The sequence below is a fragment of the Phalacrocorax carbo genome, chromosome 3 (assembly GCF_963921805.1).
Source record: "Phalacrocorax carbo chromosome 3, bPhaCar2.1, whole genome shotgun sequence".
NCBI classification, from domain to species: Eukaryota; Metazoa; Chordata; class Aves; order Suliformes; family Phalacrocoracidae; genus Phalacrocorax; species Phalacrocorax carbo.
In genome coordinates this window covers 80,643,953-80,768,470 of record NC_087515.1, presented here as the reverse complement: position 1 = coordinate 80,768,470, position 124,518 = coordinate 80,643,953, and the positions used below count along the sequence as shown (strand labels likewise).

General features: G+C 42.3%; 1 protein-coding gene across 7 annotated transcripts; it reads left to right on the top strand.

Annotated features, from left to right (window-relative positions):
- Positions 1 to 15,364: 15,364 nt before the first annotated feature.
- Positions 15,365 to 103,780, top strand: LIN28B (lin-28 homolog B). Of its 7 annotated transcripts, none has more exons than XM_064447547.1 (4): positions 15,365 to 15,843; positions 16,794 to 16,981; positions 58,202 to 58,386; positions 98,628 to 103,780. In XM_064447547.1, exons 1-4 carry the CDS (start codon positions 15,834 to 15,836, stop codon positions 98,995 to 98,997), a joined length of 753 nt encoding a protein of 250 aa, XP_064303617.1. In that variant the 5' UTR covers positions 15,365 to 15,833; the 3' UTR covers positions 98,998 to 103,780. The 7 variants fall into 7 exon arrangements, with proteins under 7 accessions (XP_064303617.1, XP_064303618.1, XP_064303616.1 ...); XM_064447548.1 differs by having other exon boundaries at positions 15,367 to 15,843; positions 16,797 to 16,981; XM_064447546.1 differs by lacking the exon at positions 15,365 to 15,843 and adding an exon at positions 16,226 to 16,381 and having other exon boundaries at positions 16,797 to 16,981.
- Positions 103,781 to 124,518: the final 20,738 nt, after the last annotated feature.

Sequence of the window (124,518 nt, the reverse complement as noted above, 5' to 3'; positions counted from 1 at the left end):
GGGCCGCTCCGCACGTCAAACACGAACGACGGCAGCAGGCGTAGGAGAGGAAGGGTGAAAGGACAGAGCCTCCGCCCTCCGCCGAGCGGGGCGCGGGGCGCAGCGCCCCGCCGAGCGGCGCGGCGGCGGCGGCGGCGGCTGGGGCCGAGGGTACGGCCGGGCAGCGGCCGCGGGGACGGTGCGGCAGCCCGACGCCAGGGGGCGGCCCACGACCCGCCGCCGCCGCCGGATGGCGGTGACCGCCCGGCGAGCCGCTGCGGCCAGGGGCGGTGGGAAGGGAGGACGAGCGGGGAGCGGCTGCGGCCCGCCGGCCGGCGCAGAGGGGAAGGCCGGGGAGGAGAGCGGACGGAGGGCGGCCTGGGACCCGCCGGGCGGTGCGTCCGCTTGAGGCGGCCGGGGAGCGGAGGATGGGGCCGCGGCGGTGCGCCCGAAGGGCGCGGGGTTTGGCCGCCCTGTGGTAACTCCCGCCGGGCGGGCGGGGGTGGCGGGGGGGGGAAGCGGGGGGCCGGGGCGGGCGCCGCTGCCGGGTGTCACGCGCAGCGCCGTGTGCGCGGTGCGGGGGGGGTTTAAACGTGAGTGGTGGCGGGGCCGCCATTTTGAATGGTTCCCCCCGCCGCGCCGCGGGGGTCGCGGCCGGCCCCTGCCCGCCCTGAGCGCGGGCCGCCCCGCGGGGCTGCGGAGCGAGGGGCCGGGGCCGGGGCCGGCGGGTGTGGAGGTGCGGGGGGCGCCTCCCCGCCGGCGGGGCGGAGAGGGGTGGTGGGGTGGTGCGGGCGGCTTTTCCAGGTGATGGCCACATGTAGCCTGCCGGCCGGCTCCAAGACGAGGCTTGCCGGTGCCGACGGGACGCGGGTGTGAGCGAGAACAAATAAAGTGCCGAAGTGGCAGCAAAGCGCCCTGGCTTCTCCTTGTCCGGTTTGACGCCCGCGGGCAGCGGCGGCGGGAGTCGGTGGGGCCGGTGGGCGTAGGCTGGGCGGGCCGCCGCCGCCGTGGGGGGGCACAGCGGCCTGGTGTGCCGGCTCCCGGGCTTCGCTGGCACCGCGGCGGGCGCTGGCGGCTGCAGCGGTTGGGCTGTGGTAAAGCGTGCAGTGATCAGATAAACAGCTAGTAAATTATTTTAAAATAAGCAAATGTGTTAGCAGCGCACGTAAATAACCTTCTCCAGGCTATTTCAAAACACGCAATTGGCATATCTAAACCGATCTGAAAACTCTAGCTTAATTTTAAATCACTTTTTGCTTTAACACGAGGGTGTTACCCATTTTTAATCTGATAAACATATTACCTAAAGAGATTTGATTCCTTTACTTGTTTCTCTCTTACCAGTTGTTAGCGGTTGTGAGTAAATTATGTGATGTTCTTATGTCATGGGACAAAGTTAAGTAGTACAGGCTTTGTTTACAGACTTTATGCTTTTGATCTTGCCGTTCTTTTTAAATAGGCCATACCCAGGGCTGGTTTTTTTTCCCCCATTTAATAGCCTGGTTTGGAGTTTCACATCACACTGCTAATTGCAAGTACAGAGAAATGCCTTGTCACGAACAAGCCATCAGATCCTAAGAATATAATTATTGTTAAATTTGATTATAGTTCATTTAAATATAGTTGTGTATAGTTTTAGTGTTATCTGGATACAAAAATTGTACTAAAATGCAATAGTGTGTGTTAACTCTTAGGTTGGTGTCTGTATGCTTTGCTTTACAAAACTACAAGCCATTTATTTTTAAAAACACACTAAAACCACCTTAAAACTTTAGAGGAAACAATGCTGACAAACTTGTTTGGGAAACTTTTATAAGACAGGCAACTAAGCCATAGTTCTTTAAAGAACGATGATGAAAAAGCATCATCCCTTGGTATGGAGTAGTAAGAATCAATATTGAATTAAATTATGACCTTAATTATTAATACACCAGGAAGGCAAGTTTCTTTTGCTGGAGTGAAACGAATCACGTGTGTAACGGCGAAAGTAGTCATGACGGCCGATGTTTGCCCCGTGTACGTTGTTACAAAAATGCAGCTGTAGTAGCTCTGCCTCTGTGCATATGACAAAAGTAGCTGTCTTCTATGCTGATTTTAAAATGCATTCCGTAACGGCATGTGCTGCCATCTCAGTGTTAGCAAAACTTTTTTTTTTTTTAATCTGACAATGTATTAGCTGGCGTGTATTAACGGTTTCAGCAGAGGGAGGAATGGCGATAACCCACGAAGGCGGCAGCCCCGATCCCACCCCCGAGGCCCGAGCGGCAGCCGCCTGCGCCGCTGCTGGGGCCCTGGTAGGTGACGGGCCGTGCCCCAGACCGCACCCCCCAGCGCAGAAGCGAGCTGTAACGCCCAAGCGCTTGGCAGCTCTGCGCCGCCTCCTCCGCCGCCTCCTCCTCGCGTTTGTAACTCCGCGGCCGTGCCCTTGTCTGGGCCCCAGCTGAGGCCCGCACCGCTCCCGCGGAACGGCTCTGCCCCTGCTGAGGAGGCGCCTCAGCGCCCGGCCATGTCGGCCGGACCGGCCGGGCCGTCGTGCGCTGGCCAGAGCTCCCGGTCACCGGCCGGGCTGGGCCGCCGGGGGTGGCCCCGGGAGTGGCGGGGGGCGGGGGCGGGCGGCAGCCCCTCCTCCGCCCTCCCGCCGCGCCGCGCCGCTGGCCGCGGTGCTGAACGCCGCCAGCCATGTTGGTGTCGGCCGGAGCCGGCCGCCCGGCCCGGGGGCGGGTGCGCGGCACGGCTGCAGGTCGCGCTCTCCTCTCCTGTTCGTCTCGTACATGTTTGCGTCGTTCGCAAGGGGTCACGGTAGGGAAGTGCATTCGCCAAAATCCTTTATGTAACACGCCGTATGTACCGCTTGGTATCGAATGCTGGTGGTAAAATCAATGACAGAAATGCTACAGCACTTTCTTGTTTAGAAATGAGCCCTTCCAGCAATAAGATTTTTTTGTAGGCAACTTGTGTAGCGTAATGTTACCCATATGAAATGGAGGTGCCGGTGAAACCAACAACTAGACAGGAGCTTGCTATTTTTAACCACAGGTTCAGTTTATTAAAGGACATTCTGAAAGCTAATATCAAACCAGCATGTCATCAGTGAGAACGAAATCACCACTGACAGTATGAGGAAGGTTCAAGAAAACACAGGTATCCGTTAGCAGCAATACCAACACAGACATGAGCTCTTTTTTCTTCCTGTTGTTAACCAAAAGATGGTTAAATTTTGAAAGGGGTGTAGTGTAAAATACTTTTTTTTCCAGCATTCACTTCAGTGTGCTTCAGCATCTCTAGTACACTAAAAAAATAAAAAAGCTTTTTTTTTTCCACCACAGAGACAAGTGTTCATTTTCTGTAATTGCACACTGGGTGTTTCAAATGCAGTTGCACAATAAAAAGCAAATACGCCGCAGTGGTTTGATGTGTAGAGGCTAAAAAAAGCCAAAAACAACCTGGTGTGTTTCATATGGGAGGATAACAATTTTAAAAACATACAGACTTTTTAACATTCTGCTTCTAAAAATAGAATGAGTTGATATGCAGGGTTTTCAAATTAAAGGTCAGAGGTGACAAACCGGGACAAAGGTCATGCAGCTCATTTTCAAGCAATCAGTTTCTAGTTTTTTTGTGGCTGAACAAAAGCTTAATTATACAGAAAAGCAAGGACTGTAATATTTAACTAGTCAATTTTAACAGAGAACCAGAGGTAGTTTTACACAATTCCCTCTTCTTGGATGTGGCTGTAACTGGAATTATTTGTGCTACTGTTACTCATACAAAAATGGGTCTGTCTAAATTTAAACAAATACATTTCTTAATTTAACATTTAATAATCTACAGACTATTTCATATTTGTACTTGAGAACTAAGAGAAGAGTGTGTAGCTATTTTCTGCTTTTTCAGTGATCTTAACAAAAAGAAGAGGTCTGTCCTGATGATACATACTACGATTTCAATAAAGTTAAATTGCAGGTCCGCGCATTTTGGCATTTGTGCGCATACTTATTATTTCTAGCAAAGCACTGCCCTTCCCAAAAAGCGTGCTTCCAGCCTGCAGCACTCCCTATGCCACTGTGCAGTAATTACACAGACCTAAAAACTGAATGTTTAACTAGTGTGTGTGCAGTCTAGTGTTCTTTCACTAATCAAGGATCAGGGTTCTTAAGAACTTGAAGGGTTTGTTTCAATGTTTATATTAATGATATCACATTTACACTAAACCATGTTTTCATAGATGTTCTAAAGGTATTTAATAAATATTCTGTAGGTAACATTTGATACATATTTAGACCATGTGCAGTATTGCAACACCTAAGGATAATACCCACAAATTATACTCTTAAAATTTGTACAGTCACTAGTATTTTTGTATGGCATAGTAGGTTTTTGCTGTTCTTTCAGACACTGTATCTCCTGTAACTACTTCAAATACTGATATGTGCACTGATTTTAAAGATTTTCATCTTTTAGAGATTGTGAATTTTTATTTATATATAACTGATGTTTCTGTCTACTTTTTTCTGGTTTGAATTAATGAACTATCTGCACTAAAGTTTATGAAAAATGAGAATTGCATTGCACTGTATATGTTCAGTTGTTTTAAACAATGACTCGGCCAGAAGGTACAACATACAGGACTGCTGTCCACTCCAGTTAAGATGAGGAAAATGTCATATACCCTGTACTATCCATACTTCTAGAAAAGTGAATGTTGGTGTTTAAAATACAGACACTCATCTGTTGTCTTACTTTTATAACCTTTGGTTTGATTGTTTTAATCCACAATACCCATAGAAGCATTTGGTGAGTGTGTTATGAAATACAAGTAATAAAAAGAATTCCATCTTTATTACTACTCTTCAGTGATTAAAAACCAAGCTAAAACAAAAACAGACCAAAAAAACCACCCCACAAGAAAGAAGATTCTGTGTTTTGTAGGTAAATGGCATGTACAAATAAAACAAAAATTCTATGTAAAGGAAAGGATGTGTGAAAGATGTGTAAATTCCATGAAAACAAGTATTAGATTAATGTCAAACATCTCAGAAAAGAAGTCTGGACAAACCATACAAAAGCTGTTACAAATAAAAATCTATACAATTTTTTTTTTTTTTAATAAAACTTGTTGCAGTGCCATAACGTTTGAGGGGATCATCTTAAATTCTTAAATGGTTAGAGTATTTTTAGAACCTAAACAAAAGTTAAAAGTTCTACCATTTTTTTATAGAACAGATTTAATCTTGGTGTAATAATGGTTTTGCATTGAGGAAAAAGCGTTTACAATTCCAGATTAAAAACATAACATCTCTACATTGAATGTCAACAGTACACATTCAATTTAGCGTAATCAGGGAGAATGGAGAAAACCTGCATTTTTCTTTAAATTAAAAACTTAAATATTGAATTCACCTCGTTGCCATCATGGCTCTTTATTAATTTGGCCTTTAACGTGTATCTTTTCATGTCTTCATTTGGATTGTTTTGTTTGCAAATACTTTTCAATAAAATCTTACTCTCTCTATATAACTTCTCATATAAATAATGACAAAATAAATCAGTGATCAAGCTCTGAAAAATACGTTGATCTATCTATGATTTGAGAGTTGTGGCTTTTAAAGGTGTTTTTCCTTACAAAGTACCAATACTAGTTAAAGAATACAGAGAAAAATCTGTCTGAACACAAATGTATTAAGATCACAAGGTAGTTTTCTTATTGTTTCATGCACTTTATAGCAAATCAGCATGTGGCAATTTCAATGTGCCCATGCTAACAGTAAACTGGGAACAAAATACTTTAAGGAAGCGGAAAACCAGTAGTAGTAGCGGGTGATGTGTTTCATTTTTAAATTGTGTATTTAAAAAATTTCACCTTTGAATCTTACAAAATACTGTGTGAAACATACTTATTTTACGTGGCTTTTTATTAAATAATTACCATAGGTGCTTAGTATATGTACATTCAAATGCAGACTATACAAAATTGCAGATTATACTAAATCAAATACACAGTTCTCATATTTAGTGTATACCTGATTTTGATCCTTAAAATAAAAATAATCTTGTTCAGCATGTTCCTTTAGTACATATTATTAAAGTTTTAACCTAAATAAATCCTAAATAGTTTTTAATTCTAAAATAATTGTCAGTATTAATATAATAATAGTATTTCCTTTTGACGGGAAACTTTGATCCTGTTTAATTAGTTGGCAGGCATGCATCGGCTCCGATTCTGGCACGGTGGTTTTATTACTCCCCTGTATCAGACCCGTAACAACAGGGGAAGCACATTCTCACTTTCTCTGTTCCTGTCCTCACTGTAGTCAAATGACATTCTTACAAGTAGTTAAAAGGTGCATAACTGGATGTTTGATCTTCAGAAATGTGTACTTCATTTCTTAAAAACTAAGGTATGCTTAGCCTCTTCCTGTATCTGAGAAAAGCACACCTGGACAATTGCCAAGCTGTTTTATTTACTTCAGACTGTAATAGTCCTCCTTCAGATCAGTCAGAAAATTGGGTGAAATTAGTAAAGAAATACTAAATTTTAATTTGCTAGTTGTTAAATTAGTTTTCTTGAATCAGCATTTTCAAAAATGTTTTGACATCTCACATGTGGTTGCTTTTATCTTCACGTGCTAGAAAAATATTGTAATGGTGTAAGAAGAAAAGCATGGAAGAAAAGCAGAGAGAATTATGGCTGGACTAAGAATAAAATTGTGAGAGGCTTCAACGTTTCCCCCCCTGTAATTACATACAGACTTTGAGACCTGAGTGTACCTTTTCAGGAAATTGTAATTTTTCTTATTTATGCATTTCAAACTAAGTATATTTTACTGAATGAAACGGAATGAGATTAAATGAAAAAGAGAGTTAAAACCGTGAAAGCACCTCAGGAGGAAATCCATTATTTAGAATTGTACATGAAGGAATCCACCTACTTATTCTTAAAACAAGTTAATTCAGAGTATGAGACAACACTCATTTGTGATGTTTGAAATCAAAAGTACTGCTTCTACCAGCAGGCAAGAACTGTAAAGAGGAATAAAGTGTTAGTTGATTTTTACTGACTGGTTCAAAAGAGAGACAGCAGGTTTGTTAATTACAAAATACAATTTCTGAGTGAATATATCCAACCAATGTGTGTATGTATATTTAAAAAGCTGTGGTTTATGCTCTTCTATGCTTGGGTTCTGTACACAGGGTTTTAAAATTTTGCATATATTTTGCAGCGTTTGTCCATTTACATCTTTACTCCTGATGAGCTGACCAAAAGAGCTCCTTTAACACTGCAATGTTTTCCCCTATTCCTTTGCATCACTATCATACTTGTTATGAAATAAAGTATTGGTGGGTTTTGTTTCCTAGTTCTTCTGCACTCTGATGGTACTTACAGTATCCAGCATTCGTTCAAAAAAAATACTGCTGGCTTTACTCTCTGGAAGAAATCAGTCCCCTGGCTACCACTGCTGTGGGAGAAACAGGCTTAACACCTGAGTATTTCTTTTCAACTTGTTTTTGAAGGAAAGCAAATCACTTACCTAGATGGAGTAACTGTGTGTGTCTGCTTTACTTCTGTCCAAGCAAATTATGTTTCTGAATCTTTTAGCAGCAAACTTGCTTAGGCTAATGAATTCGAAACAATGATTAGCTAAGAGAATTCTTGGGGTTTTTTTCTAATAGGTATAAACTTACTGTTATTTTCCACTGACCAGCAAGTTGTCAAAAAATAAACGATATAAACTGTTAAGTTACAGAATGCGCTACCTGTAATGAAAGGTGGCTTACCTCTGTTAGATGTCCGATGCTGTGTCTTTAGCTGATACTACTCTTTTAATGTATTTCCTATCCTGCAATAATTCCACACGGCGCTCTGTTGCATTATTTTTTGTGCTGACTGTTACAGTATCCTTCCACATGCTGCGAATGTATAGTTAAAACAAGGATTGTTTTCAAAGCAAGTAACTTTTTCTCTAAAAGCATCTCATTGTCTAGTACATAATCCCTAACCGGCATTTATTTGGTTGTTTGCGGTTACAAAGTTAATGTCAGTGCCAAGGTAATTTCAAAACTAAAATGCCAAAATATTTTTCTGTTTTGTACAGCATAAGGAGGTGTAGGAGAGTTCACCATGGGCCAGTTCAGAGCCCAAACCTGCTTCCATTTAAGTCAGGGGCTGATTTCTTATGACTTTCAGTAGGATGCAGCAAAATACATGCTCAGTAGTTTCTCATTTAAACTATGTGGTTTAAATGAATTCACAGAATTGGAACGCCCGGGCTTTTCTACAAGACTGTCCCTTGTGCCAAGTTTTGTGTATCGCATTGGGAAGGTTTTTTTAATAACTATAAAAAAATTACATCCCCTTTTATCTACTTAACAATCTGGTAGGTATATGTGACACACTAAAATACGAGATGCTTACAAATGCGTTATGAAATGGAAACAAGAATAACTTGAGCTTGTGCTGTTCTCTGTACGATTTTTAAGAACTGTACTTTTCCCCTTTGCATCGGGACACCGTCCCCCAAATATTTATTTTTAATCCCTTCATAAACTGAAGCAGACTACGTGCCAAAGCCAAGAACAGATCCTTTACTCTATGCTTGCATATTTCATTGCATTGCATAAATAATGCAAGTAAATCCGAAAGACACAAAAGCCACATAGCCACAGGTTGGCAGAACAAAGAAGCAGACACAAGAGATGGGGCTTCAGTGCTTGAAGGTGTAAAACCAGAGCCAGGTTTAATACATGGCAAAAGTCCACACAATTCCAGTGGGAAATTTAGCTACTACAAAAGAAGAGGAACTGAATCAGCTTGCCAGTGTCGCTGGGCTGAAAAGAAAGATTGTGCCACCCCCTTTTCTGGTTCCTGGTGTTGGAAAGGACTCGGCATGACTGACTGTAGGGGAAGAGAAGTTAGAGAAATTTGACTCTCGTTTCTCTTTGGTTATTCTTCTGGCTTTGCTCACTCCCAGTGGAGCATCCCTTTTTTTTTTTTTAGTAAGAGAGCAGGGTAACTGTCAGGACGTGCTCATAAACTGGGAAGAGACAAATCTCAGATTTCTCTAAAGAAGAGGAGAGTTGGGCTTATTTCTGAACAGGAAGATAATGCAATTCCTTGTTTGTTTTGGATGGGTTTTAGTTAAAGTAGATTATTCAAAAGACAGTAGAGGGTGACCAGAGGACAGGCTTGTAGCAGGTGAGTTTGTGCATGCTCCTATCTATTCATCTTTCATTTATTAAACAAACCGGACAGCCTGAGTCACATGCTTACTCCAAAACCAAGGTATTTTCCTTCGTGCTTCCTACTGTCTGTGGTACTCATTTTCTGTGTGATATTTTTATTGGCAGCACACAAAATTAGCCAGGCCTTGCTCAGCTAGATCAAAAGTACACCTTCCATGTCATTTCAATCAAGTCACACACCTATGTTTTTATGACTAATTGGTTTTGTTTGGATTGAGACCTAGAATTGAATATTATGTATTATCCACTGCAATTTTATAACTGACATAATTGAAAGCATTTTTCTACTGATACTCATAAATCGGCATCGAGTTGCAATTTCAACCACAAAAGAATCCTGAAGAATCATTTTTATTGGTTTTTTTAAAATCATATACAAGGTATGACTGATTGTTTAATCCGTACATTTTAAGCATAGTAAAGACAACTCACTAGTTCTTAGGTTACCTATTGCGATTAAATATTGATAAAGGAAACAAACACCTTCCAGTATCCTGCAAATCTGTGTCTTTTGCCTCTTGTCATCAGCTGTGTACCTTTCCTAAGAGCAATGAAGGGGGCGATACCTTTAGGTACGCTTGGAAAAAAAAAGGAAAAGCAGCAGCTGATCTTTGTCTTATGCCTTGGTATCTCATTGTGGTTCTGATGAGCTAGGTAAGTCTCCAACAGTTAATAAGTTTATAGGTCACTTCACGGAGTCAATGCCCCGGCATTTTATGGCCTCCTAATGACCCGTTAAACTGGAGAAGAGGTAATTAAATATGGTGCTCTGGTACAATGTACGCAGTACTGACTCCAGCTCTCTGATTTTAGGTTCCTCAGAAGACGATGAAGTCATTCAAGAAGGTCTCCTCAGGCTCAGGTCAGTCTTTGTAGCGTCTTACACGGCTGACTTTGTCTGTGTAAAGCGGCGGTGCTGCAGCACCCGTGTCCCGCCGACTCGGAGGAGCGCAGTTCGGGGCAGGAGTGGGGGGGGGAACCATTAATCATGTGCACAAGCTTCGCAGTTCTTGCTTGATGCAGTTCGAGTGTCCTGCTTCTGTAAGACAAATAAACAGTTGTATAAGGAAAGTTTATTTACAGTAACCCACGGTCAGATACCTGTCATGAGTTGTAGGAGCCCGCGTGTGCATCAGAAGGCTGTAGGACCACCACAGCCTACCCACGGACGGCCACGCGCATCTCCGTCGCTGAGTACACTTTTAACGCCTCGAGTTATTTCCACGCCGCTGTCACGTTACGGCGCCGACGGGCCGTTACCGCCCAGCAGCCCCCTCGGGCCCGGCCCGGCCCGGCCCAGCCCCGGCCCCGCTCCTTCCACGGAGCGCGGCCGCGCCCCCCGCCCCGCGGCGGCGGCGCATGCGCGGGGCGGCGGGCGGGGACGCGGGGCTGCCCCGCAGAGAGGTGCTGCCGGCAGCGGGGAGCCCGGGGCTGGCGCTGGCAGGGGTGGGGTTTTACCTGTGTGCCGGGGCGGGAGGGGCCCCTCGTGTCACCGCCGGGCCGGCGCGGGCTGCCGTGCGGCGGGAGAGGGTGCTGCGCCCCACCGGGAGACACACACCGAGCCCCGCGTGAGGAGACGGGCTGGAGCCAGAGCGCCTGAGGCGCCGAGCCGCCCGCCCATCGTCCTGCCGTGGCACCGGGCTGGCGGCGCGGGTACCTGGGGCAGGCGGCGGCGGGCGGGCGGTCCCTCCGCAAGGGCTGGCCTTCCCCGCGGGGTTTCAGCCCTGTCAGGCGGCCTCCCGCGACGCCCGGCTAGAGCCTCCTTAAACCCGCCGGGGAAGCGGTCGCTATCAGTTGCAAATCCCCAGCTGAGAGACTGTTGATGTACGTGAGACCACATCCTGCAGCAGAGCTCTCCGAGCGGGCGCCTCCCGCGCCCTCCTGCCCCCGGATCACGCGCGGGATTAGAGCTATTTCCAGTATTCTACAAACGCCCCTCGCAAGCCGCCGGCATCGCGGGGCGACAACCCACGGAAGGCAGGGTGGACCGCGCCAGAGGGCCGTCCGGCACCGGCAGCCGCCGCCTTTCATTTCCACAGAAAATGTCAGTCGAGCGCGTCTTCGAAACCACGCTCCGGCCGTCAATTAAAGCAGCGGCGCCGCCGAAGTGCGGCGCGATCCTCCGGCGAGGGCCGCCCCCTCCCCTCAGCCGAGGCAGAGGCGGGCTGCGGGGAGCCGTGCCCACCTCAGGTGTAACGGCTGAGGAGCGCCGGGGCAGCCGTTGGGGGGCTCCCGAAACCGTGCTCCGGTTCCAAACGGCGGGCGGGGGGTGAGGGGAGGGAGAGGCGGCTGCTGCGCCTGCAAACGGCACCTCCCGAACAGAGCCGTCGCTCGGGACGGAACCCCGTAACTTGGTACCCCGCGGGTGCACGTCGAGTCCCGTCCCTCATCGTCCCTATGGAGGGGAATCGCGCAGCTGGGTCGGAGCTCGCTTAACTCTTACATTCAGAAAAACCTCCCAAAAATGCGCTCTGTGAAGAAAAAAAAAAAAAAAAAATTATCATCCCGAGGTAATCACACGGATGGGTAATAAGACCGAAGCAGGGAAAAGGGGAGAGCTGTGCGGTGGTTGGGCACGACCGACCCCTGCTCTCCGAAATGCGCGGGAAGGCACGCCGCCGCTACATTCCCCGGTGGAAAGAAACCGCTTTTGTGGGGTTTTTTTTTGGTTGTTTTTTTTTTTTTTTAGCGTTAAAACAAAAGATTAAAAGCAAAGAGAAAGGCGATTTTGGCGCCCAAAGTGTAGGTGAGACGCTTTTGGCAGGAATAGCACCATCAGAGACCCTTGGCCCGGGGGGTCGGTGCGGCCCCTCGACCGCCCGGGCCAAGGGTCTCTGCCGTGAGGAAGCACCCAAAAAGCCCCCCCGTCCCCTCCCTCCGCCTCAAGCAAAAGCCGGTTTCGATAGGAAACACGACGGGCGTCTTCTTCGGTCAAACATCAACGGGAGCGGCGCCCGCGGGCCGACGCTGTCGTGCGTGGGGCGGCTGCGGCGCAAAAGCAACCAACCCCAACAAGTGAAGAAGGGCGGGGGATGGAGGGCAGGGGCTCTCCTCCGGCGCCGTTCCTGCTTTTCCTGCCTGCCCGTCGGCGAGAAATGTTGGCTGTGCTTTGAAATGGGAAGTCGCGGCAGCACCCCGAGCTCTGCTTTCAAGTGTAAAACACGCGTTTTGTTTCAAATGCACGCGGGTCGGGCGGTTGTTTGGCCTCACCCCCACCCCCACCCCGTTTTGTTTTGAGCTTTGGAGGTGGGGTCATTTTTTTTGTTTTGGGGACTAGAAAAAGCCAGAGTTAGGACTTTTAAAGTTTTAGGAAGCTGACAAATTGGAAATCCAACACCACTGGGTTTGGTTACATAGTTTCAAGTGAGCTCTTACTGTGCATTTAGACAGACAATGATTCCAGCGTCCTATAATTGCCTTTACCAAAATTAGCATCTATTTAGCGAAATCTAAAGGTAGAATTTTATTTTTAACATGTAAACTATTACCATTAAACTCTTATTTTTTTTTTCCACGAACTGGCTTGTTCTGTAGGGCTTTTCCCCACTTTATCCTTCCCTCCCCCCCGCCCCGATTCTTCGCGAATGAATTTTGGAGGGGTGTTTGTGGGTTGGGTTCTTCCCCCCCCCCCCCCCCCCCCTTTTTTTCTTTTTTCCCGGAGAGTTCCCAGCTGGCAACAGCTCTCTACCTTCCACAAAACTTGAAAGGCTGATGTCCCTTGCAGGAAATGAATGAGTCGATAACATCTGACACCAGTGACCAGTCCAGTGACCCCAACCTTAATTCCACTAATACTGGAGGCCTGAAAATCTCAGTGAAGACCCTTTGCAAATCCCCCCCCCCCCCTTTTACAAAATCTGCCTTTATTTTGCAATGTAAGCGATGCTTTCCAACAAATATCTTTACATTCATTTATTGACGTGCTTTTGGTAATCTTTCACTTATTCATCGAAAAACATATACTGATTTTTCTTTTAACTGAAATTCGCTAACAAGACATTTTTCCATTTAATGAACTCAATCAACCCGTTTGTGTCTGTTTAACCAATATTCTAGCCTCTGAGGAACCTTTATACCAACTGTCGGTAGAATAGATCAAATTGAAAAAATTACAACCTTTAAAATTAACGGTATCAAACAGCATCCTTTCTTGTCTTTTCGAAGCGAAGGATAGGGAGAGCTCATATTTTATAGATGTGCCGTTCTGCTAAAAGAAGTGCGGTCTTGGGCACTTCAAGTAAGTGGTGTAAACTTTCTGTTGTTGTTTTTTCTTCCGGTAACCTTAATTTCTTGTTCATAGCCGGGGTTTCACGTGTGTTAAAATGTCGTACGTGTATTTTATATTGGACATCGTCCCGGTCGTAAGATCCAAGCATATAAAATTACCGGTGATTTAATATTGTAAAATAATCGCCGTTGTAAAGGGGGCAGGGTGGTTACGAGCAAAAAGAAGTGGTATGTTGCATGGACGCGCAGGGCAGGTCAGCGTAGGAAGTCGACCTCCACTGTTGAAATAACCTATAGGAAATTTACGGTTGAAGACTGCAAAGGAATTTCAGGATTTAAAGCTTCTGCTCCACTTGCTCGGCCGCTCGTAGCTGCACGCCGTTGCCCGCCCTCGCGCCTCTGCAGCAAACGACCGAGCCCAGCACCTCGGTGTGTCACGCAGCAATGGGGCGCCGGCAGGGGAGCCTTCGCCTCCCCGGGAGGCAACAAAAGGAGTAACAGGCCCATCGGGGCAAAGGCGTCCTCCTTAATTGGGCAGACTGATCGACGCCACTTCCAAAACAACAGCAAGTGCTTTGCAAATGCGTAAACCCCTCGGCAGCCAGGCTCTGCTCGCACCGGCTGGGTGCTTCGCCTTTTGTTTGCGTGTGTCCTTGGGACAAGAGAGGATGCCGGGGCCGGCCGGGAAGGGGGTGTAATAAGAAAGTAATTGAGCCCAGGTTTTAACAAGGCATAGGCAACGTTTAAAGGTTACCCAACTCTGGATGTAAAGTGAGGTTCTATGCATAGGGCAGGAGAGGCGAAACGGGGTGTTTCCAACCCCGGTCCGTGCCTTTGCGCTGGAGGAGAGGGGGCAGGCGGGACATAAAACGGAATCGCGCCTAATTGTGTGCGTGCGCGCGCGCGGGGGGAGGGTATCACGTTTCTAAAAATGTTTTCTAAACTAGCGTTCGGCCGCGAGCAGGGCAGCAGCCGGGGCTCGCGCGCAGGTCGGCACCGCGTACCTGCGAGAGCCGGGGGGGGGGGGGGGAGGGGTGCCCGCCCCCGGCCGCGCGCGCGCGCGCGCGGGCACCGAGCCCGCTACACACAGCAGCGCGTTTCTTCCCCGAGCCGGATCCCCCCTCCCGCTGGCAGCGAAGGCTTCAACCAGCAGCCCCCGGGCAGCGCTGTGCCTCCCCTCTTTGTCTTCTTCCTCCGGTTTTTTTTTGGTTTTTTTTTTTTTTTTTCGCCTTCCTCTAGCAAATCCTTTTCTCTGTCACTCCTCCTCCTCCTCCTCCTCCTCCTCTCCCTCGCGCTCCTAGGGAACAATCGCTGCTGATTGAGGTTCGCTCCAATACAAGGCTTGAAAAACTGGGCTCTTATTTAGGAAGTCATTAATCACATCCCCTCCCCCGGAAAGAGATGGCGGAGAAACCTGTGAAGTACAATTCCTCGCCCCATCCCCCTCCAGAAATGGTTTGAAACGCCAAAACCTCCGCACGTTCTGGGCTACGTTAAGGTGATAGCGCGTTTCCAGCGCGCTTTTTTCACTTGAATGCTTAATTCGTAACGCGCAGCAAAGGCGCGAGCGCCGGCAGCCGCCCGGCACGCACACGCGTGTGTGTGACCGTCCCCGTCGTCTCGTCCCGTCTTCTCCCCACCCCCCCCCCCCCGGGACGCCGCCGCGCTGCGGGGGCTTTGGGCGGCTTTTCTCCAGGTGGAGGCGGCGGTCCGGTTCTCCATCTGCCCGTGTTTCGCGCAGTCGGTAGCAGGGATGCCTCCCGCCATACGTAGCGCGCGTCGCTACGCACGTGTGTATCTCATTTGTACGCATCTTGCAGCCGCGTGTGGGCGCGCACCCCACCTACGGCGTGCGCGGAGCCCCTGATAACCGCATCTGCGCGTCCGCCGCTGCCTGCGTTTGTGGGTCGGTCTCCGCGCTGTGCCTAGAAACACACGGATCTTCCTACGTATTCGTGCATGCACGGGAGCGCAGAAACCCCAGAATAATACGTCATCTCGATTTCCCGTAAAGACGCGTGCAGATTAGCTGTCGAGAAAAAAAAAAAAAAAGTGTTGGAAATTTCTTGTTCATTCATAAATTATTTCGGTGTGTCAGCCTAGTTGAAATGGCGATTGGCTGCTCCTGCCTCCTGCCAACCCCTTAAGGATCCGATGTGAAATTAGTAGCAAGAAGGCATGTAATTGACCGAGTCACGTGTGCGCAGGGGGCCAGAAACGGAGCGAGAGCGAAGGGGAAAAATCAAAAGAGGGAAAGCACATTAGACCATGCGAGCTAAATTTGCGATCGTTCAAAATCAGGATGTTAGATTAATGCAGAAGACCACTTCGATCCACAGGGAAAGTTTTCATCTCACGAGTTTGGAGCAGAGGGCCCGTGGGGCAACATGGCCGAAGGTTAATTTTCTTTTTCTATTGTTTTACTATGATTTTCGCTCGCTCGCTCGCTCTCTCCCTCTCTCATCCCCCCCTTCCCCCACCCCCCTTTTAACCCAACTATGCATTACCCTTTTTTAGCAGCTCGCGCAAGGGGGCTTTCTCCAAACCCATTGTTACCCAGCTCAGAAACTGTTCCGTACCGCCCACACCGATTCACAACTTGAAAAGCTTTCAGGGGGCTATTGTTTGAATTGTTCCTGTTTGATTAAGCACAGTTGCAGTGGTGGGATGAGAAAACGGCCGTACACCTGTCCCAACTTTAATCGAAAGTTTATTCCAAGGAGGGATGGATACACGCTGGAAAATAGTGGTTTCGGCGCTGCATGTGCAATAACCAGTTGTGCAATCTACCCAATTTTGCTTATTCTCTCTCCTCCACCCCTCCTCGGCCGGCCTCCCCCCCTCGCCCCCCGGTCCTGCGCCTTGCGAGGAGAGACTAATTGGGCTGAGAATCTCTCTTGAGAAATGGGATCGGTCTTAAACCAGCAATATTCAAGTAAAGTATCGCGTTCCGTGCGGTAATGTGGCTGAAAGATGGAGTTAAATGGAAAAATACACGTATGTACAGAAACGTGGGCTGCCGTGGGCAAAGGGAGAGGGAGAGCCTCCGTACGCAGTGTTTCCTCTCTGTAACCTCCGGTGATTTTATTTTTTTACGTATTTTGGGGAGAAGGTGGTCTATTTTAGGATTTAGGAAGAAATAAGCTCTTTTCGCCGCTTGCTTTTCGAGTTTGTTTTGTTTGCCCTTTTTTTTTTTTTTTTTCCGGTTTCTTCAGTAGTAACTCCTTTATCCAGCGGCAAAAGGATGTTACCAGAATTTAACTCTTTGCTTTGCATCTTGTGTCCCCCCCCTTTCTTTTTCTTCCCCCTTCCCCCCCACCCCCCCGCCGCCTTTCCCTCTCCCTCAGCAGGGGCGAGTAAAGGTGGAGACGAGCCCGGGAAGTTGCCGGAGCAGGAAGAAGAGGAGGAATCCCAGGTTTTGCACGGAACCGGCCATTGCAAATGGTTCAATGTGAGAATGGGATTCGGGTTCATCTCCATGAGCAACCGAGAGGGAAGCCCCTTGGAGTCTCCGGTTGATGTCTTTGTACACCAAGTAAGACCCATTTTTGTCTGCCATCTCAGCCTGCCACATTTGGTTGAGCTCAGCGGGACTCCGGTTTCATGTGAAGAGAAGTAACCTATTTTTCCTAGGTATTTAGGTGCATCTGTAATTAAAAAGTTGCCTTAGGTAGTGGTTTCATTGGCAGAGTACAATTTGAGTAAATAAGGTCGTGAGATCGTGCTTAGTCGCTGTGGCCGGAGATTTGTGCAAAGGGATAATGTTTTTTCTTCGTATCTTCCTCCTTGGTTAGAAACGTTTGTGCTTTTTAAAATTTATTTTCAAACGCCGCACTTTTCAACAAGGTTTAGCATTTGTCACCAGACCGATCAGGAGCAGACAGCCTTTCCTTGGAAACCGATTAAAATTAAACTCGGAAAAGGACAAATAAATGTCGGTTTTCATTCGCGTATCATTTGAATACGATTTTAAACGCTTTTCTTGTAAACCTCGAATTGCTTTTTAAAAGCTCATCTGAGATTAGTTAGTGAAATTAAGACATAATTATAGTGTTATTTTGCAGTAATTCAGACCTGAGAGCGTCCCTGCGGTGATACACTGAAGCATGCATGTGGTTTGGTTGGTTGATTTTTAAATATTCTTTCCTGGGGTGGGGGGGGGGGGGGGGGAAGTAACGATTAAGGAATCAGACCAAAAGCAGCGTCTCTGTAAGGCTGTTCGGGAGAGAAGGGGCGTGTGGCCGTCGTTTTTCTTTCTAAGCACAGCAGCGTGAACGGTGTTCGGATTTTGAACGTGGAAGCTGGTATGAATGCCTTCACGCAAAGGAGTTTCACGTGCCAGATACGTACAAAATGATAAAGTTAAGGGAACTTTCCCCAGGATCGGTAACGTGGTTCGTGAAGAAGGAGCATGTGTTAGACCTTCCCTGGTCCTTCTGTTAGTCTCCAGTTGCAACAACGGTATTTTGAATGTCACCCGTCTTCCCTGAGGTCAGAGAACAGAAGAGCGGTATCAGGTAGAGAGACCATTTTGGGTTTGGCTAGGGCCATGTTAGGGAAGCAAAAAGGCATCTTAACTTTTTACGTGGTTGTCCATTTTCTATGACGTTTGCCATGACGGTGCAGGGGAGTGTTCCATGATTATATAGTGATTCCCTTTTAACGTTCCATTTGATGGCCCGGCCTTATTTTGTGGTTACTTTCATCAGGCTTTTTAAAAGCATACACCTTTCATAAGGTTAATAAAAAGGTGACTGAAACTATGGCATGTTGCCTTGCTCCTTGCGGTGGTGGATTTCTGATCTTGCTGTCTTATGTGTACCCTACGCCTAATCAGTATTAGCTGGTTGTGTTTGGAGTTAGGTACAAAGTGTAGAATCCAATTGTGAACTTACTAAATTCTTCCACTTCCTGCGTTGTACTGGCATATGAGGTGCCCCCCTCTTTGCTGCTGCTTTTTCTTTTTGGAACTGAATGAATGAAGTACTTATCAAAGAAGGAGCAGTCTTCCTCCTCTTTTTCCCCCTTTCTTCCTTTCTTTGTACCTTTTTAAGTTGTGAAATTGCTTTTTACCGTTCTATACATGTACTTTATAGATGAAACCTTTTTCTTCATCTAATTTTGTGTTAATACATGTCATCCTTTTTGCTTTTCAAATACTAGAAGACAAACATTTGAAGCATAGCAGTGTTGTTATTAAAAAAACGCATTTGGAAACAAAGATTCATAGAGCTGTGGAAATAGAGACGTGTTGAACTGCATGATAACATCATACATTTAAGTAATACTAGACAAGGTGTGCTGCTCCATAATGGAAAGTAATCATAGAAAATAATAAAAGCATGCGGTAAACTTGGAAGTTGCTACTCAGTTGTGTCCCCTAAAGGAGGGGTCAAGAAGGAAATGTTAGACATGTTTGTTTAATAATTACAATTTATCGATATCCTTAGGTTTCTAAGATGTATCACAGTGTAAAGTGCAGTGAAAAATAGCATGTTTCATTGCATGTAAACCATGCGCCTCAGTCATTTTGAGTATTACTTGGATAAATGTCTTACTGAGTGAATTTATTAGTGTTCTGCAATGGATTGCTCTTACAACAAAGAAAATACATTTCTCACCTTTTTGTTTCTGAGGAAGTCTAGGATATACATAAACTTCATGGTGACCTGAATCTTCTTTCCATCAGTCAAAAGCAGAATTTTTCTGTTTAATGTAATGGGGAGAAGCAGTATCTATTTTGTTTCCGAATACGTTTTAGATAATTTATATTGCTATATAGAATGCTTTGTGTTAGCTGACCGGTGGTAACAGTAGCAGCCAGAGCATAAAAATGTCTTTAAATCAGTAATGTTATTTAACAGTGCTGCTTGTACAACAGAGTCTGTTGCCTGAACAGTGACTGGACCCTATTCCTATTAGTTTTATTCATTTGAAAAATGTAATAATGTGAAAAGGCCTTTTCAAGGCAAAGATGTTAGTTTATTAATCTGTTGAAACAAAATATTGCTGTTCAAAACTGCTTTGAAAACACGTCATTTTTAAGTGCGTGCACATACTGTTGTGTGCATTCACTTGTTCTGCAATGTTTGTAGCTACTAGTATCAGTATTCAGAGGAATTTTCAGAAGAAAATATTCAGAGTATCAATATTCAGAGGAAAGAAGCTTCCATTTTATTTAGTCCATGTCCTGTCAAATCTAGCTTGAACTCTGCAACAAGACTTTTACTGCCTTATCTTACCTTTTCTTCGTGAGGTTATGCCCAGTTTATGAGATCTTGCAATGAGCAAAAACTTGCTGGGTGTCAAGTCAAAGATCCTGTAATAGTTTAAGCTCATTATACCTAGACTTTTGAGCTTGTAGTAAGAAATTTTGCTTTCTTCTTGGAGATCCCCCTTGCTTGTCTGCAGATTATAGTAATGTATTTCTAAAGTCACTGCTTCACTAATTGTATATATTGATATATTTTTAGAGGACCATGCTTTTGTTTGGACTTCTCTTCCCCATCACCCAATGAAAGTTCTGTTCATGTAACATCTGCAGGATTGAGTTTTTAACTCCATCTTTTAAGTCCTTCCTTCAGCACTAACCATTTTGATCTTCTCTGAACTACCTTCAGGTGGTTGTTACCCTTCTGGTAATGAGGTACCTAGAGCTAGATGCATTATTTAAGGTAGAAACGTGCATCTGTCTGTGTGTTTGTGTGTACACAATGTAAATAGCGTACACTTACAGACATCTACGCTCTTGTCCTTTTCTAGTTTCGGTCTGATACAGCTTACATCTTTAGGTCATGTGTTTGAGTCATTTAATGTCATGTAAATATTACAAGTCCTAAAAAGTATTTAATTTTTTGAAGACAAGCCATGTCCAATGCAGCAATGTGCCTAGTCCACTGTGTTTCTTTTACAAAAATAAAATGAAAAGAATAATAGCAATGTTAGTCCTGTGCAACTCTGCTAAATCCAAGAAATGTGCACCTTACTGGACTTGGCTCAGTATTGTCTTTGGGACCTTTAATAGGTTAGCATGGGATGAATAATACAGCTTGCTGCTCGTTTATGATGTGAATTCTGCACATAGTTACATGTGAACAGCTCTTGTTAAATTTTACTAAAAGGTCTATTTGTCAAAGGGCAAAACAGACTGGAGAGGTGAAGACAGTGAAACCTTTTGTGGTGCCCATGAAAAAAGGTCTTCATTGCCAAGAAGAGCTCAAGTTTTCATAAAATTGGAGAAAAGGATAATGATTGTTAACATATTTTTGCATGTTCAAAATTGTACACACAACTTAGATAAGTACAACTTTTTTGGATGCTGGCAGTAAGGCAAAAATGCTGCGGATTATTCTTTGCGCAGATTTTGTATGGACTGTGCTAGAAACATCTGTATTTTCCTTTGCTTAGCATAAAGCCCAGATGTTAAAGATGATAACAAAGGGTAGGGTGCTGGATGTAAACAGACACAATTAAATACATGTTTGTGAATATCAAGGGTTATAATGTTGTGTTCTGTTTCTGAGTAATGTGGTCTTTGAGGACGAGATGGATTGTTCCGTTCAGATGATGTTTGTTGGGACCTGTCTCTGTAGTCCAAACTTTTTACTGTGTTAAGGGATTAATAAAGGATTTCTGAGCTGGGACCTTAAACATGATCCTTCTTTGGGATCCTCTTTTATGAGATGGGGAGAGGAAGGAAGGGAGGAGCAGCATGCAGGAGTTGGTGTATTTTGTTTTCTCATTGAAGGGAACACGGTTGGTTTGAAATTTTATACTTTCATCTGAACTTTCTTACAGTTGCTGCAAGTCACTGTTATTACAAGATTTGATAAAAATGGAAGAGCGCCTTTTTTTTCTTTCACTCGGTCCTTCTGCACTATTGTTTGTATATTATAAATTTTGCCCTTATTGTCGCAAGTACCTATAACAAAAGGAGGGAAAATTACTGAGGCTAATCAGTTATGATTGTAAACAGAAGAATAAATGGAAAATTAGACATGTAAGCAGCATCAGAAAAGTTTTTCCCTTAATTTGACCCACCATCCTTTTTGATGATCAATGAGATGCCTATTCTTCAAATGCCTAGTACTTTAGCCACAGTTGAACAGCTTTTTCTAGGATGAAGCTGGGCATGGCAATGATACACTGAATGCTGGCTCTCTAATTTTGTGACACATGTGTGATCCGGTGCTTTCACAAGGATGCACTCATTCATTCATCTAGCACATCTTTTCAATTTCTGTGTTATTAGGAGCCTGTAAAAAACTACTTAATTGCTCAGGAGAACTGGAAGTTCTGGGCAAGCAAGTGGGATCAATATTACATTGCTCCTTACTGTAAAACATGACATAGCAATGCCCCTTTGAAGTACAGCAGTCTCCACACAGAGTATGCTATTAGAAATTCGTTGTCTTTGACTTCTGCTGGGGACCAGGCAAGCCCTATCCTAATCAAAACAAAAGTGGCTAGCAGGATTTAGAGAGGGAAGCTGAGGAAGGAAATGAATGGGGAGTAAACGTGTGGCTGAAGTGAGCATATGTATAGGAGATCCGGCAGAGATCAGACCTAAGCTAAAGTTGTCGGTGTCAACGTCTGCTCAGCAGCCTCAGTGTGTGTAGAATCTGTAATGGGTAGCTAACTGCTGGACATCCGGAGCCAGGCTTTGGCACCCACCCGTTGTGTTGGAGCATACAGAGAAAATGGACTTTAAATTATAGGGACGATAGATTTGTGGTGTGATGTGGAGCCTTGTTTGGGATTATTTATTTATTTATATATTTCGGCTACTAATTAGGCCCAGTCTTACGTTTCAAGTCCCACCTATGGACCCATGGACAGATGGCAAAATACTTCACTGAGAGCTTGACAGTTTAAGATGGTTGTCTGAAGAAACTTGTCATTTGGTATTTAAGTTATGGAGCCACCATCTGTGGAAATACCTTCTAGATTTCATCTATTTCCATCTAAATCCAACATTTTGGTGTATTTTTATCGATAGACATGTGTAGTACTTAAGTGAATGGCAAGTCCTATTAAACCTAAATGGTTTTGGATCAGATCAGATTTTGCTGAAGAAGTTTAAACATTAAATGTTGATGAGCAAAAATCACAAGCGGCCCAGAGACAGAGGCCTGCAACGGGACTATTTTGTCTTAAGAGCGATTGGCAGTCTTTGGCAGAGCAGTAAGTACACCGTTTTTCCAGAGCATGCTATCCTTCTTTCTCCAAGACTGAGGAAGTTGTGCACAGGGGTTGGGATACTGGAAGGAAGAGGATATTTTGTCTGGGGCACAAACATAAGATATCAAAGCAGATACATGAACCAAAGCTAAAAGGAAATGAATTGTCAAATTGGGAAAAATGTTGTTATTGTTGCTTGTCCTGGTTTGCAACTCCATTACTGAGGTACTAAGTATATCTGGACCCATCCAGAGATTTGTTTCAGACTCCTTACAAAGTATACTCCTATGTAAATATTGTTTAATTCGTCTTTCTTATGTAACCCCTCAGTAAAGACCTGTCATCTTTCCCCACTAGTTACCAACACAAGCAAAATTAGGCCCATGAGTTTCTACAAAGGTGTATAAAAGTGACTGTAAAGGCATAATTTAAGTCAGATCCTAGGAACCTAGAAACCGGAGGGTGAAGGCCATTTATGATGTTTCTTAAACGAACACAAAGAAATAAGGACATACCATTTACATTTTTCATTCCTTGGATTTAAGGGTGCTTTCCCCCCCGCTTTTGTTAAATTAGCTGAAAGTTATCATGACAGATAGGTATTATGTGATACTTAAGTCTTTCAAAGGAACAGTACTCAGGACAGGTTTGTACTAGCTTTCTCTTGCTGGATATCACTGGTGAAAGCAGTGAATCCTTAAATTGCTTCTACATCAGCAGAGTATCAGTAAACACCTCTGCATGGAAGGTAGGGAAGTGCTTCTGATTGCTCGAGCATATTTAGTGGGAGAAATTGGTGTCCAGCCCTTTCCTCAGATTATTCTGTCGGGTCCTCACTCTTACAATGGGGGGTTAACTCCTTGGGAGATGGCTAGAGGGAATTCCAGATCCCCACTCCAGAGATGGCTCAGCTGCTTGCGGAGCAGCTGTGGAAACTGCTGCAAGTTTTACAGTTAAGGAAAACTGGCATTGATTTTTATTTTTTTTCCCCCCCTAACATGCAAAGCTGTAACATGCAGCAGGTCAGCAGCTGCTCTGCAGGCAGCTGAGTTGGCTTTGCAGTAGCAGTCTGTTGAACAGGTGGAGGTTGAAACTCTTACAGCTACCCTTCTTGGTGGGCGTCCTACAGCCAAGATTTTACTTTTACATTTGGCAGCAGTGCTGCTGCTTAAGTAAGCTTCAAGAGCTTTTAAACCTCTCCCTGTTGGGCTAGCGTAAGTGCTGCTGAAGCTGAGTGGCAAACCCAGCTGGGGAAATTTTGGTTTTCATATCTTATTTTTATCATTTTTCATATCGGAGAAAACCCCATGATCACTACAAATAAGGGTGGGTAGTGTTGGCATCATGGAAGGGCAGCTAAGGATGCAAACAAGCAGGTGCCAGGGTGAGGTGAAGGTATAGGAAGGAAAGAGAGCTGGAAGCTGCTGTTGCAGAAATGTGAATGAAACTGCAGCCTCCTCTGGTGCAAAATAGAATACTGGTGTTACATTCAGATGGGGAGACAAAGTGTTTTCACAAGAAGAAAGACTTGAATGACTTTTCAAAAAAATGGGCACTCGTGGATATTGGAATGAGTACAAGCATCTGAGCTCTCCTTGAAAGTGGAATGTTTCAGGAGTCTTTTTAGGTCACACTTCAGTTTAATCTCTTATATTTCTGTTTTTCTTGTTTTATTGATTACAGTTAAGCTGTGGCATTGAAATGTATTGAATTGCAGTTTTAAACAAGCACTATTGATAAAACAAACCCCCCAAAATTAGGAGGATTTTTTGATCTGTGACAATAATGTGTGTTTCTTACTTCTACGGAACAGAAGTAAGTATATTTACAGGGCGTGTTCATAATAATTTGGATATATCTTTTTAGCAGATAGGTGAGAATTAGTGAAATTACTTGATAATCTGAAAAGTATAGCCCCCTAATTATTCCATATGCATAATTTTGAAAATTAAATAAATCAATACATTTGAGAAGTTATTTGTCTGAGAGTATGTAGAATATCTTTGTTCTATTATCAGTGCAGAGGCCAAGAAAGTCACACAGATACTTTCTATTCCAAAGTTCTAATCTAGTGCTAGAATTAGATTTTTTTGGAAGGAGGGAGGCTGAAAGGTTTGTTTTGGTTTTATTGGCATCATACGTTAGTATTTTCACGGGTTAAAATTGTTTAACAGGTAAAATCTGACTGGATCCATATGTTATCAATACTTGGAGTATGTGAATTTGTCTACGAAATCAAAGCGATATTCCACGACTCCTGCAGATCTTACAGTGCTCTGTTAGAAAACACTAATGTTGTTATTACATTCATAAGTGTGTGCTGCTCATGAACATAGCTGATAGTGGCTTTCCCATCAAAGATAATCTGTTCCCAGAGAGGCCCTCTTCTAATTAGTCATGGTAATTTATAGGTATGCAGTGCTGAGGGATTTTTTTTTTTTCTAGATTGCTTTTACTGTAATGCCACTTGAGGCTACTTTAACATTTGTGTTATAACTTTCTTTGTTTATGGTCATATAAATACATGCACCAAAATAATCCCTGGGCTGAAATTGAGAGTAACAGTGATAGCCCTTATATACGTTAAGTAGACTAGAATAAGCACAAACTTGTATTTTTTCCAAGTACAGGTGTCTTTAAAATCTCTTAATACCTCATGTGTGCTATAATTTAAAAAATGTTTTATTTCATTTTACAACTGTGTTTTGCAAGCTAGTAATCAAAATCTTGGTTGGTTTTATAAGCTATTTGTAATAATACAATCTTAGTGGAAATATGGGGTTTTAAAAAGCCTCTGCTGACCATGTGTAGTAATTTCTGAATATTCTTGTATTTCCAATATAATGAGTCTAAGAAATATGTAGAAGTTTTAGTATAGAATGTACCTAACAGATACAAGCTGACTTCTGTAGACTTTGGATTAGACCCCCAACTACTCCCTGTATTTAACAGATAGCTATTGTTATCTTACCCTGTTTAATAACCTGGCCTAAGACAGGTAGATTGCACATTTTGAGTATTAGCCATTGTTGACATTGAAGGGGAATTAGATAAAGAACTATTCACAAACGTCTTTGCTACCCTCTCCCAAAATAAATGATAAAATAATAATATATATTTGATAATGATAAAAACATCTTTAATGTTTTATTAAAAAAATAGTACATCAGGTGAATGGAAATTTGAGGATTATCTCAACAGTAAACAAAAACTTATCCTTAACATAATGAAACCATTACAACCCTTCTTTTCTTGTGGGTATTACAGAGCTGATGGGGCAAATTCTGCTCAATCTTCTCATGTGAAGTGGTCCCACTGACCTGTGAAACTTATTCAATAAACTGGACAGCATTAGGAGTGCATTTTAAGTGTCTTATAGCGAGTGTTCTCACTGGAAGTACGTAGTTCACATCCTTTTGGTTTTGAAAGTGTGTAAGTGTGCTTTTTGTCCTCAAAAACTTGTAAGGCCATATTATGATCTGATTTGTTCCCTGTACAGTACCTAAAATATAGAGTAGTAGACTAGGGTTTGGGTCAGTGCTACTTAATCAGGAGTTAACCTAAAATGATACAACTTAACATGATGTGTCAGCATGAACTTGACATTTATGTAACTTGTATATACCTTTCAGAATATCCTACTTGTTTTGTACTGTGAATATATGATATTTAATGTCTTACCCAAATTTGCCTGACCACTGATCTGCTCAGCTGCTTTGATGCAAAGGTCTTGGGCTGACAATGTTGTGGGTTTTTTCATCTTCCTGTTGAAAAATTGCTCAGTCCCAAATCATTCCCTCACAGGAGGCAAGAGTGGTAGAAGTGCTCCCAGTGTGACCGCTCACCATGGGTGCGCAGGCAGGTTCTCTTGAAGGGGAATGAAGTGCACCCTTGCAGCGAAAGGACCTTGGGATCTAGAGACAGTTGGGGCCACCTGTACAGGGCCCTTGATTTCTGGCAGGGGTAATAGGATGCGGTAGGTATCAGGAAAACTTCTGAAAAACTTTGTAACTACAGTATTGGGTATCTGTGTTCACAAGGGGAAGGATGGGAATCCTCCTGGCAGAGTCCTCCACCATGACTTGCCTTTTTCCTGGTACCGTGTGTTAGGGATGTAGAGATTCTACCCAGATACAAGGGAGCACTGACTTATGGGGGGGAGTAGCTGAAGCCCCCGTCCAGACAGGAGGAGGTGGACAGTTGACAGATTTGGAGGCATAAAATGGTCCTCAATTATTTGTAAATGCAGTTAGTAAAAAAGTTTCCATTTTGCCACAGTGTTTAACAGCTCTTCACTACAGTGAATAAATTCTTGTTTGGCTGTGCCAAACATGCTTGCTTTGTCTGCTTCAGTGTTTGATTTTGGGGGGGTTCTGTGTGTGTGCGTGCTAATTAAAGAAAGCATGTTACATTTGTTATAGCTGTTTTATATGAATCAAAATCACATTTGTTTAATGTTTTCACATAGCATGTTTTGCAAAAAGTGTTTAATGGATGGGAAGTGTAGGGTAGAAGTTAACCCTGGAAGTAATGCATGATTTCTTGTGTAGGAGTCTGGCTGTAGCGTGCACACTGATTTTAACTAACAGGACATTCAGCAGGGCATCCTGTTCATTGTGCGCTATTCTGGTTTAGAAACTGTTGCAACCTCGAAACAAAGATAAAAGGAAAATAATTTTTTAAAGCATTTTTAATTGGCTTCAAGAATTAGTGATAATTATCAAAGATAGATATTACTTGTAAGGTGGTTGATCTGAGTGTGAAGCAGATGCATGAATAAACAGTGTCAGAAATTAAGCTTCTTTATAGAGAACTTTGCATGTCACCATTGACTTTAAAGGACCAGGCACAAGGAGAGGACTGTGGGATTGAACTGTAGATGATAAGAGAGCAAAAGATTTTAAAGGTTTGTTGTCAAGATTAAAATCACATTCAGGATTTTCAGGCAGAAATACAGTGCCTCTGAAGATAAAATCTTTCCTTAAACTAATTGGAACAGGATTTTGTTAGTGTTGATTCATGCTTTTGTGAACACTTAATGCAGCAGTAAATACCACATCTTTTATTAAGGAGTGCTTCATTCTCCTGGACTGTAGTTTATCATCTACGCTAAGAAAGTAGGCTATCACATTCTCCTCTTAGCAATCCCCTTTTTTTTTTTTCCTCAAGAATTAAAAACAAATCTAAACATTCTAAAATCTGATCTATTAGATTTGAAAATATTTAAAATTATTTAAATTCAAAACATTCTGGTTGAGAAGGTTCCTTTAAATTTGATCTATGCCTCTGTTGTCTTCAGTAGAAATTAGCAGAGACTTTTGTAAAAAACAAAAATGCACTTTCCATTTTGTATAATGTCTTTGCATTTAATGACTACATAACATTCTTGTATGACAGCAAATACTTTTCATAATTAATCTGCAGTCTACTTTGAGCAACAAAATCTCTTTATGCTTAATAATGTAATTGGTTGGATTCAGTTTCCCCAAAGAATTTTTACATTCATCTTCATTAATTCATTTTCATTAAGCAATTCCATATTTTTTAAAATGGACGATTATTTTTATAATATAGTAGTTTCTTTTTTACTTACAATTATTGATAGTTTATTGGAAAGTGACAGTCCCTTCCATTCTTCTATGGGTTTATTGTTAATCTTTACGCAGATAGGACTTCTTCCTTGGATGATCATTTCTTTAACTGGTGACAACTGTGAATGGGCCACGATTAGACTGTTAATATGGCTACAGTTGAAGCACTATCCTTTTGCCAAAGATTAATTATTTTTAGTGTTCATTATTTGATAGTATAATCAATGTTTAGCATTTTCTATGATCGCCTACAGATAATACAGTTTTTTGATATGGGAATCAGTAATTGTTTTTAATTATCTATAAAGCAGTACTATGCTTTTGTAATTATAATTTGTTTTCCTTGTATCCATATGTAACTTAGAATTTATTCTCTTTTAATACTATGTCCATTACAAGGGAGCTAAACCACCACTGACCACAATAGGTGTAATGAAATGAACCTATAGGCTATTATGTTCTCCTGAGAAGTATTGAGGTAATTGGCATAAGATGCTTCATTTTGTTGTAATATTTCTGGTTTTAGGATGATGACTATAATTTATTTGTTGAATTCTGAAAAACTGGTAAACCTTATCTTAGTTTCTGTTTCTCCCTTTGTTTGATGTGCATTTTAATAGTACAGTATATTTTAGCTACACTTCAAGGACCAGATATTACTAAGAGATGAAATGTTGAGCCAGGTGAAATCAGTGAAATATTCATCAATAGGTGTGCTCAATTTCTCTCAAGTGTTTTTTCTGATAGTTTCGTTTGGGTGCTTAGATACTTAAAACAGAAAAGTTTGATTAAATAAAGGTAAGGGTGTGTGTGTGTATAAACTGTCATTTAGTGTACTTGTTTATTACATTTGTGAGTGCTGCACAATATTTGAAATGCTACAAAACTAATTATGTAACAGCATTATTTGTTTGAACTTCTCATACATGAATGTTCATCTAAATTTCTTGCAGTGCATTCAGTTGTACCATGTACCCTCAGAGAAATGTGACTCCTCTCTATTTACATCTTCAGTGGCAGAAAATACTCCATTGGCTTCCTTTGTTCATTTTAACCAGGGTCTTCATTAGTTTAAGGGTAGCTTTGCCATTTTGTGGACAAGTTTGAAATTCCTGGCATTTCAGGTCTGAAAGAGGACTAACTTGGCAGATGATTATTTACTGATAATATGCAAGATAATATGATAAAAATGTGTGCCAAACTATGGCTTTCTGCATTGAAGTTAACATGTAGAAAGTTCAGTAAGGTTTTTTTGTTGTTGTTGTTAAATTCCAAAGGTTTAACAAAGTTAACCTAAATTTTTAAGTCTTGCTAGCACGTTGTTCTTCTGGGCACACTCACATCTCATTGCCAATTATTTCAAGATGATGGACAAAAGAAGTAAATTATTTCCCTTTATTAAATCTGTATGGAAGTAAATTATCAAAAAATACAGGTACAAGCTAAATATGTATCAAAGATAGTAGGCTTGCTTCCTTTAAAAATTGGTTTGATTACACTACTGTAAAATAATTTTGTCACAATTAGACAAAATATTTTCTTGCCAAAAGACAGATGTTCAGATTTTGAAATGTCCAGTTTCCATGCATTGGACTAATTTTATAAAGAGCTTTCTGGTAACAATGTTGCTATTAAACTGTTACCATTTATAAAGCTACATAAAAGCATTAAGAAATTAAATTAGCAAAATTAATTTAGATATTATGTAAAAACACAACGAAATATTCATTATGAATTAATATGAGATCTCTTAAATACTTGCATACCAGCCTTGTTTTCATCTTCTACAGTGTTCATGCCTATTTCAGGAAATCTGTTTCACAATGTAGGTCAGTTTGGATTCTGCTGCATAAAGGAATGGCAGAGACTGATGCTAATTGTCACCTTGGTTTTTATATTTGTCAGTCCCCTTCTGGATCAGTGCATTGCAAATCCATATAATTAGTATCTAGAAGGGGCCAAAAGTAAAGATTCTGGGTCTTAATTTTTCCGCTTGCTGACAAGATTTGCCAGTCAGCTGTTGACTTCTTTGCTGCGCTACAGTTGGTGTGGTTGGAGGAAAACCTCTGGTCTTTATTTTTTTTTCATGTATAGATGTTGTATTTGTTGTATGTGCAGTTGGTAGTGCAGGTTGCTTTTAATATAGAGGTTGTCTTGGACTGCTCTGGTGATGAAGGGACTGTAGGGTAAGTGCGGTTAGTACTCCTCTTCACTTAAAACATGCATGAATGGGATCACTGAGAAATTTTTTTGGTGTTTTTCCTATGCCTGTTTTTATCTAAGATCACTGCGGACATAACAACAGCAAAACATTACCACTAATAGCGAACAAAACAGCTGACATCCTCTTCTCAGTTACAAATTTATAAAGGGTAGATTAATTGATTGGCTGATGTAAAGACAGGTTATTTAATTCTCCTCTTTTTCGTCCCAGTGGCAAAACAGGCTGGAAGACTGGGGGTTTTATATTTTTAACGTATCGGTATCGACCCATAACCGGTTTTAAGGCTTAGCTTAAAGAGTTTAGGTCGATGAATTTAGGTGGGCAGTTAGGTATTTGGAAGCGAGGCATGCCGCTGTTTTGGGGCCGGTCTGGGTTTGTTCCCCCCACACGCACACAGGGCAGCTACCCAGGGCCGCGGGCAGCGGCGGGGGCTCGGCGGCGGCGCTGAGGGGCCGGGGTGGGCAGGAGCCTCCTTAAGGGCGGCCGGGCCTGGCCCCCCCGCCGGCCGGCGCGGGAGGAATGCGCGGCCGCTCGGCTCCCGTTGCAGGCCCGGCCCGGCCCGGCCCGGGGAGCGGGGCTCAGGCCGCGCGCTGCCTGTCGCTTCCTTGGGCCCTCATAGCCTGGCTCTCCCCGGCGGTCAGCTACGGCCCAGGGAAGTGATTGATGCGAAAGATTCAAAGATGTTCGTTTTATTACTCTCTTAATATGGTTTAAATTGTTTTTTTTTTAAAGAAAAGTTAATTTAGCGCACAGTGCAGAACTGGGAACGCTGGTTAGTATCTTTGAGAATCGAAATAATGATAGATCAGGAGTAGCTTTGAGGGTCTGACCCGTTGGCGGGGGCCGTGCTTCTGAGGTCAATGGCTCCAGCGCTGCGCCCTGGCTCCTCAGCAATGAGCCACGTCCTCGCCACCCGCTGGAACGGCTACCGCCGCTTCCCGTCCTGGCGGGCCGATTTACCGCCAGCCACACAGCAAACGCAAATTAAAAGAACGGGCAAATAAACAGCAGCGCGCTCACGCGTGCTTCCATTTTTCCCGGAGGGTTAATGCTACGCGTGCCGGCGCTTAGGGCCGTGGTGGCGTACGTTTATACGGGGGCCTAGTGAAGGCGTAGACGCTTGGAAGCTGAGCCGGGGTTAAGGCGAGCGCCCAACACTTTGTTCTTGTCTCGGCACCCCAGGCAGGGCCGGGCCCGGCCCCCGGGACCAGCCGCCGCCCCGGGCCGGCAAGAAGCGCAGGGGCTGCCCACCAAGATGGCGGCGCCCCGGCCGGGCCCGGCGGAGGCCCCCCGCCCGCGGGCTCTCGTTACTGCGGGCCGCGGCCCTGGGCCGCTTCTCGGCCCGCAGGCCCCACCCCGGGAGGGCGGCAGGCGGCCGGTGCCACCCTTTGTTCTGCGGCCCCGGGGTCCTGCCCCTTCCCCCGCCCCAGCGGAGGAAGAGGCGGCGGCGGGAAGGGCGCCGCGAGGCGGCTGCCACACGTGGGCAGCCCGGTGGCGTGCTCGCGGCAGCGGCTGCGCCTCGACGCGCGCCGCCTCGCTTCCACCTTCCCTTCGAACGGGAGCGGAGGCCGTGTAACCCCGGAGGGGGTCTCCCTGCCCGCCCCCGCGCTGGCCCGCTGCGCCGCGGGGCTCGGCGGGACCCCGCCGGGGCGTCGGTCGGTCGGTCAGCCAGCCAGTCAGCCTCCGCGGGGCTCGGCGGGACGCCGCCTCTCCCGCCGGCGAGGCGGTCAGTCGGTCACCGACTGAGGAGGCCCGGGCCGGGGCGCGCCGCCAGCCCCTTCCCCGCCCTGGGAGCCCGCGCCGCCGGGAGCAAGGGCTCAGGCGTTACAGTGGGGGTTGGGGGGCTTGGAGGGGGTGGTCTTCTCCCCTTTCGCATTAAAAACGACTTTGAAAACAAATGCAGCCTTCTTTTAAGGAGTATGTGAAACCTGAGCTAAGTGTTGCATTTGTTGTTTGCTTCGTCGGTGTTTAGAGGTTTTTGAACGCTGGATGGAGAATTAAGTGTCGGTATGATAGAAAGTTAGGCGTTTGGTGATTTTTCTTAGACCTCTCAGAAGAGCTGGGCTTCCCCTCTTCACGATCAAGCAAAGCATGCTACTAAATAACATGCTGTGTGGAAGTAGTTGTATTCACAGAAATATCTGCAATTTTAAAGTGAATACATTTTTACGAACAACCAATATTTTTTCCTAAACTTGTTAGAACGTTTACGTGGCCTGTTTCCCTTGGTGCTTACTATTTCTCTTTAACTTCTGAGTGTTGTAATGTGACAACACAAAGAAAGGCTTTGCAAAATATTCAGTAGAATTATCTGCTTGTGTTTGTTTTGAAGGAGAAGATAGTCCTCCATGCTAAAAAGTCATTCAAAAAGATTAATGAGTGTAGGATTCCGATCTTGCAAACACTTGTTCTTTAAAGTAAGAACTATTCATGTAAATAAACGTTTCAAGATTAGGACCTTAAATATGCAACTTTTATAACTTCACCCCTAAAAATGGTCTTCTGCTTTAGACTGGCCTTGGGCAAAGTTCCACATGGACTCAATGGATATTTTTTTGACTTGTGTAAGAACTATAGTTTCTTTGCTTTAAAATATTTTTTTTTAATTGAGGAAAGGTTTGGTAGTCTGGTGGTTTTTGTTTTCTTTTTAAAATAATAATAAAAAATCTATACTATAAGAAATACACATTTCTACTACAACTGCAGTTCTGCTGCAAAGGAAATAGCTTAATTCCATCTATGTGGGCGAGTTGTATAAAACTGTTCTACAAGTTCTCTGATTGTAGCTTATAACTTAGAAAAAAACCCTATTTTTCTATTATTTTTTTTACATTTGAAAATACAAAATGTGCTTTTAGGCTGTGAGTGGTGTGTAACGATTCACTACTCTGGGACGGTCTCCTGTGGGATGAGTTTGGTGTAATTCCATTGACTTTGATACAATTGTGTCAGCTGCCCCTTCCTACCTAATCAGCATCCAGCTCACTGGAATCTCATTGTTTTTTCTGATAACATTTTTACTTGCAAACGATTTTTTTTTAAATGCATATCTTGTGAAGGGAATTTGCACTGATAGAACCCTAAACTTGCTTTGGCTTTTTCAAAATAAAATAATGCAGGGATTAAAGTCTACCTTACTTGTATTGCTAGCTTCAAATAGGTGACCTGTGCTTTTTTTTAAGTGTTTGTCAAGCAGAAGTATTTCACATTTCAAACACAGATAACTTTGTCTCAGGTTGATTAATTAATGTGTGCTGTTGGGCTGTGGATTTTCGATTAAGCATAGCATTGTTTTACAAAATGTACAGGGTTTTTACTGTACATGTCAGATAATTGGAAAATTTCAATGCTTCCACTGGGGCTGGCAACTTATTTTAACCTTCTCTATTAATGTTGAAGGAAGAAATGTTTGCTGAAGATGTGGTACCACTCTAGGTTTCTTTTTTGTTTTGTTTTCTTTTTCCTAGACAAAATCCTTGCTTGTTATAACCCTGCAGTTTCATTATTGCCTTAAGCCACCTAACTGTAGACTTTTGCTAGAAGAGGCAACCCCCCCCCCCACCCCTGCCTCCACCCTGGCCACATGTTTCCAACCAGACTCCTGTGTCAATTCTGTTGCCTTGTAGCAGGAATTACAATCCCTTGCTGTTTTGAGCTGAGAACTAGTAACTTATTTTGTATGTTCGGGTTTCATTTGTGTGAGTGAGCTCCCAGGGCTTTAGTTTTGCTACATGAAAATTGGAGCTAACTTGAGGAAAGCAGTGGAATGGTGCAGCCTGAGGAAGTGCAGAATACGACCGCTCCGTTTGGCGTCAGGACGGTGGTAGAGTGTAATTTTTGAGAAACTGAGCCAAAATAAAATGGAAGGTCTTGTTCCCTGAACTTCTCTTTGGTCTCATTCATTTAGCTCACTAGCTAGGAAAAAGTGGCAGAGCAAGACTTTGCACAACTGCACAGTTGTAGAACCTCCATCCTTGTTGGCGTATGCTCACTGTGACTGCACCTTGTACCAGTCCCATGCTTGGTCTGGCATTCACTTCCTTAGAAAGAGATGTTAACAGTCCAGTCCTGCAAAAAGTAGATGTGTTTATTTTTGTAACTTTAAAAAAAAAATAGAAATATTCAGGAGTGAGTTTCCCATTGCCATTGGTGACATTTAATTTGTGACTGCCCTGCTGGTATAACTGAGCGCTCTCTTTTGCCCGCCACATGTTTTACTTAATATTACAGGAGGATCATGTTAAGCTACCTTGAAGAGTCTCCATGATTTAAAGTTTCTTAGCAGACCCTACGTAATGTATATTAGCTGAACTCAGTGGCTACTTTGACTAAGATTCAGGGTCAACCTGAATCAAATAAGCCATAAACAGCTTCTCTCCTGGTGCCTAAGCTCTGCTTCTAAACAGGCTGTAGCAGTAATTTTTGTTTAAGGACACTCGAAAAATATTTTCACAGGTATAAACCACTGAAGTGTCCTGAATGAACTGAGAAATGTTTTTAAATAAATACTTCTTCTAGTGCATGTGTTCATCATTCATGGAATTTGTTCAGTGCTGCAAAGCCCTGGTTACCTGTGCCATACCTACAGATTTAAGAAGTCACTTGGATTTCATTGGACTTGGCTGATGATGATTGAGGTCCCAAACTGAGCTCTGTGCAGGACTCCCTTGTGTGGCAAGTTGATGGACGGGCTCTCAATTTGAGAGCAGGTAGGACTGAATTCTGTCTGTGCAGGGTCAGTGAAATTACGCCGGGTGCTGTATACGCATAACCTGGGCAGATTTAGTAGATAAATTGAAAATGTTGAGGTCTAGTTGCTGCTAGTTTAACATAAAGGCAGAAGGACGTTGTAGTTAATGAAAAGCAAGAGTGATTATCTTGAAATTGTTTATTGGCACAAGTTGTGCTGTGGCTGGCTAAGGTGCACCATGCTACAGATAGAGCATGTTGCAACTGTACGTTAAAGTGCACCCCTCTCCCCGAGGGGTGTTCGGTGAGGAGGTAATACAGGTGTACATCAATTGAAGGAGCCTTCAATTTCTGGCAGGGGTGAGTAGCCTGGGGCAGCTGAGCATGGGCAGAGTAGGAGTACAAGAGATCTGCCAGCTCTACAGGGTGCTGCAGACAGTCTCTGCTGGGCAGGGTCAGTGTGGTTTGGGAGGAACTGCTGCATGTGTCTGTTTTTAATTGAGAAAAAAGTATGTCCTGAAATTTTGGGGAATATTTCTCTTATACAGATAGATTGCTACTGATGAATGGAGCCTATCCAGTAGCAAAGCTCTGTGTTTAATAATATTTGATCAGGACCCTCACAGTAAAGTTGTTTTCATATATAAAATGCTGCTTTTCATGTATATAAAATTTTCATATATAAAATCTGCTTTGTTTGTAAATGCAACTAGGTATTTCTTTTGAAAAGAAAAATTGCCGAATGCCACTAAAAAATTCTGCTCAACTGCAATGTGTAACTATGAGGAAATCATTACACTTCTCTGTAACCTTCATTTATTGCACAGATTAATGGTTGATTAAAGTAATTTGGCACTTTCTCCTGCAAACGATAATATGTGCGCCTTGTGCACTGATATTACATAAATGCTTTAAGTGGATCATGAATGTACATGGTTGCCTTAATATAAGACTGACCAAAGTAGGTATGTCTGTTCCTGGCACACAGATAAGGATGAGGAGGATATCAAAATTATGTATATTATAACAAATTGTATTATTTGGCATATTATTCTAGCAAAGACTGAGGTGAACAAAATACCATTTATCTCTATTTGTAGGGTGCTCTTTGGATCATTATTGATTTACAAATTTCAGGTAGTTGTAAGTTACCACAGTGGCATTAACAATAAGCAATTTATCTTTTTTTTTCAGTGGTTGGGGGAGGGTATGTTGCAAACAAATGGAAAATTTAATGTAAGAAAGTACAAACTGCATGTGAGAAAATATGTTTTAAAGTATTACCTGTGAAGGTAATATTTTAAAAACTTAGGACTATAAAATGTAACTTTAATTTCCATTTTAAAGGTATGTGCATAGCACAGGATTTTCTTAAAATTTATTTTACCAAATGAAACAATATATACCTTTTCCGAGCAAAAATATATAAATCTCTAATTTCACAAAGAGGGAACTTTATAAAGTGTTTTCTCTCCCATCAGCTTAGCATTTGCGGACCAGCATATCACCATAAACTCCTGATTTCTTTACAAATAGGATATAACCTATAGTAAGTAAGTAAGTGCAGAATTGCCCCTGGAAATCTGGGGAGGTTAACCAAGGGAGAGTTTTTCTTTAACACCTTTTTTTAATTCTCAAGCAGTGATAAGGAAACACTACTTCAGTAGAGCTGAGCAAAATGCAGGGTATGCTGTAGGCATTTCTGCTGGCTTTCCTTCATCTTCTGCGGGTGCCCCTCCTCCATTTTGTTTTCCTTTTCACAGGTTTTCTGGTTGTGCTCTCTCTTGACCCCACTGTGTGAGCTTGTAGCTACACAGGACACTGGTAAGATCAGAGAATGCCAGTGTTGGACTAAAATGTGAGTGCACGAGTCAGGAGAAAGACAGCAAAAGGAAAGTGAACCTCTACCATTTTATCTATAAAATAATGCTGTAGGCTTAAGCCACAGTTTGAGGTTTTGTACAGATTGTTCAACATTTAATGTTGAAAGATAGAATAGCTATTTCTAAAAAATTCCTAAACAGATTTCGTTAAGATCTTTCTTCCCACTGTGATTTGTTATCATGATGCAGAAAAAAAGAATAGTTAAAAGCACTCTCGCTCTGTAAAGGCAAGCAAGCTCCAAATAGAATGATTATTTCCTTTCCGGTTTTCTGTGTTTCAAACAAGTTTCCCTAAGATAAACCCTTGAAAACCATGTGACACAATTTAAATATTATAATTTTTATATTTGTAAAATGAATACCTTGAATTTATTCCTAAGAAATTACATCTCTAATCTGTGCATAAATATACTTTTTCATTCAGATGTTGACCTTAGTGTTTTGTAATAATGATATATTAAAACTGTACATTAACATATTTAACCTATTTCTTGGCATTGGTGTTCTGGGTTCAGCGTTCTGTAGAACGGTTTATTCATTTACAGAATATAAGCAGAGAATACTTGTACTTTTGTGATACAGTATGCTTATACCTGGCTAGTTGAGTAGAAGATGAAGCTACTTAAATGTGTTTCAGAAAATGCTTCTTTAAAAAAACATAAGAAACCTACATTCCTCTTGTCCTATGTCTCTGAAGTCATATCCATCTTTAGTTTGATTTTCATCTTTCCTTTGATGGGATTTTAGCACTACCACGTGTTAACCATGGCATACACCTGAACACCGGGGAATGTATTCTGTAGTCAGATCACATTTCCATGTTTATCAGTCACGATTCCCCACGTACAATGAGGGGAGGCATTCACAAGTTTTGTGACATAGGTACAGTATCTGATTATAGAATCTCCTGAATATTGTGTTCAGTGACTTTAAACAGTCTTTAAGACAAAAATAAATGTTGCGTTATTTTGCTGTTTTTCTGTACTTGTGGGTCTGCTTTTTACATGTCTGACTATGGATTCAGTTTCTTGGCAACTGCTGATCCTATTAAAAAGTTGTGCAGAGATTTCTGTCATGATCCAAAGAGGAGAGAGGGCCACTGCTGAGCTGTGCTCACCGATACCAGGGTACAGCTTCTTGCTTAAATTAAGGCACGGGCCAGCCAAACATAATTGCTGCTAACACCTGCCTGATCAGTAGCAGAAAGTCTCCCTTATTAACCAAACCAGTATTATTCTCTTTGTGGCCTTTAGGAATGCATCTAGTGATAAATAAACCAGAGTCAGGAGCCAGCTGAGGCAGTGGAGTGTGATCCTCTGTGATGTGGGAGAGATAGCATGTTCCCTATAATTTTTTTTTTCCTCCCCACAGCAACTGCTACTGCATCTGTCGTATCTGGCTGAAGGGTGCGTGCCCGGTGGTGTCGCTCTGCACTCTGTCTTTTGGGAGTGCAGCAGAGATGGGGAAGGACAGGATTTTGCCAGGTGGATGCTAAATTATGCTGTGCCACCTTGCTTCAGAGCCAAGGAATGATGCCTGAGCTGTTTAATTAGCAACACGTATGTAGCGTGAGACATGGAGGGAAGGAGAGGCAGGAGAGACTTTGAAATGGGTGCATATGTGGCTGCCAGCAGATGTAGTCAGGAGCCAATGAATCACAATGTTGTGGTAATGGCAAAATTTTTGTAGCCCACACAGTTTTGTTGATTTTTTATTGTTTGTTTATTCATTGTCTCCACCTTTCTGTTTAATAATATCAGATTGCAAACATGGGTGTTTTTGTTCCCTTTCTAAAAGAATTAGGAGATAGTAGATTTTAGAAGATGAGAGGCCCTACAGTGGGTAGGTAAACCCACACAGGGGATAGTTTGTATCTAGTTAAGTTGAGCTTTGCAGTAGATCTACCCAGCGCAAGTGGGATGTAGGCATGTGGCAGCAGCGTGGTTTCGGGTTGGCTTGAACCACAGGTGAAAGTGTCCTGAGCTGCATACTGTTTAATGTGATTGAGTGAAGTACTTGTGCCATGTGGGAGGTAACAGCAATTCACTAAGCACACGTGCAAATGCCATGTGTGGATGCACTGACTCATGTTAATGTAATTACCTCATTGTAATTGAGTTAAGTACAATTGATTTAACAGTAGTGAAGATGAGCCCACAGTTAGTCTAAAACGTGAGTTCATATTTGATTGTCAGGGTTACTGATTTCTGCAGGAGGCTGAAATTTTTCTTCATAATACAGTGAAGGAAGAATGTACTTAATTTCAGCCATATCTACAGTCTGAGTGGAACTTACCCAGGATGGTAGCTTTCATTTCCTTGCATGTATTTTCCAAATACTGTGTGAGCTATGGATAATACACCTTTTGCAGAGTGGGAGGGATCAGCTGCTTGTGCACAGCACCATTTTATTTCATTAGCGGTTCTGTAGGCTGAGTTCCGATACTGAGGTAGAAATATCTTTTCTTGTCACTTAATGGCTTGGGGGGGGGGAATCTCATGGCAATAGTCTTTAAAGCCCTGTGGTTCACAGCTCTGCAAGCCCGATCTTTTCTCAGAAATGTTTTTCATTTCTGCTTTATATTAGTTCCCAGTTACTAAGAAGCTCAGCTGTTTACCCAGATTTACTTCAAGAGTAGTTGCTATCTATAATTCAGTATGTTAGCATTTACTAATCCATGGTTTTGGAGGCAATGGATGTGTGAAGATGACATGAAAGGGGTTGAAAAAAGTTAGTATTTTGATGGGCTAATGAGCTTATCAGATATGCATTGTATAGATTTGGCATATTATGTTACTACAAACAGATTAACTTCCCAGCGAAGTAGTTTTTTCACTTTGAAAAATTTTTCCTTTTTGTGTAGAGGTCTGCACTGGTCTTTGTAGTTATTGATAGAAAAGTTTTGTCACAAATTCCAAATTTTCCGTGAAGAGTTCATCTGTGTCCCTCTGAGTCCTGACTGTAGTGCGTGACTACTTTAATGAAACCTCCCACAAAGAAAAGTATTTTGAAATTAGTGTTATTTACTAAACTTCATTTATCTCTTAAAGGTTTAGGTGATTGGTACTCTCGGGGTCTGATCTGACATCACAGTTCAGCCCATTTAGGTTAACTGCATCGGAAGGAGCAGTCTTACCTGCTTTGCTCTTTCTGTGCTGACCCAGGCTCCAGCATGAGTCAGTTCAGCAAGCCAAACCTGTTTTAAAAAACAGACCACCACCACCCTTTTTTACAGAATTAATTTTGTGCTGGCATTGCTGCCTAAACTCGTGATGACTCAGATGAATGCCAAACCTGGTACACGGGGTGGAGGAAGGAATCTGCATCTGCAGCTGGAAAGAGCAAAGGGAGCTGCTCCCTCTTCCCAAAAAGGTCACAATTTAAATGAAAAATTACTTTAAAGGGTTTATATGAGTAATTCTAACATTTTAATTTTGTTCTCATTCCAGAAATACCTAGTTTCTGAAAATAGGATACTCTGTATGTATCAACTTAGCGGTATCCCTATCCCTGTCTCTGTCCATGCATATTCTTGGCAATTTAGTAAGATATTGTAGATCCAAGCTGCTGTTTAAAGAGCCAGGTATTTTTTATTTTACAAACAGTTAATCTGTAGTGGTTTGGTTTGTTGGTTTATTTTGTTTGTAGGAATCAAAATGTCATATTTGGCAAAAACAACTTGCCTGGATAGCTTCTCTTGTTAAGTGAAATGGAGTAGAAGACAACAGGGACAAAACCAAAATATTACATACAATTGTGAGTACAGTTTGTTACAGCATAAAACATAATTAGTATATGTTATGAATCTAAGCACATTATGAAGCATATCACCATTTCTTTATTAGAAATTCCAGTTAAGCCCTGAAGTTGAAGCGTGTTAGGGAAGCTAAAAATATTCCTGATATTTGGATAGTGTATGACTGAGTCAGAAGGTTTTCAAGACTTGGGGGCAGGCTGTAACAGAAATGATGCAGTGTTAGTATTTGATATAGAAAAAGGAACACAGAACAGATGCAACCAATGTTTTTATATATAACAGGTCATTAATAATGCATCGTGGTGGGTGAGAGTTTTTCAAATTTCAGAAAAACACCATTGATGGCCATCTATCTAGTAGTGATACTTTAAACTCTAAGACTTGGTGAGTTTTACCGTGGTTTGAAGCAGGAAGCATTTTCACCAGTAAAAAACTTATTCCTATGCAGTCAAGGGCTTGGACACTTACGGTTGTTCAAACATCAGTAACTGTAATTGAGAGCAAGCCTTGCCTAAACAAAGATTCAGGCAAAACCAATTTTTCTGCTTTTATGTCTTATTCTTGGGGGGAGCGGAAAACCAAGGGGACCAGAGCAGGGAGGGGGACTCTCTATGTTGAAATAAACTAGTAACATTTGTAGTGCGAACAACCCAGACCTCCAGCAGGCAAGCTCTTTTAACAATACTCAAAACGCTGTCCTCTTAGCAAAATTTTTGCTCCCAATACAGGGAAGCATCATGTGTTACAAGCACTGAGGCAAGCTGCTTTGCTAGTCTGAGCTGGCCTTTCCAGGGCTGAAGCCTTGACCCAGCTGCCTCCTGGCCCCAAGTCATCCTGTTTCTTGTGAAAGGATCCTGCAATACTCCTTCTCAGTGTCAATCCCAGCAAGTGCACCTGGGCTCATAAGCTCCCATTTTATTCCCTCAAGAGCAGTGGTGTGGTAATCAGTGACCAGAAATTACCTTCAAACAGAAATATAATTTTTATAGAAATAAAACCAACAGAGAGAAAAGGATCTTAAAATCTATAAGCCAGAGAGCATGTGAATGAAGTGCTATGCTATATAATTTCCTGGGCTAAGTAACGCCCAGTCTCTCTAGATGGCTGTGGCGGACTCCCACCAGCCCATCTTTCTAGTTTCTGAACACTGTGACCCTGCCCTTTCCATTGAGAAGGGTCTTTCTGACTCTTCAGTTTTTGTTTTTAGTTTCCAAGCAGAATGTCTGCGTTACTTCATCCTGGATTGTAGCATTTGTCCAAGTTGTTGCTTGCTGCCTTGCTGGGCTGTTCTTATGTGGAGAGCTTTCTCTCACTGCCCTGGCTGTGTACTTACCTGACTGATCATGGGTAGCTGGTCCTGTGTCCCTTTCACCTGACAACAGATGACCTTGCTACTGGTTTTGATTTTGTATGTGATAGGCATTCATTCTGTATTGTACCAGGCAATGAAAAATGGATTGGATAAGTGTGTTGTTTCCCTGGAGAGGTACATGTAGCTTAGGTGTCTGTGAGTACATGCACAGTATATGTTTTCTTTGATGAGAAAGAAAAGTTTTTAGATGCCTATTTTCCTTCTGTGCCCTTTGGAAGACAGGGCAGAGGGATTGTTAGTTTTTTAAAAGCTGCATCCACAGGACAGCAGTCAATCCCCATTTTTGTTCTCTAAGAAAGCTTTTTATTCACTTTAGGTTATGTCATTTGAGAAAAAAAACCATGTCTTAAGCTGTGCTGGATTATCTGTTTGGTGGTTTATACTTCTTTAACTTAAGTCTTCTAAATCAACAGCTGAACTGAAAATACAAACATTTTAATCATACAAGACTGATTTTTGCATCTTCAGCTGTTCCTAGTTTTAGTTACTTACAGGAGGGAAGCTTGAGGTCTTGAGTCTGTGGAGAATCATGCATCTCCCGGTCCTGTATCTATTTTTATGGCATCTCTTTTCTATGCATTTAAATGTCATAACTCTGCCAGGAGCCGTCCCCTCCCTCCCTTTTAAGTTTCTCATGCTTGTTGTTAGCCTCAGGGGCTTAATTCTCTGGAAACACCAAGGGTGATTAATCAAGCTAATTTGTGTTAACTTTTAAAAAAAGCAAACAATCTGACTTTAATTTTGCATAGTCTTGGCTTTCTGTTTTCTTGTTAACATTTTTTTGGAATTTCTTATCTGCAGAATATCTTGCCTGGCTACATAACAGACACTTATGCACCTGATTACTTTGAAGGATATTCTTGTGTCCACAGAACAAAGCCAGCCATAAGAAATCCCACATGGTATATGAACAGAATCTTCACAAGTGACTAACGATGCATATAATTTTAAGTTTTCCTTGCATTCTTAAAACAACTAATGACATAGCAGTCACGTCTGAGTGGTCTGGGATGTGCAGAAGTACTGTGTAGCGATAGAGAAAAAAGCTGTTTTACTAATTTGTCCTTAAGATCTGTTGAATTGAAGGGGTATGTGTTTAAGAAAGTGAGGTAGATTATGTAGGATTGGCCTCAACATGATTTACATCTGTTCACCGCAACAGATGTAGGAGAGTCTCATGTTGGGTGTTTTTTTTTTTTCCCTTGTGTCCCTGTCCATGAGTGCATTTTGGTCACGAGCAGAGTGTTTACCAAGCCTACGTGGTCCTGTAGCCCACATTACGTGTCTGTGTCTTGGAAGAAGCGGTTGTTTGTCTGTCATAACTATCCTGTGAGAGTTTTTCCCTGGGGTGTGGATGGAAGCACAATCTGAGTACTCTTCAAACTCATGGTGTCCAGTTTCCATGGTGTCACAGTGCCTGCTGGGTGTGTTGCTGCACAGTCTGCCAAGTCTTCATGCAGTACTTCATGCAGCCTCATACCCACACTTGCATAATCATTGTGTTCTCTGACACTGAAGAGGTGGTGCAAAAGCTTTGTCATCTTCTCTCTGCTGCATAAGGTGGTGATCAGCTTCTGGAATTAGTGCACTACTTCTTTGTGCATAAACCCATGAGTAGTGTGTTTTGTGTTTTTTTTAACCTTTAGAATACCAAACAATTGGGTTATGTTTGTCAGCATAGTGAACAGAAATGCAAGAGCTCTACCAGAGAACATTTTCTTAGACTGTGCCTGTCTAATTAGAGACATATTTATTGCCTTATCCAAAATTGCTGGAACTTTTTTTCCGGAGGAGGTCTTAGCCTTCGCTTGAATATCAATACCTTCTTTGTCCTTCGGTCAATGAAATTCTTATCTGCTCATCTATTTATGCCTTTAATCCTGTATGTTTTTTATAAGACAAAACAAGACTCTCCATCGTTCATGTTCCCATCTGGCCGAGGCAGGCAGGTCCGCTCCCCAGCCCATCCCTGTGCACCCCATGTACAACCCCAGGGTTCTCAAGCCTCTTCTCTCACGGCAGGAGGGGGATGTGCAATCCAAATCTGTATCTCCTCCCGTCATTGCATGGAGCCTGGATGACTCCTGACAACCGGTAGATCCTGCTTGTCCCCTTTCTTATCTGTAGCGGTTTTGAGTCTCCACCTGAAGGTGGAGATAGTTTTTGACTGAGTGAGCGAGATACGACTCAGCTGTGTTGTCCAGCTATCCAAGCCTGGCAGAAGTAGAGCACAACGTTCTTACCACTGGTATTTACACCTTCTCTAATTCTATGTTACAGTACTTTCAGAGGTCTAATTAAGGTGGAACATTAACAGACTTTCAGGTGGGACTGCCACTCATGCAGACTGTGATCAACTTGCTACTGCTATATTTTTGGGAAGTGGTGTGGTATTTTTGGGATTGCAGAGCACAGTAGCAACAAATCTTCCCTGAGGATTTACTATGTTCCTGCTCAAGGTTTTCAAGTTATTTCACGTAACAATTTCATCTACCATCTTCCAAAACCACATTTACCAAAAGCTGAGCCATTCCCACACTTTGGTAGTTTTTCAGTTTTTCCTACTTCACTACATCTCCAACTTTACTGCATTTCCACATGTATTTGTAGCTATAACTGAGTGTCAAAGACTGCACAAATGGGTGTTGACCCATGCTCAGGTGAATCCACTGGTAATCATTAGGTTCATTTAATCAGAGCTTCAGGAATTGCTCCGTAGCCTTCCTTCTCCTGTGTCCCTTCTCCTGATTCTGCTTGCTTCCTTTTCCAAAGGGGCACCTCTGTGGAAGCTGCTGGTACAAGAACTGCTGGGCACATGCATCCAGTGCCTGGATTAAAAAGAAAAATAACTGTGGTTAAATACTGCACCATACCTGTTCCCCCATAACATAATATGTATGAGAGGCATTTGCAGAACTCGGGTTACTGGCAAGTACTCTTTTCTGCCAGCAAGTGCTTTTTAGCTAACCTTTTATTATACTTTATAATGGGCACCTTGTGTGGCCTAACGTTTAATTTGGTCTCTGTTTGATTTACCTATTTGATTAAGCCAGGTTATGGACTTCGCTTTAAGTAACATGTGCATTGGCACATTCATGCACATGCACATACATGTATATAAACTGTGATTAGGGAAAATTGAATTTTTACAGTCAAAGAGAAAAAAATTTAGAAAATACTGAAGCTGAAGTTGCACATACAGCTGCAAGTCTAACCCCTTTTTATTTCACTCACTTTAATTTGTACTTACTTGATTTTATGATCCCCTACTACCTCCCACCCCCAACATAATATGTTGTGCTTTCAGCTACAAATGGCTGCATCTTACATAGTAGACAGAAGATAAAGGTTGGTGTGAATATGGTCATAAGATAAGTCACTGAAAGAAGTCTAAATAAAGAAATAATACACAGAACTTATTGTTTCCCCCAACTCAGCTGTGTTTCTTGCATCTTGGTTACTATGCAATGTACCTCTGATTTTAGCCTTTGGAGTTTTCTCTTTCAAACAGTCCAATAAAAACCGAGCCTGGAAATTGTTTACTTCTAGTATTAAAAGCAAACAGCTCAGGGAGCAGGCAACTTTATTGGACCTGTAAAGGAGTAATAGAGATGATACAGATTTCAGGATTTCAGGCTGTATTTCATTTATTGTGAGTTTCAGGTTTTTTTGGGGTACTGAGCTGTTGGTGTGGGGTGGGTTGGCAGCTTTCACCAACGTTAGGCAGTCTGTAAGACCGGACCATTGCATTAATGTGGCAAAAAGACCGAGTGGAAACAGAAATATGTTGTAGTGAAAAGACTTTAATTTTTATACAGTTCTGTTTTTTCTCCCATATAAAGTATAATGTTATGAGGAGGAAAAGTCTTTAGCCAGAACCAAGAGGAATAAAATCATTATGCAGGGAACTGTTTTAATGTTATTATAGATGGGTACAATAGAAATAAACTGCTTAGAAGTTAAGAAAACTTAACTACTGCAAAGCCAGTGTCCCTGGTTTTCTGATACCTTGGCCTGGAAAGGGTATTTGGAAAAGAAGATACTCGTTAGTTGTTTGCTCTCCCTTTGTCAGCCGGGATCTGTAGCCCCAACAGGTAGTGGAAACCTGACTGTGCCAGTTATGCAGCCAGTGCCCTATGAAACAATGTGCTTTTAGTGTTGAAATAAGGATGGGGGAGAGTCTATAGCTCAAATCATAAAATTGAAAGGATATTACTAGGTGATGCAGTCTAAACCATAAACGTGTGTTTGGAAGGATTTCTTCTGTGGAATATTTGCCTTGTAACTGCATCAGAACTAGTCACCTGCCTGTGTTTCATAATGAAATGTATCTGGCATGTCTGAGGTGTAACCAGCCCACAAAAGCAAACAAATCCAGAGTTAACAGGCCAACACTTCTGGGTCTGCTCTCCCCGGTGAGTGTTGATGGGAGCTGTGTCAGCAGATTGTGAGAGGAAGGACTTGTCCTTAAGGAACCCCTCTATCTTCTTGCTGCAGCTGGTCTGACCCGCTTTCAGGAGGCCCTAGGAAACATTTGCATTCTTTGGCAAAGCATGCTAAAATTGGGGCATAAAAATGACAGATTCAGTATTGGAGTCTTAAATAATACTGAAGTAGTCTTGCATTGTTGGCAGAAGCCAACGTTACTGTCATTTGATTAATGCAGTTGTATGCGTGATAGTCCAGTTTCACAATTACTTCCTCAATAAATATAATCATAACTGTAGTAATAAGGCACTATTTTAAAAGTAAAATTTTTCAAGCATTTCTGAGTACTTCCCCAATACCTGTGCTGATAAATGTAAATAATTTATCTTTTATAGTTAAAATCCTTTGTCCTCTTCCATAAAAATCACTTTAATCTGCCTTCCATTTACTTTAGAAGGATTTTGTCTTTAATGCTATTTTCTCATTTTATCCCTGTAAATTCAGAGGTGTTTCACTGAAACATGGGACATGTCCTTTGTAACAGAATATAGGTTTTGCTTTGATAACAGAAGTGGCTCCAAACCAACCATTTGTCAGCTATTAAAATGCAGCTGTTTCGAGAGCTAGTTCACAGTAAAGTTACAATTTCAATACTCTCCAAAATAATAATTTAAAGATGCTGCTAAATTCAAGTTAATTTTTGAATCATCAATTCTGTCTCCTCCTACTGCTATGTAATTCTTAGAAATAATTTAAATTAAGTCACCCATTCATTTCCTGTCATGTCCAGACCATGTTAGACATTTATTAATAGTTTCACTGCTGTCTAGTACCTTTACTGTCATGTATTGGATGATCTGCCACTCCCTTTCCTTAAAAAAAAAAAAAAAGCGATAAAGGTTTGAAGTATAAAATAACCTTGTGTTCATTCATTATTCAAATATCTGAATATCTAATTAATATTTGTAGTTCTGATAAACTGTAATTAAGATTAGGCTGACTGTAACTTTAAGCTGGTAAACTGATGGGATGCTAGATTATCTAGTACTAGATTAAAAGAAAAAAAATTAGGAAATGTATAATCTGCTGTACAAGAATAGCTAAGGTGGATTAACCATAATAAAAAAGCATAGAAATACCAGAAAACTTGATTCATAAGTCAGGAATTGTTAATACAGTATAAATGTTGCTGTTTAATTTTGCTTTTATAGTAAAGGAAAAAATGTTTTGTTTTTACAGTATAGATAATGTTGTGAAAATAACTACAACTTAAAAATAAATCAGCCCCAATGAAAATTTCAGCCTATTTATCACTTCTTTGCTTTGGGAGCAATGACTTGCACCCCACCAATTTTGCCATATATTCTTGTCTTATTTTTGTGTGCACAGTCACTTTGATTTTAGTAAACAAATATTCTAACCAGTATTTTATTTTTGTGTTTGACTTAATATATTCATATTTTAAAGAAATATAATTTAAAAATAAATCATAAATATAGGTTCTGACCTCCAAATGATTTAGCAGTGTTGGTGCATTGCCTGTTGATAAATCATGCCTTCTTGTATCATTTGTGCAGGACCTTGCACAGTGCAATGGGAGTCCTCAGTGGGAACCAAGGACACCTGCACCATAAAAGTAAAAGCAATATTTTCCCAAAAGCTTGAGAATAGTTTGAGAGATGTTCCTGTTTACAAAATAATGGATTTTTACCTTGGGATTGCTTAGGGCATAGTTACCCCCAGCTGGCTAAAACATCATCCATGCTCACTTACTCCCTTGTTACCTGGCTTGCAGTAGCTTGCAAGCAAACAGCTTTTTTCTCTCTGAAGAATTAGAAGAGGCCATTGAAGCATGGAGGGCCTTTGCGCTAATGCAGCTGATGGTAGTTTTCAGAAAGCATCCTACACAGCAGGGATCTCAGGTTTCTGAGGCAAGGACCCGTGCGGTTGCAATTGTGGCACTGTGCTGGGCTGACAGGCTCCATTTCTTAGCCCAGGGCCTGGGAGAGGAGTTGGCTGTGGTGGTGGTGTGAGGACAGTTCTTCAGGCTCAGCCTGTAGGTAGCTGGGTGCTACCAGAGGAAAAGGAGAAAGAAAAGGAGGTAGTGACAGGGGTGGACTGCTAGGACAGTCTAAGTCAGGACTGGGCTGCGACCCCTCATTCTGCTTCCACGACTTGAGCTGCTCCTGTACCTTTGCAGCTTGGGAAGAGGGGATTTGGCTCTTCTGCAGCTTTGAGGACCTGTAGCCAGTTAACTTGTCAGCCACTTCTTTTCCACAGATCAGTTTTACCTTGAATCGTCAGCCAGGCCGTTGCCCCAGCCCATTCCTTGTAGGCTGCCACCCCTGGTCTTTCAGCATGGCCCAGCCCTTCCACCACCCTGTACCCTGCCCCTTGAGAAGGTCAAGTTGCTGAGTTCCAGCATGATCCAACCTCTTGCCTTCATTCTTCCCACCCACAGCCCTACCTCAATTTACTGCTCACAAGTAAGGTCCTTTCTGTCCTGGGTACGTAGTAGCCTGTATCTGCAACACAACCCAGCTACCCATTCCCCAACTGCTGGTCCCTTGTTGGTCTGCAGAGTCGGTAGCTACCTGTTACGCCACGCTTCAGGAAGAGAAAGGCAGGTTGGTATAATCAGGATATATTCTGCCATGAGAATAGGGTGAGCTGAACTGCCTCAACAGGTTCAGGACTCCCTCTGTACTGCTGACTTGCTGAATCAGTTGTACAAAACGCCTTTCTCCAGTGTCAGCCTGTGGTTTCTGTAGCTGCCCAGTGTTAGCCATTCCCCTGTTTACCCATGAGATGTGAACCACTCAATTTTCTCATGTGAAACTGGGATGCGAAAAGGTGGATGAACTGCTTTCTCAGTGTTTTTCTGGTACTATTTCTCACTACTGGCAACCAATTTAAAGGTGGAGGACAGCTTCCCAGAGATGGATGTTAAGGGTTTGCAGTAAGAAAACATGACTGTCCTTCAGGCCACTTTTATGCAGGAGAAGGGAAAGGTGCCAGTGCAGTGAGAGGTCCTGCTACACCTGAATTAGCAGAGCACAGTCTGGGCCTAGTTTCTTTTTAATTATATGCAGTCTCTTGGGACAGTAGGAAGTGGTGGGGGAGGTAGATAGGAAACCTTTATACAGCTAAAACATCTCCTGGCATAAGGGGATTGTCATTTCCATGCATGGGGTGTATAGAGGAGCACAGAAATTAAGCGTATGGACATCATAGGGCAGGCATGGGAAATAAAGGTGCTACAGTTTTTTCTGAAAATGCGGTTAACGACACCAGAAAGGTGTAGTAAATCTGGAGGAAATTGTGGTTTAGTTTTAGGTGAAATAACTCTACCATTGAGTCTGTGCTTTCTACTGGGGTACATTTTCAGTACTTGAAAAATGCAGCAGCGTGGGTTGTACACTGCTCCTTCCTGTGCTTTTGCACTTCCACCTGTGTTTATGGGACAATCTACATTGAAATCGGCTGATTTTTAGACCTGTTAGAGAACTGTGTTGCAGTGTATTCAGTGTGCTTTTTAAAATGAGTGAATCGTAGCCATAGTCTGTTCTGTCCTCACCATTAAACTCATAGGAGAGATGCCAGACAGGAGACAGCTCAGCCACATCCATCATGCAGGTTTCAGTGTATTTGTATCCCTTGTGGAAGAAATGAGACCACCAGACTTGGTGGCATTTGTGGCCTTTCTGGTGGCCCATGGTCTCTTTTTCCCTTCCTTTTTTTTTTTATTCTTCCAGAAGAGGGGTGAAAAAAGGTCTAGGACTCTGTGTGGCACCTCCTTTCTGTAGGTAATAGGAGATGAGATGCAAGAACAGCTTGTTTTGACCTCTGCCTTGGAGGTTTTGGTTTTTAACAGAAAGGAGTCTTGAAAAAAGGTGGACAGTACAAAAGTATGCAGCTCACTGTTGTCATGAATTTTTCAGTGTACAGCATGTTTTCAGGGGAAGAGGCACGCCGTGCCTACAGTCTAACCATGCTAGTTTTCTTCCCTGCTGGGAGGTTTTGCACTTGACACTTCACTAAAATTAATTTAATATCAGGTTGCCTTGGAGAGCCTGTTCATGTAGACTTCAGGCCCTTGTCTCACGAGAGGGGAAAAAGGGGGGGGGAAAAAAGTGCCTCCCAATGAAAATAGAAAGAGGACAATCTGCCCTATTTATTGTTTGCATAAAAGGTCATGTTTGTTTGTTCCTAATTTTTGTAGAAAGAGCCTTTGAGTTTCTGCAAAACTGCCTTACAGCAGATGAGTATTTGGAATAGAAAATGAGGTGGTTTCAGTTGCACGAAGTGACTGCACTTGCCTGAGGGTGGAATAGCTCGGTGGTGAGTGAAGGAAGGGAAGGGCCTCCATCCTGGGCGGGTCTGTGCTGTGGTCAGTGGGTAGCGTGGGAACACTTGTGAGGAGGGAGCTTGGACATGTTCAGCCACTGGGAGACCATCAAGAGTAGATGCTTCTCAATGGGCGGACATCAGAAGGTATTATCAGAAGGTATTATATGTATGGGATTAATGCTGCAGTTTCAGGAGGTCGCTGAGACAATATAAGTGGCAAGATGGCAAGGTGCTACACAGGACAGCCTTACCTGCCATGGTTGCACACTCACGCAGTTCTTTTGAGGTGTGCTGGTGGTTTTTTTGACTCTGCTAGTACTGATTCAGGGAGCAGAAACATAGCAGAAAAACCTGACATGACCAAGAAGAGGTAAACGGTTTTGTTCCTGAGTCAATGTGAGAATGAGGCAGGGGAAGAGGAACCGGCCCTTTGAATTGACTGAACTGAGTCCTAAAACTCTATCTTGTGCCTAGCATGACTGATGAGAAAATACTTAAACTAAGAAATGGGAGAAGAGGCTGGCTTGATTTTCACGTCTGGTATTAAAGCACAGAAGAAGGAAAATTGGGTAAATGAGAATTGCACATGCAGTGATGCAAAGGAGCAAAGGAAGGGTGAAAACTAGTGATAGAGGAATAGTTGTGTAGGTGCTACACAACCAAAAAAATATATTTACTAGAGTGAGAAAAGAGGGGGAGGTCAGGGAGGAGAAGAAAATGAGATTTTTATTATCCAGGCTCTTTTCATTAGTATACAAAACTAGAACAGCTGGTGCTGAATGTGTAACTAGATATAGAGGCAGCGGAAACATGGTCAAGTAGCATTCATAGCCTGAACACAAATACTGAAAATGGTGCAGAAAGTTAGTAAGGTGTTGTGAATGAAGTGGCATCATGTAAAGAAACAAACAGTAGCATGGACACAGTAGAATCTGTTTGGCCAGAATCACTTTGGGAAGGAATTATGAAAGACCTGTTGTAGAACTCTGACTTAGAATTTATATACAGACAATATAATAACAATATTATGAGAGAGGAATTCTAGTAGGAATAGTAACAGTATAGGTAGGCTATGTAGTAGGCCAGATCTATATTTAAGCATAAATGATATAATGATGTGATATTTCTGTACATTACAGTCAGTAGTTTTCTTGCCAAAAGAGTAATTCAGAATAGAAGTTGTGTTATTTTGGACTTGGAAGGAATTGCTGACCTTACAGAAAACCATGATTATTTAAAAAAATGAAGACAAAACATGAACTGGGTTAATTTGCTTTAAGTTAAATGGGATGGTAAAAAGTCAACAATTTTTTTTAAGGTGAGCATTTGTTAAGTTAGGAGTACTTGTTAGTGAACATAGGTGAGCTGAAGTACTGGAGGCTTAAATGGAGAAAAGGTTCAGCTTGAACCCCAAGTAAAGGAAAAGGACAATTGTGGGAAGCTACCTACTTATAGCAGAGAACCTTCTCCTGGGTTCCAATATCCCTATTGGTAGAGAAAAGGTAATGCAAAAGGAAGGAGGAATAGATTATCAACGGAAGTCACTTCTTGGAAGTTGTGGTGGAACAAGAACTGTGAAAGTATTAAGCTGAGTTAGGGTTGACTTAAAGATCTTAAGAATTAAAGCAGTTAGTAAAAGTTTCTTTAGCCATATAAAAAATTGAGAAAGAAGAAATTCTCCTATTGTATAGGGAGGGTCATTTTGAATTAGAGAGTGCCTTTTGTTCAAAAGCTAAATAAATACCTTTGCACAGTTCTCAGTAAGAAGAGTAACAGTGTGGGGACAGTGACAGGATGATGAATGAGAACAAGGTTATGAACATGACTATGGTCGAGGTGGAAATTCAAGACAGAAACAAATTCCAAGTAAATAACGATGTGAAATTGCAGTGTACCAGCTGTGTTGTGGTAACTGCCTACGTACCAGTTCTTTCCATACTGTGAAGTTACTTGCAGTAGCTTGCCCCGTCTAATAAATGTTGTATACATCTCATGTACATGGCTCTTCATTGCCTAAGAGCTAAAATGCAAATCTTTTGAGAAATAGAGTGGTTTATAGCTTTATTTTTAAGGGAAAGTTAATTTCTATTTTGTTGAGCTTTAAAAATATTTTTTAAATACTGTACATTGTTATTTTTAATATAAAATACTAAGGAACACATTCTGATCTCAGAAGTTACTATTCCACTGTGTATGCCTGGAGCTCGTTGAACCTTTCTGTGAATTGATTTAGCTCACTGGAAAAAACAAAAATCTATCCCTGTTTCCTCTTCCTCTTATTCCCCACCCCCCCAAACTGAGTTTGTTTCCTGTCAGATTAGTGAGTTCAATTGGCTTATGGCGAGGACCAAGAAGTGCCAGATTTGGTGCAAGATAAGCCTCTAGGAGCAGGAAAAAGACCTTGAGGTCAGCGGGAGCAGTGGCGAGTTGTGGGTGCCTGGTCTTTGAATTCTGTGTTAGTGCAGCAGAGCTACACGTTGCTCTTGGAGGAGCTGTTTTTCAGTGTAGTGGTTTTTTTTGTTGGCTTTAGCATTCTGTCTGCAAAAATATGTGATCTTCGCAAACCTCTTAAAGTGAACTTTTGGTGGACAGCAAAAGTCCATGCAGCAGGATTTTTATCATGCAGCTGATAACTATTTTGCAGCACTTCCCCTAACATTGCAGTGTAAAACAGTTAAATTATGTTTTTGACCTAATGCAGGTAAGAACACTAGTATAGATCCAGTGTAAATTGTTTTATTTCTGTGTCCTCTTACTCTGTGCTCTTGCTTTACTCAAAGTTTGCTAGCTCTTGACAGAACTGTACAAGGTTGTTTTGGAGATAATTTCTTACGATCTTCAGTGTGTTTGGGCTTCAGGATATGCTTTCCTTCATGTCTGGATTTAATTGTAGATAATTTTGGAGGGAAAACCATTTTCTTACTTTGGGAAACGCAGCATACTGGTGGCATCTGGTCATTGTACTGAACAATCAATCAATCACTAGATAAAAAGGGGCAGAAATGAGAGATGCAGAAAATAAATGATCTAAACCAAATACCACCGAATAACTCCCCCCCCCCCCCCCCCCCCCCCCCCCGCTTAAGAGTTTGATGTCTGCGGCAGCAGTTGTTCACCGCCCTGACTAGAAATGGCACAGAAGTTATGAGGAGGCACTTATTGGGACCGTGTTCTTCCTTCCCTCCCCGCACGTTAATAAAAGTAATGCGTGCGTATTGGAAGCAATTGGGCCCCTGTAATAAGCCTTAATTCCAAACTTCCTTTCTTTTGTAGAGCCGGGTGAGAGTTGTAGGCACTCCCTGACACTGCCCAGGAAATGGTACTTTTCTTTGGGACCACCTTGCTAATACTGTTTATATTTGTTATGCTTTGATTTTTGTTTCATAGTGGGAAATGCTTTCCAAGAACTTGTGATCATGGATTTTTCCGCTTCTATTTTTTGTTGTTGCTAATACTCTTATGAAATTGCTGGCATTTTGGACGAGGCCGTTGCTTGTGACAGAGGTGTGTGAGACTTCACATTATAGGCTAAAATACCAAGAAATAATAGGATACCTATTTAAAAAGGAAAAACAAAAAACACCAGAAATGGCACTGTCAAGTTAAAAGAGAAAAAGGAAAAAAGCTATAGTCTGAAATCACTGTATTGACTGCCAGTAAAACTAATAGCAAAGTCTCTGACAGCTGAAAGAGAGAGAAAGGAGGAAAAGCATGCTGCTTTTAAGTTTTTCCCTTTGTTCATTGGCGGTGTGCCCATGCACCCCATTCAGGGCTCTAGAAATGGTTCACTGACTTGAAACTCTGGCTGCTTTTAATTGTGTGGGTTTTATTTGTTTAAGTAATGTGAGGAAAATACTGAGCTAGGTCTCTCAACATTAAATTATCAACTCTACAGACATTTTTGTCCAGCTCTTCAGACAAGTTAAGAGGGATTCAGGTTTTAGATTTGTTTTGCTGGTTTCCAAATGCCATTTTTTCACTATGGCTTTCAATTGTTATTGCACCCTCAGAGACTCTCACCATGAGCTGGCTGAGAACGCGGTAGTATATATTTACACAGTAAGTCAGACAGCACCAAATCCATCTAAAACATTGAAAAGCTGCTGAGGTGTACTCAAGGAGAGTACTGTGCAAGTCATTTGGAGTGTTGGGGGTTTTTTTCCCAAAATCTTCTGTTATTAAAAGTGCTTGAAAAAAATGCAAAAAAGTGCACTTGCATAAGATGTGATTTATGTAAGCATAATTGTTCCATTACTTTGACTTTCAAATATATTTAAAAATCCCTGTTATAAATATAGTGCTTTGTTTGGAAATAAAAGTTGTGTTTCTAGAAGCGAAATGAGAAAAATAAAAACATTTTAGAGCACTAATAATGCCCTGGTTTAGGTTGTGTTTTAAAGAAGTACTTCTTTCTTTTGAAGTAAAGTAGAAGACATACTGTTATGTGTATATCGAATGTCAACCTTCTGGTATTTGTTTTATAACAGTGAAACTCAGAAAAGAAAAACACTTCAGTATTGCTGAGACTTAACTATATCTTCATTAAGTTGTAATTAAACAAAAAGACAAAAGCATCCATGCTGTGTTCGGTATTACTGAGAAATAAGGGCGTATGCTTATCTGCTTGAGGTTCCCCTCCTGCTTAGCACCCATCTGTGTTGTCAAAATTGTCTAGTTTTGGAAAGTTTAATGATATGTTTTAGTTTGGGACAAAATACATGTTGTTCAGTTCTTTCCTTTTAGCAGGGTTTTCCCTGGTGGCTGCTGAAGAGGTGTGGACCTAGGAATGGATCCACGCCACAGGCAGAATCTGTTGTTTCAGTTGATGAGTGGTTGTGTCATCTTTCGGCATATTCTGAACTTGGATGTTTCTTCATTGTGACAAAGATCCCCTTATTGCTATACAGACATTCCAAAGTGGAGGGCTTGCTTGAAATAATATTGCCTTCCTGCATGGCTTGTTTCATTGGTTATGTAGAATTGCTGTCTTCCAGTTGTATTAGTGAGAAAATTTGCATATTTCCATTTTCGTACCTTATATTTTCTCTTTAAAAAACAGCCAAGCATATGATTCAGGGAACAGATATTATATATTTCTTCTTCCATGAGTATGTTTCCCCACCCGCCCCCTTTTAAATAGTGCTCAACCTCTCACCGAGAAACTCAACTATTTGCCTTATGCTTCACACTTACAACGTTCGGTTGAAGCTGCACAACTGGATTTGCAAAAACACCCCTCATCCTAAACAGTGAAGCTGTGTTCTTGCTTACTTTTGGCTGCTGGAAAAAATATAAGCAACTGAGTCCCTCTGTCAGACTGGCATTGGTAGTGCCGTGTTGTGTTATGAATGGTTGCTGCTGGGTAGACTGTGAGAACTGAGCTGGTCTGGTACTTAGGGTTTTTGGAAGCAAAGGTGCATGTGCTTTCACCTGGTTTAATTAAAATAAATATTCCCAATTATTTTATAATTTTTAACTTAGTCTATTAGTACTGTGGGAAACAGACTTTGCAGTGGTGTCCCTCTTCGGAGGGACAGGGAGAGGTTAAGTGACACAGGTTCCCCGAGGTAACTGCTGCAGAACCAGGAACCGGAATCCTGTTTTTCATTCTGACCAGGTGTGATTCCGCTCAGGATTAAGATATCTGAATCACAGAAAAGTCTAGGTTGGAAGGGATCTCTTGAGACCATCTGGTCCAACCTTTTGCTGAAAGGCAGGGCCTTAGATTAGGTTATTCAGTGCCCTATTAAGCTGAGCCTTAGTTACTTCCAGCAAAGGGAACTAGGCTACTTCTCTGGGCTTCTCTGTTTAATTCTTCTCACAGTGAGCAACTTCTCGTGTCTGGATGTAGTTTCCCCTGAAGCAGCTCAGGCCTGCTGCCTCCTGACTTGTTCTCTGTGCATCCTTGCAAAGGGATCAGCTCCCTCTTCATGTATGAACTATGAACTCCGTAGGTGTCAGTTCTTCTGCTCTGCTAAAATAGTGTTTGGGTGCTGCAGACCTCCCATACCCATAACATGAATACAGGGAGCCCATGTCGGGGATTGCCATCTGATTTGAACACATTCCCTCGTTGCACCTTGTGGGGTAGTAGATGTGACTTACAGAGTCTAGTGTCACTCAGCTCTTTCTGACGTGACTCAGTGGGATGGCACCTGCAGTGAAGATTCCCTTCTTGACTCCATGGTACGGCCAAGTGAGTGCTAGAGAACAGAGTAAGAATCAGTCAGGATTTATTTTTCTCTTTGCTATGAAGAGTTCATGAGCAAAAGAAGACAACATGTTTCATAACACTCATGCAAAAAGTACAAGTGTTTGGAAATCGATGGGTTCTTTAATATTCTCTGTGAGTCCAACTGATCTCATTCATGTAACGTGTAACTTCTAAAATAAACTTTTAGTGCAACCAGTGTCTATCATTATTTCTTTTGAAAAAATAAAATTATCATCAAGTTTTTTTTTTTTAAGAGTTTGATTCATCAGATTTGTCCTGGGATGTAGACTTAATATTGTACATAATTTATTAGGAATTGAGATGAACATTTTCATTGCATCAAAATCAATGGTGTTACTGTTGACTTCAGCTTGTCCAGGATTTTGCTGCTTCCGTGTAATATCAAAAGATTTATCAGTATTTATTTGACTTGCCCTGATGATGATAATTTCCTTTTCTGTGAATGAAAATACAAATCCATACCTAAATTATGCTAACTAGGTAAGATTTTTTTGGGGTAGTGAACAGAAATCTAGTATCTCATTAGGGATATTTGAATTGCCCATTTTGGTGGACTTTGTTCAGAATGCCTTTCTCCTGCCTCTCATGCTCATTGTGTCTTTGATTCATTTTCAGAGCAGCAGAACCATGTCCCAGATACAAGGAATAAAAATTCTGATAATTTTAATAAAAAATGAATTAGCTCTGAAGTGAACATTTTGTTTAAAAAGCCTTTTCAGTTCCCGATGCCTGTTAGACAGGGGTTTTATGAATACAGCATTTTTTCTGCTTTTTACATCTATAGCATTCATCACAGAAAAGGAAAATGTTATTTCAGTTTTGTTGATTCTGAAAACAGGTTCTTGTCACTTGTTTAGTGTTGAATAGTGTTTTAGTGTGTCCAGGACTACAATTTGTAGTATTGTCTGCTATAGTAAACACAGAGGAAACTGTTACTCAGCCTGTATGTATTCTAAGGTAGTAGATAAATAATGAATCCTGTTGATTATGACTGTGAATATTGTTTTTAAGGCAATGGTAACCAAGAGTATTTTTCCTATTTACAGAGCAAGCTTTACATGGAAGGATTTAGAAGCCTAAAAGAAGGAGAACCAGTGGAATTTACTTTTAAGAAATCTTCCAAAGGCCTTGAATCAATACGGGTAACAGGCCCTGGTGGGAGCCCCTGTTTAGGAAGTGAAAGACGACCCAAAGGGAAGACAGTACAAAAAAGAAAACCAAAGGGAGATAGGTAATTACCTTACTTTGATATTCCCCCCCCCCCCTTTTTTTTCTTTGCAAGTTTTACTTGAAATTGTTTTCAGCATTTGTGCACTTGTGAAAGGAAACCCATCTATGTAAATTTGGCTTTTACATGTAGCCTAGTAGTTTGATCAAACTTATTAAGCTGTATCTGTACAACTACATGAATCACCCACTTGATTGGTTTTACTTGAGAATGTTTTATTGAATTAGAGGGAGCCTGCAAAGGAATGTAATATTATTATGAAAATATTGCTCTTAGACTGAGAAGAGAGGTCATTCTGAATACAGGTGAAATAACACCGTGTTTCAGTGAGAATTGTGCATGCTAAAGAGATTATTGTGTGCAGTGGGGTTTTAAACTGTGCATCAGTACTTTTATACAGAAGAAGGTGTAGGTGGTACAGACAGGGTTGAGATGTACATAATTTGATTAATTATATTTTTACTTGGTGAACAGAGGATTAGGTGTTTTCAAAAGTTTTAATGCCTGTTGGTCTGAAGAACTGTTGTAATATTATTTTACAAATTCCAGGTTAATCTCAGGAGCTGCACTTCTTTATACGCAAGTGCAGCAGTCTGACTTGCACTGTTTTACTTTACTTTCTGCCTCTGATGGCTTGAAGAAGTTCTGTAATCCTCTTCACTGCAAAGCCACCTGCATCTAGTTCCCCAAGGGCTGCCTTCCTGCCCAAGAGCTCTTGGATTTAGGTGAATCTCCCTTTTTCACTCATGGTATTGCCCAGCCCAGTAGCTGTAATGGCTGAGATCAAGGGGAATATTTAGTCTGTGAAGGATCCTAGTAAGAACATCCAAACAGTCAAGTTTTTCCTGCAGTATTTGGTGTACGGCATGACTGAGAGGTGGCTCTCTTCCGTTGCAAATTCTGAAGCAAAGAGTAGCTTGGGAAAGAGGGGGTCACCTGGAAAGGCAGTGTAGCTTGAGAAACAGGATGAGAAGCCTTTGCTGGCCACAGTTGAACTCCACTTGTCCCCACCTCTGTTACAAGGCTTCTTCCCCCTCCCCCTTTTTTTTTAATTAAGGACTGGAGACAGCGTGATAGTTGTCCCTCTTTCACCTTTGTAAAAGCTAAAGGCCATGAACAAAATTTATTGCTGCTGTAACAGATCAGAGTCCATAACCACAACAAGGAGAGACTTTGTAAGCCGGACAAAGCTTTCTTTTTGATTGCTCACCATATCTGGCCTTTCAGAGTTGTGTTGCATGCAGTGGCTGTGAAAAATCTTTTTTTTTTTTCTCTTTTTTTCCCCCCTCTTTTTTTTTTTTTTTTTAGCTAGGCTTCCAATATAGTTCTTATTTACACCATTGGTTTTCCATGGACTGTAATTACTAATCTGTTTAGGGTATCAGCATTGCCGTTGTTCTTGATGTTTCATACTGTGGCAGCAAATAAAGGCCACAACCATGCAGTCATGATACTGTTGTCCTGTTTGTTGCACATGTGTATGAAGGAAGACAGTCATTGCTTCAAAAACCTTGAAATTTAAATGGGCAGGTTGTAGTTTTTCCAGGTCTACTTATATGTTGAAGGAGACAGGGATTTGAACAAATGTATATATTTATAGTGCACAGCATGGTCAATGCACAGGAAGCAGTACTTCCAAAGCGCAATTCATTTCATCCTAGGGAAGCATCTGAAATATTGGGAATGAATCTTGCCTTGTGGCTGTTTCTCTTCAGGGACTACAAAGGGGGTCTGGCTCCAATGCTGTAGATACTTCCCTTACAAGTCTAAAGTTAGGCAAGATGAATCCTACTTCCAATTATATTTTTTCATAACTAAAGCATAGAAAAAATTGAACAGATATACCCTAAAAACAGCGCAGAGGGGCGATCCATGACACAATGTACTCTTTCATGTCACTTGCCTTTAAAGAAGGAAAAATTCAAAACTAAATTGAATTAATCTGAATATGAGAACATGGGCAAAAACATCTACCCACTTCTGTCTCAAAATTCTTACACTTCAGTCATAAGATGCCAAAAAAAGCTTGAAATTTGAAATGTCTGGAGTAGCATTGACATTATCCCTCAGCGAGGAGCAGTGTCTTTGCTTGAAGGAAAATTGGTTCCGATTAAACGCCGGGCCAATAAAAAAGTGCACGTCCAACATGTAGTGGAAAATTTCTTGAAGATTGCTGTTGTTCTGTGAGAACTGCCTCCATTTCTGAAAGCTAATTCCATGTTCTTGTCTGTTGTCTCTTTTCTACATTATCAGTGTTAACAGTGTGCGGGCCCAGCCTTGCTGCATCTTTTAAAATGGATCCCATTTGAATGGATCCCATGCCTTTATTAATGGTGCAGGTGTGGTTTAAGGCAGAAGGGAAGACTGACAGAAATAGGAAGAGAAATCTCCTATAGAAAGAGATAGGATAAGGATAAAGGATATTCTTTTCTTATAGAAAGAGAAATAGGAAAAGAAACCTCTATCCCACAGAAAGGCAGGATAAAGAAAGGGAAAAGCAGCAATATGTGCAGGGGGGAAGTCATGACACGGAGGTGACCAAACATTGGTGCTTTTTGGTAGATTTTGTGGTGCTTCCACAACAAACTTTGAGTCTCTGTAATTTGCAGTGTTGTTGCTGTGGGGACCTTGCTGTGATAATATTTCCCCTTCAGAGTTAATGTGGGCCATGTTAGTTTTATAACATAGGTGGAAATGCTTTGTAATTGCTGTTGCTGATATTGACCACTTTGGCATCTTTCCAAGCCAGGATGCTAGCACATGCCAGGCTGAGGAAGGGAAAGTCTTTTGTGGTCCGTGTGAAATGAAGCTGCAGTTATAAGCAGCCTGCAAGCTTTAAGTTCCCAGACCTTACTTTACTCTAGACACTGTGAAAAAATACATAAGATACGTGGATATTACAACAGCTTAATCTGGGCTAGAGGGCAGGTTTCTGAGCAAGACTCGGCTGGGATTTGCATCTGACAAGTGCCTAGGTTCAGAAGTGGTGTGTTACAGCAGATGTGCACAGTGGCAGCTCTAGGGGCTGGTCTCTACCGAAGTAAGCCCAGGGATGGATTTGTAACGTGTTACATTGCAGCAGGTTGCGGCGCCCTTTGTAGGATCTCTTAACTCATGGTGAACACGGTGTGTTTTGCTGAACTTTGACAGTGAGCTGACACAAAAGCACGCTATGCTGCTCTCTAGGAATGACCGCAGGGAGCTGATGCAGAAAAGATAAAGTACTCTGAATTCACACCTTAATCACCTGCTCAGTAACTTGTAGGCAAGTCTGTGAAATCTCTATTTAGAGCAGAATAAATTAAATCATAACACAGGCCACCATCTCAGAATGGAGGAGGCAAAAGAGAGGAAGGGAAAAAAATTTGCTTGTTTTTAAACAAAACAAAAACAAAAAAACCACTCCCAGCATTTGTATGTGACTTAAAATGAAACTGGGTAAAGCATCATTTTACCACTTGTAATTTTCATTTATTTTTATAAGTGTATGTAGCTGGGAAAGTATTCCATAGTGCAGTGTATGTTTACATAAATTAGAGCCACAGACCTTAGGCACAATATTAACAAAGATGATGGATGATGCTCACAGGACTAGAAGCTGGAGTTATCTTTGGGACCTAAAGGTATTATCCAGTATATGTAAATACTCCTAGTAGGAGCTCAAAGTTGGATACTTTTTCAGCAGAGTGTCTGTAGTGCTGTATCTGCTCAACTTGGTGTGTGCTTCGAGGGAAGCATTTCAGGGGTACAGGGAAGATGACAAATCTTTTGTCTTTTTTTTTCTTTTTGAAGTATTTATGCCAAAATGGAAGCATAAATAAAGCGCGAAGAAAGAAATTATTAAGGGTGTATCTCCATCTCCCGGTTCTAGTTCATGACATTTCAGTCCTAAGCTACCTTCTGCTAACGTCACACTTGTGGCAGGGAAGCTTTCTAGCACAGGTGACACAGCTGTATCAGTAAGTGGTTTGGATTTAAACATGCAACAAGCAAGCAGGATGTTGTGAGATTTTGGGTTTGACATGACACATTTTGCTGACTTTGTTTATAGCACAGCCCTGAAAGTAAACTCTGAGGGAGGGAGTTGGGAGCTGCTGGAAATGGGGGAGTTTAACAAAGCATTGCCACTGGATAAATGATGATGCTGAATTATGTTCTGGGAGTACGGCAGTGAAATAACTTGTATTTCTAGCTCAGATGGCTAAATAGTAATGAGCACTGCAGCATCGCTGTAACACTTCAAAAACCTTTTTCCAGTGTAGACGTCTATGAAGGAGAGATAACTAGAAAAGAAGTGGTTTTGTGTTAAGATGTAATAAACAGTGTTTGCCAGTAACTCTTAGACATGACCAAAAGCATAATTTTCAAGTGAAGAAGAACATATCTCTAAATGACCAATCAGGTGGAAATACAGCCACTTAGGGAAGGGGGGCTGTAATTAAATAATATAATACTTCCCTGATGAACTGTCACTTAAAATTAGTTTGTGTCTGAGTCAGAGAGAAAATGGATTTAGTATCTGAAGACATTTTGCGGATGATATGAAGTCAGACTATAATAAGAAAATCTTAAAAGTCGTCTTTACAAGCTTGTGATCTGCACAAACAGCCTCTAAACCAGTGTGATGCAGGCAGAGATGATGGCATGGTAGAGTGCTGTGGAGGGCATTTGGACTGAAGTTAAACAGGACTGGGAGAGCTAGTTTAGGACAGCAAAGTTGCATGACACAAAGTCACTTCAAACCTGAGACTATATCAATTCTATCTGTATTGACTGCATCACACTCAAGTGTATAATTTAATTTTCATAGAAGAGCCTCTTATGGCTCAAGCCAAGCAGATTTTTGTGAAGTAGATGAGAATGGGAGTGGTACAGGCTGGGAAGGAGAGCCCTGAACTAGTACCAAAATGGGAGAAGCTCATAAAAACTGTGCTTAACAGACAGATGGGGCCGAGGCGGATGGGGGAAGCCCTTCAGAGTCCCTTCGTCTGAGAGCTGGGAGGCAAGGCCAGGCCGGCGGTCACCGCACACAGCTACGACGCAGGGGGCACATACACTCCTGCCCTCAGCCAGCCCCAGGGACCCGCTTTGGGCAGGACCTAAACAACAGCGGGGCGAAACAGGGGGCAGCTGGAACGAGAGCACCCAGCTGTCCAGAGAAACAGATGAAAAGTTCAGGGAGTGGTAGCCCTTGGCACAAAATGGTGTCAGTATGTCACTGTTGAATTTTCCTGCTCCTCTCCAAGGTAGATTGTGTTTACAGTTCTGCCATTTTCTAAAGAGGAAGCTGACACAAAAGTAATGCAGAAGTCGTATGCTTTTTACACAGATTTCTTAAAAATACAGCCTTGCAAAAGGACCTTACTCAAGGGTGGTGTTTCAGAAATTAAAACGTGAACACCTCCCCCTTCTCCCTGACTCTCTCTCACTTTGTTTAGATCATAAGAATTTCTTGCTTTCCAGCCTTCATTCTTGCTTTTCCCATTTTTCAAGTGTAGGGCATTTTCTTGGCTGTTTGTTTTTAACCAGCTTCACAGTGATTCTGTTGGATGTTTAGTTCCTGTTTTCAGTGATGTCCGAGACCCTCTTAGGCTTATGGACTGCAAAGACCACCATAGTTTTGTTCTTTTAAATGAAAACTGCCATATGAAATTAGGCCCTTCTAGCCTATTATCCTCTTTCCAACAGGAGCGTGTGTTTAAGGATAGATTGCAAGAAATAGGGAGGTATAGCTTTCCATCTCTGGCAATTACTGGTTTAGGCGTTTCTTCGGTATCAACACCTAATCTGTAAAAGACAATTAGATGATGTGTTAAGTATCTGAGTTGTTGGATGCAACTTCCTCTCCCATCCTCAAGCAAAATTTGGTATTATTTTGCAGAGTTTTATATAGTAAATAATTTTCACACTTAGACAATAGGCTAGAAAGGGGGATAAACACCAGTCTCAGATGTGCTTTGTTACAAGATCTTATTATTGATATTTGCTGACTGTCCCATAATAAGCCACTAAGCTAGTACGAACTGCTCATAACAGGAGCAGCAGAACACTGTTGGATTTAAAAAAAACCAAAGAGGCAAAACCCCAAAAGCCCGCGAGCTTTCCACTACTCCTGTACTTTAAGAAGGTTATATCTTTGCTGGACTGCAATCATTAGACACAAAGTATTCCATACTTGCTCTTTTTTCAGGCTGACAACTTTTTGGAAGGTTTAGCAACAGTTCGTGTTTTTCAAAGAGTGGGATAAAACCAGAGGGCTTTATTAATAGGGTTAAAAAAGAGGTAACTTAAAAATAGCTGCCACTTGGTGCTGAGGATCGGAGGCTTGATTCAAGCTGGCTTGGAGATGGATCTCTAGGGCAGGGGGTTAATCTTTCCTTGTCTTTGTGCAGACCCATCCAAGTCTAAGTTAGAAGCCTCTGAAAAGTGTTACTGCATATGTTAATTAGACGGCCCTTGTTAAAATGTCTACATCATCCATCTGTGTTTAAGGAGGCTCAGCAGCCACAGCCTTCCTGCATACCAAACAGACGGTGTGCTTCCAGGACTCGGTCTGTCCAGCCTGATGAGAACAGAATCAGATCTCCAAGGCTGGGTATTTTCTTCCTCAAAAGATGAAAGGAAGGTGGTTTAAGGGGAGGAAAGACAAAACAACTGCCACTGGCTGTTGTGTATAGTGCCCAATATCTATGGACTATACACTATATGGCATGATTCCACCTCCAGTGTAGACTGTAGTTAAACTTCAGTCTTCTGGAAATGCCAGGGGTAGAGCTGTGGTAGAGTGAGTGCCCCAGAGCGAGAGCACAAGTAGGAAAGCCTCGCCTCTCAGAAGGCAGCCAGCCAGGGCTAACCTAGCTTCTACCCTCAGATCCAGCATGCAGCATCGGGAGTTGCCGTCCTCAAACGACAACGGCTTTCCCTTCCTGCCTGCTTCCATAGCTCAAACAGTCAGGAGCCAGGATGCAGAACCGAAAGATCAGTACTTGAATGTTGGAGCTAGGAGTAGGAATGGTTGCAGTTGTGCATAACAATACGCGTAACATTAGAATAAAAGGTTTTGTCTTTCAGAAGACACGCTAGGAAATCCCATTCCAAATTTCAAATGTAGAGAACATTGTTTAATTTGTAAAGCCGAGTGCCCATGGTTAGATGCAGGCTAAGCTGCACTACTGCTGAGACAAAGGTCAGTTAGAATTATTTCGGGGTACCCAGGCACACTAGTGTGCTGGGTGGTGATACAGGCATTTCCTCGTTCATTTGAAGAGCTGTTCTCTTGTTTCACGTGCTTTTAACTACAAAATTCACCACAAGGCGACTTGAAAGTAAGGGCTCATTTCAGATACCACATTGCTGGTGAACCTGCATGACCGCGCGGTGTTTCAGCCTGCTCCCTCGGGTGCAGGTGGGAACTGGGCTTTGCAGTTAGGTGCAGAAATCAACAAAATACAAGAAAATACATGCTTCCTTTCCATCAGATGTGCCTTCTGATAGGGCTATTTACATACTTCAAGTGAACACAAATTTCTGCGTTAAAGCAGGAGCTGGGAACCTGGTGGCAAAGATATCACTAAGTGCTATCTAAGCCTAATTTTCTTCATTGCAAACTTATATTAAGAACAAAGTAAAGTCTGAATAAAGTTGTCTCTGGTGTCTGTTTGTATGAGTATACAGTTAAGAAGGGATAGGCCCCAAATTTTTCATAGTGTTTATAATAAGATATCCAAATTTGATGCTAAAGTAAGTAGATATAATTCTGAAAATGTACAAGGAACAGATGAAGTGAGTAGGCAGGTGTCATTTTTATACAGCCTCATGAAGAGTAAAGCTGTCCCTGCACAGCAGATGGGTTTCTTAAGTACACACACAGTTTTGGGAATGCAGAATATTTTTCTTTGATCACATGTCTTTTCAGGCCTTGTGTTTTCTGAGTATTTCACCCCTTTAATCAAGGGATGAGCTCGCTCTCGTTTACAGTAAAGTACCAATATATATTCAGGCCTTTGCTATGGTGTACTGATGTGTCTAATGATCACACTGGAGTCTTACCTGTAGTAATGATTCCCCACATCTGAAGGAATTTAGAAGCAAGAAATATAGAACTTTGCACAATTCAACAGAGATTATGCATAACTTCAGTAGAGTGTATGTTAAAAGTATTTCAGTAAATAGTTTACAAAACATTGTTTCTGTTTCTAAAAATCTTCCTAATATACCTGGCACCTTCCTCGATTCAGAATTCTCTCTTGCTGTTAAATATCTTACTACTATACAAATACACTACTTTCAAGTAGACAAGAATAAAAAAAGGGCATACATTTTTAGGGCCCAAGTCAGTAAATACTTAAGCCTGTGCTTTGAAAGTAGTAGGGAAGAGGGCATTATTTGAAAAGGTTTCCCCAATCGTGGAAATTTCTTTTTAAGCTGATCTTGACCCTGACTACAGCCTGTGCTGATTTTTGCTCATGACACGCTATAGCTCTCAGTGAACTGTGAGCAGAACTGCTTGCAGAACAAATTGTCTTTTAAAAAGATGCACACAGTTCATGCTGTATTTACTACAAAAATGTTCAGTGTAAATACTTAAACCCCAAATTTTAGGAAAACAGTTGCATTTCCTTGCTTTTCTTCATGTGTTGCGCTCTAGCATCAGCTAGCAAAGATACTCAAAGCATGTAATAAATATATAACATGAAGGAAAGATTATAATGGTGATTCCAAATGATGGAAGAATCTGCCATAGATCTTGGCCTGTTTTAAAAAGATAGCAAGAACTTGAAAGTTGGAGAAAACTGAATTGTAGCATAGCTGCTAAATCAGACATTCCCAAAATGTTGCCTTTGATTTACCACTGTTGATGAATCTGAAACTTTTCAGAAGGAATAAAAGTTCTGGAGCCCTTTAACTTCAAATTAATAAAGTCTGTGCGGTAATATAATTCCAGATTGCTACAGCTGTTTCTTTTATTAGCTGTGGCTTCATGTTTCTGTCCTTGACACTTAAAGATCAAACCTACTTAAATATGAATCATTTAAAAATGTGAATTTACTTCGATACCTTATTTTGTCAAGAAGCTCAGCAGCTCATTATATAAGAGGAATGTGTCATGGAGGTAGTCATCTCTGTAGTGGTGATACAGGCACGCTACTGCTAATCCCACTGTGCACGCTCCCCACCCCGCTAATTGCACCTACAGCGTGCTGGAGCACTTCTTAAGCAGGTAATGAGACATAGGCTGTGTACTGAAAGAAATACTGGGTTTAAGGGCATATTGACACCAGGAAAGGTAGGTTTATTGGCGGGGGGCGAAGGCATCTGTTTAAGCAATGTGGCATCCTCCATCCAGAAGTAGCAGGACTGAGTGGGACTTTGCAGTTGCTTCTTCTGGTGATGGAAAGCTGTTCAGAGATGAGACAGTGGAGCTCACATAGAAATGCTCCTGTGATGTCCGTGATCCCTGAGGCAGGGTGACAGGAAGATATTTCAAGGGCAATGGATAGGGAGAAGAATTAGGATGGAGCAGGAATATGAAAACACAGACAGGTGGAGATCAGGAAGGAGAGGGAAGAGAAGGGCTTGGGGAGGGGAGAACAGACCATTGAAAATGGTGTCAGTGTGAGCACCAAGTTTTCCCAGTCTCCAGATGATCACCTCAAAGCTGGTAGTTAGAGCACTCTTCAGGGAGTGCGGGGAATCCTGAATCCCCTCTGGCACAGACAAGGATTGCATGAAAATTTCCTCCATTTTGAAAGATTGCTGCAAGTCAAGAGCTAATGTACAAGGAGATGAAGTGTAAGTGAGAGCTAAGCTCCTACTTTGCAGTCCCACAAAGACTGAGGTTGAGTTCAGCTGATCTGAAGTGGGACTTTCTGCAGTAGTCTGCTTATTGTGTGTTCCTCATTTACCGGGTGACAAACCTGACACATCTGGAGATTGTTTTGCAGAACCACCGAATGCTCCCAGCTGTAACAGTTGCTCAGTTTGAGCTTTGTCCTAAATGTATCGGGTGCTATATAAATAGTAAGTGCTTTGTGGGCTCTAATGTTTCAAATTGGGCACCTAGAATAAGGCTCATCTGGAAAGCAACTTGGGTGGTTTTTTTGTGCTCCAGAATCCTGTGCATTTCCTTGAGACCAATTAAACCATACAATTGCCTATAGCCACTGCAAAGTAATTAATATGTGTAACACGTGAAGATACCTTAGTGAGAGCCCCAAAGTCAGTACTTATGTATCATGTTCAAGATTTAGCTGGATTCAGTGGTGAGCCTAGGCATTGAAGTAAGTAGGCTAAAGAAGTAGTATACAATAACTGTCTTACATTTCCTGCACGAAATGAGAAAAGGTGATGTAGGAGAACTCGCATCTTATCATATGTTTCACAGGCTGTTACTACAGTGTAAATTGTTTCCTCCTTTTTTTTGAATGCTGAATTTGTAGGTAATGGGTAGAAATTAGCCTGAATCTCCTCTGACTAGCAGCTAGGCTTGGGGTTTTGGAATGTTTTTCCTTTGAAACCGTGCTGTGACACTGAAGGACATGAATGAAGGGACCGGTTTTGCAGAAGAAACTGCACATACGTGTGCAAGAGAGAGCAAAGGTGGCCGTGGCCAAGCTGGAGGAAGAGCGAGCCGAGGCCGGCGTTATTGATGGAGTAGAGGGAGCTGGGTTTGCTCAGTAACAGACCTGTGGAATGGTTAAGGAGGAAAGAGTTGTGAAGGGTCACTATGAAATATGGGAGTGAGCTAAACAATTTCTTTTCTTTGATCTCCATTCATTTATAATCTTACTGGTGTTGAGTCGCCTGGCACTAGAACTTTTACAATGAATAGCTGAAAGTACAAAAATTGATTTAAGTTGCACTGATCTTGTGCTGAATGGCTTTCTTTAGCCTGGAAGTTAGTTGGAGTTTTACTCTTTTAGCTGTTGGACAGTTTAAATGCTAAGCATTTAATCTAATTCAGACAGTTCTGAAAACAATAGCAAACCACAGACTGCTCTTATTTCATTGTCTGCAATTAATGTTGCAACAGCCTTTGCATCAAAGTTTAACCAGAATGCTTTGATTTCCTCAATGATAAATGGATATCTTTTAACCAATACAAAAAAAACCTGAAATAGTTCAATATTTCAAATTCAGCCTCAGGTTTGCTAGTGTTTAAAATTAGTACCTCTGCCTTTTTGTTGTGCTAAACTAATAAAGTAAAACAAAACAATAGAGTATGTGTGTGTCAGCCTGTTTCTGCATAATGAGTTCTATAAAATTAGGCAGTGTTACTTCTTCTGTCAATGGGAGGGAATCATCAGTAGTTGGCAATAGGATTAGAAATTGTATATAGTTTGGATATAAGTATTTATTTACCTTCTTAAAGGTTTAATTTTATTTGCATTCTTTTTCCTGAGTTAGATTTTGTAAATCACTTTTTTCTAGAAAGTACATGAAAAATCTTTAATTTCTTGTTGATCAGGCTCGTTTTCCGTGTTTTTGTGCCTTGATATATTTTTGGAGAAATCATGGTTAGCTGCTCACATGATACTTGCTGGGAATATGTGCCTACGTCTCTTTTTAATAATTACTTAAAATGTGCTAAGCATTTTAGTTTTCCAAGTCAAAAAAGAATCCACAGAGTGTTTTAATTTATTTTTTGTTAAATAGTTCAGTGGTATTTTATGTTACTAAATGTGGGAGTGTCATTAATCACTTCACTTTTAGAATTTTTGTCCTTATGTACGTTGTGTAACATACAAATTTTACTTGGAGCTCAGAAATAATTTTATCAAATGGTTCATTCTTGTTATCCCTGTATTTCTAACTCACTGGAGCCTCATGAAGTTATCTTTCTCCTTTACAATCTATACATTTCATTTATGCACGGAAGAGAAACATCTGGCCTTTTTTTTTTTTTAATGAGAGCTGTACGCTCATTGACCAAACAAGCAGCAAGGAATCTGTTGTATGGCTGATTATGGCAAGAAAATGAGGTAGCAGTATCACTAATAATCAGTAAAATTTGTATAAACTGGTACCGTTTCATTTTCTGAGTTAGCTAATCTCACACTTTCACCCTTACAAGAAAACAAATCGTGTTTAAAAATGCTTGGCGTGGAAAAATGGTACTTTGAAATGTAGAGATTAGAAACATTTAAAACATACGTATCTGTGGTTAAAGATGCTGACTCTTAATTCTGTCCTGCCTAGAGCTTTCCGTTTTATCTTTGAAGTTCAGTCATTATTCCATGTCGATGCCATTGCTTCTATTTATTTTTGTATCCTACAGAAATTAATTAATACTGTTTAGATCCAATCTTTTTAGAATACTTATGAAAGTAACATATCAACAAGTTTTTATTTTATGCAGCCCGTGGAGCTGGATTTTGGAATTTGCTTTTTTAGTGATTCTTTTGTGGAAGAGAAATCTTTCAGGCATGAATTGATAGTCCAGATCTTTTGAGGTCTGTCTGTGCTAACCTATGACCTCTGTTCTTAGGAGGTCAACATCTGAGGGCAGGAGATTAAGGCAGTTAAAAGATTGGAATGGGAACTGGAATGGAAAAATTAGCCAGCACATTTTGGGTGGAAAACATCAAAGTCATCAAACAATTTGCTTATTTTAAACTCAGTTTAAGGGTAACAAGCTAATTGTACTGTGTTTGTTGACGCAAGCAATTTATATTATTTGAGGACATTAACACTGAAGAATTTATTTTTTTATTGGAGAAACATAATGCCTGTTTAGTATAAACACACTATGTATTTCATATACTACATGCTTTTGTGCAACATTTTTAAGGATTCAGGACATGATCATACAGTCTGTATGCACTAAATTAGCTCTGTTTCTTACAAGCAGCAACAGTAAGTGTTGTGGAACCTGAACCTTGCTTGTGGTCTGCTGAAGACTGCTTGCCCTCATTGGAGAATACAGGTGCTCCCAGTACATGGGAAAAATTATTCCCATATTAAAATTTCCTGACTGTGACACTTAAAAACATTTGTAAGCATATCTCTTTGTTACTGCTTTTCAAATGTGAATTCTTTTCCAATGCAAACTTGTCACCAAGGAATGTTCCTCCATCGATTATAAACTGATTTGAAAGAAAACAGCACTGCCTGTTTGTTCTTGTCTGTCATAGTTCGGAATTCATTAGTATGTGTTTTTAGAAGCATGAGGACTTCATCTTTCATCTGTACAATTGATTTCAAAGATGATATTGTCTAGAAAAAGACACCTTTCCGCATCTGAAAATTATGCAAGTTCAAGGATTCTGTAAGCAATCACATTTTTGTCTTGCTTGTTTAAAGTACAAATAAAAGTAGTTTCAGTATCCCATGCAAAAGCCAGACTAATGTTTCAGCGTGCAAACCCACCTAGCAGGAAAGAGACAAGAAGTTATGGGTATCTCACAGCTCAGGCTCTGACTAACAGTGTATGGATTATAGTACTTTTCCTATAGGTATGGCTACTCATTAAATTTAAGTACTATAAAATACAGCTAAATTCCATTGGACAGCCATCTGTAAGCCTCAGTCTAACCTCCACACATTATTATAGTACCTTTGAAGGATATGAGATTTAAACCCGTCTGCAAGCTTTCCAAACTCTTTCTCTAAAGGTGAAAACCTTTCTTTTGCACCTTTTAGCCCTGACTTGCACCTGAGGGGAAATTGAGCAAAGTGATCGCTATCATTTCTTCCTCCTTCATGGGAGGAAAAGAAGGGAAAGCAGGAGGAGCTGTTGTGGACCGCAGCAGTCCATGGACCATTCCCAGGACACAGCCACCGCTTTGTTTCCTTCCTGCCATTTCATTGGGGTGGCTGGAGAAGCTCTGCCAGCTCAGCTGCAAGGGCTGCCGCAGCCGGGTGCACCCCGCGACCCCCGGCGGCGCTGCCATTGACTGGGTGTGCCCTGCATCCCTGGTGCTACTGCCACAACCAGCTGTGCCCCATGTCCCCAGGAGTACCACTGGCACAGGGGAGAGAGGGAGCAATTGAAGGGGCAGGACCAACCCTGAAGGCTGTTTTATCTTGGAGATCTGTTCCCCACTTGGATTCTTGGGATAAAATGGGGTAGCTTCTGATCAGCCATTTTGTGAGTCTTGTTTGTCAGCCCTCTCTGTGGTTAAATAAATCAGTAGGATCGATGGATGGAGAGGTAGTCCTGTTTTACAGAATGGCTTTGGTTACCCACTTGTGAGCACACGTGAATCACTGTGAAGGAACAGAGGACTTGTTAATTAATAAAGGAAAAAAGTTAAGCAACTACAAAGTTAGTGTGCCTGACATGACTTAAGATAACACTCCTGTTTGCCTAAGCCCTTGCTGTACCTTCTGTCTGTTTAGATAGTAAATTCTTCAATGAGGAATTGGTTCCTTCTTAGTCCATAAAACACTTAAAATCACCGCTGGTTTCCATTACAATACTAATTGTGATTCTTGGCTATTTGAATAATTAGAGAGCAGTGATACACACATATTTTAATCTGAAAGACCTGCTCCCCAGGATTTTTGTTGGATGCTTGTATCCTCTTGATTCATGATGTTTAATGATTTAAAAATCCTGTCCACAAGCCTGCTTTTCTTAACTATCTTTTGCCCACCCTTTAAAAGTAGCCTATAGATACCCAAGATCTACAGATCAAAAACTGCTTTAGGGTGCTGGAGGTTTTTCATCCCTTAATCATTATTGCATTAGTTCTAAATATACTAAGAACTGCCTCCAAGTTTTGTGTGCAGCAGCTTGCATGGCAGAGGGGACTGCATGCTGAGTTTGAGGGAAGGGGAAATCAAAACTCAGAGAAGCTATAATACAAATTTTTGAATGACTTAGAAATGATATTTGACTTTTTGTGATGAAACCCTGCTTTGTTTTTACTTGATCTGTATAAGAAATAGGTAGGGAATCTATCCTCAGTTCCCTCACACGTTCTTTTTCACAAAGAAGAATTGCTGCAGAGCTAGACAAAACTGATCAGAATTACTGCAAATAGTATTTTCAGGCTTATGTGCTTGTGAAGGTTGAAATTTCTGTCAGTGCAGCTGCGCCAGATTTCTGACTGCAGCTCCCAGTGCTCTTGGAATCAGTGTCTCCAAATGGGCTCTGTAATTTGCCTCAGCTGAGTCACTTCCTTACCACGAACTGCCATAAAGAGATTATTTCTTCTGCTTTGCTTTCTAGGGTTTAGCCTGCACTGCCCCCCTCCTCTTCAAAATAAGAACTCATCAGAAAATACCTTTTGTAGTAATGCAGTTGAGTTCAGAGGGTTTCAGAAATCTGGATTACTGGTGGCCTTTTTTGTTGAAGGGACTATTGGTTTTTGTGTTCCTCATCTGTTTATAGCTGCTAATTTGAATGAGAAGCCAGCAAAGCAGCACACTGGTTTTTTTTGTAAGCAGTGGTTATAGTTGTTTCCAACTGTCAGGTAAATGTGAATGTCTATGAGATACTTCAGGTGGTAGCTATCCATAAAATCTTTAGAAGTATATTGTAATGTATCTAAGCTGTTATATCTAATTTTTCTTTATAACCCATATTTCTTGCTTAATTCTTGCATAAAATATGAATAAGTCAAATTTGAAAGCTTTTGAATTTGGCAAAATAATAATAGTCTTTATGCTAGTGTAATATCAAGATGCATTTTATAGAAGATTGACTTTAATTGTGAAAAGCCAAAAATATATTAAATCTGTTGTGTATATATGTGTTATATACACAGATATAATATACACATAAGTGTATACTCAATAGATTTATGAAAGGTTGCCTCAGCTACATTGAAGAAAGTGGGTATCAAAAGGAAGATGACTTAAAAGTTGAATTCAGAATGAGATTTACATGTTATTGACCTCATCGATTAAAAACAAACAAACAAAACAACCATGAAACAACAAAAACACGTTTTAATAGTTGCAAGGTAAAGCTGACAGGATCTGATTACTGCTTCTTTCTTACGCTGGCAGCGATACTCCCTTTGTATTCCAAACTTTGCCAGGTGAGCCTGGGACAGGTAGTCATGTAATAAAGTGACACTGTGGAACGTGGCAAATCCTAGCTTCGTAAACCAGTTTAGTTTATTGTAGTTGCTGGTAGCTAAGACCGTCCATGACTGACTACTTCTAAAAGATGCTGCATGCATTGCGTTAGTAGGACGTCATCCTCTAACCAGCCAACGGTCCCCAGTTGGTGTCTGTGTGGTCACTGTGGCCACAGCGTGTGCTCCTTTCTCCCAGCTCTCTCTGCTGGTGCATCCTAGAGTGTGTTGTTTTACATTATTCCCCTTTTGCAGTATGATGTATTGGACGAAACAAGGCTATACCAAGATAGCTGCGTTAGCTTGCTCTCATTAGGCCAGGTAACAACAGAAGTAACAATGTTACGTCATGCATTTTTTGCATCTACAGTCTTGCCCGTGTAAGAAGGTCAGTTGAGAGTTTTCACAAACCTGCAAAATATTCTTGAATTACAGATTATGGTTGAGACTGTAGGTGAAAAAGTATATGAATTGTAAGATGGTATTAGTACTGGAAAGTAATCGTGGAACTGTATGCACACTAATCGTTGTAGTGGAAACATCCGGCAGCTATAATGAGATGCTGTGTTGGGAACGGGATACCACCATGTTCCCTTTCTATGGTAGCAGGTGGTAAATTTGCTTAAGCTTGCATATTTTGTGACACGTTAGAGGACTACAGTTTGTGTGTGGCGTATAAATCCATTTTCATTTAACTTAGAATTGTTTTCTTACAGAAGTTCCCATTTAGTTAAAGAAAAAGATTCCACAGGGACAGGTTTATGTGTAAAGACTTGAAACAAATCTGTTTTTTAAAAAAAAAAGGCACTGTTTTATTAAATGATAGTTCAAGTTTGTCAGTTTAAAAGTCCTCATGTCCTTGAAGTAGCCAGCTGTGACCTCTGAAATGGTTCATGCATATCAGTATCTAAGAGGTACATGTGACAATCAGGAGCAGAATCAGGATGGAAGTGGAGGTGGGGGTGTGAGGAACTGGAGATGGGGAGGAAATGTGGTAAAAGGGATCACGGGATATGAACTAAGTAGTCTGTGGGACTGGGGCTGACTGGATTGAAGAGTCATGGTGGGTGGACAGTGCTCACCTCTCCATGGCAGACAGAGGCAAGGCTGCTTCCAACCGGATGCCTTCTGTGGACTGATGACTTCCAGTGCCTGTAGACAGGTCTTCATACTTCTGCCCCGAATCAGGCAGGCTGTAGTGCTCACCTTCCTTTTGGCTCCTATTTCCCCCCAAGAAGAGGTGAGGAATAGTTAGAGAAGCTTCTTCAACATGCATATTTCACATGATTCAGAGGAAATGGAGTGCTAAATGGGTCACAGCTGACCCAGACACAGAGAGCAGCACAGGTTGTAGCTGTGTGCTTTGCATTCACGGTCCAGGGTGCACAGCCAGGGCTCTCCCCGGCTGGGAGAGAGCTCTCTGCCGGGGCAGGCTGGGTGCTCACCCCATTGCGGCTGCCCAGTAGCCCCAGGCACTCTGTGTGCGTAGGGGTGTGCACGTGCATTATCTGTGAAAGCCAGCGCAAATGAAGATGTGTGCCGCAGATGCCGTCGCACTGAAGTCTGGTGGGGGAATGGCTTGGTGCCAAGTGCCAGGCTCCCTGTAGGCGTGCTGTGGCTGGCATGTAGCCCTGGGTAGCTGGAGGGCTGGTTTTCCTGGCTGTGCACGGACTGTTTGAGGAAGGAGGCCAAGTGTGTGGTCTGAAGGTAGAGGTTCTGCTGCTGCTGTGTGCTCAGGTGTCTCGGGGTGGCTCCTCCTGAGAGAGGATGAGTTGCATGGTACTTGCTGTAAAAAGACAGGTGCTTATAAAATTCCCCTCTTGCTATTTCAGACAGGCAGCCCTCGTGACACTGCCAAATGCACCCATGGGCTGAGACTGCTGAAACAGTCAAGCAAAGTGGCCAGGAGAGTTCTCATGAGGGTGCTGTAATAGATGCAGCCCTAGAGACCTGTTTGGCAGAGCGTGCCAATAACTTAATTCTGCATATGCTGCAGTCTCTTTCTACAGAGGAAAAGAGCCTCTCTGGAAGGATGATGATGATGGGGAGGGTACAGAGATGGCCTTGGCCCATTCCCAGGCTATACCCTTTCTTGGGGGATTTAAGACAGATTCCTTCAAATTCGGGGGTTAACTTGAAATTTCTTGCATCAATAATGGTGTTCTTAAACATGCAGTAAATGTATACAGTTAGGTTACTGTCGATGTAGGCATTGAACATACTGAGATTTTTTTTTCCTTTGTACATGCTTGTAAATCCTATATGCTGAATATCAGGAGCATGAACTCCTAGTGGCTAGTTCTGTATCTCATGCCTGTGTCCATTAATACATAGCCAGGTCTTGAGACTTTTCCTCGGTGCATGCTGGCATCCCGTGGGGACACGCAGCTAGTGTTCAAGTGTGTCTGGTCCAGACTTGCCAAAACTCTCCCCAGCAATCACCCCAAAACTCTCCAGCCAAAGACTCAGACAGTGTCTGAGTCTTAAGATTCAGTGAAGACTCTTCACAATTCAACTGATTTTTAGGGGTTTTTTTTGGTGGCTGACAAACGATGCCTTTCAGGGTGTTTTTCCTTGTTAGAGAGGCACTATTAAATTGAAAATACTGTAAATTTCAGAAAGTGATACTGCCCTATTTTTAAGTATAAAGCATATCAGTTTTTTTAGGTTTTGTTGATTTTTCTGCACTGTGTGGTACAAGCTGAAGGAACAGGCATCGCCCAGGTACTGGACAGTGGTTTGGGGTTTTTTTTGTGGGTGGTTTTTGTTTGGGGTTTTTTTGTGTGTTTGGATTTTTTTTCCTGTAGGGGAACTGTGACTTTAAAAGAAATGGATGCTGCCCCTGGCTCTGTAAGCCAGGTCTCTGCTGGGCGCAGTTTCACATTACTCGGGGCCAGCCAGCTATCGTGGCCCTCCCTGCACCCCCAGCCAGCATTGTGGTCCTCTCCCCACAGGGTCACTGGTGCTGATCTAATCCCACAGAGAGCCACTTCAGAGAGCATCACTGAGAGAAACTAATCCTGAAAAAAAAAAAAAAAGGCACTAAGGAGCAGAAAGATTGGGTGGTGGCAGAGCAGAGGATGCCTCTTGGTAACAGCTCTTCTTTTGGTGGGTTTATCTGGAGTATAAAACCCTACAGGCAGCTCGGCATGAAACGTGCTCTCTGCTCAGTGTGGCAGAGACGTTCCCACAACGTGGTGGTGGCTTTGTGGTCCCTGTAGTAGAAGCAATTTAAGAGCCGGCAGGATTCACTGGAGGAAAGCATCAGGAGCACAAAACCCAGCAGGGAGTTGGGTCTGGCCTCCAAAAGGCCAGAGGTGTAAATAGGCAGTGACAAGACCTTGCAGAGGGTTTGGGGAGCATCCCCGTCAAGGCCTTTTCTATTCCAGCTTCCCCTGTTGGACTGCCAGGCAGATCTGAAGTACCAGATCCCACAGCACACCAGTTCCCCACAAGAACGATGGCCTGTGCTTTTAGCAGGGTTGCAGCTTGTGATTTTCCTGGCCAGGGAAAGAAAACAGGTTGAGAAAAGAAAATCCTACCTATTTTAGGTGCTTTGGTGCCACCACACCATTAACTTTTCTATTAAACTGTACTGTACCAGGAAGACAGCGACTGACTGGGAAGGTGAGCAGCACTCTTCCGCTCTGTGCCTGATATCCCTGTGGGGCTGAAGAGCCACCTTTAAAAGCTGCAGTGATTAGGCTTAATTCACTGTTAACTTCTAGTCTGGCGCTTTAGTATGGCAGATCAGCACATATGCAGCGGTCATTTCTCAGTTCCCTTCCTGCCTTTCAGCAGCTGCCCATCAAAACTTGCGAAATGTGAGTGGTAGGCTTGGAGGAGTGCAGCATGTGGTGTAATCACAGCTCTCCCTTCTCTGCCAGTGTCCTCTAAGCAATCTAATTTTTTCCCTGCTTCTGTTGCATTAGTTTGAACTGCTGTGAATGATGTGAAGACAACCGGAGAAAACTACCATTTCCTATTGTAGTGTTCTGCTATTTCACATCGATCGTATTATCTTAAGTGTGTTACAGTTTCAGAGTTTTACTTTGGAACTTAAATGTACTAAAATGATAACCTGCCTTCTTTGTGACAAGGAAAAAACCAACATAAGTTTCACACACAGTAGCAGGAACCATATTATTTCTGTCTGATTTTATTATACGCATCAATTATAGAGTGTTTGTGTGTAATATGCAAAGTTAATGTTTCAGGTTTCTTAATGACAGTTCTTCAAAGTTTTCTTGCTGAATGGAAAGAAAGGATTATATAAAATCAGCACTTAATGCTAGTGGTGCTGTAATGCTGAAAAGTACACAGAAGTGTCAGTAAACCTTTTTGAAACTTGGTATATAATCCGTTCAATGTTTTTTCCAGACTTCCAGAAAGGAAAGCCTATATTCCCTGTTATTTCCAGATATGCATATTTTCCTAGTCTTTGCTAGGAATCAGTGAGGTTTTCAAAGCATTCATAAATACTGATCAAGTATAGAAGTATGTTATAAAATGTCAATTTGCTATGCTTAGTTCGTAAACTAGTTTTATTGTGAATCTTTCAGTTACCCTCAGTTACCAGGAAAGTGAAACAAGTACCTTTAAGAAAAAAAAAAGTTCATTTTTAAAAAATAGTTTATGATAAAGCTCTACAGTGATGTTAACGTTATTCAGAGTTCCTTTTGCACAAAGAGTGTGATATTGGCAACTAAAATCCTGATTTATTGATGACTCCCCTTCCTATAAGACAGCTTACAGTTTTCTTGTTGTCATCATCATCATCAGAGGAAAGTCACCAGCTGAACTAATTCATTCTACAAGACTTCATAGGAAAAAAAATTTTGCAGCTGTTTTTCCTAACTCATACACATGTGATTTTAACTCTGGTGGTGAGAGGCAGGGAAAGGTATGGAAATGCAGACAGCTGCCGCTGAAAGAAACAAAGCTTCAAGGAAGCTTAGCATGCTGAAATCAAGGGGGGCATATAATCTCCATCCTAGGGTGCTAAAGTACCAAGCATCACATCAGTCCAGGGTTATTAACAGCTTTTGCTTTGGGATATGGACTTAGGGCTAAAGTGTGCTCATGAAAGACAGACACAAAAACTGCAGGCAAAAACAATCAAGCCAGTCTGCTCTCAAAATATGTATGACAGCCTTGCATCCTTCCAATAGAGAAGACCTGGAAAAATTAGAAAAAGTGTGTGAACTGCAGTGTTACTTTATAAGTTGCAAATTGTGCTTTACCTTTATTATCATACCTTACCTAGCATTTATATTTTGTTAACTAGATTATTTTCTTAGACAATGGAAATGTACTGAAGATACTCTGGCATTCAAAAGGGATCTGTTACAGTGTGGAAGGGAAGATTATCAGTTAAAATAAGGTTTACCACAGTAACTCTGAGATGGATAAAAATTAGTCTACTGAGTCCAAGAGCTTCACTTTTTTTTTTTTAACCTCCTGTGCTCCGCTGTGATATATGATTTGGAAATAGGAATGTTCTTAACAACATAGCGAGCATAAGGCTGCTGTGCCCTGTGCAGTGTAACCCACTGAGCCACCTTGTCGCATCTAGGCAGCCTTTAAGGACAACCATATTAAAGAAATATTCAAGTTAAAAATAACTTTCCTAAGTTGCACCCTGCTATTTATGTAAAAGATAAAGGGGTGAGGGACAGGATTTAAACTGGCCATCTTGCTGTGGGGAGAAAGTAGAGGTTACCCTGTCCTGCCTTTCCTGCCAGTGTGTCTTTCCTGTGGTTCCCCAGTTCATTGGTCGTCCCTTTTGGCAGCTGGCCGTGGTGGCTCCAAAGCTTTTATGTCAGGTTATAGGAACCCCAGGAAGGAGTTTGGCTGCCATCTTTCTGCTTTTGGGGAGCATGTAGGAGAGCGGAAGCTGCTCTTCCTGATGGTGTCTAGAGCAGCTTGGGGAAAGAAAAGAGAAACAACTGGGTCTTTGATTCCCTCCTCCAGTTTACACTACAGCAGGCTCAGTGCTGCTGAGCTTCAGGTGCCTCCTGGCTCCTCTTCCTAAAGGCACATGGACCAGCTGGGAAGAGCAGGAATACATGTCAATAAGTAGTGTCTCCTACGCCAGATGAGGCTCTGACCTGAGGATCCAGTTAGAGGGATCTCTTTCCTTACTCTGCTAGTGTAGTACAAAAGCCAACTCACTTTGAACAGGACAGGGAATTTGCTTTAATGTATTGATTATTGTTTCTTAGCCCTTTTAATAGCCTGATCAGCCCCAGCGTTGCAAAAGCCTCTGTGTAGTTTTTGTAGCAACAGATAATTGTTTGCAGCATCCCTCTAATATCACTCGCAGGTTATGCTAACTGCATTGTCTTCAGGAGCCAATATGTCAAAGTCCTCTTGCAAAGAAGCAGACTCATTTCTTGGTGCTTGGTGGTGCAATTCAGTCATTTCTGGCTGCAGGCTCCTTTTCTAGAGGTGCAGTTTGCCTTTCTGATGGCAGGCCCATTGGGGAGAAAGAGCTGGAGGGATGGCTTTGTGCTTGTTTCATCCCGTTCAGAACAGCATGCACCACAGCTGGAGTAAACAGGGAGAACAGTGTGTGCCTCTCCCAACCTTACAAATCTCGCACCGCAGCTGGAAACCTGCTAGGCAGCCAGCCGTAGTCTTGTGGGTTTTTCACTACCTCTGTTAGATTGTGTGTTGCAGCTTTTCATCAGCAAATGTCTGACGTTGCTGCAACGTGGCGCAGGCGTTGCAAGATGTTATCTTCTACATCACAAGCACTGTACAGATGGGTCTTGGCATCTAAAAATTCGCAAGCTTCTCCTTATTTCTCAGACTGAGGAGCCTGCTGTGGGCTATCTTTACTCAAAACTCCTCTTGCTTCAGTTTACATCTTAGAGGCACAAAAGTGGTCAAGATGGATATTTGATCAAATTTTCAGAAGGCGCTGATCAGTAACAAAGCTTATGCCACACATTACCTGGGTTTGATAGGAAGGAAGTTACGACCTGACTGTTGATGAAGTCAGCGATGATTATTTATGTGATTAAGAACCACTGGGGCAGAGTCTGAGGCTGCAAGGGAGGGAAAATCTGAGACTTTTTGATGAACATTTGGGGGAATGAACCTGAGGTAATGTATGATGTGCTGCGTAGGACAGAGTTAGTGTTTGGTTTCACTCAAGAACCGACAGATCAGGATTTTAAGAAGGGCAGGGGGAGAACGGGGGAGTAGAATGGACCTGCTGCTGCTGCTAACAACCATTAAAAAAATACAAAGCCAGCTGCTCTCAGAGCAGAGCTTGATCCTTTCAGTGCCTTTAACAGCACAGTGTATATTCAGAGGAGGGGAATTCATGAGGCCCTATGGACCTACACCATGGTATTACACAAAAATGCAAACCTGAACAATGGGTGGCCTCAGCGGTTCCATCTGGCTCGCCATTAACAAGGTTAAAGTAAAGTGGGTTTCCTTGGCTGTGTCACACACAATTTACACTTCAGATGCTTTAACTTTGGAGCTGGACCGGAGAGAACACTGCTCTAAACGCACGTGGCAAGGGTCTCCTAACGTGTGGTAAACACATTTGGTATTGATGCTCTATGAAAGATACAGAGTAGTAGCATTTACATAATTTGTAAGTACTGTTTGGAAAGTGCAGATTTTTGGCTAAATCATTTACCAGAAAAAAATTTCTTGTCAACAAATTAGAATTGCAGTCAAATTTTGTTTACTCAAAATATTTTAAGGACATTAAAGGCGCTGGATTCAGCTAACAGCAGAAATTATTGGAGGCCCGAGAAACATTACCACCAGCATTTCTGGTGTGGTAACCTGAAAACTCCAATCTACTTTTAAGCTAAAAGGGATGTTGACACATGGAAATTTATTCTGTTGTAAAGCATTCTGCTTTCAGAGCCACCAGAATACTTAGCTAATAGCACAGTTAACCATAGCAAATAATGACCTTTAAAAAAATGTTAGTTGTAGAGAGCCACTGGTACATCAACAGGTATGTTGGCCTGTTAATTTCTATGCCATTGAGTGTAATAAAGCTTTGGAAGTATCGCAGCATTTTGCAGAAATCATGCTTTTTGTCTTGGCTTTGAGATGCTTTGAGGGAACCTGTCTGTCCTATAGGCTGTCCCTTTCTTGAATAAAAAAATCAGGTTTTATTGAATTAATATCAAAGTCGGTAATTCAATTGTGAAGCTGTTTTATGTTCCGCAAGACAAGCAGTGGAGCAGTTAGCTCTGTGGTAAAGAGCTAAGGTAATTTCCAGAGAGACTGAGAACACATCTATTGTTGCTGCAGAGGTGCTCGAGCCATCCACAGAGTAGGGTGAGTGTTGCACTGAACAACAAACAAAAGAAACCTACCCATCTCGTCTGCCTTCGACCCCAAATCATGAGTTCAGTAACAGAGCAGAACTTCATACTCCTCCTGAAGTGAAACGATTGAACTTGTGTACCATAAAACCAGCAGATGTTGTTGACTAACAGTTATCCTAGCGATGTCAGTAGTCTCACGTAGGAAGGCCCTGAGCAAGCAGCCCGCCACGCTGCGTTTCCTCCTTGGTGAGCTGTGCAGCGCTGCTGTGACAGGGCACGCTTCCTCTTGAGCGTGCTGCCGCAAGGTTGGCCTCTGCCTCGCCAGCACTGAACAGCCCTCCCGTTGCTTTGCGCCTTCCAGACTCTGACAGCAGGTGAGCCAGTGTCACTGATGACGGCCTCTGTTACGTGCCATTAATAGAGGGGTTGATATTGATGGCCCTGTGCTTGTTTATCCCTCTCCCTCCTCTGTTGTCCAACTCTCTGACCCACCTGCATGGCACCTCTGTGCAGCCCTTCTGTATCTCTTGCAAAGACAGGAATATCTTGTATAAAGTGTAATAAAACATTACACTTTAGTTTCTGACTGTATGCAGCAGTCCGGTAATCATAGCCATGATTATTGTAAAATGCCATTTGACAGGCGTGTCAAAGTTGCCAAGCTCCTCTCAGAGGCTTCCCACCTGCTGCATTTGAGGTAACTACAGGCAAGGTAAATGGAGCTGAGAAGCCATCTCATGACTATTTGGTCACAAACTATTGACAATCCCTTCTCTTCTCCCTTTTTAGCTATGAGACTGCTCTCTGTCCATGAGCAGCAGCTTTTGACTGAAGCCCTATCTTCACAATAGCATCAGAAAGAAAATAGTCAGAGAGTTATTCTTGCTGCATCCTGACAGGTACAGTGCTTCCACACCATGCATTGCAGTGGAAGGGAAATTAAGAAAGGATAGCACAGCAAGGCCAAACCTGTGAATGAGGCAAAAAGGAAATCACCCAGCTGCAAGTAGCACTTGCATGTGCGTAAGGTGGGCAATACCCCAGCTATTTTAGGTGTGAGTAGAGGGAGAGTTCACACACACACACACAAAAAAAAGCATTAGTTAACCCAAAATAGGGATGGATGATTTTATGGGCAATATGTAAAAGAATGGTGTAACACCATATTTACTTAGAGGATGGAAAACATGCATCTCTATGTGCTGTATTTAGCATGTATTTAACTCAAACCACACTTTGCAGCCAGCTGGCTATTAAGTTCTTTTCCAACTCATTGTCCTTACCTGAAAGGGAATTCAGCTACAGCCGCCCTGTTTACAAAACGAAGTTCAACATCTGCATCTTGTGCCTGGACTTCCAGTGCATGATTCTTCCATCCATCTTACACGTACATACTCCTACTGGTGCTGATTAGATAAATAAAATACTATGATTGACATTCTCATGAACCCAGGTAGAAATCCAGTATATATATATGTGTAAAGGCCGTGCATGTGCTCTAAGACCCAGACACAGGGTGCGGTTCCACATTCAGTTCCGCAGGCCAAGAGTGTTTGAGGATGATGGGAATCGCACTGCTTAACGTACACCCTCCTACCTCCTGCCAGTGTTTATCACACCCACGGTTGTGCCAGTGCAATGATTTATGATTTTGCTTCAAAACTGGAAGTGTGATGTGAACCAAGCTAAACAAACACTACAAACTGAAAAAAGTGGATGAAAAGTTTTGCTGCTGAGAATTGGCTAGCAGTTTTAGTTACTGCACGGATCATCCTCATGAGTTTTTGAAAGCAGATCATGTCTTTGGAAGTATTCCATTTGAAAAGAGGGCTGTTTACTGCAGGATTATCTTCCATTTATTTTCGTATTGTTGAAGAAGAGCTGAGTGGAATGCAAAGTAGGTGAGCTGGAGTCCTGGTCACTGCTTACAGTTCTGGATGGGTTGCAGCAGTTGAGCAGCATCCCTGGCAGTTCCCTGCATTCTGCCTGGCTCATCATACTGTTGCTGGCTTGTTTCATAGTATGGAATGTGAAAACAGAAGAGCATCCCAGGAGCTGTTGCCGGTACTGCCAAGACAGCAAGCAATGGTGGCACTTGCTGTGCAAAACTTTGTGGGGAAACTGGGATGAAAGCTAAGTGCAGTGGTTTGTTGAAGACATTCTGGCTCAGGCTTTTGCACCGTGTAGAAAGTGTGTGTTTTCCTCATCTGATTCTCATTTTTGTGCTTCCTGCCAACTAGGAATGAAAAAGACATGTGGAGGGGTTTTTGGCATTTGTGCAAAGCCCAATTAAGCTCTTGATAGCCCTCATTTTCCATGTAATGTTTGGGTTGTAGGCTTAAGTGAGATGACTTTTCACAACTTGTCTGACTTTTCATCCCAATAGTTGGACAGTAGTGAAATAGCTATAACAAAGACAATAATTTCAAAATCAGGTATTTTACGCATTGTCCAGGACGCGCTTGATTCCTGCTCTAGTTCAGTGAATACCAATTAATATGTGGCCTGATCACTGTATGGTTGTACTCTGTTGTACCATAACTTTTTTTTTCTTGCTTTACCACATATAATCCTGACGGGCACAGACTCAGATCCTCAAAGCTATGAGGATCTTGCGTGCCTCTGAAGTCAGTGGGATGTAGGCATTTAAATGCCTGTAAATGTTTGATTATACATGACAGGGTCACACAGCTGCCTGTGACAGAGAAAGTAGGTGACGCCACCGTCTTCACCAGCCTCTGAGGCTGGGAAGGATGAGACTTTTCATGAGGGAAACTCATGGGCTGTGCTTGAGGCCCAGAGTCCTGGGTGGGGTATGCAGTCTCCCTCCACTCTGTGGTTATTTGTAATTGGGTATTTCCAGGTATTTTGAGTATTTAGAATTAGAAGGTTTGTAAGCAGGAGGGCCAAAGGGATCTTGATTTAGGAGGAAGGCTTTCTGGTCTTCCAGGTTTTCAAGAGTGAGGCTGGTTTAATACACAATTGATTTGTTCCTGGAAGTATCCAGGAATAGTGTAGGAAGTGTCAGACTTTCAAAGGTCTGGTCCCTTGTCTTCTGTGGCTAAAACTGTTCAGATATTATTCTTTTCAATCACGCAGAAGGCATTAGGTTCCTAGATTTAATGTTTGGGTGCTGCCACGAGCCTCAAAACCCAAATTTACTTGCTGTCTGTGTCTTATGTCAATTGGGGGTTCTACTGGACAGCCAGCAACTCAGCGCTCTAGCTTACAGCTGAGCTGTAATATATGTTGTTCTATGTCATATATTGGCAATATATATTGATGTATTTATGTCAATAATAAATGATAAAATAACAAATTATCAAGTTGGCTCCTGAGCCTTCCCTTTCACTTGTGTGGGCCAATCCAGTGAGCACACTTTAACCTTACACAGAAGATCCTTGGGGTTCACCACATACCTCAGTGTGAAAGACATGTTTGGATGCAAGTCTTCCCTCCATCAGGAGGTTGCTGTGATCTCCAGATGGTCGTTGTTCAGCCTTTTGAAGGAGGATTAGTAGATTGTAAGTAAGAGACAGGGGTTTCTCATTTTCACTCTCTAGGGAACGGGGGTCACTGCCCATTTCTAGGAGAATTACACCCAGTGGTGGAAGAAGCACCACAAGGTGTTGGGGGTAGAATGTGCCTGAAGAGGGCTGGCAGCGATGGAGGCTTTGGGCAGCGCAGGGTGAGGAGTTCAGCTACCAAGCCTACAGCAGTTTCTGAGACTGGTGTCGCGGTTTTTACCAAGGGTGAAGTAATATAGATACCTAACACCCGATATAATTTGTGATTGCACGGATTGAGGGTTGTGGCACCAGTATGCCACCCCTCAGAAGGAGCTGTGAGGAGGAGGCGTTCATGCAGATAGAGGACACTGACTGGGGGTGGGGGTCCTGCTGCCTCTACCAAGCAATGGGCATTTATCCAGAATGGAAGAAAAATAGATCCAGTTCTCTGTAAGCTGTGAGTTCAAATCCACTGCCTCAGCTGGTTTAGTTGCAGTATTTTAAGGTCTTGTGGGAGAAGGATACTCTCAATTTTTCCTGCGGAAGATCTATCATTGGAATAATATAACTGCTCAATGAATAGTAAGAGTTGTCTCCGTAACCTCGTAGCAGTATGGCAAATAATCACTAAAACAGGAAGAAACTGGGTTTTAGTCAAGGCTAATGAAATCCTGTGGATTCCTGTGGATTTGACACGTTGTATGTTCCATTCCTAGCCACTGCAGTATGTCACAGTCACCTTTCCAGGTCTTCTAACCTGCCCCCAGAGCCTGGAGTCAGAGGAGAGCGGACAGGCTACCAGCATAACTGAGTAATCCTTTATTTTTTCAGAAGTCAGGATTTGCCCTCCAAAATGGAAGAACTCGTAACTATTCTCCCTACAGAAATTCAGTACCTTGCTAGCCTGTGCACACTTTGCAAAAGTGGCTGCAGCCATACATGCCTTCTTCCACCCCAGCCAGAGGTCTGATTCATCACTAGCAACTTCAGGGCTTGCAATAAAATTGTGTTGCCCTCTTTGCAGCCGTGCGCTTCCAGTCCTAGCATAGAGTTTTCCTGCCTTGCACAGCGAGTGCTACTGGATAACTGGAAGGTTCTTTGGTTTAGAGCATGGATGAATTGTTAAGGCACACACATAATGCTGGCATTAATCTCTCTTTTGGTTTGTGACTGCTTTTAAAATTGTAAATTCAGGGCTTCCATAACTGAAGTTGTAGCTTGGGTATGAATTTCTAATAAAAACGACAAGATAGCTAGTTGTGCCGTGCTCGGTGAGCATATGTCCATTGTGTTTTTCTTTGGCCAGTGCAATCAGTGTCCGACTTGTAATCTGCTGTGCCCTTGCATTGGTCACAACTGGGGTGCTCTTAACTGAATTATTCTTTGCTTTCAAACATTTTATTTAGGTCTAGGGTTCCTGTTTTATCTAAATCTCCGGATGCAGAGTTCATCAATCATGCCAGGAGCATTGATCCTTGGCCTATAAACATCCTTACTTTTGAAATCATTCATTCTTTCTTACCTGAAAGGCTAAGCATAAATGGGGAGAAGAATCAAACAAATAACTCTTCTATCTTGGCTGTAATTCTTTCATTTTCTTTTTTCAACTTTGTGATTTGTGCTACGTTATGCTTTCAATTGTTACATCAACCAGCAAACACAGATTTACAGGTGGAACTGAGGGGCTTCAGCCTGCATTGCCGCGTTGCCTCTCAGCTTGTATCAGTCTGACCTCTGCAACCAGCCTTGGCTACTGCAGTGTGACTTTTCAGTATTCATACACAGTGGGAAATTCTTTTCTCAGTTACACTGTTAAAGTTAACAGAGAATAAGCTCAGTGAAGTCATCAAAATTGCCCTGGATTTACACCCATGTGACTGAGAGCAGAATTAAGACCATTAAGTTGCTCTGTTTCTGGGAAGATGCAATCTTTTAAAAAAGTTTTATTAACCTCGTTATCATTTTACTGGAGTGATACCACTTAATCTATGTAATCACAACCCAGAGGGATAAAGTGATCTAGTTTACTACATATAAAGAAATGCTTTCAGTTACGTTTCATTTTTAACTGTACACAGAATTAAAGGAATACAGAGAAGTATTAAACTCAATCCTGTGCATGAGATTTGCCATCCTGAGGCCAAACTAAGAAAAAGGAAACACCAAATTTTGAATTAACAATGTTGGGTTTATGTCCACAAATGTGTGTTTTATTTTTATGTACACAGTTACAGAGAGAATTAACAATGAAGATAAATCTGGTGGTGAGATTGGGTGGAATAGTAGAAAATTACATTCTTTCACTTTTAATTCTCAGGGATCGGGCAGTGTGGAACAAGAGAAATACCTGCCTCAGGTGGGAATTAAAAGTTTTAACATATGAGGCTTAATCCTATGGCAGCCGAAATCCTCTTTTCATGCTTTACTGTTGCTTCTGCATTTTGATGCAAAAAGTTTCAGAATTAACTTTTCCTTTTAGGTGTTGAAAGCCTCTTAAAAATGTGTTATAGAAAATGCTGAACACAACCATTTAGTAATAATGTCACTATATGGAGCTAGTCCATTTTAGACATTTTAAGATGCAAGTTTGGAAAAGTGACTTAGGAACCGACTGCTTTATTTCTCATTCAGTGCTTCAGAGTGATACAGATTTCCCTTACCAGTAAAATGTGGCTATAGAGCATCTGAATGGCTTAATTCTTCTTGCAGGTATTGAACACGTGAACTTATAGGTGCTATTTCAAGGAAAATCAACCACAACGTCTGAGGTCCCTTTGTTACACAGTTGGGAAAGGAAGCCCTGCATGTATTTCATGTGACACGACTTACTCTGTTAATTCCATAGGAACCCCTGTAGAGATAGCTGGCATGGCCTCCTCGCAGTGAGTGTGTCAGACAGTAACAGTCCCTTTGTTTCTGAAGAATGAAATTAAGATGTGAGTTGCTGGTCAAATCCTGCAATCCTTAACACTCATGAAGCCCATATTCATGTAAGTCATCTAAATCAGTGAATTAAAAACGAGGATCCGTTTTGACAGCTGGGATCTAAGTCAGTCCGTACTCTGTCACCAGGTATTTTGGAAACTTTGTGCATGATACCAATTTATAAGGGATACCGAAAGTCATATGACTATAAGCTGGTATTTGGGGAAGAAGAATAGGTTATGAACTTCCAGAGTAGTCTGCTGCGGCCACTGCCGCCGCCTCCTCTTCCTCTACCACTACTTGCTTTAGTGCTCCAACCTCCTGCCAGGATGCTATTTGCCAGTTTCCTGCTGTTGCGAGGAGTTGGTGTTACTTGTATTTGCTGCTAACGTACGTTAGTCATAAAATAAGGAACAAAAGGGAAATGGCAATTTTTAACAACTAATTCCCAGTTACGTACTACCCTTTTATCTCATCTGTGGATTAGCTGATCAATGGATGTAGAAACCCTGGAACCGGCTCTGCTGAGAGGCAGATAAGGTCAGGCATGCCTCTTAGCTCACGAGCAGCACCTCACTGACCCCAAAGGAGCTGAGCTGGTTTTATGCAGCGTGCATCCTTATCCACATGGCCAGGAGGCTCAAGCCACCTCTGTGAAGATTTCTGGTGTTACCGAACTATGCTTCTGCCAACAGGCGCACCCTGTGGTGGAAGTGGTTTCAAACACAGCCAGCCAGAGTCCACCTAGTTCTGGCCACCCCCACGCCTGCACCCCAGCTAAATTTGGCAATAGGCTGCAAATGTTGGGTACACAGTGCAGCAATACCCAGAGCAAATCTGTATGGCTGCCTTTCCACCATGAGCTATGGAAAATACTTACTCTTTTTAAAGGTACTGTAAAACAGACTGTTTTAATTTAAAATCCCCCCCCCCCTTTTTTTTTTGTTATTCCCACAGAAATTAAGACTTACAAGGGAAATTTGTGGTTGAGAATACTTGCATGTGTGTTTTTATAATGCAGAAAGATTACAGTAGTAGACTTATTTGAAATCACCGTATAAGATTTCATGTTTGATTACACATGATATATGACTGTTTAAAACAACTTAAACCGTCACTGATCTTGTATCTGCTTTATCTAGATGGGTTAAAGCCGTTAAAATATACACATTCTCTCCATGCTGTATTGATACTATTGGAGCAAAACCATCTTTCATGTTACTTAGAAAAAAAGACCTCACTTTCTAAATTGTTATTTCAGGAGTTCTTAATTCTCAGTATAAAGAAAACCCTTTTATTGTAACAGATGAAGGTACATCCAAAGCACTCGTCTGTGAAGATGCATTTCCTAAGGATTTTTATGTGATTATGTGAAAAATAATTTTCCTCCATGCCTGTAAAGAGGGCTGAGTGGATAGCAGAGATAACATTTCATGGAAAGGAAGAAAGAATGGAAACAACATTGATAAGGTTATTTTTTCAGAGCTGCTGTCTGTGTAGTCCTTTCCATTTTTGTGGAGAAAGACTGCCTTTTGTGCATCTTGAACCACCTTTCTGTTTTGTTGTTGCTCTTGGTTCTTAAAAAGGAAAAAAATCCACCTTTCAGCAAAATCGTATTAGCAGATTTTAAACAAATTCATTTCCTCACAAACTTAAGCTAAATTGTATCCCGACAGGCCTGATTTATCAGGCAAATGTCCCACGGTGTTTGTCAGCTTCTTTGTTGGGGGGGGAGGGGGAGGGGAAGCCCAAGCAACAAAAGACCGTAACCTATTGATATTACTTGTGCGATACACTGGGGAAAATAGATTGATTTAGAACTAACCACAGAAAACTAGTCGATCTGATGAGTTTACAATGGAGCATTTTTATTTATTTATTTCTAACAAGAGTAAACATCATCAATATTCGACCCTGTGTTATTGGAAGCCTTGCAGACAGTGGGTTTGTGTCAGCGTGCTGGGGCTATCTGTAAGATGAAAGAAGGCAAGCTTAAAAAAATGGAGGGACCTTGTTTTTCTTACCAAATTGGAAGTCTCCAATCACTGATACATTATCCTGTGTTGTAGGATTTGGAGGAGAAGTAGATAAATGAGCATTTTTATTTTATTTAATCTTTATTTCTTTAGGAGGTTATCTTTTTTTTTTAAGAAAATGATATTTCTGTTACCGTCAAAAAGGCAGTAAAGCACAGGAAATTTTCAAACTGAATTTTACTGAAGAACAACAGCCTGCAATTAACTTTCCCAGCATGTCGCCTCTGCACAGTGTTTTGCATGAACGAGGGGTTCAGGGAAGCAAATACTCACAGGATCAGCACAAATCTAAATGTGGCCCCGATGTGCCACTTTCCGAATTGATAATACACCATTTTCCAATACACTTGGCTAAAAGTAATTGCAGGTTTAAAATTAATCTGATTTTTTTTTTCATGGATTGATAAATGAGGGTGCTAGTGAAGTTTTTTGCCTTCGTGTGACCCTGCTCGCTGAACACACTGTTCTGATGAAGATGCTAAGTGCTCCATTCTCTAGTTTAACAACGTAATTTCACTTGACCTTAAATTATTTTTTAAGTATTATTTCAGTATTTTGAATACTAGTACCCTTTCAGAGTGTTTTCAAAGTTACCTATATTCTCTCCTGCATTCAGCTATAGCTTAAGAATTAAAGTTTGATAGGCAAAATGGCATAAAACCCAGCAATGTGCATGTCAGCAGAAACATTCCAGCAATTTCCCTCTCGGAGGGCGTGGGCAGAACACGAATGTTCAGTGCATCTTGCGTATGTCTCGTTGACTCACTGGTGGGGTTTCATTCTTTAAAAACAAAAAGCTGGGCCTTGTTCCTGCGGGTTAATTCCCTGCTGGGTGAGGGGAGCGGGGCACGGTCAGCAGCAAGGGAGCGCAGCCATGCACTGCGGCGAGGCGCCCTCCTGCACCCCGTGATTTTAAAAAAAAAACAGGCTGCCTTTATTTCTCCTGGGATTTAATGCTGCTGAAAAGGTTCGGGGTGGGGGGGGATATCTCCCGAGCCACGCCTTCAAGGGAATCCCCTGGTAAAAGTGGAGGGGAGGAGGAAGGAGTGAAGTGCCAGAGGAGCGGGTGCCCAGCGTGGGGCTGCTGGCAGGCGCTGGCCGCTGCTCGGGGTGCGCGGGGGTCCCCGCTGCCGCCCGCTCCTCCGCTGCCACGCGCTGCCGCTGCTCCTGCAGCTTCTTGCCCTGGCAGCTGACCAAACTTTTTTTTATTTTCCAGGGACAGTTGCCGCCTGTTTTTAAGTTGCAGCGACTGCAGCCTCATATTTAGCTTCCCCATTTCTTGCTGTAAAAGGATGAGGTCTGCACGTGCTATCTGTTCTAAGGCATAAGGGTAATGCCCTGTTTCAAAAAATACTCAAACTGGTTTTCCCTTTGAAGTGTAGGCTTCTCAGCAAGAAGGATTTTTGTATTATACCTGTATTAAGTAAAAGTGATTAGTCCTTTTCTAATACAGTAACAAATGAGAGGTGCCTGTTTAGCAGCAATCACCTGTGATCCTGTCAGTCTTTGGAGTGCTGCTGTGACAGATCTGATACCCAGCATTTGGTACTGGAGTATTTAAGTAATCATTAAAATATACTTGTATTTATCTCAAAGGCAGTTTGAAATTAGCAGACCCACGACAGTCCAGAAGACTCTCTCAGTTCTGTGGAGGTGTTGGAAGTGTTTCTCAACTCATCCCAGGTGGTGCCTGAGCAAGCACACACCTCCCCAAGCTTTTTGAAGCGTTAACATCCACCAGCGAGAAGTGTTCCCTTGCACTGCCCCACGGCCTGATTTTCAAGACAAGTCACTGAATCCCTTGGAGAGTAAAACGTCTTGGTTTTGTCTAAGATCCATATTTCTGTTAGATCGTGGATAGTTTAACCTCCCTTTACAGCAAAACAAGGTAGTTCAAGAGATCTGCTGTGTGTTCTGTCTGCAAGAACTGGTCTTTCTTTAGGTATGCTGTGAAAGTAATTACTAAAAAAGAGAGCACGTTTAGTTAAAATTCTAAACGTTTCCCTTTTTTATGTTTAGCTGCTTAGTTGGCGTTCATTGTATTGTAAAAAATCTCATTTGTGCATGCCGTTAGAATGCCATGCCATTTCTCAAAGCATTAACATTGCTAGGTGGAGCATTGTTAGCCAAGATGCAGTTTTTTGTTGTCTAATAGCATTCCAAAAGGAAAAACAAAAGAGGAGTTGGTGTAGGGAATATCCTGGTGAATTATTTTAGTCTTCCTCTGACTGTTGCCCCTTTCTTCCCTTTGCTATTCTTGTTAGATGTTAACCCCTCCCCTTCCCCCCCCAAGAAAAAGTCAGTCATCAGGGCAATTTTAAAGCTTTTTCTCTCAACAGATAATAGTGTGTAGCCACACAAATGATTCTCTACTTGTCATATATATTGGATTATCATCTAAATCATATTATAAAGCAGTATGAAGAAGCAAGCAGTTTTGCTTGCCCTCCTTACTGCTTCACTCAGCCGAGCTGTTATTGTGGCGAAGGTATTTGCAAGGGGTATTGTCATTTTAAGAGAGATAGGGCTAGGGTGTGCTTCCTCAGTAGGAGCTGACTGCTGGGACAAGGAAAATAGCTGAAGGCTAGAGAGTATTTTATTTTGTATTTGCATTTGGTTGTGAAATTGAGTGCTTCTAATGAATTTCAGTCATCAGCTTATTGCAATTAATACAACATAGTTTATGTTGGAATCCATACGGGTTTTGCTTGTTCATGTTTCCTTTACTATGTATAGTTCTGTGCAATCACAAATCCATAGTGAAGGAGAATTTAGAAGTGTTTTTAGCCTTGCCATATGCTCTATTTCTTCATTAGTAGGTATTAATGTTACTGTTTTCTTGAGAATACTGAAATACAGTGCTAGACAAGTGTCTCAAGGTGTTCCTTTATTAAAATGTTCATTTTTTAAATCAAAATATCACCCCGATTCACCTTCCTGTCAGTGATGTAGTGAAGAAAGCATTCTCCATTAACGATAATTGCCATCTCTTTTATTTACTCTGTTGCATTATTTTTTGAGCCTGAAGCTACCTAGTAAATCATGGGAGCATACTATGAGAAAGACAGTCCTATTTTCACAAATCCTATTTGCTGTTGCTTTCTTGCAAGGGTTACTTTACTGTAATTGCACTTTTAAGGGCTTTTTGTGGTTTATTCATCTCATGTAATTTACATATAAACTTTTGTGTTTAAGCTAACATTATTTCTGTGGTGCTTTTGAGGGGAAGAAATACTTGTTATGGTTTTACTAATATAGAGTTTCTGAGAACATACTCAAATGAGAATTTGCTAATTTTCTTAGCAGGAGCCAGCTTGTATATTGTTCTATATATTTATGCATATAGCTTGTGTGAACATATCATATGCTATCAGATTTCGTTATGTTGTGTAAGTATATACAGTAGAAAGGAGCAGAGACGTGAAGCATTTTGGACAAAAGGGTTAATACCATACCTTAATGCATGTGGATGATGCCATGTGGTATAGTTTGTGAGCTCTGAGGTGGCTGACCATTTCCATTTTAGTGTAAATCCCTTGAGCGGGGAAGGCATTTCAGAGTGGGGTGTGATCTGTTCTCCTGGTAAGAGTGATTGACAAGGAATGAATAAATAGTTAAAAGAACTGAATAAATACTACCCTCCTGTTTAAGTCCAGGCACACCCCAGTGTAGTGGTTTAACCCCAGCTGGCAACTAAGCCCCACAGCTGCTTGCTCACTCCCCCCAGTGGGATGGGGGAGAGAATCGGAAGGGTAAAAGTGAGAAAACCTGTGGGTTGAGATAAAGACAGTTTAATAGGTAAAGCAAAAGCCACGCACGCAAGCAAAGCAAAAAGCAAGGAATTCATTCACTCCTTCCCATGGGCAGGCAGGTGTTCAGCCGTCTCCAGGAAAGCAGGGCTCCATCACATGTAACGGTTACTTGGGAAGACAAACGCCATGACTCCAAACATGTCCCCCCCTTCCTTCTTCTTCCCCCAGCTTTATATACTGAGCATGACATCACATGGTATGGAATATCCCTTTGGTCAGCTGGGGTCAGCTGTCCCAGCCGTGTCCCCTCCCAGCTTCTTGTGCACCCCCAGCCTCCTCACTGGTGGGGTGAGAGGCAGAAAAGGCCTTGACTCTGTGCAAGCACTGCTCAGCAATAACTAAAACATCCCTGTGTTATCAACACTGTTTTCAGCATAAATCGAAAACACAGCCCCATACTAGGTACTATGGAGAAAATTAACCCTATCCCAGCCAAAACCAGCACACAGAGGCTGGCACATATATATTCTAATGGGATACTTTAGCCAGATGCTTGAGTTGGTTGGTAACAAAAAACATTCCTGAAAAGCCAAATCATAGTTTAATCACAACTGCTTCTGCTAGAGTTTTCTTTTATGGTGACATTTTAGCAGCGATTGAATAAATGCAGGGAATTACAATATATTGCAAGTAGGATGTATTGATAAATATATATGTAAAAGGTGACGGAGGCCTCTTGAGTGGAAGCAGGGGCCCTGACAGCAGGTTCTTGGTCAATTGGTGAGGTGAAATGGTTCACTGAATTGGATAACACAGTGCATGCCATAGTGACTGATTAAATTGATTTGTCCATGGCTACTGCTTACCCTGCTACTGAGGCCCTTTAACCTATTTTCAAACTATTTTTTTTTTTTAAACCACTCTAAATACATGTGATATTAAGGGAAGGAAGCAAGTGCAAATGCATTCACAGCTATAAATTTCTGTATTCTGAATTAAGACAAAATGCACGATTTCCAGAGTGTCTGCACTTTCCCATGTTATCCTGTATTACGCTATACTTAGCCCAGGAACAAGTACACTGCTAGAAACTGACGAAGATAATAGTAAACATTATTCTTTAATATAACCTCAGTTGGAACAAATACCAGATTTGTGAATTCTTAGATGTATTTATTGGAGGGAGAGGAAGTAAAACACTAAAAAAACAGAAAGTAAAAAAGGTTTTTTGTTGTTGCTGTTCTTTTTTTCTAATAGCAAGTTTTATTTCTGTATTATTTTATCCAGAAGGTGTTTAGAAAGCTTGTCTGGGAGACGCAGTTGAATGCCAGTTAAGAAGACCGAATGTTACTGTTAAGTGGGGGTCACTAATTTGAAATTGTCTGCAATGATTTGGGAAAAAGTAGTCAGATATTGTTTAATAACTTAAAACTTTTTTTTTTTTAATTGGGGGGGAAGCGTCGTATTTTGGACTTAGATCAGGATGTTTGTTTTTTAAGCATATTCAGTGTGTCCTCGCTAGGGAAATCAATGCTAAATGACAATGGAGCTTGTACGTGTTATTTTCTGCTTGATTCAAGGGAAGCATTATATTCTTTGTCTCTTCATGGGTTATTTTGTACCATATGCAGACAGACTATTGTAAGGATAGTCTTCAAATTCTGCTGAAAATCACATAAAATTTCTGTGCAGTGGTGACAGAAAAATTGGAACAGTTCACCTAAGATATGTTATTGCAGTTGTCACAGAAGTGCAGAGTTCAGTATAATGGGTTTGGTTTCTTGTTTCTTATTAATTTTTAGGGAAGATATGACAATTTAATTACAATGTTTTCTGAAAGGATAATGAAGTTCTGTTCATCATTTAACTTCTCTAAATTATAGATCAGTCTTGTAGGACATGACAACATGCCATGGGCTACTTATGCTATTTTTCATTTGTCTGTTAAAATAAAGATATGGTTAGTATCTTGCTATATAGTGAGAAAGAGAGATGAAGAGGGAGGTGTTGAGGGATTGTTTCTTGGAATGGATTTACAGATGTTAGCAGCCATTTTGCAATCTTTTTAAAAATTACTCAGGTTTTATCAATAGCATTTCCTTGGAAGTATGGTCTGTAGGTGAGATTCCAGCTATACATACAGCTTTGCATGCACTAAACTATTTGGTTTTGTATAGACTAGTAGTGACCACTAAATGCTAGCTGAAACAGTACCTTGTTACTTTCCAGGAACCTGAAATTTTAAAATATTTTGACGTGGGCTCGAGTCAGAACATGTTGCGCTATTTTGTACATATAGTTAGTTAGAGTTACAGTCTTTTTTCATCCTTCAGTTGACTCCACCAGGCCTAAGTATTTGTGCAGTTGTTTTTTAAATTAGTTGATGGTTAAGGGAAAGCAAAAAAAAAAAAATGTCGTTATTGGTTTAGTTTTTTCCAGTAGCGTGCTAATTATAATAAATCAAGTTTCTGTGCATTCAGTGCAAGTTTTGTAAAACAAAGTAACAGAAACAATAGAAAAATAGCCAAAATAGAAAGCTCGGTGGTGAACATGACCAGCATAGGGTCACCATGCCGAAGGCGTGTAATTATTTCTTCGTATCCTGTGTTAGAACAATGTAATCCAAGGACTGGCGTTCCTGGCATGCGTTACAAAGCAAGAGGATTCAGTAAGGAATTGCTGGAGATTTCTTCAGGACTCCCCTGCCTAATCTAACAGGGTCAATAGAAGAGTATTTAGTGGGTTTTGGCCATTTTTGAGGACTAGGGAGGAGGCCTTGCCTGAGCGGCGTGGAGGAGGTGCCCCCGGGCAGCCATGACCTGTTGAAGATGGCACCCCAGGTCGCCACCACTTAAGCACGGCTTGGGAATTTCGAGAGAAAGGAACAAACCCTGGTTTATGACTCTTGCCGAGTCAGTCTTTTATTTTTTGTTGAATCGAAACCGTAAATGCCATTACAAACCCTCTGCAACATAAGCATTGTAAAAGTTTGTCTCGCACCCCTGCTAGCGGAGCTGGAGGAGGCAAGGTGCTGGGCCCTGGGCGAGAGCCTGGCTCGGGGCAGGGCGTCCCTCCGCCACGTTTGGGTTTCCCTGGCGGAAGGCAGGGTGTCCGTTAGGACGCGGTTACGTCCGAGGCCGAGTATCTCCTCTCCGCACGCTTCTTTATGGTCCCGACCCGGCGACGGGCGAAGGCCGCGCAGGGCGGGGAGGCCGGAGGCCGGTGCCGGTGACTGCCTCACGGCCTCCCCTCGCCCCGCTTTGCGGTGCTCGCGCGTCCTCTCAGGCGTTAAACCGCGAGTGCCGGCGGGCGTTCGGTGCCGTGGGTACCGGGTAACCGGCGCCGTTGGCGGCGGCGGGATGCGCGGGTGCCTGGTGCCCTCTAGCGGGACCGAGCGCCGGGCCCGGACCGGGAGAGCGGAGCGGCGGGCTGGGATCGGCGGGGAAAGGTCCCGCTCCCGAGCACAGGGTGCTTTTTGGCACCGGTGCGACAAAGGGGCATCTTCCTAGTGACTTAAAAAGCAAAACTCAAATGCATCTCAGCCTGCAGCGGTGGGATATGGGCACAGAAGCCCCCGCTGTTTCACCCAGAGACCTTGTGCGAGCTCATGCTGAGCTTACCTCACGTAGAAAATCTTACTGTTTGACGCTGCGTTTTATAACTATCTGTCTCTCTTTGGTTTTAGATGCTACAACTGTGGTGGCCTCGACCACCACGCTAAAGAATGTAGTTTACCTCCGCAGCCAAAGAAGTGCCATTACTGTCAGAGCATCATGCACATGGTGGCTAACTGCCCCCATAAAACTGTCTCGCAGCAGCCCACTAGTTCTCAGGGAAGACACGAAGCTGAACCGCAGCCTTCCACTTCTGCTTTCCCGAGAGAAGGGGGAGGAACGCACGGCTACTCGTCTCCATCGTACTCTCAGGAGGGCAGGTTGGAGATCTCGGAGCGCTCAGGCAGGTCACCACAGGAGGCTTCATCGAGTAAGTTGTCTGCATCGCCCGAAGAACCGAGCAGAAAGGGGCCTTCTGTTCAGAAAAGGAAAAAAACTTAAAGCGTTTGTCGTAACTTTCCGTTTTCTTTATCCTCTTGGGATGTCTACCTCATGCAAGTACAGGGGAAATAATTTCATTATCAGTAGCTGACCTGGAATTTTAACTACTGTTGAGGAACTGTGAATTTTTTTTTTTCTTTAATAGACAAATCACTCCAAGCAAAATACATTTGAGCAGGGTGCATTACGTTTTACCTTCTGTATGTGTGCGTATGAGTGTGCACGCGCGTGTGTGTATGTGTACATACCTATAAATATATATTTTTTCCATCAAGCCACTCTCCAGCTCCCACAAGACATTACTGTGAAGCAATAGGCAGACTCCACAAATGTTCATAAACACATTCCTAGAACCTGTTTCCAAACATGTTAAAAAAAAACAACACAAAGACAAACAAGAAAACCCAAGAAATATCACTCAAAACCAAACCAAACCTGAAAAATCACACACAGAACTGAGATCAAGACTGTTACTTCTCTTGAGAACCAAAGGATACTTTAATATTTTTAAAGCTGCCATATGGTACTAAAGATACTAAGGCATCCCCCATGCCATCAATTTGAGTTACTTCCTTTCTCATCTCCACAAAGTATCAAAACCCCTCCCTTCCCCGTGCCCATGCCAGGGCAGTGTCATGACTCAACACGGCTCTCATTGCCACCATCCTTTGTTGGTGAGGAGTTTAAAGCTCCAGAAAAGACAATGAATGTGTAGTTTCTGTGCTGGTTTCTCAAAATGTTTTGTTAAATTAATATGGTTGTAACTGTAATTTAGATGACTATTGTGTAGGGGAGAATGTATAAGCTGTTACCAGACAGACCCTTTTGAGTGGTATCAGGATACCATCCTGTTTAACCCTTCGTATTCTGTGAACGTTTAGGGGACCGTGGTGGTGGTGGTAGTAGCAGCAGCAGCAGCAGCAGCAACTTCTCTTGGTCCCAAATAGTAACCCTCAATTTGAAGGGACTTCCCCCTTGTTTTCTGTTGAAATGCCATGGAGAGAATAATCTAGGGATTTTTGTTGTTGTTGTTTGTTAACATCAAAGAAAACCAAATGCAAAGCTAATGAGATCCTGGGATGAATAGTTGCTTAAGAATAAAGGTAGATGGGTACTTGCAGTTGCTCAGCCAGCCTCCCTTGCTGATACAGCATGTGTGTAGTCAGGGACAGGTGTCTGCTGCAGACAAGCCTGAGCGAAGGGGCCTGCAAATTTGCCAGAAGCCCTGGACCTCATCTTCTTCTTGTGGAGACTGTTGCTGACTAGCCTTGGTCCAGAGTGCGCTGGGACCACACACTTCTGCATTAAAGAGGAGAAAGATTGGTGGCCTCAGAGTGAGACTCCCTGGGCTGCAGCCCTTGCTCAGGGTTAATAGAGTTGGAGCCTATCAAAACTTGAAGTCGCTTTCCATTTGTAACTTCTGAATTACCAAGTCATACGTAAGATAACGTACTTTGACAAATCCCATTGCGGATGTAAGTTAATTAGAGAAACCTGTATAATCCTTAACATTGGCAATAAACACAGGCTGTTAAAGCTTGAAAGAGTCAGGTAGGTTTAAGCTTGGATAATCAAACTAAAGGAACAGCCTCCGTGAAAGGCTACAGTGAGCCGAAGCCCTACCCACGGTGACTCTTTTGCAGCTGATGGTTACAGCAGGTATGCAGCTGGCTCGTGACGTGGCCTTCCCCTTCCCACTTGTCCTGCCAGATGAGACTTTTACTGTTGCTGCTGCTGCTGCTTCAGTAAACAGGTAGTAACCAAACGCCTCAGTGAAGGGCACAGTTTCAAGAAAATTATTTTGTGTGAATTCCTTGCCAGTGTTTGCGAGAATCTCGATGGTTTATACTGAAGTTCTCAGTATGCTAATGCAAAGCTTACCTTTGACGATATTGAATGTGATATATCTATAGAGAAGAACTTCCTTGCCTTACGTAAGGGTAGTAAACTTATTTAAATTATGTAGACAAATCAAAGTGGCATTGCTTAACCTTCTAGCCGGTGTAAAAACCAGGTTAAACAGCAAAGATGCAAAACTTAGGTCACTTTGAAAATTTAAACCAAAGTTCCTTATAGAAATAGGCAATTGTGGATTTGAAAACTGGTCATTCCCTGTTTATATGTAAGAAGTTCAGAGCTGAGATAAGGACATATTTTCAACACGCAGATTTTTATTGGTGCTGTTTGAAATCACTGTGCGCACCAAAGTCAGACTGAACTGCTAAGAGCACATACCAAACCCTATCTTATTGTTGAAAACTTAAGGTTTTATTTTTATATATTAGAATGTTATCACTATTACATAACATACTCAGGACAAAGAACTTTGCTCAGGGAATATACCATGTAATGTTTTTTCTTTACAGAATAGTCTACAGACCTGCTTACTCAGAACAAACCAAATAGTCTTAGGCCTTTTTATCTCTATATAAGTATTATGTACTGATATTAGTAACTACCTCTGAGTTGACATAGACCTACATTTCTGATAATCAGATCTCAGCGTTTTGTATTATAAGTTCCTGTGAAATGATAAAGTGGTATTCCGTACTGGTTGCTTATGTGAACATGTGTGTCTTTACATTCACAGGGTCTGAGTTTTCCGAGATGCTGGGCAACCACAGCTCCCACTGACTTCCAGTCGGAGCTACTGGTGCTTAGCTTTGCTAGGAGGGGAGGGATGGGGGATGGGGGGCAGAGGGGGAAGAATAAAAACACAAATGCATCAAGCCCACTTTGTTTACATAGGTGACAATAAAATTATTATTCTGTTTACAGCAAAAGGCTACCTCATATTTACTGCATAAACACACCTTTGTGCTGCTCTAGCCTTAAAGGTGGCTGTTGATCTATGGTACATACTTTTTATCTGTACTGAATATGTAACTGATATTTCACCACTGCATTCATTATGGCAAATACTTGTTTAAGATGAAGCATCCATTTGAAATTATGAGACGTTTCCAAACATTTCTTTGAAAGTTTTTATTTTTCTGTCTAAAGGATTATGGGCACTGTTCACGAAAATAGATACATCTCGAGAAGAGACAGAAATGTACATGCCTAAGTCAAACATATAGCAGCGCAAGCTGTGGCAGGTAACTACTTAGCACTGGGCTGCAGTAGAAAAAAGATCTAGTTATACTCCTTCAATAGGCTGCTCCAAATAAGCAAAGACCCCTTTAAAGGAGGAGGCACAGACGGAGTTTGGGATTCTTCCTTCATGTCTAAGGACAAAATTAATATTCTGCAGCATTGGCTCAGCCTAGATTTCCCCTATTCACCAGCCTGTCCTTGCCAGAATGCTTCACAATAAAACTCATTTGAGTAGAAATAGTTCAAATATCTGCTCAGAGAGATGTATTTTTCTCCTAACAATAGTGGAGATAAGGTTAAACCTGGAACAAGACTATCTCTGCCTCCCATTCCCCCACCCCAAAATACTCAATTTGATTTAATCATAAACGACATTGTGAGGTATTTTTTACTCTCCCCCAAGGAGAGGTCATGGTATTTATTTACACGCTGCAAAAGTTAGGCCATGAGGAAGACTTGTATTTGGAGGAAGAGCCAAATAACTTTTTGCTGCAGTTAATGGTAAACCTGGCGTTGTAATACCATTTGCAATATTTTGCTTGTAGCCAGCTTTTAGGGAGTGCCAAACACCACATTTGGATCCTACCTCTTCCCTTTGCAGGCCGCCTTTTTCAGCCCAGTTTTACTTGGCCCCAGTGTTATCCTGGAGTTCCTGCTTAGTCATACTTAGTTTTGTGAATAGAGCCCCATAAAAAGTGTTTATAGACCTTGTAACATTCTTTGTAAGAAGAATTATAAAAGAACATGGGAAATCTCATCGAGTCTTAAATTTAATTTAATTAATTTATCTGTAAGAAATGTTTATCATAAAAAATATATATGTATTCCCCTGTGCTAGATATAAAAGTAATTGGGAAGATATGTACATGTGCAGATGCACTGATTTTAATTTTCTAGAAGTCTTAATGAGATTTGAGTATTGTTTTAGAAACAAGCAGAGCCTTGTTAAATGCATTGATCTTATTTTGCTTAGTATATCAACAGCCTCTTCTTTAAGATCCGTTGGTTGTGTTACCCCTGTTACAACTGTTGACTGATAACAAGAGGTTGATCTGTGAACACAGGCTTCTTTTTTTATACTAAACCAGAGCTGTATATGAGCAGCTTCGGTAGTGTTTTTATGAGAACGTTGAAAAGTACCAAGGTATTTGCTACCACTGTCATTGAACCAAGCGTAATAACAACCATCTTTACAAAGGATAATGGTTTTGACTACCTCTTGGATTACTAAGTTAAGCAACAACTGGCTGACAAACATCACCAGACTGGCTTAAACTAGTATGTGTTGCTTGTGGTAATAATAACAATAACCATACTAGAGACCAAAGTGAACACTGATTTCTATATGTCTTTAATACTGTGTCTTATCTAGTGTTTTTAAATTATCTTCTGTAGTATAGATTACCTCATTGTCCATTTTGACTTGTATGTTGTTTACAAGGTGAAATAAAAGAAAAATCACTTGAATTTTATGTTTTAAGAAAAAGACAGTGAGTTGAAGTTTTGAAGGTCAGTTCACCTGCTTACTGTCTTGAGGGACTAAAGCACTGATTGCCTTTCTACATATCATGTATTTTATATTCTCATTTCATGCCTAATGTTAATTTTTTTCCTGTCAGTCATGGATATTGTGAGGTTTAAAAGAATTACTTGATTAAAAATAAAACATATAACGTTGGCATTTACAGCGAGCCTTTGAGGTTTTCTTTATTTGTGTGATAAAAAAGCACCGTACAGTCACTGGGCAGACTTTTCATATGCACCTGTGTTTACTTGGTTTTAGGATACTACCTCTAGAAAAGATAATTTTAGTCATATAAGCTGTTGTTGGGGGGAGGGAGAAATAAGTCATTAATGTATACCTGGATATACTAGCAATGCTGCGGGAATTGCACCCCAAACCCTATTTGGCTATCAAAATTGAACTGCAGGATCATAGCTTTTGGTACTTACTCTCTGTGAGAATACACTGGTCATTAGAGTTATCAGACATGTGGGTTATTCTCTGGGATGAAAAGCTTTTGGTATTTAAGTCTCACCCCATCTTTATTACTTCTTCCATAATCTGTAAGCTTGTACATACCTATTACATGCTAATTTAAAATTATTTTAAGAGTTATTTCTTTTTTAGAAATGAAAGTGCTATCATCTACCCTTACCTGGAAATTCCATCTCTAAATTCCATAAAGCGTATTAGTGAATTGGATAGCATTAGCTCATCGTCCTGGATTAAAATATTTGAGGGCTTGTATATGCTACCTCAGGTGCCTCTATTTCAATACAGGGCTCTACATACAGGTGATTAATAGCAAAATTTAACAATGTCTACTAAATACAAGGCAGAAAAAGCTGTGTGGGTTTTTTTTTTCTATTTGTACAAACATCTGCATGAAGGGTTACCATCTACTCTTCTAGTCACATAAAACTTCATTTACGTCCCCCCGTTCCCCATGTATCCCATCACATCCAGTCCTGTCCCCACCCCACTCCCAGCCTGTAACCAAATGGTTTCATCACTCTCCCGGAAAGGGGAAGAGGCGACTCTGGATCCCCTTGGCTAAGAACTACATGTCCTACTGCTTGGGTTAGTTGTGTGGAGCAAGGCTTTCTTTAAAATAAAAGTCTCATGAGTGTTCTTTAAAGGGCCCAGTTCACACCGGGTTATTACGCGTGCTTCTGGCCTGCCAAACCCAGCTGTTTGGGGAACGTGAGGGGACACCTTGGGCATGCCACCATCTAGCTTCTGCACCAGCCCGCAAGATGGCAGGGGCAGGAGCAAGCCACCCCAGGGAGCTGTGAGCAGCTCTGTACGTGCACAGATGTAAGCAGCCCTTGGAACAAGTAAAATGGTGTCATGGTTCAGCCTCAGTCGGCAACTAAACACCACGCAGCCGCTCGCTCACTCCCCCCACCCCTCCAGCAGTGCCTAATAGTACCTGAAACCAAAGCCCCTGCAAGAGCAGCAACGCCTAATTCTTCCCATCTCATCTCCGATATGTGCATGCCTCCCTCCCAGAGCGTCTAGATGTCAGTGGTCTTTATCCTTTCAGCAGCTCCCCCAGAGAGTTAAGAACTATTATTTTCACGTCAAAGGCAGGAAGTCATGTTTTGTGCGCTAGGCAAAGGCGGATCATCAGGAGCACCTAAACCCACCGCTGCAAACCAATGCCACCCCAAACCTTGCAGAGATGAGGTGCCTGCCACGAGACATTAACAACAACATCGATGCATGCCAATGAGAAGAAATTCTGGGGTTGAAACTTCCTGATTAGTCAACAGAGTAACAGCAAAACCACAGCAGCCCTTTGAAATAATTATAAAAGTAGCAGGTTTATTTGCTTGCCTGGTCCATAGGTCTTCGAACCCATGCTTCCAAGCTATTTCCAGCCTTTCCTTAATGCTAAGTGCTGAAACAAATTTAGCTTTTTTTAAAAGAATTGACGTTTTCCTGCCATCTGTTGGGACAGAGCTGTTTACACAAACAAGTCATTTCAACACTACTCTTAACTCACGAAAGGCTCCATACCTATCTCCGTCCCTCCCAGTCATCTTTTCCCCAATAATAAAAATATCCCAGAAGCAAATGTACTTTCGAGTTGCTTACGTACTTAACGCTCTCCTTTCCTGTACCTTGCACAGGAAGAAACTGTGGTGGAGAGGAGGGAGTTCATTCTGTGGCTGTCCTGCTCCTGTTCATTTGTATCATTTAGGTGATGCTCTGATGACTTAATTTAAAGACCTTTTTAGCAGCGCACGCTGCTGTGCCCAGTGACATCTGCTGCCTGCAATGCTGGTGACCTCCAGGACAACTGGTCCCCTGGAGAGCAGGTTACTCTGCACCCATTTTGTTTTTTGCAAGCGTTGCCCACTGCGTGATTGCAGAGTAGTTGCCATCGAGCCCCAGGCACATTTTCAGGCAGCTGCTGCTCAGTTAACACGCAGCTGGTTGATTTTTGTTCCCTGGCCATTCAATATTTGGCCCCAGGTGTTACTTGCTGCGCAGCACTTAGCCTGGACATTCGGGGCTGGAGCAGCTGAATAGTTCATAAACCAATGCGGGTGAGATGGTGGTGTTACTCCCATTTTACCAGCCAGGAGAAGGTGGACTAGGCAGAAAGAGTAACGAGTACTGAGCTTAGGCACCCAGCCAGCCTTAGATGCTTACAACCCATTTTTTTTCCAAATACTCCAAAATTCAAGATCAGAAAGTGTAAGTAATTTATCTAGTTTGACCTGCTGCACGACACAAGCTATTAAAGCCAGGGCAGTTACTGTGGTGTTGAATTTTAGCGCTCAGCTTTAACTAGAGCCTTGTTTTGTTAGGCTGCTTTAAGCATAGTTTCCAGTCGGGCTTCAGATCAGGCATGAGTGCTCTTGAGAAAAAAGAGGTGCTCTGCTCCATGACAGCTTGTTTTAATCACCTGCTGCTAATGAGTAGTGCCTCATTTTCAGTTCCTCTGGCCTCAGCTTCCAGCTCTTTGTCTTTGTCCACTAGAGTAAAAAGTCCCTTTGTGCACCAGTAAGTAAATGCAACCCCCTTTTTTTTTCTTTTTTTTTTTTTAATGATAAAGATGTTGGGTGTTCTCTTTTTTTTTTTTTTGTGTGTGTGTGTGCGTGTGTGAGGAGTTGCCTCCTCCTTCGTCAGGATTTTGGGAAGCTTGCTACCCGTCTCCTCCGGAGTCCTTCAACTTTGATGCTGGAATGGTGTATCCAGCTCTGGCTTTAAAACCAGCCTCCTGTCTTCCGTAAGGCAGACTATGGATCAAAGGCTGCGTTACCGAGAGCAGACTCTAGCCAAACAACATAGTCCTACCAGTCATGGCAATATGGCATTTACTGGGCCACAGCTGGAAGTTGAACACTGCCTTCCTCTCTGCAGGAGAAAAGGCAAAAAGCTTGGGCCAGAAATACGTGGACGTTTCCATTAGTGAGGCTAATTACCCAGCAGAACCCCAACCGAGGCACGGAGTTGGACTGTGATTTCTTTCCTTTAACATCTTCAAGACTAAATTTCTAGAGGCGGTTTGTAGCTGGAGAAGAATTGATGGACTCATCTTGACCATTGCTGAGTAAACCTGTTACTGGCACTATTACTTGAAAGTCAGTTTTTTCAGTCATTCTGGCTTACCACCCAGCTTTAAATGGCAGGTGGTTGTACTGTCACACTCCTGGTCTTCAGTATTCCAGGAAACTAGTTCTTTTGTCTTTGTTCCCTTTCAGAAATGTGCTGAATTATCACGCCCTATGTTCTTTAAACCAACTAGCTAAAAAACCCCAAACAAAACAAAATTAAAACACCTTTAGTTGGCGCATCCAAAACATTTGAGGCAATCAGAATAACTACACATTTTGGGAAATACTGGCTGAAATTTACTGGAGTAACTTAAAGTATGTTAAATTGGGAGGTATTTTGGAAGCTGCCTATGAAAAAAAGCAAAAACGCTCCTTCTCCCCCAGGGCAGCACAGCAAGGGCGGGGGCTCGAAGCGCAGCAAGTTCCTTTCCACCCAGCCCATTTCTTTCATCTCTCTTTGACCTACACTGACAGCTGTGACAAAAAGTCACAGTCAAGCCTGCTGAACCGTAACTTCTGAGGAGTTTCAAGGCTGAGAGTTTCTGAAAAGCAGTTGTCTCTCACAAAGCGGCGCGGAGAGGAGCAGAGGCTCCCCTCACAGAGACCCTCTGCTTGGCAGCCCCAGCAAGGGAGAGTGGAGGGGGCAGGCACAAGCACCACCGCAGCATTCCCCAAGCCCTACGTTGTGTTTCTGTGCTAGCAAAAGCCAAGGGGAAATAAAGCAAAAGAACTGCAGGAACAGGTATATGTTTCCAGCATCAGCTGATTTAAAAGAAAATTTTTTTAAAAATCAGAAAAAGAAGGGTAAGCTTTTCAAGCCCTTCTGACCAATGAGTCTGGAAAAATGGGATTACTGGCAGCTCCTGGAGTTTAGGGACAGCCTATGAGGGTGTTTCAAGGAGCAGCAATAGGCTCTGTTCCCCTTCCACCTGCTGTGGTAAAGCTCCCTTTCTAGACCAAGGGTTGGCGTTGCTTCTCCCAAGAACTTATGAAGAAGTGATGATCCTGAATTGGCCCCTCTACTAAAAGCTACAGCCTTGTTCCCCTGAAGCCATTTTAGTCAAGCTCTTAGTCATTCTCAGCCAACACCAGAGAGTGCCATTGGCCATTTTAGCATATTTGGAGGTGATTTAACATACAGACTCACAGGCTAAAGAGAGCATATATGTCAGGAGGAGCCTTTAGACCACCTCCCTGAGGTGTTTCACCCTCGTCTCCTGCAACCCCTGGACAGGACAGTTACACTGTGGGAACTTTGCTGTGGGCAGGTACAGCTTCCCAAGCACAAATGTTTTGGCTAATGCATTTGGGAGGGGGAAGGCTGAGGTTCTCCTTTCTACCAGCTTAGCTGTGCACCCCTTTGGGTTTTTTGGTTTGGGGGTTTTTTTTTGCTAGCATTTCTCAGCATTGCACTGTTGGATTGAAAGAGCAAAAAAAACCACCTGAAATAAGCAACAAATTTGAAGAATCTGTCACACAATTAAGAAAATTGCATACAGATGCTAAAGCAAGCTACAAACTACATTAGAAGCATCAGGTGCATCGTTACCAGACACATGTCATTGTTGTCATTGAACAAATCACCTCACTGTTCTGAGTGCTGACAAGACATAGGCACTTGGCTGAAAATTTTTGTCCTGGCTGGGGCCAGTCCTATGGATTCAGGCCAACCCCATGCCAGGCAGCAATACATACGAAGCAGCAGAGCACGTCCTGCTGTTTCTCTCGACAGCTCAGCTCAAGGACAACCGCTCCCTGAAGGGGACATTTAAGTACCACGTGTTCCCCCACCTGCAGTTTCCTTCCCCACTTCACTGTTTAACTTGTTTCCTTGGGTGCTTGAATGCTTTTCACATCCCGCCTGCCCTGAGGCATGTGCTGTAGCTGTTCCCTAGAGCACTTCATGTGGTTTTGTTTTGCACCTTTGATGTCCATGTATGTGTTGGACCCGTACCACAAGTACATGCACTGCTGTAGTGAAGGGCACGTGTCCCCTCTGCACTGTATTTGCAGACCATTAGTTAGAGTAGCCTTCAGCCTGGGGAACATCATTGCCCAGACTTTCTCCTGCAATGCTGTGCAATTACTACATACAAGGACAGGAGGGTGCCTATAGCTGAACTCAGACCAGGCCAACCCACCTGGCCACAAAGAACAGACCCCATCATCTCCTCTGTGAAGCTCTGCTGTGGTGATAAGACCGTCAAACCCATGAAAGTCTCCTTCCCTTCCCAGTGGAGCCACATGCATCTCTTCCTGACTTCAGGCTTTGGTGAGAATATCTAAGACAAGAGCGTCTGTAAGAAGCATCTTTGGTAAGAGCAGCTGTGTCAGATTCCTGTTTGGGGCTATGGGGCAGCTGAAGGGCAGCTTAAAACCTATAAGCTTTTATCACCAAAGCAGCAGGTGGGTTCTGTGCACCATCTAGTTTTGTTTCAAAGGTATCCCCAGTACGTGTGGCTTCCAAATGGGTGAACACAGCATCACATGCTGGCTGGTACCACGTACTTTGGCACCAATCACTGATCGCCACCCAGAATCACAAGAGGCTAAGAATATTTCACCTCAGGCCCTTGCCAGTACTGCTGAGCGACAGCTGCCTCTGCAGAATATCCCTCCTCTGGGTCCTGCACTCCACCTCAGAACTCACAGCTATCGCAGCTGGATAAAGGCCATGCATTGCAAAGAGGAAGGTAAAAACCTATTCCTAAAAACCTCCACTGTTCCACAGATCCTCGAAGGCAACAAGGGAAGGGTTGAAATTCCAGTTCCCACCTCCAGCTGCTAGACCAGACAGCAGCATATCTACAGGTAACGACAACAAACCTCCTGTATTTTGTCCACGCACAATTTCCTGCTGTTCATCTTGGCAAGGTGGCAAAGCTGGGCCTAGGGTTCTTCCCAGCAAGGCTGCAAGGTAAACATTTTCTCATCACTCAAGCAGCTGGTAAGTTCTTGGGACTGGGAACGACAATAGGCTGATCTGCCTCTGAGGCTTCAACAGGTATTTTTTCTCTATAAGCACAAGAAGTTCCTCAAATCAGCAGCATGGACAGTGCTTTCCATAAATTAGGGATTAGGACTGATTTCCAGGTGACATTTTCCAGAGAAAGAGAAAATCCTACTTGCCTCTTTTTACATGGGTACATGGAGCTACAGCTAGACAGGGAGATGTAAAATGTACAGGAAAGGTAATGGAAGAAAATACACTGATCAGTACAGATCCTGAGCCCCTAAGTAACACCAGGTGTTTATTAGCTTGCAGCTAACAGCCACAAGTAGTTACCAGAAAAACCTTGTCACCCCTGTGAGTCACACAGGGACATGTTATATGCACTCAAAATAAAAACAAAATCATCCGTTTCCTGGAACACTACCACCACAAAGCATAAGACAGAAAGTGAAGTGACAAGATACAAGAAGAAAGGGCTGGTGGAAGAATAAAGAAGGTCAAGAGTCTATTTCAATTGGGTTGTTCTGACTGCAGAGATGCCAGCAGTTCCTGAGGGCCACAGAGCTCCTGGGGGCACCCAGAGCCCACGCCAGAACTTCCCAGGACAGCACCGCCAGGATCTACCCACACTCATCACCTGGTGCCTCTTAAATGTCCGTCTAACCTATTCCCGAGGGGCTTCTGAGCTTGGTTTTGTCCCCACTGAGTTAAAGGGGGAAGGATTTGGGTCACTGTGAGCTTTTGTCAGAAGGGTTCCCTAAATTAGCTCCTCTATTTGAGATAAAAGGAAGAAAGAGGTCCATCTTTATTTTCCCCATTCACTCGCTGTAATTACTCCGTTTCATCCCTGTCTGCTATTCACTGGCTCTCAGCAAGGCCCCAGCAGCCAGGTCACAGGTCAGAGTGGAGGACAAGCCTCTGCTTCCCTGCAAAGGATTAAAATGTCTTAAGTGCAACTTCAGCAGCTTCCAGAAAGCGCCCATCCCTTCTGAAAAAGCGGACCTGGCGAAGCACACCAGCAGTGACACAGCAAGGATACCTGGGGCCTGGAAATGACTGCTCCTGTGCTTCATTCTTTGGCCATCACTTGGTTTGTTCAGAGTCTCAGGACAGTTAACGTACCCCTATTCTCTTTATTGTGCACGGCTTTATTCCTCCAGATTACATAGCAAGGTATTCGCCTTGCAAATTTTCAAATCTACTCATCTGCCTTCTCTGTGTCTTTAATTATTTGTAATTCAGTGCATAATATCACCGTTATTGTTATTAATGGTCACTGAGCAATTGCCCTTTTTGTATAAGGCCTGAGAGAAGATTTTACCTCTACATTTCATATTAGTGCTAGTGCTGGACATGTGTACAGAGGTCTAACAGCTTCTCTATCTTCTTACGATGTGTGCTTTTCTATTTTAGAGTCTTTTGCACAGAAAGATTTCCTGAAACAATTAACTTCAACGCTTGTAAAAATACTTGGTCTTGAATTTATATATAGTATTAGCTGTGCTAGAAGCCAAATCCCCAGGTTACACTCATCCAGCCAGCAGGAACGTGTTTTATTATTCCTGCATTGAGTCACCACCTCCCGGTCTGGACACCTGCTATGGGGAACCAGGAATACCAGACTATCCAGAGAAAGTATTTGTGACAAACTGTTGTCGGTAGCCAGTGAGTTTGGACACATCAAAATCAGCCTACCAGGTGGTCCACAAATAACAGAGGTAGCACATGAGTCAACATCTGATAGTTACCAGCCCAGCTAATCATGGGACGTGAGGACCTACAGGAAACGCGAGGTTATCCCCGTGCCTGAAATAGGGGACAGAGGTGCCAATGTCACGGCTGCTCATCACCGCCTCCAGGTAAGGAGCCTCCTCTCCTTGCACTGGTGGTGGGCCAGCATCGCAGAGAGTGCTTCTGCAAACCAAAAGCAGAACAGACTTCTCAAACTGTTAAGCCACACCTGCTCTTCCATCACCCACCTTGTCGCTTCCTCAACACGGCTGCCGCCCCGCTTGGGACACGGCGGTGCAGGCAGGGCACACTCTGCCTTCCCTCTGCCAGCAGCGAGAGTGCTCAACTCAAGTGGCAGCTGTAAACCTAAGACTCACAGAGATGGCCCAGCTGCTGGTAGCAGCTAACTTTTCCCTTTGTGTCCTTGCCTCTGCTGCCACCACCCTCACTGTTTCCAAGCACCAGCTTTCACACACGCTGACTTAATTCTGGAAACCCAGGACCTGGTCTGCGGAGGTGCTGGGCGTTCAGAACAGCACTTAGAGCTGCCAGGCACCCCCAAGACCACCACTCACAGGCCGGGCACCACGCAACTTTGCCACGTTCGCAGATGTCTGCAGGTAATGGAGTTAGAAGGTCCCACTTGAATGATACATTTTTCTGGTATCTGTACATTTCTACATTTTCTTCTATCTCAATGATACATGATTTCTTGATAATACATATCAGAAAAGCTGCCTTGCGTACACCAAAAGTATGGGGCTATATCAGCCAACCAAAAGAAAAACGGCAGTGTGGGTTTCTGAGTAGAACATATTACCTTTCAGCTGTAAGGCTTGAGCCAGAATTCACTGAAGCAGAGAGCGCTCCTGGCAGTGTTGCTGGACAGCAAGGATAAGGTCATATGAAAAAAGCGTGATTTTGAACTATACATGACTGAAGTACTCAAAAATAGCTGGGAGTAGTCATGTCCTGGGGGTGTTTCCCCATTAAAAAAGATTACTCAGGCAAAGAAAGGGACACAATTCTAGCTTAGACAGGAGCAGGCTGCAGTCCTAACACGAGGCCATCTGCTTGCAGGAGATATTTTTTATTCATAGTTTAAACTCAAATCAAATTGAGAGCGTCACGCTATCCAACACCAGCACACACTTGCCTCATTCAGGATTTTGTGAGTCTCTGTTGAGTTTATTCTACATAAAAGTTCTTCGCTGCCCTGTGCAAAGATGTTTATTCCAGAGGTGTGCCTCTAGATACACATCTAGATCCACCTCACAGGATTCTGTGAGTGCAGGACGTCCACATATATGACACAGCCCATTCAAAAGGAATCTGAGGACACACACCTGCAGGGTTGCTGTTACGAGCCTTATTAATGCAGATCAGCAGCCCATACAAGTTGCTTACATGAGGAATTGTCCCCCAAAAAGAAGCATAACCCCTTCTATACAATGGACATTCCTGGGAAAGTATAAAGACTCATAACTTTTAGCTCAAGTAGAAGTAGGACTGCAGAGGTTATACACTGCAAAATAACATCCCGTATATCATTTTGAACAACCTCCCCCCAGTCTGCGAGCCAGTCTTACGATTCCCAGGGGCTCAAGTCAATTTTTGTCTGCCACCACCGGCAGGACTATTCCCCCTCCTTCACACACTCAGCTCACTCCTGCCAGACAGGAGGAACTGTGGCCGACACCCCGAAACCTCTGCTGTTATTCTCGTCGCCAGCTGAGAACAGAAAAGCCCAGCTGCCTCAAGGCACAGCTCTGTGAAAAGGCAGGGAGAGGGGTGTGTAAGTGGCTTTCCCAGCTAGCCCTGGCTGATGCTGCCAGGGCAAGTGCCGGGCCACAGCTCTCAGCCCTGTGCTTGCCGAGGCACCGCAGAGTCACAGCTAACGTCCCTGTAGGATAAGCTCTTGTTTTTCACTCCCACAGTTTACCTACGTGCCAACACAAGCACTGTATTATTTTTTGTTTCTTTCTACAGTGCTGTCAGCCTCATCTCTGCTGGAAATGGGCATTAGATGAAAGAAGAAAATTGCTGTTTTCCCTCTTGTTTCCATGAAATTTCTAATATTACAAGACCCATATATTTTTTATATTATTCTTCCAGACTTCTTTAACCATGTCCAGATAGATCTTCTCCACTTCAGCTGAAGTTCATGACAGGATTTGCATTCAGCAGTGAAAATGCCCTAATGGGGCTGAATCTCACCTGCAGTAGCTACACCAGAGACCTTCCTCCTCTGAGAGGGAATCTAAAGCCCTGGTCGCAGGTCCAGCCCTGTTTGGTGCTTTCAGCACCTATGGGGAGGGACGGAAAGTGCCCTCAGATGGCATGAAGCTAAAAGGGATGACTGCAGGTGCTTTAGAGGCTAGGGTTAGAGGAAGAACACACACAACTAGCAGGGTAGATTTCAGTAGTGCCAAGCAGGGTGCGGTACTTCTCCAGGCGACACAGCATATCTGCTGATTATTTGTCAGCATCAGAAGAAAGGAAAAAAGAAGAAGGGAAAATTGTGATGGGCCGGTTACCAAACGTCTATCACCAACATGTAATTGTTGCTGAAAGAAGTTTGTTTGAGAAGATACACATTGAAACATCATATAAGCAAACATCTAAGGGAATTCGCTCTGTTCTGGCATTAGTGCCGAGGACCCAGCTGGAGCAGCTTTTCTAGTTGAAGGTACCACACCATAAGGTGACAGCTTCTGGCACAAGCAATAAATGCAAAAAAAAAAAAAAAAGAAAAAAAAAGCCAGCTATGAGGGTAGGCTGAAAGAAGCAGATGTTGTCGTCTCTCTTTCAGCAACCTCCTCTTAGAGGGAAGGCTGACTCAAAGGGACGAACAGTTGTTCTCCAGGTCCAAACAGGGGAGGGGGGGCAGGGAACCACTAAACCCAGTTTACTTTTACAGCCATTTTAAACAGGTCAGCAGTAGGCAGGCACTGAACACCCACCTATCTGACCTTACGAGGTGGGGATTCCCAGGGTGGGCCAGACAAGCCCAGGAGAAGCAGGTTCATCTTTCTTCTTCCTTCCCTGTTCTGAAGGGGTAGGGGCCATCGGGGAAGAGGCAGAGTAGCTAGCTGGGATCCTGAATGCCTTAGGACTGCCACAGCATTAGCTGCCAAAATTAATCTGCTGCTGCCCTGCAGTGCTGCACAATGTACCAAAAGCATGACGAGGCAGGCTTTGACAAGAAATATCCCATTTACCAGGCCACGAGGACAACACTCACCCTGCAAATCCATACTGCACATGCCAAAAATTCCTTTACTAACAGCTCAGTAGGCATTATCTTAGCCTCTTCGTAGTACAAGCCAGAGCTGGGCTTGGATATTAGCACATTAAGGTTAATATACATAAGCTGGTAAGGAAAACAAAAAGAGTGTAAGAAACTATGTAAGAGGGTTTGATTTTCAAAATTGGAGGTTAATTTAGAGCTGGAAGTGCCAGATGATAGTGGAAATTCTTCAGAAACCTTTCCCACTTTGGAAAAGAAAATTAATTTCCCCCCCCACTTTGGAAGCCATTAAAATATTTCCTGTACTGTTTACATACATCATCTCCTCTTTCAGCTTGACTCTGTTGGGGATTTCCATTACTTCCATCAGTCAGCACTTTTTAGTACTTCTGAATGCACTGTATAGCATGATAAATACGATGCTGGAGAAGAGCAGAACTCAGATCAACTGCTTCAAGACACAAATAGCTTAGTGATCATTCTTTCTACAACATGATTAAGTTACTCACTGCACAATTGATTTTTTCCCTTGTCTTTCTTCAGTAGGCTCTATTGCCTCTGACTCAAGAGAGGTGGAAAAAGCATGTCTAAGAGGAAGACAGGAATGAGGAAGACAGGAATAAGGAAGAGAGATGTGAGACTTAAATTGCACTGTGGCCTGTGGTACTATAGGTACAACAGCTACACCATTGTAGCTATGTGCTTCTTTAATGGGAGTAGCTATCTGGTGAAGCTGTTGCAGGGGAAGCTTACAGATCTGCCAGTTATAAAAACAATTTTGTTCGTTTTAGTAGCTTCCCCCAAAAGTTTATGACCATAACTACGCTTATTCAGCCCAGCCTAGAGAAATGTTACCTCCATCACTTATTTTGGGCACCAAGTGACATACTCTAAGCTCATCTGGCTCATCACCAAGCCTGAAGCTTGCATGAGCTTCCACAATCTTTGCCAAATCAATGTCTTTCCAATTAATTGAATTTTTTTTTGCTTCCCCACTGATATCGACAGCATTTGCACAAAGCACGGGAGGTTTCTCCCCAGTAGAGGCTGCTGTTTGTCTGCATTCTCATCTTCCAACATGAGCAATTTTTATATTTCTCCTCTGCTGAGCAAACCAGCACAAATTTCAGGGTGCTCTCGTGCATAACTCATTTCCGTTACAGCATCTGACAGTTGATCGGAGCTCAGCTGTGGTCAGGCCATCGGCCTGCGCTGGAAGAAACACTTGCGTTGGCCGAGTGCAACCTAGAAGCAGGGTAGGAACAGGCTGGGCCATAACGCTGCCTCCCAGCTCCATCTCCCCTGACCCTGACAAGGTACGTGCAGCAGAGCAGTTATTGATTCAGCTCTCTTTGCTGCTTCCATTTTTAAGGTAGCAGTCAGAAAGCAATCAGACTTCTGAGATGCTTACGATGAGTGGAGATAAGATCTAAAATTTAGCAGAGTCTCTATCCATTAAGACAGTCAGTGTAAAAAAACTGGTTTGAGCTGAATGCAATGTAAGCAACTTGTAGACAAACTATAATTAGCTCCAACTGAATGATTTAAATGAATATAAAAGAAAAATTCTATGGATTCCATGGTAATAGCCTATGGATACATAATACCTATGTATTCATTGGCCGATTAGGACACCAGCTAAGTATGCTGAACCTGAATTTTTGTCTGTTCTGTGAAGAAAACCAGGCTTCTCAGCCTGCTAAAACAAAACACAGAAATAAATCCCATCTACCTTGTTACAGATTTGCTTTAAAAGGTTAGTTAGGGGTCTTTATTTGTCTGTGGCTTTTTACTCACAAAGGCTCAGACGTGCTGCATCCAAGACACGTTCACTGCAGAGCATTGAGAAGAACTCAGTTTCTTCAGGAATCACATGCTAAAAATACATTTTCTTGGTCTACTTCTCCCACCCTCCTCAAGAATGGCTCATAGTACTAGGTTTGTTGCAATTAAAGGAAGTCTGACACACACTAGGGCATTTTTTTTGAGGGAAAACCCCCAACATTTTAACAAACTCCACTTTATTTGGGTAATGTGATTTTTTCCCCTTGACATTTAAGTAAGGTTATGTATTTAAACTTTCATATTCTGTAAGGTGTTTTACAACACACCCTCTGCATGAAAAACAAAAAACCATTTTCTGTTCAATACACTCCAAGCTAAAAAAAGCAGTGATTTTTTTAGTTATTCTTCCAAATATAATGCTAGATCATATCAAAGAGAGTTTTTCAAGGTCTCTGATCAGAGTTGCTGTTGCTAACTAGAGCTTAGTGGTAAGATATCAAAAAAAAAATCTACAAATGAGCATAATAGTTTTGTTTGATAACTGTCCCTGCTGCTAGATTGGTTCACAGAAGGAAAAAGAAAAGGCAGCAGAAAAGGCCTCACAATCCTTGTGTGAGCTTGATTTCTCTCTAGATTTTCTGGAAGAGCAACTCAAATTTCCCATCCTCACCACCAAGCATCTTTTGATTTTAGACAAAATTGTATCATTGCAATGCCTCCTTACATTAGCAAAGATGAAACACCAGCTGGAACAGAGGACTAAATCTAGCCTTACTTCTAAGAAGGACAAACCCCTGTGGAGGTATAAGCCACAGGGACTACACAGACATTTTCCCTGTGCTCAGGATCACTTACCTCTCCCCAGCCCACAGGTGGGACCACCACACACATGCATGACAGCAGCAGTTTAAGCACACCCCACAAACACACCCCCACTGAATTTTCCCCAAGCACAGAGGATTTCCTAGCTCAACCCCCAAAATACAGAGATCACCTCTACCACATCCGTGTGTTGATTTGCTCCTGCTGGCTTGGCTCAATCCTCTCTTATCACACCCCACCAGATGAATCAGCCATCTCCACCTGGGCCTGCCCATTGCTGCTGCTCCTAGTGCAATCCCCATATCCAGGAAAAAACCCTGTTCCTCCAGAGCCTCCCACTCTCCAGGCTGAACAGTCCCAGCTCTCTCAGCCTCTCCCAGTAGGAAAGATGATCCAATCTCTTAATCATGTTTGTGGCCTTTTGCTGGACTTGGTCCAAAATGTCCCTGTCTCTGTTGTTCTGGGCAACCCAGAACAGGACCCATCATGCCAGATGTGTCTCACCAGTGCTGAGTAGAGGGGAAGGATCAGCCCCACCTTGACCTGCTGGCAATGATCTTCCTAAAGCAGCCTAGGATACTGTTGCCCCTCTCTGCTGCAAGGGCACACTGCTGGCTCATGTTCAACCTGATGTCCACTAGGACCTCCAGGCCCTTTTCTGCAAAGATGTTGTCCAGCTGGTTGGCTCCCAGCATGTGCTGGTGCGTGGGGTTGTTCCTCCACAAGTGCAGGACTGCATTCCTCTTTGTGAAACTGAGAGACCCCTGTTGGCCCATTTCTCCGGCCTATGCAGGTCTCTCTGAACAGCAGCACAACCACCTGGTGTATCAGCTGCACCTCACGATTTTGTATTGCCTGAAGGCTTGTTGAGGGTGCATGCTGTCCCATCATCCAGGTCATTAATGATGATATTAAACAATATTGACTCTGCCATTGACTTTACAGGTCAATTCCTGGCCACCATTACAATCCTTCTGACCTTCCTTCAGTTCAGATGGTTTTTAGTCCACCTCACTCTCTGCTCTTGTAGCCCATACTTCATCAGTTTGTTTGTGATGATGTTATGGCAGACAGGGTCAACAGTCTTGCTGAAGTCAAGATAAACAGCACCCACTGCTCTCCCCTCATCCACCAAGCCAGTCAGTTCACTATAGGCCATAAGATCTGTTAAGAAGGATTTCATTTTCCTAAATCCATATTGGCCACTCCCAATCCCATTCTTGACCTTAGTGTTGCAAATTGTTTCCAGGATTATCCAGTCCGTTCCCTTCCCAGGAACAGAGATGAGGCTGATGAGCCTGGAGTTACCCAGGTCGTCCTTCTTGCCCTTCTTGCAGCTAGTATGGACATTCGCTTTCTTCCAGTCCTCAGGAACCTGTTGCCAGCAGGTCGAGGGACGTGATCCTTCCTCTCCACTCAGCACTGATGAGGCTACACCTGGAGTACTGTGCCCAGTTCTGGGCTCCTCTGTACAAGAGAGAGGGACCTGTCCACCTTGGCAGACTCTACCCAATGTCCTAGATCTGAGCCCCCGGCAAGCAGGTCAGGTTGGCAGCTGGGGGGTCTACTAGAAAGAGAAATCCATGTTCCTAAGCTATAGCAACTTGATTGCATAGCAAGCACAAGTTAGTAAGGTGAAAAAAAATGGAGGGTTGGTTTGTGTTTAGCAACACCTACATCAAAGATGATTCTCACCCTTTTCCTGTTTACATGAACCTCTCCACTATATGAACCTTCCCAGTCCGAGCAACTGCAATCAGATAGCTGCCGAGGTTTTCCTTTACTTCTATCTAGACAAACCTGTTATCTTAAGGCACCTCCACATGAATGGCATAAGAACAGAAATGTATTTTCCTGCTGTCAGAGCATTTTATATACTAGCAGGTTTTCTTCACCCCTTCATCATAAGACATTTTACCTGCTGCTCGAGTGCTTTACATCATTTGGAGAGAAGCCCAGGTACATTGAAAAATAACAAAGCACAATGTAAAACTCAAGAGGGTGGTGGGATCAGGGAAATTATTTTTAAAAAAATTGAAGGAGAGCATGCTCTCTTCAGCATTTAAAAGCTCAGAAGATTCATATGTCTTCACAGTATTTTGGCAGACAATGCCTATACTATTATTAAATCCCTTAGTTTTCTGGAACAGAAGAGAGCGCTGAGTAGCACTGAACACAACAGCATTGATGCAGTAGCACACAAGTGGATGCATGTCAAGAGGCATTGCTTTTGATCTGTTCCTTGCTACAAAGGATGATGGGGAATTGTTCTCCCAAAGGCACTTTGCACAGGAAATCAGGATGTAGCCGAAACAGATATTAATCCCCAGGAGAAAGTTAAGGAGGAATTCAGGTATGGTAAATTGCAGTGGCTGGACAGTATTCGAGGCATCTGATAGCTACGGTAGGTGTCTGGCGATTGTAACACAACTTACGTCCATCCCTGTGCAAAGCCCTGATTTCTATTCGAGCTCTGACTTACAAGTCTAAAAGAGGTTTCTGGAAAAGAAAGCAGATGCTCTCAGGTATTTAGCAAACACACAGGCATGGCATGGCTGTGTACTTAGATTTGTACCTTATTTTACGTTCTTTAAGTGCTAAGTAAATGTGCTTGTGAACTAAAATTCAGCTGATATTTAAGCTCAATGAAAATGCTTTATTCTACCTGTAGTCACAATAACTTTATCAACTGAAAAGCAATTTGTTCTGTTAAATAACAAGAGCCCATCAACTTTTGCCACATTGTCGAGCCACTCTGCAGTGCTCTACTTTCTGAAAAAGGTGTAGGGACTGTATCGCAATCCATACTGAGCGATCCTGCAACTTCTGCTTTCGTATTGCCTCTCTCCACTCTCTAATGACTCTCATATTATCATCATCATCATGCTCTCAGGAAGTTGAAATGTCAGGGCTAATTAATTAAGATAGTTTGTCTTCTCTTATTAATCCCTTAAGTACTGAGAACCCATTCCCCTGTAATCAGAAGCAGCTGTGACCAGGGTTGCACTAGAGATGGAAAAACAACATTTTACTCCAAGGCACTTCCTACGACTACCTTTCTGAACCAATAATGAAAGTAACTGTTGCTGTGATTCCAGTAATAGCGTTAAAATGTGTCACTACAATTTCACTTCCCGAAACCCCATCCAAACGATTTTTGAATGTATCTGTGGAAGCCTATCGTGCACAATGTTGCTCATGAAATTGCTGCTTTCCGCATATGAAGATACTTTCTAAGTCTTTACTTTTGACTCTGCGTAGATGCCAGAAATTTACTAAAGAACCAAGTCCTTGCCTTTTAACTATATCGGTGCTGTACTCTTTTGTGTTGTTTTTTTTTCTTTTTTTTAAACTGAAGTGCCTCCGTTGTTAGGCCTTTGTTTTGCTTTCTAATGCATATATCAAATAAAGTAGCCTGTTTTCCATAAGGAGATTATAATTCAGTTGTACTTATTTCCTAAAGGGAAATAGTATAGGAAAAAAAAAATTATTTGGCATTTGCATACTAGTTCAACACACTAATTTTTTTTAAATTTAAATACATTGGGTTTGCTTATAAAATGACCATTTAAAAAACAGTCTTGTCTAGCCTACTATTATTGAAATAGTTTTGATCCTTGAAATGACCTGTTCTAAGCTTGCTATTTACTGCAAATATCCATCATGGACTAGAACCTGAGAGTTGGGTTTCAGCCTGTAGAAACATGCTGTAGGTAGTGACTGGCACCTTTCTTTACGTTAACCAGGGTCTAGAGGTTCCCCAGCTCCGCAGCTCGAGCATTTTTAACACGCCTGACTTCCCGAGCTCTGGGCTACAAGTGATTTTCAGAATCCTCTTCTAAATGTCCAAATTAGTTTTTTCAAGCTTTGGACAATTTCTTCAAAGTCGATTTACCTCCTGGGGTAGGAGTACGCAAGCTCCCGTGCCTATGAGTCACAGCTGAAGAGACGCTGGGTCAACTCTGCGTGAAGTTTGTTCCATGTGATTTAAGAGTGGGACAAACAGCACTTTGCTAATGAGAGCCTGAAACGAGTCTCTAAGATAATTCTTGATACAGTCCATTAACACCTTTTAGTTCAGTCTCCCTGACAAACATGGTGTTCAATATGGTTTTTATTATATTTATATAAACACAATGAAATCACAGAATCCTTGAAAAAATTATAAAAATATATATTTTGATAAAGTACCTCCCCCCACTCTGGTTAGTACAAAGAACTATTTGCTAGTACCAGCCACATCTGCTGCATAGTAGAAGTTGTGTCCAACAGAACACGACGTTATGATTTAAAAGTATATGTTGTTTTACGTTTGATTTATTATTCACACCTTGAAATGAGCTACCAACGGGTTTACAGCCCGTCCTCTGCCCACATGCACAAACGCTCCTTTAAATCCAAATTATTACACAAAGCTTTTCCTTACCTTCTGCAACAGCCATAGGAAGGGGCGCCTCGTTCAATGCAAAAGCAGGCTACAGGCTATTTTAACTTTCGTTGTCTCAGTAGCAACTCTATTTGAAACAACGTGAATAGAAGTAAACAGACTTTGCATGTTGTGTTTACCAAGTAAACTTATTTGCTATTAACTTCACCCGTACACCAGGGATTTAAAAATTTCCAGTTATGTGGTTTTAGGTCAAAAAATGTAGCGCTTCTGGTAGACTACGAGTTATTCATTATTACTTGCAGCGTTATTGCTGTAGTATCCTCAGCACATGTGATGCTTTGCAGGCATGAAGATGACTTGGTTCTTGTTCTCAGCAGACAACAGTTTATGGTCCTGAAGCTGGGATACGCAACTGGAGTGGAGAGCTCTGCTCCTGCAGAGCGTCCCTCATTTTTAAGACAAATTCTGTTCCAGAGATGCAATCTCTCCAGGCATTGAATACTGCTTGAATTTATAACAATACATATGAAATAATTCTGCTGGAGAGGGAAGAAGAAGAAAGGAAACTACTATTTTTGTTTCAGCTACTCTGCTTTTCTGGTTATTCGCTTGCTAAACTGCATGAGCTCTATTCCACCAGCTTGGTTTTCCTCTTCAAAGGAGTCTGAAAACCAGCAGAACTTAGAGAAAATTACATCAGGACAAGGACGTGGCTCCCTGTATCTCCTCGTAAGTAAAGTAATTCCCATTTCCTCTCTCACCTTCCCAGTAGCCAAGAGGCAACCTCACAGACGCAACCACTGTCCTTGAGACATTGAACCAAGGATGCGCTTCTTCCTATGTATAAAAGATCTTTTATTTGTAATTCAGGAAAGGGGAGAGGGGGTTTGCATATTTTCAGCATGGTCAAATGAATTTGTTAAGTGATTTTTTTTTTTTTTAGTCCTAACCACTAAAAATCGTGTGGCGGCGTCCTCCTTCCGACTGGCATGCTTTGTCCACAGGCATGATTTTGTCTGGAAAGGGAGTAAAACGCCACTTCTTACACAGAGTTAGAAACCACTGCCGGGAGCAAGGAAGACTTCATCCACTGATCTGCAAGCCTCTCGCCATCACGTCACTTACGTGGCTTGATAACCAACTACTTGGAACAGCTTTTGTAAAACCTGCAAAAATATATAGAATTGTTTTATTTACAAAGTCCGGCTGTGTCGTCATCCAAAAGGAAGGTAAGCATTTTAGACATACGATCCTCACTCATTGCCATGTTCTTGTAATGGCACGCGTTGCGATTTTTGTCTCCATCATTGCAACACTTCCACTCATTTGGAAGTTGACCCTGCTTTGAGCAGGAGGCTGGATCAGATGACCTGCAGAGGTCTCAACCTAAATAAGTCTATATTCCTGTAATTTATCCTGTTGAAATGTTCTGCAAGTATTCTTCTTTTTATTAAAAGAAACAGGACATCAGAAAACTCAAACAAGTTTACATCTTTACACCAAGCAGTTGCTGGAGTTCTAAGGATACATAGTTCTCCCTTAGTTTGCATTTTATCGCGTAGATGATGTTTCATCTTTTTCTAATATATTCAATTTTCTTGTTTTCTACTGTATTTCTCTTCATGGTGTAATCTGTTCAGTTGCTAGTAGTTGAGTCAGCTACTAAAAATGTGATACAATTTTACATATGCATTTATGTTTTAGTTGCTGAGTCACAGTTGTACCCCAGTAGACTCACGACTGAACTTACCTATCATTTTGGCTTATCAAACCAGTGGTTTTAAAAGCTGTTCCAACTAACACTTGTGCACAAGTTGTAACAGCTGCAGGAGGACTTCCTATTCGCTACCTATGAAGACTTTCAAGACATTAGATCAGATTTAGATGATAAACTACAGCAACCCCAACAGATGCCAACGTGTTCTCTTTTGCGTATGTGCGGCATATTCTACATCTACCTGCACAAATTACAAAGTATGTCTCACCTCAGTCTGGCATTTTTAATAATGCAGAACTGACCGAACCACAAGACATACTGACGCAATGTTAAACACTGGATTTAAAATCAGAGAAGCAGGAATGCTGATGATGCAGGTCAAGCTTCCAATTGTTTAACTGCGCATTTTGACATCGCACAAGCTTTTGTTGAGGAAATAAATGGGTTACACAACTCAGATCCAGGCAGATTCAAGGGCGCTTTGCCGGGGTAAATTTTGGAAATGAAATGGAATGACACGAACCAGCAAAACCCAGACTCTGACACCTCTGACTGCTTAAGAGTCGGTACCAAACTTCTATTACTGTACGTAGCAGAGTTTTGTGTGTTTCAATAAATGGAATATTATCTATTTTCTGTTCTGTTTAGCTAAAATATACTATTTGTTGCATAACAGCTCAATCACTCCATGGATAAGACTATGA

What these genes read in the sequence shown, in the direction of transcription:
- LIN28B (XM_064447542.1), top strand. Translation starts at nt 16,446, where the DNA reads ATGTACAGAAACGTGGGCTGCCGTGGGCAAAGGGAGAGGGAGAGCCTC. An exon ending in TTTCCTCTCTGTAACCTCCG is followed by an intron (nt 16,525 to 16,793) that starts GTGATTTTATTT and finishes CCTCTCCCTCAG; the next exon opens with CAGGGGCGAGTAAAGGTGGA. An exon ending in AGAAAACCAAAGGGAGATAG is followed by an intron (nt 58,387 to 98,627) that starts GTAATTACCTTA and finishes CTTTGGTTTTAG; the next exon opens with ATGCTACAACTGTGGTGGCC.